The sequence below is a fragment of the Pinus tabuliformis genome, chromosome Q (assembly GCF_031772625.1).
Source record: "Pinus tabuliformis cultivar Carrire ecotype Pingquan chromosome Q, CPIR1, whole genome shotgun sequence".
Classification (NCBI taxonomy): Eukaryota; Viridiplantae; Streptophyta; class Pinopsida; order Pinales; family Pinaceae; genus Pinus; species Pinus tabuliformis.
In genome coordinates, this window is record NC_142296.1 from 184,283,538 (window position 1) to 184,427,716 (window position 144,179).

The 144,179-nt window shown below is 39.5% G+C and overlaps 1 protein-coding gene across 3 annotated transcripts; it reads left to right on the plus strand.

Moving 5' to 3' along the window:
- The first annotated feature begins 39,811 nt into the window (after positions 1–39,811).
- Positions 39,812–86,137, plus strand: LOC149218839 (cytochrome C oxidase assembly protein). Of its 3 annotated transcripts, none has more exons than XM_089384163.1 (5): positions 39,812–40,035; positions 84,288–84,369; positions 84,771–84,994; positions 85,100–85,231; positions 85,544–86,137. In XM_089384163.1, the coding sequence occupies exons 3-5, from the start codon at positions 84,800–84,802 to the stop codon at positions 85,613–85,615; spliced, it is 399 nt and encodes a 132-aa protein (XP_089240289.1). In that variant the 5' UTR covers positions 39,812–40,035; positions 84,288–84,369; positions 84,771–84,799; the 3' UTR covers positions 85,616–86,137. The 3 variants fall into 3 exon arrangements, with proteins under 3 accessions (XP_089240289.1, XP_089240288.1, XP_089240287.1); XM_089384162.1 differs by having other exon boundaries at positions 84,302–84,369; XM_089384161.1 differs by lacking the exon at positions 84,288–84,369.
- The last annotated feature ends 58,042 nt before the right edge of the window (positions 86,138–144,179 follow it).

Here is a 144,179-nt window from a genome sequence, read left to right on the forward strand (position 1 = left end):
AATTCTTGGAGAATCTATGTTTTTGTTTGTAACACTTACACTTTTGACTTTGGGATATATGAGAACCTTTCTTGGAAGAGTTCTTAAAACATCCAAAGTGGTAAGTTTCTGAAAAGGAATTGCAAAGATTAGGACTGAAACCCAACTGCTTCTTAACATTCTTACGAGTTTTATAGGCTGCACATTCATTTATGGGAATTGTAAGAATATGTTGTTGTAAAGTAGCTAAGGACAGAGTTTCAATTGATATTCCTTGAGTGGACAGTGTTTGGTGAACTAAATCTGGAACTTTGCCTGGCATTGATGTTATATAATGTCGTAAGTATGCAACATTTTGGTGATCTAGGATTTTGTAATACAACTTTTGCATGGTACAATAGAATTCATCTAACAGATCTAGGCTGCACAATTTCTGACTCATAAACATCTAAGCATAATGATCAAAATCAGTTGGTAGAATGCCTAAAAATTCATGAGATAATGTCATTAAAATTGCTTGTAGGGGGTCTTCATTATCTGATATCTCAACCTGTTCCGTTATTTTCAAAGTTTCCCACTAAAGCCTGGCATTTCCTGTTAATGCCCGTGTTATCTGGTGTTGTAGTGTTTTCTTCTCAAAGATGTACGAAAAGAACCCACTTAAGATCGTGGATGACAAACAATCTCAACAATATAAACCGCTGCTAAATATTGTAGATCTGTAGCAACTGATAGAAACAAAACCTGCCAAAGCCCTGATCTATGCCACAACCATAGTTAAACAACAAAAAGAAATAGTAATAACTTCAATCATCCAATGGAAACTAGATATATAAAGAATAGTTTTATTATAACACCTGTGAGCGGAACAAATAAATGTTACCACTCCCCCTCTATGGGATGGGTTCTTAGCTATCCTCAAACGTCTTCAGCTTGTGTAGAGTCTCTCTCCTCTATAATGTGTAAACCCAACAAAAATGTGGTGTGCGACAATGAAAATAATCAGAATTACAACAATGAGTGCAAAAATGAAAACAATCAAAAGTGAATAATGAATGAAAAACCCTTCTATTTATAACAAAATATTGACTTATCCTTGAATAATGAGCAATAATAAAATATTATTAACCCCATTCTCAGAATAACCACTCGGAATATTTTATTATATTTGGTTAGGAGGGAAAAAGTATTTAAACTTTTATTCAGAAATAATAAATAAATAAAATGTTTATTTATCATCTCAAGGAATTAGTTAAGGAATAATAAATAAATAAGGATTTATTTAATTATTCCTAAGGGATTTAGTCAATTTGACAAAGAATAATAATCAATTAGTGATTAATTAATTATTCTTAGAGAAAAATAAGATAATTAATGATTTATCTATTTATTTTTCATGGTTGGGTCAAATATGACGAGGAATAATAATTGAACAATGGTTTAATTAATTATTCTTAGAAGAAAATCAAATAAATAGTGATTTATTTAATTATTCTTCATGGGTTTGACTATAAATTACTTAACAAAGGTGATTGTAATTTCTCACAGTGAAAGCAATTTCGCTATGGTAAAACTGGCTTTACACGGTGTATTTCGATCCATATAGTAAATTAGGCTAGATGATCAATTTTTTTGTAATAACAGATTTCCCCCCCAACGTACGAGTGTTAAGAGAAAAACATATGACCGAAGTAAGTTGTAAAGACACAATCACTAAACAACACTGGGGAGTCAGAGAGAGAGAGAGAGACCAATAAAGTTGAAGTGAAAGAGGATAGGGACAGAGGGGGCGAGACTAATGCAAGTCTCCTTTTATGTTATGGTACCGGACCTCAATGAGGCGAGGGAGGCATACCCATACCCGTCGAGATAACTTAGTACAAAAATAATGGTGCACCCAACATAAAACTGAGGAATGACGTACATGCTGAATGGTACATGACAAGCTGGCATAACGGAGCCAGAAAATAATACAATGTGTCCCATATATATAATGCACCTGGAAAAATATGAACCAAAACTGAATATAATAATAGCTAAGTACATGAGATATAATGACCCTTCCCTCAAAAAATGGGTGGGAGGGAGGGTAGAACAACCAGAGAAGCCCTGTTGAATAGGGAAGGGCTCTGCAAAACTGAATGGATCATCTGAAGGAGACGTGCATGCTATGAACACTGCGATCGGTAGGAACCAAACCCATCAAATCTGTGGAACTGCATCTGAGGCTGTAGCATAATAGGAATGCATCCGGGCATGTGGGGGGCTACCTAAAGGGCCACCCCCTCATGAGGTCTGAAACATCTCACACACACCCGGGAATCACTGGTACAATCTGCTACATCACTGGACCATCAAGTGTATGGATCATGAACATGAAACAACCAAGTCAAAGGGAAATGATGAGTCCCTTTGCTTGATCTGAGGCGTTGAACAAGAATGGAAGCTGGAGCCAAGATAGACAACCCTCTAAGTCGTTCTTCTGGAATAAATGAGCTTATGTCCACAGAATAGGGCCCGCGATAGGTGAGGCAATAAGGATCCTCAACTAAGGCACGAGGGAAAATAGTAATGTGATTGATAGACTGACACTAGGGATAATAGGTAAAGTGGTACTGAGGGACAAACAGATGACTTCCCTTGTCAGAGCATAAAGTGCATGATTGACCTGACAGCGACTGACTCAACTCTGGAAGGGATGGAGACAGTATGACTAGAGGCCAACATGGGCAACACAGGATGAACGGTATGCACACATGGATGGAATATTGTGACATGATATAATGGGACGTGAAACAAACTCCATGGATGCAAGGGTGACTCATCGTGGATCCTCTGAACAAGGGTACTCGATGACGCTGACACGCAGAATAGGCCCGGTGGGGACCATGAAAACATGATTAAATGATGGTTACTCATGAAGAAAATCAACACATGGTATGACAAGTATTAAGAGGAGGTGGACCTCAAAATACAAGTGTCGCTTTAAGAAGAAAATCGATTTTGAGAGGTAACGAAGTGACCCTTCTTAGAAAAATGGCTTCCTGGTGAAGTGTCAAATCATCAAAAAATGAGGAAGACCCATTATAGAGCTCGATGAGAGCTTTCCACCGGTGCTGATGGTTCGTCAAAATGAGCTACGTTCTAGTCGCAATGGGTGACAAAAAATTTGGGGATTTTTCTATGAAAGGACATTTTCCCTCCAATTTGGATTCATTTGCTAAATGAGTTGTGGTGAATTTGGAGAGGAGGAAAAGGCCCTAAATCTTTTGGATATTGTAGCGGACAAACAGACCGTCAGAATCAGGATCTACGAATTTCAGGTAGGTGGCTTTACTCATCTCTTCAATTTCAGTGGTTTATTTCCTGATTTTTGGCACTTGGCAGCTCCTTGAGAAACTCCTGCCCTTACTCACAGTCGCATCACACTTTTTGGGCCTAGGGGTACGATCTGGCTCACAGGAAACAACTAGAAACCTATGAGCTTGCACTTTCTGGGCATAAAACTGTGACTTGGGGCTGAAGAGAGGGTTGGTCTACTCGCCTGGTGGGGGTTGTACGCTGATCAGTGTATACCAGTGTTTTCGTCTCTAAACTAACAAGACATGTGGTGTTTTGAAGGCATGGCAGATCTTAAAATCAACTAGCGTGAATGAGACTTGGATACTCTTCGGTCCAATATCCAGAGGGATCAGGGGGTTCTAGGGGCATTGGCTCATTATGGGGTTCTCAAGTTGGTAGAGAACCCATTGATGAGGGTAGGTGAGCCCTTGCTATTGAGAATCATGAACTATTGGGATCCAGACCATGAGGTCTTTGTCGTGCAAGGGCACAAGATTGAGCTCACATTATAGGATATTTATTTCTTGACCGGACTGTCTCCCCTTGGAGTGGTGCGGGCTATTCATCCAGTTTTGCCTTGTGGGAGGAACATTACTGAGTTTGTGGAGCGCCATTGTCCACGGGATGTTTGTGTCAAGGGCATGAGTATCCCGATTGGTGATCTAAAGCAACTAGAGACACGAGATGTTGTCACAGCTGTGCTACGGGTCTTGGGCAGCCAGACATTCCACCACATCAACGGTGGGCAGATGATGCTAGTAAAGAGTGTTTTGGCTGGGACCTCCTATGGGTGGGCCCAGATGATGCTGTCATTAGTGAAATGACAGTTAAGTTTATGTAGAAGGCAGGTGAACCGTGACTGCGCTTTTGGTACAATACTATGTGCATTCTTCTTTGAGAAGATACCCACTATCTGTCCTCATGTACAGATCCGAGATGGGGACCCACAGGAGCCAACGATGCGCCGCTGGGGGCGGTTATAGCGGAGAGGAGGAGGGGGAGTCAGACGAGTGTTTCGACCTGAGTTTTTTGCACATTGGGATCAGATGCCCCTCTACATTAACAATTAACCTTATAGTGGGATGAACTATCAAGGAGATCCTGACTTGCCACTTCTGCTCGGGTGAGCATGGAGACCAGACGGTAAGTATTAAGTTGTTATTTTTATGGTGCATTTCATATTTTTATCACATGTATATGCTACTGAGTGTAAAATATGTTGTATGCAAACATAGCACCGGTAAAACCGACAGGATATGCAAGATAAGCTGCAACACCGAGGGCTGCAGATCGGGGAACATCATCGTCACGTTAGGGTCCATATGAGAGTGTACTACACGTTGATCTACATCGTAGATTTGAGGTACTCTTGACTAGAGTTTTAGAGCGCGGATGACATGAGTTAGACGATCGATACACATATGAATGTACTGGCCTTCCCTCAAAGTGGCAAGGTATCATGCGGCGTGTGGCAATGGATGGTCAGGCAGTACGTGATCTACGTGCAAGTGGAGCAGAGCCTTTAGCACGGGATCCGTCGAACAGTGACTAGATGCAGGAACATGTGGGTCCCTTTGATTTTGATTTTTGTAACATGTTATGGGCATGTCGGAAGTATTTAGAGCTATTGGCTCCAAACACTTATATGATACATAATATGATTATGTATTTTAATATGACGATGATGGTTTGCCATGTGTTATGGTTGTATTCCATGGTATACATGTGATAAATGCTAATCTAGAATATTATTTGCAATGGTATCTACATAGTTATTTTGGGCTCTAGGAATATGACTGAAAGTAATGGTTTCAAATTCACGTACCAACGTCTTAACTCGTAGATATTTTCTAAATAGGACTTGGTCATGCACATGATACACATCATTCAATTGCATGACAAGTAGCAAGGAAACTAAACAAACATGAAGATGAAGGATGCGATGAGCAAGGGCATCGACTAAAAAACCTATCATTGCATCATATTTGGCTTGATTATTGGTGGTAGATCCAATGCACACACCATTTGAAAGGACTAATGTATGCAAGGGGGTAAAAATGGCCCAGGCTACTGAGGCTAGATTCCGAGAGAAGCGACTCGCACAGTCAACATGACTGATATATGGAGTGGATGATGCATCCATATGAAATGTGCAAGAGGCAACAGATGAGATGATGCAATCTACCTAACTTCATGGAAGAAATAAAGACACACAAATCAAAGGGATGTGCTATGAGCAGCATTTCTTGAGGTAGCGTGCAGTGGGAGAATCAGGAAGGAAATGACCTTCAGAGTCCTCAAAAAATATGCCCCCTTGCCTAAGTGCAAGGGTAATCAGGGGTAGATATAGCTTCCATGATGTCCTCATCAGACTGGAAGATGGGAAAACGGAGGAATACTGACTACATGATGCGGCGACGTTACCTGGTGCATCAAACTGAGAAATAAGGTTCACAATGCGGCGACGTTACCTGGTGCATCAAACTGAGAAATAAGGTTCACATACGCATCATCTTGAATGGTAGACAACGATCTGGTAGATGGAGGATCTACAGATGTTGAGACCTGGGATTCTGTCAAAAGAGGTTCGATAGAAGCGCGCACAGAAACCTCAGAAAGGTTTGCCTGCGAGGAACTCAAGGATGACGACAGGTAAAGGATATGGCATGTGGTGTCCGTCATCTTGACATCAGGGGGAGGGATCACGATGGTGGGACCAAAGTCCCCCTATTCTGGTTGACTAGGGGTACCAGAATCCATGGGTAGAGGAGTATGGGTTCCACTACGAGTGGCCTCGTATTTGCGAAGCGCTTCAAGGCAATCGTGAAATTCATCGAGATGAGGGAAACAATGGGAATAGTGACCATGATGATCACACAAGGCACAAGGGTGATTTGTGTGCAACGTTCTGAGTTTCTTGGGTGGACCCGGAAAGTTAACATGGACTTCAGGGATATTTGACTCAAGGAACGTTTCATGAACCAAAGATTTGAGATGAGGAAGCTCAAGACAATTATTGGTGGTGTTCCCAACAACTTTACACAAAGCACACGGAGGTGATGGCTTTGGGGCCTTATGGGTTATAGGAGCTTGAGGAGCCTTGTCCTTAGGTTCTTTCCTCTTAGCTTTGCCCCCTATGCAGATGCTTTCGCAACAGGAGTTGGTTCCTGTTGAGGTTGTGATGGAACTGAAGCAGTGGCAGGGGCTGTGGGGACTAGTTAAATTGGGGTCAAAGCATGATAAGTTCTTAGCTGACCAAGCGGAATGCTTGCAGGGGGATCAATTTACCATACTGGGATCCCAAGAGTCATGTTAGGAAGGACTAGCGAAGCCATGATAGGGATAGAAAACACTCCCGGAGGGGGAAATAAGAAAGGTATCTGGCCTGCAGGGTAATGTCCAGGTGGAATAGCTCCTGGATGGTTGAGACCTAGAGGATCAGTTCCTGGTAGAAACATAGGAGAGGCACCCAAAAATGAAGGAGGTCTTGGGGGAGTGGATCTAGAGGGCTCAACTGGGATGGAAATAGCAGAGTGCTGAGGAGTTGGTTGTTGATTAGATGTACTAGACTGCTTAAGGGCAACCTATGACGCTTGTAACATGTAAACACTCATAAAGTTAGGCTCTAATATGGGAGGGGGAGGACTATGGAAAGCACCCAAAATGATGAATCTTTATAGACTCCAGGTGAAACACCAGTGAGGGGAGGTGAAGACTGCTTATCAAACACCGACGATATAATGGACTCGGGGGAGGTCACGGATGTTGGCTCGTAGTAAGTCAACTGATCGATGGTAACGATATTCCCTTCATAGGGGAAGCACATCTTGAAAAACACCACATACGCAACGAATGCCATGGCATATGTGTAACTACGACCTAAAATAATGTTGTAATCCAAAAGGGCATCAATAACCTCAATGTCGATGTGAACAGTCTTGCCTACAAGGGTCACTGGACAGTTACAGTACATGCCAAGGGGCTAGGAGGAGTGTCCGTCCCAAACACGAAAAGTGATGGTGGAGGGGGATAACTCAGGTGACTTAAGTTGTTTCCAAACAGTAGCGGACATCACACAAGTGGATGCACCTTCGTCAACAATGAATCGGGAGATGATTGCATTACAGACTTAGACTGGTATCTGGAAAGCAACGGATGAAGGCAATGGGGCATGTTCTGATGTATCAACAGGGAAGACAATCAGACAATCATCAAAAGGATCTACTGCACCCAAGGCAGTTAGTAGAGCTTTCTTTTGAGATGGTCATGACTAGAGTACTTCTAGTGTCAACATGGCAGAAGGTGATTGCGCCAAGTCATCTACTATATTGTATGTATGGGCAACTTGGTCAGAAGCGCGTTACAGCGTAATGGTCCCTTGGGGAACTTATGAATGGCCTCAACTTTAGGTTGAGGGATCTATAACAGACCATTTGGTGTCATAAGAGGCTCAACAAATGCTTTGGTTTTGGACTCAGTGGCGGACGAAGTCGATGGCTTATCATATTGACACGACCAAGTTTACAAGTTGATATCAGAGGGGTTAAACTCATTAGAATTCATCATAATGATCTGGTAGTCACCATGACCAGAAGGTTGGGGGGATGGGTTGCTTGACCTAGCTGAGGTTGAGCAACAACAAATCCTTGCTGAGGGAAAGGATTTGTAAGCACTTCCGGTTGAGATGACACAAGATTATGAAGTGATTGTTGGCCTCTAGAAGCTACTTGAGCTTCCCACATTTTGTACATCTGGGGTGTACACCACAACATGCACAAGGCTTTTTCGTACAAATAGCCTTGTTCTGCTTGGGTTCGGTGCCCTGTTGCTGGTTGTTGGTGTTAGGCTGGTTCCCCTGAGGTTCACTAGGTTGATTACCTTGATTACCCTAGTTACCCTTGCTACCTTTCCCCTTATTCTTTTTCTTCGAATTTTGGGGATTGGTTGCACTCTGCTACGCAAACAATTGACCCTGAGGGGGCGGTGGTTGCTGGCGCTGAGGATGCATGAGAGGCTACGGTGCTAATGCTTGAGGGGTTGGAGCACTCGACTGTGCATAAGGAGGATCAATGACTTGGTAGACAGGTTGGGGTCCTGAAAACATGTTGCTAGCAGGAGGGGCATACGTGTTAGAGGAATTGGTGCCCCCTTGCGTATAGCCATAACTTTGTTGAGTATATGGTGAAGGGTGTGAAAGGGTTCCAACGCTACCGTCGATGGTGTGAGATACCCTCGGTGCATTGGCACTTCCAGAATGTGGGAGGTCTAGAATGATGGTATAGACATAACCAAATTGCGCATAAATCAGGTCATATCGTAAAGCGGTTTGGAGAGCTTCTTCCTCGGTTTGAGGAAAATGGGATGTGGCAACTTTTCCAATGGGTGATAAAAGGCTCCTAAGAAACCAATCTAGGTAGACATGATTTTCGAAGGGCGGAGCACGACATGTGCTCCTCCTTCAACACCACTCTTGAACACGGTTAGAAAGTCGAGTGGTGGAGGACCGACGGAAGGAGGTCAATAGCTTTGTACCAGTGTCATACCAGAGAGGTAACTAGAAATATGAAAGGAACGCTTTAGCAAGCGTCGTGTAAACGGAATGAGATGCAATAGGCTGGTATATATACCATTTTGCAGTGTCTCCAGTGAGTGTGCATTGGAATAGTCGAAGACGAATGGAGTCATCGATAATGGAGTTGGATGAACACCACATGTGGAAGGATCAGACATGGTTGGTAGGATCCTCTCCAGCACTACCCTCAAACTTTGGGATGTCAGAGGGAAACTTAGTCAGCATAGAAGGCCAGCCAGCATCGTGGTGTATGGGGTCGTTTATCAACTGGCTAAAATTCGGTAAACTTAACCTAGCCATAAAGGGGAACATGGGGGCTGCCGGAACGGTTCCTGATATTGTTACACTTGATGTGACCACCAGGATAGAATCAAAGGCAACACCAAGTTGGGTTCCTGCACCAGCTATGGGTCCACACATGGTGATGATATATGGTGAAGGAGGCTCGGAATCAAATGAACCAGGAGAAGAGTCTGTATGGGGACTCAAAGGGCTATGAACTCAAACCCGACGGGGAGGGGTAATATGCCCAAGCAGAAACTGGGGGTGAAGGCCTGAAAGTCTCCGCGACAAATGCCTTGGTGGTGCAATGGTGGAATGACACACACGACACGGAAATGGTGAAGGGAGATCAACAATATGCCTTTGTCTCGATGAGGGGAGATAAATTTATTATGTTAAGTCTTGGCTTGGCAGCGTAAACCAAGCGCCCTTCGCTTAAGGTGTGCTTGTGAGTGCAAGTGTATTTATTAATTAAGCCTAAATCGTGTTTGTAAAAAGAAAAAAGCTTGCTGAAAATAAACTGAAATTAACAACAGAAAATGAACAACAAAACAATTAACTAAACCCCACCCAAACTGAGTTTGCAAACATTGTGCTAGTTGGTGGTTAAATCAATAGAAAACACATTAAAAAAGGTCAAGAGATCTAATTGTCAGTGTGACTGGGATCAAGTGACACTAGGCTGCTGGAAAGTGGTGCGCAACAACAAAAAACCAGAGAGGAAGATTGCTACAAAAAGATAGGGAGATGGGTGAAACACCTAGGGCAACCAATGGGACCCTAAGGCCAATGACCAAACAAGTTGTAATATGAAACTATGGATGGTGACAACCTATCTTTATAGATCTGAAACAAAAGGGTACAAATCTGGAAAATATGGTTGAAAGCGCTGCAGAAACTCAGACTACTCACTCAACTAAACTCCTCCTATAAAGGTGGAAGCATACTAGAAGCCCTAGGGGGGATAAATTCCACTTCGACGAGTAAATTAGAGTAGATCAAGGCCTAAGCGAGATGAGACAGAGGTTAGACAACCCAGTAGACAACTCTCTGCAAAACCCAGAAACAGATCTGAGAAAAACCCGGAAACCCAAAAATCACAGGTACTGACCTATTTTTCAAGTGGGATTGCACTTTTTGCGTTGATAAGTGTGCTCTGCCCTTTAGATCACATTTTTGGGGCTAAAAAGTGTGATTTATGCTCCATGGATCCCAGTCTTCAAATCTCGGAAAAAAAAATTGCCACCTTTGTCGCTGTTGGTTCCTGTGACTTGCGAAAAAGAACAGAAAGCTTACGAAAGTTAGAAATTTAACATATCTAGGGTTAAAAAGCTATGAAACATTAAGAGACTTGAAAGAAGAAGAAACACTAAGTTGGAAACCGAAGGTCACCTAGGTTTCTAGATCTTAAGTAAAAACCCAGTGGAGTCGCCAATTCTGTGATTGGCAACAATCAGAAAGTCCCTAGCGGAGTCACTAATTTTGTTGTAGTGTTTTCTTTTCAAAGTTGTACGAAAAGAACCCACTTAAGATTGTGGATGAGAAACAATCTCAATAATATAAATGGCCGCTAAACATTGTAGTTCTGCAACAACTGATAGAAACAAAACCTACCAAAGCCCGGATCTATGCCACAATCATAGTTAAATAGCGAAAAGAAATAGTAATAACTCCAATCATCCAATGGAAACCATATATACAAAGAATAGTTTTATTATAACACATGTGAAGGGAACAAATAAATGTTACTAGACCCCCTCTATGGGATGGCTTCTTGGCTATCCTCAAATGTCTTTAGCTTGTGTATAGTATCTCTCCTCTATAATGTGTAAACCTAACAAAAATGTGGTGTGCGACAATGAAAATAATATGAGTTACAACAGTGAGTGCAACAATGAAAATAATCAAAAGTGAATAATGAATGGAAAACTCTTATATTTATAACAAAATATTGAGTTAGCCTCGAATAGTGAGCAATAGTAAAATATTATTAACCCCATTCTTGGAATAACCACTTGGAATATTTTATTATATTTGGTTAGAAGGGAAAAAATATTTAAACTTTTATTTAGAAATAATAAATAAATAAATGATTTATTTATCATCTCAAGGAAATTAGTTAAGGAATAATAAATAAATAAGGATTTATTTAATTATTCCTAAGGGATTTAGTCAAATTTGCCAAAGAATAATAATTAATTAGTGATTAATTCATTATTCTTAGAGAAAAATAAGATAATTAATGATTTATCTATTTATTTTTCATGATTGGGTAAAATATGACAAGGAATAATAATTGAACAATGGTTTAATTAATTATTCCTAGAAGAAAATCAAATAAATAATGATTTATTTAATTATTCTTCATGAGTTTGACTATAAATTACTTAACAAATGTGGTTTATTAAGTAATTTCTCACAGTGAAAACAATTTTACTTTGGTAAAACCGACTTTACATTGTGTACTTTAATCCATCTAGTAAATTAGGCTAGATGATGAATTTTTTGGTGATAACATCTTGATAATTACATCTTTCCATGTAGTTTTGAGATTTGTGTTTCTTTGACTAGCCCATGTATTAATTTTTTGTAATAGGATCAATGTTTGGTCTCTATCTAAGCAGTCAAAGTTAATAAAGAAGGTTGAACCATGACTGTTGATATCAGGAGGAGACTCATCTTTGGCTTATGCAGATGACATATGATGAGCCCATTTGGAAAATAGACTACTTTGAGATTGTTATCCTATGTCAAAACCTATAGTCCTTGGAGCTTTATGTGAGAAATTAAAAGACTCATTTCTCTTATGTTTAGAAGACTCACCAATGTGTTCTTGTCCTGCCATCTTCATTTCATAGATTTTGAATCTTTCAATTTTACTTTTAAGTAAATCTAGCTTTTCCCTGGCTAGAGTAGCTCCATTGACTAATTGCATCACATTTTCAGGACCAACAATTTCTTCAGAGATAACTTTCAAAGATAAACTTAAGGAAGACTGAGAAGTTTTGAAATAAGTAAACTTTGGGCCAAGGATGTTTTAGAAGTGAAGGAGCATGTGAAATTGATTCACTAAACATATGTGTTGGGTCTAAAATGCGGATGCAAATCAGATTTTCATTTACTATCAATCCGGGTAAGTAAACTTCGAGGATCATCCAATATATATGGACTCAGAGACAAACTAAACTAAGCTAGGTGAAGAAATATTAAAGCTCCCTTACAGGAGACTGTTCATTAATATTTCTAATCAACTATTTAAACTAATGAAATTAAAGCTCTTTAAACATAATTCTGATTGATTGCATGAAATATTAAAGCTCTCTTACAAGAGACCGTTCATTTATATCTCAAGCGTATAAATCAGAAACTTAAACTAATGAAATCAAACATTAAATAACAAATCAGATTCATTGAAGGAAACATTAATACTTTCTTACGAAAGGTCATTCATTAATATTTCAAACATATGAACCTAATAATTTAATCTAATGAAATTCACAAACATAAAATAAAAGCTTACCAAAACAAAAGTGTACTTGCTAGGCAATGGGGATCCTTCCAAGGATTCACAAGCACACCAAAAGAGATGTCAAATGTAGAGGAACAAAGAAGATCCATTTTATTCATCATGATTTTCAAAGTACAATGGCTATAAGCTCATATGATCCTAACCAAAACTATTCTAAATTCTATCTAGATTAACATTACTAGATTACAATGAAGGACTAGGTTCTAAGATTCTAAAAATTAAGATTACAAATTAAGATTAAGATTACAAATGAAGGAGATAACAATCCTATTTATACAAAAGCTATGACAACAAACTCATAAATGTAGACCCATTATTCCCTCCTTTGATCCACATATTTCTCAACCAATAGTGACACATAACCCTATCCTCCATGATCTCCTCCATGAAGTCCATGATCTTCTCCATGAGGTCCATGATCTCCTCAAATTCGAATTTGAACATAGAGTGCCACATAAAGATGCCTTGGAATCTTCCTTTGTACCTACACATGTCAACAAACTCATTCTAATTGTTAGGTATAAGTCTATGGATATTATTTTCTAAAGTTTAACCACAAATTCACTTAAAAATACTAAGAATTAATAATGTTTTGGAAAACACAAAGGTAACCCATTTAATAATGAAAGTGAAGCTGATGTGGTGACATGGTGGTGGAATAGAGATGAGAAAATGTGTGAATGGAGTGAAAGTGGATGTATTTTAAGGATATATCTTAGGCCCAACATACCCCCAAACTGAAGGTATTGCATGTCCTCATGCAATCTATTACATTACTTTTTGATACTTGAGCTTTGGCTTAAACTTTACAGGATATCATTTACTTAACTTTTGCAAAGTATTTTTGATGAATTGCAACTTGGTTGGTTCTTGTGTTTCAACCATATTTTGTTTGTTGCCTTCAATTTTAATGTATGAACTTTGCATAATGATAATTTGATTTTTATTGCAAAGTATTTTTGTTGGAATGCATCATGGTTGGTTCTTGTGTAACAACCATGATTGTGTTGCATCCAATTAGCTTTTAAGTACTTTTTACAAAGCCATTTATATTCTCATGTAATAGTGAATATATTTTGAAGGTATGTGGGTTTTAGAATGTGATATATGAATATGGAAAAATATGAATGTGACAAAGTATGAATGTAAATGTATCCCCCCCAAACTGATGGTTTTGGAAATTTTATGAAATGAGGAAAGGAAGTTTTTCCAAAAATTATCATTCTAGTTTTCAAGGAATTAAATGGTTAAAAGTTAGAAAATATCATACCTCAACTTACCCTTTCAAAAATGGATGAGAGTTGTGCATGTGTGGCTGCAAAATTCTTATCATAGTCTTCTTCACTTGGCTGTGAAAATGGTGGATGAAGTCGAAAAAGTGAATCTTTTATTGTTGTTGCATCTGCTGCTAAATCTGTTGTTGGATCTTCTATTGAATGTTTGGAATCTACTGTTGAATGCGGTTCAAAATATATAAGGCTTGGAAGGTATACAAAATTTAGAATTTACAATTTCCCCCCAGCCTTATTTATTGACTTGTCCTCAAGTCATTTACATCAAAAACTGAAAAGTAATGAAAGTAAATCTGCTTCCTCTGCTACAAAATGATGGATCTTCAAGTCTTCAACCCTCGTTGGCACAATTCTTGTCACATGAATAAATGTTTCGGTGTCAAACATAACAAGAAATTGTTAACTTAATGGCCATTAATGGATGCCACTAGTCAACACGAGAGCTCCCATCTTTGGTGTGGATGAGAGTCAAGATGCCCCTAACACATCTGTCTAAGTATGAATGAATTTGTTGTTGTTGAATACTTAGAAGATCCAAGGGACATTGATGTATTCCCTTTGTTTATCAGCATGATAGCTTGCCCTTGAGGCATGCAAGCTTCAAGGTGTTTTTAGAAAAATATTTAGACTCAAGGACTATGGACTCAATGGAGTATGGAAGCAAGGTTTTATTTGCAAGGGTAGGAAAAAGGAAACTGACAATGAATATTTAACATGGAACAAAAAGCTTGTAAATGAACTTCGTTGCTTTTATTGGTGGGTTAGGATTGAAGAAAATGTAATGAAGTGTATGTGGATAATGAGAAATGGATAATGACTCTTGCTGGGAAAAAGTGAATTATGGCATGCAAAATCTCAAAAATAACAAATCTGCTCCTTAATTATGGACTTTCTGCTAAAATAGCTGAGTTTGACCAATGTTGACCAGCCACTTGTAGATGTCGAATTCAAGTGCGGATAGGTATTTCACCATCCTTGTACATTTAGGAACAACCCTCAAGTATTCAAATTTGCTAATCTTTCATACAACCTATCAAACCATTAAACTATTACACGAAGTTGCAAGAACTTGAAATTTTTTGGAAATTTTGTTTTATGATCATGGACTTGTTGTTTAGAATTTCTCATGAAATTAGACTTTTGAAGACCAATCACCGACATAATTTAGTCTCCTTAATGATCATTTGATCACCCAAAACCTGCAAAAAAAACTTGGCATAAAGAACATAAGTGTGTTCAAGAAGAAATGGCCATTCCCTTCCTGATTCTTACACAAAAATTGTATGCCAAAATGAAACAGATTAAGGAAAATCAAAAGCGTAATTTTTGTCCAATTCATGATGTTGATAACAGTCCATTTTTAATAAATACCCATGAAAAATAAATTACTTCCTGTTTGTGTCAGATGGCTCATGGAATGTGCATGGCAAAAAGTTGGGTATTAGAGATTTGTTTCTCACTCTAGCATTGGCTCTAACTCACAGTGGTGGCATGCAACAATGGTGAGTCAAAAATCGCAAATAGATTCTCTTTTAATATTATCTTTATCGAAACTTCTCACAAAAACAACCCTTCCAAAAATACTTTTGCAAAACCCTTTTTAATTAAAAAAAACTTTTTACAATAATGTCTTTTTCTTTTTACAAACTCCTTTTGCAAAATTTCAATTAAAAAAAATACTCTCTATAAAATTCCCAAATATAAATGGACCTTTAGACTCTTCTTTTTATTTTTAACAAACTTCGTCCCTTTAAAAACATTTCTTAAAAAAAACATTAAAAAAAATAAAAATTAAACCTTTGATCCTTTTTAAAAAACTTTGATATTCCTTTGGAGAATAAACCGTTCACCTTTGTTTCGATACAATATATAACAAAGTCCTTTTTTTTTTTAAATTACATAAGGTCTTTTCAAATAATATCAAAGGCACTCAATAGTTATCTGATCGGTGTTCAAGACATGCGTATTTTTCTAAAATATCATTGGATTCCCTTTTAATAAAAATTGCATGAGGGATTTTGATAAGCATTTCGCAAAAGTATCGGAAATACCTTTCCTTGCCGTTGACTTTGGAAATCGAACATCAACTGGAGGCGGCAGTTTTTCTTTCTACGTTTTTTTTAATCGCAAATGTTTACACTACATCGCTCTTCCCGACACAGATAGGCGGCGATGTATTGTAGTTTTGTTAATATTTTAAGTTCTCCATGATCAGCGCATTTTCTCCTCTGTGCCAAATTCGTTGGACGCTTCAAAAAATTTAAAAATTGACACCAAGGTTGTCACTTCACGAATTTAAAAAGAAAAATTCCTATAACACAATCGCTCACTCACTCAACCTTCTTCCCAATAACGACTTCTTCAAACAACAAAGACTTCTTCAATAGATGCTTGTTCATGAAAATTCCAATAACTACAGGGAGTTGAGTGTTAATAATAGGGGACCCTATGACCTTAAGAACATAATCGTAAAACTTCCCTTGGATGATTGTTGCCAATCTGAATTGATTCAAAACTTTATTTGGTGAGCAGGCCAAACTAGATCTCGTAAAGTAAGGTTGTCCAATGCCCATCCATGTTCTGACACTTACACAACGCTCTACTCAGGCACTGTCCATGGAACTTGAAAATTCTCCTAAAGTGGTTACAAGAAACACTTACATTCAATGATAAGTATACCAAAAACAAAACAAATCCTGTATGTCGATAAGTATACAGGCTTTTAACAAGCATACATCATAATTTTAGTGAAACTTTTGAAAAGGAATTTAGCATTGATAAGGTTTGCAGAATATGAGGCTAAATTGGAAGCCATGCAAAGGTCGCATCTAGATGTATCGAAAGTGCAGGTTGATCTTGATACTATTTGGAAGGCAACACAAGGTGCTTTGTTCTAGTAAGTACTTTTTTCAGTTCCCGAATTCCAGGTTAAAACTAACAGCAGATGCCAAGATCGATATCTTTTCTAATTAATAGCTTCACAAAATCTGCATGCAATCATCAAATCCCTCAAATCGTGCCACAAAATCTGCATGCAAAATCGCTGAAATCGCTCGGATTGCATAACGCATATACACCAGTTTGATTGAGATAATTTGTGAGTATGTCTCCACTTGACTCCTCACATGTACGCAACTCTATAGTTCACCTCCTACGCATTACAGTTGGTAGCCTGTACATAGAGATACGCACAGCAGTTTGGGACAATTCCCTTGTTCATACGCAGTTGTATTTAAGAGGTATCATTACATGGGATTGTGCTGCTGATGTTATGAAGTTTCAAATGTGAAAATGTTATTCATGTTGAATTTAAAGTCGTTCTGGTGCCAGAAACAAGACCTTTAATCTTAAACCAGTCGTGCTCCCTCAAATTCAGTCGAATCTACTCAAATTTATCCTCAAAAGCTTCACGAAAACATAGAAAAGAAAAAGAAGCGTCAAAACAAGCCTTCAACCTTTGAAGAGAAAAGACAGAATCTCGGTTCACATTCTAATGCGGTTCTGTGATTTGAAGGAGTTGTTGATACTTTGACCTTTAGTCATTGTCAAAGGTGCCCAAATTTTTAAGAAGCGGGAAACTTAGATGATGGTTTTTAGCTTGTAAAGAAGACTGGTTGCAATTCCGAGAGAATATCAAGATGTTGGTCTTATTTGAAACTATTGTTGTGTTTGCACTATTCAATGTACTTGATGAGGGAAAACTCGATAAAGTGGAGGACTTGTGGAAGGAATTTCAGACGTCGGATTCTGCCAGGAAGGTAGTCAAGCATTGGTTTAATACAATGGTTCAGAGATTCTCCATTTGTTCCTTAAGATTGGCTAGGGACATGAAGAAAGAGTATGCTACAGGTGAATCGATTTTGACAGGGATAGATGGAGATTGCACAATGGATTCCTTAATTCAAAAATTCACCTGTTATGTGAAAAACAACATGTTGCCCATTTTGTGAAACCAATGCATTGCCCAATATGCAAACAATACATTGTTCCAAAGGCATATAACTTTGAATGTTTCTCTAATAAGATTATACGTTGGTCTAAAGGCTATTTAATAGATAAACATTTGAATGCTCTTTAGGAATGATAAACAATTTTGAATGCTATTGATGAACATTTGAACGTTATTCAATAACCATTTGAACACTCTCTAGGCATGAACGTTCTCAAAATGAAAGTTTAATAGCTCGATATGTAGAGAAGTTTAACACATTGATCAAATCACTAAACTATAAATTTAATTTTAAATTTGAAATCGAAAATAAACGAATTTAAAACAATTTTGATTTTGATTTCTTATAATGTTGTAGTTCTTATGATTTGTGTAAATTCCAAGCAAGAAATTTTCATTGATTAGTGCAAAATACTAACTTGTTGATTTGTTTTTTTAGTATTATTTTTGCAGGCTAGTTTGGATGAAGTGTAAATTTATTCATGAGAAATGATGATGTTGTTTTTTTCCAAAGAAAACAAGACTAAAAACTCTAGTGAGATCTCGTTTTATTTTTCTAATCTATTCTACCTTAACTTGCTTGATTTTTTTTTTTTATTTCCTAGGTAAAAGAATGCTTCCAATGAAGCCACCTACAGACTAAGAACTCGAAAATGCTCACATCAAGATTTAAAATTTTTACCTTATGATTTGCAAACATGTGAGTAACTTGTCTTATTCTTGGAGTTGCTGCAAGGTTCTTTTGAAGCTAGTCTTCAATATTGTCCTTGATCTCCAAGAAGTACCTATTCAACATCTTCAATTTCCTCATCCGTAGATGGATTAGTAAGAAATGCGGGGTTTAAAAACTAAATTTGAAACTAACTAAGTACGAAAAAAAAAAAAATCTCAAACTTGAACTCCTTTATGAAGATCCTGTTGTCACCAAGTTTCACAAGTTAGTCCATAAAAAGAAATTGCAATAAAATTAACTTCCTAAGTCTATCTCCAAATCATCCTCCCCGGAAATGGTGCCAAAATGTTGGGTCTAAAATGCGGATGCAAATTATAGTTTCATTTACTATCAATCTGGGTAAGTAAACTTCGAGGATCATCCAATATATATGGACTTAGAGACAAACTAAACTAAGCTAGGTGAAGAAATATTAAAGCTCCCTTACAGGAGACTGTTCATTAACATTTCTAATCAACTATTTAAACTAGTGAAATTAAAGCTCTTTAAACATAATTTTGATTGATTGCATGAAATATTAAAGCTCTCTTACAAGAGACTATTCGTTTATATCTCAAGCATATAAATCAGAAACTTAAACTAATGAAATCAAACATTAAATAACAAATCAGATTCATTGAAGGAAACATTAATACTTTCTTACGAAAGGTCATTCATTAATATTTCAAACATATGAACCTAATAATTTAATCTAATGAAATTCACAAACATAAAATAAAAGCTTACCAAAACAAAAGTGTACTTGCTAGGCAATGGGGATCCTTCCAATGATTCACAAGCACACCAAAAGAGAAGCCAAATGTAGAGGATCAAAGAAGCTCCATTTTATTCATCATGATTTTTAAAGTACAATGGTTATAAGCTCATATGATCCTAACCAAAACTATTCTAAATTCTATCTAGATTAACATTACTAGATTGCAACGAAGGACTAGGTTCTAAGATTCTAAAAATTAAGATTACAAATGAAGGAGATAACACTCCTATTTATACAAAAGCTATGATAACAAACTCATAAATGTAGACCCACTATTCCCTCCTTTGATCCACATATTTCTCAACCAATAGTGACACATAACCCTATCCTCCATGATCTCCTCCATGAGGTCCATGATATCCTCAAATTCGAATTTGAACATAGAGTGCCACATAAAGATGCCTTGGAAGCTTCCTTTGTACCTACACATGTCAACAAGCTCATTCTAATTGTTAGGTATAAGTATATGGATATTATTTTCTAAAGTTTAACCACAAATTCACTTAAAAATACTAAGAATTAATAATGTTTTGGAAAACACATTGGTAACCCATTTAATGATGAAAGTGAAGCTGATGTGGTGACATGGTGGTGGAATAGAGGTGAGAAAATGTGTGAATGGAGTGAAAGTGGATGTATTTTAAGGATAATTTTTAGGCCCAACAATATGATACCATGCATGCTCAGCATAATACCCAAGAGACCAATTAAAATAGATTATTACACAATTAGGAGTTATCAGTAAAGTTGTGTCTAGTTTTCAAGGTTCTCTACCTATACCCAAATCTCCTCCTAATTACGAAGAAGTTGAGAATGAAGGCCCAAAGTTTACTTATTTCAAAACTTGTCAGTCTTCCTCGAGTTTATCTTTGAAGAAATTTTTGGTCCTGAAAATATGATGCAATTAGTCAATGGAGCTACTCTAGTCAGGGAAAAGCTAGATTTACTTAAAAGTAAAATTGAAAGATTCAAAATCTATGAAATGGAGATGGAAGGACAAGTAGACATTGATAAGACCTCTAAACATAAGAGAAATGAGTCTTTTAATTTCTCACCTAAAGCTCCAAGGGCTACAGGTTCTAACATAGGATCACAATCTCAAAGCAGTCTGTTTTCCAAATGGGCTTGTCATATGTCATCTACAGAAGCCAAAGATGGGTCTCCTCATGATATCAGTAGTCATGGTTCAACCTTCTTTATTAACTTCGACTGCTTAGATAGAAACCAAACATTGATCCTATTATAAAACATTAATGCATGGGCTAGTCAAAGAAAAACATAACTCAAAACTACATGGAAAGATGTAGTTATTTAGATAACATGGACATTAATAGGAAATGCTAGGCATGCCCCTTCCCCACTCCCCTCCCACACACACACACACACATATATAATTCTATTGAGGTAATACAAATATATAGGACTAGATAATCAAAGCATGCCCTGGTATGCCACTAAAGACCAATGGCAATGCATCAAGCTCTTAATATCCAGAATTTGAGGTCCAAAATTTCAATCAAAATAAGCAAAAAGTCTGTTACCAAATGATGTACCACTGATAAAAATAAAATTACTAAACCAAAAAAGTAACATGAAGATTATGTAGATTTAGATAGTTGTAGAAAATCCTTGAAAACTTACAACTGCTAATGAGAGCAAATTGATATGCAAAAGACACAAGATTTTATCTACCAAATATTTGTGGAAAAAAAACAATGAATAGAAACACAATCACACATAAAAATTTATCCAGGGAACCCAATTGGGAGAAACCGCTCTTGCTTTTATTATCAACTAAGCAATCTGATCTATTACAAAGAATCTGCTTCAAGCCTAAAGTCTCTGCAATATTGATCAACTCCTCTGAAAATTGCCTAACACTTAGCCAAATAAACCTACAAGGAAGCTCCCATTTCCTTGCACAATTCAACCCCTAAAAATAGGAATTTCTCATATTTCCTTGTGCAATTCCCAAGAGAAATAGGCCTTCTTAATTCTAAAGCTCGTACACAAAACCTATTGTACAATAATGAATTACAATTGTGCCTTCATCCAATCTCAATAGTCAATTCAAATTGCATGACCTACTAAGGCTAGTTTTAGCAATTGCAACTAGTTAATTGAGAGTAAGTTGAGTTAACAGAAAAGAAACTACCCAACCAAACTCAAAACTATCTCTATTCTAGAACTAGAGACCAGTTAACTGATAGACACTAGAGATAACTCAACTAGTTAGCTAATTTTAGCCATCAACTGGCCCACAACTCACTGAAAGCCATCTAACTTGAATTAACTAACAAATAACTATTGATAGGCCACATCACACATGTTAATTGACAACTAACTCGAATTTTTATGAGACTGAATTCAAATTTTCTTCTTTGACTACAGCACAAGTCAAAAGAAGCCCTTCCTTGCTATAATTGTAACACTCCCTCATAGCGAAGAAGGGATGTTGGAAAAACCCAATCTTACCTCTATGGAACTCAAATTTTCCCCTTGATAGGGCCTTGGTCAAGATGCTTGTTGTGTGTGGAGCATGATTGTTCAGAGGTCTTTGTTTCAGCCGGATGTATACCCCAGGAAGTTTGTACACCCCTCCACGCGGGGGGGACTTGTCCCCCCCGCGGGGGTTCGGGGGGCCGATCCCCCCCCGCTGGGGGGTCCGGGGGCCAGCGGTCTAAAAACAAATGTAAAATTGCCTTGTAAAAGTATAATAATTTCTAGTCAATCTGGGCCGTTCATTAGGCGGATGATCTGACGGTAGAACTTATGTTTAGTTTAGGGTTTTTTGCCCTAGAAGGCAACCCCTGTCTTTGTATGAGGGTATTGTATTTGAGGCTGTGAAACAGATGTGTATTCTGTGAGCGAGAAACAGAGAGGTGAGACTGTGAGAGAAAACAGAGGATATTACAGCGGATTCGCTGTAGGTTGTGTCTCTTCATTTCGCTGGATAATAGAAAGGAAGGACTGACTGTTCGGGGTGGACGTAGCCCAAACTGGGTGAACCACGTATATCTGTGTCTCTCTTGTTTTGTGCGTTTTCTGTGTTTATATTTCTGCAATATTTTATGTGTTCCATTGCTCCGTAATATATAATTTTCTAACAACCGGTATCAGAGCCGAAGGTCTATTTGGCTGATAAACTCACAGGAAAGAAGGGTTCCTGGTTCGAGTGGGAGCAATGGCGGAAGATGGTAAGTTTAGGGTCGAGAAATTTAACAGCCAAAACTTCTCGCTGTGGAAGATGCAGATGGAAGATTATCTGTATCAGAAAGATCTATACCTACCATTGGGCGGAAAAACAAAGATGTCGACGGGTATGAAAGACGAAGAATGGAACCTTCTCGATAGAAAGGCACTCGGAACAATACGGTTGTGCCTTGCTGCGTCAGTCGCCTTCAACATTTCGAAGGAAACCACGACAGAGGGTTTGATGCAGACGTTGTCGAAACTATATGAAAAACCCTCGGCCGTAAACAAGGTATTTCTTATGAAACGGTTATTTAATATGAATATGTCGGAAGGTGGATCTGTTGCAAACCATTTAAATGATTTTAATACAGTTACAAGTCAATTAAGTTCTGTAGGGGTAAAACTTTGATGATGAAGTTAGAGCTCTGTTATTCTTGTGCTCATTACTAGAAAGTTGGAATGGTTTGGTAATGGCCATTAGTAACTCTGTTTCTGGATCTAGTACTTTAAAGTTTGATGATGTTGTCAGTGCTATCCTTAGCGAGGAAATGCGACGGAAAAGCTCCGGTGAGACATCAGGAAATGCTTTGAGTGCAAAGTCTAGAGGAAGAAAAATGGAAAGAGGAAAGAGCTCAGGATATCGCAGTAAATCAAGGAAAGGCAGATCCAAGTCCAGATCGGGGATAGTGTGCTGGAAATGTGGAAAGAAAGGACACCTAAAGAAAGACTATAGATCTCGGAAGGGAAAAGAAGGAGATGCACAGCAAGAAAACAATCATGAACCAAATGTGACAGGTGAGGTGTTACAAGATGCTTTGATTCTTTCTTTCGAAAATATTACTGATTCCTGGGTGGTAGATTCAGGGGCTTCATTCCATGCCACACCTGATAAGAAATACTTTCATGACTATGTTCAAGGAGATTTTGGACAAGTTCGTCTGGGTGATGATAAACCCTGTAAAATCGTTGGAATGGGTAAGGTTCTTGTAAAACAGCAGAATGGAAACCAATGGCTATTAAAGGAGGTAAGGCATGTTCCAGATCTAAAGAAAAATATGATTTCAACAGGGCAGTTAGGCGGTGAAGGTTGTGTGACAACTTTCACAGATTAAGCTTGGAAGGTCACCAAAGGAGCCCTGGTAATAGCAAAAGGTGAAAAGGTTGGTACATTGTATTTATGCAATGGTATTTCTAACTCTGTTAATGCTTTAACTTCCAAAGGAGCAGATGCAACATTATGGCATCATAGGCTCGGACACATGAGTGAAAAGGGGATGAAGGTTCTTCACTCAAGGAATTTGTTGCCGGGTTTGAAGAATGTTGATTTGGACTTTTGTGAGAATTGCATTTATGGAAACATAAGAGAGTCAGATTTCTCAGAGTTGGGAAAGAAAAGAAGAATGAAAAATTAGAGCTTGTGCATACAGATGTATGGGGACCTGCTCAGGTATCATCTCTCGGTGGCTCTCGTTATTATGTTACTTTTATTGATGATGCAACTAGAAAAACTTAGATTTATTGTATTAAGAATAATCTGATGTATTTGATACTTTCAAGAGATGGAAAGCTTTGGTTGAGATTGAGACATGAAATAAATTGAAGTGTCTTAGATCAGACAATGGAGGTGAATATTGCAGCAAAGAGTTTGATAGGTACTGTTCAGAGCATGGAATTCGCAGAGAGAAGACAGTTCCAAGAACACCACAAGAAAATGGTGTGTCAGAAAGGATGAACAGAACAATCATGGAGCGTGCAAGGTGCATGAGATTGCATGCAGGATTGCCTTTACAATTTTGGGCAGATGCTGTAGATACTGCTATTTATCTAATAAACAGAGGGCCTTCAAGTTCCTTGGATGGTGGTGTTCCAGAGGAAGCATGGACAGGTAAAAAGGTAAACTACTCCTTTTTAAATCCTTTTGGTTGTGAGGCCTTTGTCCATATTGATAAAGAAAATAGAACAAAGCTTGAGGCAAAGTCAAAGAAATGTACCTTTATTGGATATGGTGTTAATGATTTTGGTTATCACTTATATGATTACGAAAATCACAAAATAGTTAGGAGCAGAGATGTAATATTCAATGAAAAGGTCTTGTATAAGAATCAGTTGCAGGAAAAGGAAAACAAGGAATACACAGTCCTTGATGAAATCACTGAAAAAGGAAAGGTGCCTGAAAATAATAATAATCAACAACCACAACAACAACAACCACCACAACAACAACAGGCACCCCAAACACCTGAAAGTGGTGTTAGAAGATCTACCAGGATAAGTAGACCCCCTGAACGATACTCTCCTTCGTTATATTATTTATTGTTGACTGATTCCGGTGAACCCGAATGTTATGAAGAAGCAATGCAGGTTGAAAGCAGGAAGAAGTGGGAGGTAGCCATGGAAGAAGAGACGGACTCCTTAATGCATAACCAGACTTGGGATTTAGTCAAGTTGCCTGTAGGAAAAACTACATTGAAGAATAAATGGGTTTACAAGCTGAAGGAAGAAGATGGAGGAAAACAAAGGTATAAAGCTAGACTTGTGGTGAAGGGGTTTGCACAGAAGAAAGGTATTGATTTTGATGAAATATTTTCTCCTGTTGTTAAAATGACTTCAATCAGAACCATTATAAGTCTTGTAGCAGCTGAAGATTTGCATCTTGAGCAGTTAGACGTAAAGACAACATTTCTCCATGGGGATTTGGAGGAAGAGATATATATGCAGCAGCCACAAGGATATGAGGTGAAAGGGAAGGAGAAACTAGTGTGCAGGTTGAAGAAGAGCTTGTATGGCTTAAAACAGGCTCCAAGGCAGTGGTATCTAAAATTTGACAAGTTTATGTCTGAACAAGGTTATACTAGATGTCACTCTGATCATTGTGTTTATTTGAAAAAGCAAAATGACGGCAGCTATATTATATTGTTATTGTATGTAGATGACATGCTTGTTGCAGGATCTAACATGCAGGAAATAAATGTGCTCAAAAGAAAATTGGCAAATTCATTTGCAATGAAGGATTTGGGAGCTGCAAAACAAATCCTTGGTATGAGAATAACCAGAGACAGGAAAAATCGTAAATTAACATTGTCTCAGAATGAGTACATGCAAAAGGTGTTGAAAAGATTTAACATGCACAATGCAAAACCAGTTAGTACACCTTTTGCTAGCCATTTCAAACTTAGCAAGGAAATGTGCCCAAAGACCCAAGAAGACATGGATTATATGTCTAAAGTTCCATATGCATCAGCAGTTGGAAGCTTAATGTATGCAATGGTCTGCACAAGCCTGATATTGCACATGCAGTGGGAGTTGTAAGCAGGTACATGAACAATCCAGGAAAGGAACATTAGATGGCAGTGAAATGGATTCTTAGATATTTGAAAGGTACCACAAATAAAGCATTATGCTTTGGTGGTTCAAACATCTCCCTACAAGGATATGTTGATGCAGATATGGCAGGTGACAGAGATAACAGGAGGAGCACTACAGGATATGTATTTACTATTGGAGGAACAGCTGTCAGTTGGGTTTCAAAAATCCAAAGTATGTTGTTGCTACAGAGGCTAGTAAAGAAATGATTTGGTTACAAAGGTTTATGGGTGAATTGGGTAAGGAGCATGATATGGGCACGTTATACAGTGATAGTCAAAGTGCCATTCATCTTGCAAAGAACTCAGCATTTCATTCTAGGACTAAACACATACAGCTCAAGTACCATTTCATACGATCAGTGTTGGAAGATGGAGAGTTGAAGCTGGAAAAATACACACTAGCCAGAATCCTGCAGATATGCTAACAAAAGTTGTAACCAGGGAGAAACTGAGAATATGCTCAGTTTCAATTGGTCTTCAAGGATGACGATGAAGATGAGAAATAACCAGGTCCAAAGAGGAGTCATTGTCCAGCAAATGAAGCAGCATTGGAGTTTCTACAATCATTCTCCAAGTGGGAGATTGTTGTGTGTGGAGCATGATTGTTCAGAGGTCTTTGTTTCAGCCGGATGTATACCCCAGGAAGTTTGTACACCCCTCCACGCGGGGGGGACTTGTCCCCCCCGGTTGGGGGTCTGAGGGCCAGTGGTCCCCCGGCGGGGGCTCGGGGGCAGCGCCCCCGAAGCTAAAAACAAATGTAAAATTGCCTTGTAAAAGTATAGTAATTTCTAGTCAATCTGGGCCATTCATTAGGCAGATGATCTGACAGTAGAACTTATGTTTAGTTTAGGGTTTTTTTCCCTAGAAGGCAACCCCTCTCTTTGTATGAGGGTATTGTATTTGAGGCTGTGAAACAGATGTGTATTCTGTGAGCGAGAAACAAAGAGGTGAGACTGTGAGAGAAAACAGAGGATATTACAGCGGATTTGCTGTAGGTTGTGTCTCTTCATTTTGCTGGATAATAGAAAGGAAGGACTGACTGTTCGGGGTGGACGTAGCCCAAACTGGGTGAACCACGTATATCTATGTCTCTCTTGTTTTGTGCGTTTTATGTGTTTATATTTCTGCAATATTTTATGTGTTCCATTGCTCCGTAATATATAATTTTCTAACAATGCTTGCATCCTGCTCCTTGGTAGGAATGTACTATAGCATAGCAATCCTCACTTGCACACAATCTTTGAGATGATAGTACCTGATTTCTATATGTTTGGACCTGTCATGAAACACTAGATTCTCAGAGAGTTTTATTCAACTCTAATTATCACAATGGATCAATGTAAGATCCATCCCCTAATTGAAGAGTCCTACCAGGATATTCCCCATTCAAATAGCCTCACATGTTCCCTGACTAGAAGTCATATACTCAGCTTTGCTGAATTGAGTGCAACTGATCTTTGCTTCCTATTGTACCAATAAATTGCGACTAACCCAATACTGAAGACTGCTCCTGAAGTGCTCTTCCTATATGAGGGGCTCCCTGCCTAATCTACATTTATGAAGCCTTTAAGACTCACGTAATTAGTTTGTTTGTACCACAATCCATAGTCTATTGTGCCTCTTAGGTATCCCAAAACATGTTTTACTATTTCCTAGTGGACCTTGGAAGGATCCACCATAAACTGACTCATCTGGTTCACAACAAAACAAATATCAGGCTTTGTGTTCACCAAATACATCAAGGACCCAATAATTTGTCTGTAGATTGTACTATCTACTGCATCTGTTGTGGAGGCATCCTCCTTCCTCCAATTAGTACCTAGAGGAGTAGCCATGGGTTTTCAATCCTACATGTGGAATCTCTGAAGGATCTCAGAGGTGTACTTCCCATGTCCAACAAATATCTCTCCATCACCTTGCCAAACCTCCAAGCCAAGGAAATAGTGCTTTAGCCCCATATCCTTCATCTCAAACTCTCTTGCAAGGTCCTCTTTGCAATCCAGGATAAAACTCTCATCTCTTGTCAAAATCAAATCATCGAAATAGAGAACTAGGATGAGAAGACTGCCATCTACCATAATGTAGTATAGATTGGCATTTTCCTTACTCTTAGTGAAGCCCAGTCCTTTGATATAGTTATCAACGCGAGTGTACCATGCTCGAGGTGCATGCTTGAGCCCATAAAGAGCTCTCTTTAGCCTACACACATGTGTGTCTCTGTTGAAGGTCTCAAATTCCTCTGGCTGATCTAAGTAGATATCCCCCTCAACCACTCCATTAGGAAAGTTGTCTTGACATCCATCTAGTGGATCTTCCACCTAATTTGTGTTGCCAATGCAAGTATGGTCCTGATAGATGAGTACCTTGCCATTGGGGCAAAGGTCTCCTCCTAATAAATCCCTTCAATCCATGAGAGAAGCCCTTAGCCATAAACTTGGCCTTGTACTTCTCAACACTATGATCTGCTACATGCTTCACCTTATACAACCACCTGGAGCCAATAACAGATTTGCCCTTAGGTCTAGGCACAACCTCCCAAGTATCATTATTCATGATGGATTCATACTCCTCCACCATGGCATCCACCCATGCTTGCTGGAAAGCAAACTTTTCAAAGGAACATGGCTACAAATCTATCAACTCTGTCATGAGAGCCATGTATCCTGTGTATCTATCTGGTGATCTGCATTTTCCGTGTGAGGAACTAGGAAGTCCAACATGCTCCTGAGCTTCCTACACCAATCTGTCAACCAACCTGGTCCTCTTCCTCCCTTCTCTGGGAGTCACTATGTGAGTGGGTGCCTCCACTCGGCCTGCTCTTTGATCCTCATCATGTGGCTGCTCCACATCATCCTCCTGGAATGCTCTCTTGCTCTTAGGCAAGGACTGGCTCTATGAATCTAATTAAGGCTCCTCCTTGAGAGCTAGAAGCTTCTCATATGGTGATGTGCTCAACTCTTTCTCTAGAGAACTACTCATGGCTTTCTCCTCATCGAATCTCACATCCCTTCTCAAAATAGTCTTTTTGAGAGAGGGAATGTACACCCCGTAAACATGTGTTGTCTCAATATAGCCTACAACGAATCGCCTCTTTGCAGTAGGCTTCACCTTCTTCCTATCATCTTTGGACACATGAGAATACACCATGGATCCAAAAAATGTGAAAGTGGGAGACATCTGGCTTCCTCCCAATGAAATCCTCCTCAGGTGTAATCATCCCAAGAACTCTGTGAGAACTCTTATTTTGCAAGTACATAGTTGTGTTGCATGCATCTTCCAACAAGAATAAGGGCAACCCTCAATCATGCAACATGGCTCTAACAATCCCAACAATACTCCTATTATTCTTCTCTGCAACCCCATTTTGTTGAGGATTATGGGGTGAAATCAACTCCCTCCTAATGCCCTCCTTGACACATAAATCTCTGAAGGCATTTGAAATATACTCTCCTCCATTATCACTCCTCATGGACTTGATTTTATTCCCTATCTCATTTTCAACTAAGGCATTGAAATCCACAAACTTGGAATAGACCTCATCTTTCTTCTTCATGAAATAAATCCAACACTTGTGATAAAAAATAATTAATGAAGATCACATAATACTTGTGCTTATCGAGTGAAACTATGGAGAATGGGCCACAAACATCTGTATGAACTCTCTCTAGAATAGCTCCAACTCTGTTATCTCATCCCTAAAAGGAATATTTGGCATACTTGCCAAGAGTGCAACCCTTGCACACATCATCCTTCTTAAGCATGCTCTGAGGTAGCCTAGTGGTAATCTTCTTGAGTATCTTCAAAGCTTCGTGATGTAGATGTCCCATGCACCTGTGCCACATCTCTATAACATCTTGGCCTGAACAAACTTTACCTTACTACTTAAGGATGCACATGCATCCATCTCCAACTTGTAGAGGTTTTTGATCCCATCACTAATCTACCTGAATTGACCTAAAGTAGAATGCTTGAGGTAGGCCTTCCCCTTGCTGAATACTACATCATACCCTTTGACTTCAAGGACTGCTACTGAGACAAGGTTTTTCTTCAATCTTGGGACATACATCACATTCTTGAGATGGAGGAGGGAACCAAATTCCCTCTTGAAGCTTATTGTACCAACCTTTTTGGTCATATATCTGGCATCATCTCCAAGTTCGATATGGAATTGCATGTATTTTTCCTCCAAGCTGCTAAATAACTCTTTATTCCCTATCATGTGGAATGAAGCCCCTGATTCGATATACCACACACTATCTCGAACTGAGCTTGCCATGCAAGCTATTAGAGAGAAATCCAATTTGCACTGAGAAGAGATGGCTTCTCCTCCTGCTATTTTTGTAACATGCTTATTGGATTTCTTGTTTGGACATTTTGTAGCATAATGCCCAAATTCATGGCAATGAAAACAATTAATTTTGTGAAGATCATTTTTTCTTGCCTCCATTTTGACTAGATTCAGGCTTGCCTTAGGCCGTCTTTCCCTTAGCTTTATTCCCTTTGTTAGCTAGTGCAAAGTTCTCCTCCTCATCAACCCTAGCTAAGACTCCATGTCTTGTATTCCTCCTTATCTCTTCTTGCACCAGATCTGACCATAATTGATCCCAATCAGGGAGCTTATCTCTGCCATTCACAACATCCTAGAAACTATGTCAAGATTTTGGAAGCCAAGAAGAGCAAGGCTCACCATCTTTGATTATGGAACTGTCTCACCAACACCTCCAAGTTCATCTCTCACTTTAGCTAACCTGGATAGATATGTAACAATGGGCTCATCCTTGCCCATTCAAATGCTCCTCAATTTGTACTTCAAAGCAAGTCTTTTGGCATCACTACTACTTCGAAAAGATCAATAAGGGCCTTCCACATCTGGAATGATGTCTCCTTCCCATGCAAATTTGGAGCAATATGGTCTCTAACTCCTCCTAGGATTGTCCTCCTAGCTTTGGCAATATCCTTCCTCCATTGAGTTAGCTGCTGAGCATCTGATGTAGGAGCTTTAGGAATATTAATCCTAATGTATTCAAAAACTCCATTATCATCTAACACAACCTCCATCATGTCCTTCCATGCATAGAAATTCCAAGTTCCTTCTAGGGCATGCTTTGTCCTCAAACCATAATCTGGCATGAATCTTGCACTTGTATAATTCATGCACCAACAGTGTTGGGTCCCTATAATACTAGTGATTACCCATTACTATTGTAGTTGTACCCATTATTAATATTGTTGTGCCCCTATTGTCCCCATATTGTTATTACTGTGCCCCATAGAATCCCTCTATTGTTATTTTTGTGGCTTTATATTATTATTGTTAGGTCGGCTGGGTTATATTGTGACTCCTTAGACTCCTATATATAGAAAGGAGGTTTTGTCATTTGAATAATCCAAGAATTTTTCATTTATGTAATGTAAAGGAGGTTTCCCCCTCGAAGAGGCTGAATTTTAAGGTGTTGATCTATCTTTTCTATCTTTTCCTTGAGCTAGTTTCATAACATTTGGTATCAGAGCTTTGGATTCTAGGGTTTTGCTGCTCCAAACAGGTCATCGTGGAATTTTCACTATAACTTTTTTTCTGCGATGCTTCAGAAGCTAAAAAAAAACCCATTTGAGAATAAATTGCGCTGAACCTCGGGTCCGAATTTCAGAGCTTTTTGTGTTATATTTGTGGAGATATGATATGAGGAAGTTGGTCTTTTTGCAGACTCCTGAATTACATTCCAATCAGGTTACCTGGGGAAAATCGTCATAACTTTCTCTCTGAGCATCGGATTGAAATTCTGTAAGAAGTTACAGAAAGAGGACGGACTATAGTTTCTTGTATATATTTTTCAGAGCCAAAGGTCAAAACAGTGACTCGTGGAACGTCATACAAGTTCGCTCTACTGAATTAGTCTATAATCAGGTCACTGCGGGAGATTTGGCATAACTCTTCATTGGAGAATCCAATTGGGGTCAGACTGGTGGCATTGGGAAGAGGACACAGAGGGCTACCGTAGGTCGCAATTTCAGAACTAGATGATTCGAAATTACAAAGATACATCAAAGGCAATATCGAGCTCCTACAAAATGAAAAAAGGTGTGTAAATTTTTTAAATTTTTGCTTAAGCTTGGTTTGAAAAATTATTTTGAAGGAATTCAAAGGGCATAGTAGAGCATTAGTATCAGTAACTGATGCCCCGAGGAAAGAAAATTCAAACACCTAGTAAGCAATCTGAAAGCTCTGGCATGACTCATGAAGAAGAGGAAGAAATGCTACATGATATATCAAAATTACAAGACCAAGTGCAACAAATTTCACTCTCACAAAAGCTAACAGAAGCTAAGATAAATGGCGTGGAATCTAAGATAAAGGGCGTGGAAGCCAAGATTGACGATTTGAAGATATATTTGAAGGCAGATTTGACAAATTTTCTACAAGAAATACTTACTAATGGTGAAATGGGAGTAAAGGAAACTCATGATGCAAACAAAGGAAATGTTAATCATGATTTCATAGACTCTAATGTTGGATCGAAGGCGCACCATATTCCAAAAATTGATATGAGGAAGTTTGATGGCAAGGATCCTGCAACATGGATATTACAGATGGAGCAATTTTTCGATCTCAATAATGTGCAAAATACACAAAAGGTACGTATTGCAACTTTATATTTGGAACCAAATCAGTTTGTATGGTATCAATGGCTTTGCTCTTGTAAACAATTTATCACTTGGGCAATTTTTACGAAAGAATTGATAGCACATTATGAGAATACAAAAAGCAACATTTTTTTTAGCCAATTGATAAGTCTCAAACAAAAGGGTTCAATAATGGAGCACATTGAGGAGTTCCAAAAATTGAACATAAGGGTAAAAAATATTCCAAAGGAGCATAGGATTGATGTGTTCATAGGGTCTTTAAAGGATAATATCCAACATGATGTTCGCCTTTGGGAACCTGATTCATTAGAGAAGGCATTCAGGTTAGCAAGAAAAATGGAAAGCAAAATTATGGCAACCAGGAAGCATACCACTCACAACTATAAAGACAGAAGTGTTGTTGCCGCTAGTCTTCCACAACCTATAAGGTTGACACCACAACAATTGGAAGAAAAAAGAGCAAAAGGGCTTTGTTACAGTTGTGATAGCAAATACACTAAAGGTCATAAGTGTGCTGAGAAGAAATTATTCTACATAGATTGTGAAGAGGAAGAAGAAAAGGAGCAAGAAAGGTCAAAAGAAGAGGATATACTCCAGGAACAAAGCCTAGATGAAGAACAAATGAATCCGGCCATATCTTGTAATGCATTGGCAGGAATTACCACTCCTCAAACCATCAAGATAGAAGGACAAATCAAGAAGAAAAAGGTAATAGTGTTGATTGATTCAGGAAGTACCCACAATTTTATTCATTGTAAGGTAGAAAAAGAATTGAATTGCTTCTTATATCCAGCACCAGAGTGTCAAGTGATGGTTGCAAATGGAGGAACAATAAATTGCTCTGGAAAGTGCCATAATATCAAGCTGTCCATGGGAGAATATGTATTGACTAGCCCAATGCTTTCCATTCCAATGGGAGGTGCTGATGTTGTATTAGGAGTCCAATGGCTACAATCCTTGGGTACAATAGCTTTTAATTTTGAAGAACTTTTCATGAAATTTTCTGTGGAAGGAAAGGAAGTTGAATTAAGGGGTATTGCAGGAAAACCAGGAAAGATAATAAGCTCTAACGGTATGACAAAGCTTCTAAAAAAGGAACAAAAAGGTGTAATTGCACAATTATGTTCGCCAGATGTTTCCACATTGGAATCATCTATTTCTCCAGATCTCCAAAAAGTCTTGGACAATCATTCCAAGGTATTTGAGATTCCCAAAGGTCTCCCACCTATTCGTGAACATGATCATGCTATTCATCTGATTCCAGGAAGTGTTCCTCCAAACATCAGGCCGTACAGATATCCCTATGCCCAAAAGAGTGAAATTGAGCGTATGGTTGCAGAAATGCTAGAGTCTGGTATAATTCAACCGAGTCAAAGTTCTTTCTCTGCTCCAGTAGTATTGGTGCACAAGAAGGATGGATCATGGCGCATGTGTCCGGATTATAGGGAGCTCAACAAGCTCACTATTAAAGATAAGTTTCCCATTCCTGTCATTGATCAATTACTGGATGAATTGCATTGATCAATTTACTTCACCAAGTTGGATCCTCGTTCAGGATATCATCAAATCAGAATGAAGACTGAAGACATTCCGAAAACAACATTTAGAACTCATGAGGGTCATTATGAATTTTTGGTCATGCCTTTTGGCCTTACCAATGCACCCTCAACATTTCAAGGTTTGATGAATTCAATTTTCAAACAATTCCTTAGAAAATTTGTGTTAGTATTTTTTGATGATATACTAATCTACAACAAGTCTTGGAAGGATCATGTTGAACATGTTGACAGGGTGCTACAACTATTGGAGGAGAAACAATTATATGCAAAAAGATCCAAATGTTTCTTTGGAGTACAAGAGGAGGAATATCTGGGTCATATTGTATCTCATGAAGGAGTTAAGGTAGACCCTAGCAAAATTAAAGCCATTAAGGAATGGAAAATCTCCACATCCATAAAACATCTGCGAGGATTTCTCGGGTTGACAGGGTATTATCGCAAGTTTTTTAAGAATTAGGGGAGAATAGCAGCACCTCTAACAACACTATTGAAAAAAGATGCATTTTCATGGACTCCAGAAGCAACAAATGCCTTCGAACATCTTAAAGAGGCAATATGCCAAGCACCTGTCTTAGCTACACCAGACTTCACAAAAACCTTTATTGTGGAATGTGATGCTTCAGGAAATGGAATTGGTGTTGTTTTAATGCAAGATGAAAGAGCCATTGCTTTTTAAAGTCATCCAATCAAGGGAAAGTTTTTACACAAAGATATTTATGAGAAGGAAATGTTGGCAATACTCCATGCACTTAAGAAATGGCGACCCTACCTAATGGGAAGACACTTCAAGGTAAAAACGGATCATGATAGCCTTAAATACTTTTTAGAACAAAGATTATCCTCTGAAGAGCAAAAAAAGTGGGTCACAAAGATGTTGGGTTATGACTTTGAAATCATCTACAAAAAAGGGAAGCAAAATGTGGTGGCAGATGCACTCTCAAGAAAGGATGAGGATGTGGAAGCATTGTTGTGCGCCATTTCTATTATCCAACTAGATTGGATAAACGAAGCAAGGGAGGAATGGAAGAATGACGAAGAAGTGTGGGCACTTATTCGAAAGTTACAACAAGATTTCAGTACGTCGGATACATTTAGCTGGAAAATTGATTCGTTATGGTACAAAGATCGCTTATACCTCTGTAAGAATTCCCAGCTAAAACAAAAGATTCTTATGGAATTGCACACTTCTCCCATAGGAGGGCACTCGGGATTTTTAAAAACTTACCACAGGGTTAAGAAGGAATTTTTTGGGATGGCCTTAAATCATATATTCAAAAGTTTGTGGCGGAATGTTTGGTTTGCCAACAAAATAAAGTTGAAACAATTAAGACATCAGGTCTATTACAACCTTTATCCATTCCAAGCCAATGTTGGGAGGAGGTTTCAATGGATTTTATCACAGGTTTACCCAAGTCTGAGGGAAAGAGTGTCATCATGGTGGTAGTTGACAGACTTACCAAGTATGCACACTTTTGTGTATTATCACGTCCATTTAAAGCTAGTACAGTTTCTACTGCATTTATGGAAACAATTCAAAAGCTACATGGAAACCCAAAGATTATTGTAAGTGACAGAGATCCCATTTTCACTGGAAGTTTTTGGACAAAATTATTTTCTTGTCTTGGTACTTAGTTAGCTCATAGCTCATCTTATCATCCTCAATCTGATGGGCAAACTGAGATAGTAAACAAATGTTTTGGAGGATATCTTCGTTGCTTTGTATCTGATAAACAGACACAATGGATCAAATGGTTGCCTCTGGCTGAATGGTGGTATAACACTTCCTTCCATACAGCAAAAAAAATGACCCCATTTATGGCACTTTATGGGTATCAGCCACCATCCATCACATCATATTTAAGAGAAAATTCTAAGGTTCAAGCAACGGAACTTCACATCGAACATCAACAACAAGTCCTCCAACTCTTAAAGGATAACCTCGTGTTGGCACATAATAGAATGAAACAACAGGCAGATCAACATCGCAGTGAAAGAAGTTTTGATGTAGGTGATTGGGTATTCCTACGGCTACAACCATATAAGAAAATGTCCCTCAAGCAAGCTAAGAAGGATAATAAATTATCACCAAAGTATTATGGTCCGTACAAGGTGTTGCAAAAGATTGGTACTATGGCATACAAATTGGAGCTTCCTGCAACTTCTCGATTGCACCCAGTTTTCCATGTTTCATGTTTAAAGAAGGTTATAGGTGATAAGCTCCCAATTTAAACAATATTGCCAGAACTTGACGAGGAAGGAAAAATTATATTGGAACCAGAAGCAGTCACAGAAACAAGAACTCGACAGCTACGAAATCGATCAATTTCAGAGTATCTTATTGAGTGGAAGAACTTATGTGCTGAAGATTCCACATGGGAGGATGAGAATTTTATACAGAAAGCATCCAGAACTACTCAAGCGTTGAGGACAACACTTTTTTGAAGGAGAGGGGCATGTTGGGTCCCTATAATACTAGTGATTACCCCATTACTATTGTAGTTGTACCCATTATTAATATTGTTGTGCCCCTATTGTCCCCATATTGTTATTACTGTGCCCCATAAAATCCCTTTATTGTTATTTTTGTGGCTTTATATCATTATTGTTAGGTCGGCTGGGTTATATTGTGACTCCTTAGACTCCTATATATAGAAAGGAGGTTTTTTCATTTGAATCATCCAAGAATTGTTCATTTATGTAATGTAAAGGAGGTTGCCCCCTCGAAGAGGCTGAATTTTAAGGCGTTGATCTATCTTTTCTATCTTTTTCTTGAGCTGGTTTCATAACAAACTGATATTTTCTTCAACTTGCTTTGAATATGATCAAGGAACTTGGTCTCTGTCTTGTTTTCTACTCTGATACGATGTAAACAATCCTTGAAACCTTGTAACTGTTAATGAGAGCAAACTGATCTGCAAAAGACACAAGATTTCTCTACCAAAATTTTGCGGAAAGAAAACAATGAATAGAAACACAATCACACGTAGAAATTTATCTGGGGAACCCAATTCGGAAAAACTGCTCTTTCTTGTATTATCAACTGAGAAATCTGATCTATTACAAAGAATTTACTTCAAGTATTAACCCTCTACAATACTGATCAACTCCTCTTAAGAATTTCCCAACACTTAGCCAAATAAACCTAGAAGGAAGCACCTATTTCATTGCGTAATTCAACCACTGAAAAAAGGAATTTCTCTTATTTCCTTATGCAATTCCCAAAAGAAATAGACATGCTTAATTCTCAAGCTTGTACATAAAACATGTTGTACAATAATGAATTACAATTGAGCCTTCATCCAATCTCAATAGGCAATTTGAATTGCATGACCTACTAGGGCTAATTTTAAGCACTGCAACTAGTTAATTGAGAGTAAGTTGAGTTAACATCAATTCAACTGCCCATCTAAACTCATAACAATCTCTATTCTAGAACTAGAGATCAGTTAATTGATAGACACTGGAGATAACTCCACTAGTTAGCTAATTTTAGCCATCAACTGGTCCACAACTCACTGAAAGCCATCTAACTCGAATTAACTGACAAATAACTAGCGATAGGCCACATCACACATGTTGACTGACAAATAACTAGTGATAGGCCACATCACACATATTAACTGACAGCTAATTTGAATTATATGACACTGAATTCAAATTTGCTTCTTTGAATAAGGCACACGTCAAAATAAGCCCTTCCTTGCTACAATTTTAACAATGGTTCAACATGAATGGGCTATTTTCCTTTCTAAGTAGATCAACTTGGATGTGGAGGGGGGCACATATGTTCTTTAATTCTTTCACTTGAAACTGTAACTCATCCAACTGGAGCAAGGTCTCATCTTTTCCATCATGGTGGTCCAACAATACCTTTCCCAACAAAGACTTCATTTGCTAGAACATGCCTATCGTGTGCAAATATTGGTTATGTCTGCCTTTAATGTTTCTGGTGTTTGGGATCCATGAAGCCATCGTAGCTGCAATTTCTATATCAGAAAGACAATCCCGTTCTTTGATGATTTCTTCCTTTGGTTCCTATAATTCACTCTACATATGAGATGGAGTGTGTTTATGAAACTGACGTGCCAAATAGTTTGCCCAAAAATAAGGATTGGAGCAATCATGAGCCTCATAATAAGTAGCCCCTCATTGAAAATGAGCATGCTTGTGAGTCATTGCTAGCACAAACTCCACCCTCCTTCCAACTCTTGGTTGATCAATCTTCACTCTAAAACCATACCACCAACGATGATACAAGAAAAATATAATTCCTAGTCTTTTCCACTAGAGAGGTGGGTAACAGGGAAGGAAACAACGCAACAAGTCTACAAAGTAATGAACCACCAACAAAGACTCTCCACCCCCCCGCCCCAATAAATTGTTCTCCATGCAACACCAAGATCTAGATACAAGACACTATTAAAATGACAACCCAACTTAAATTCTGCCACATCATGCTTCCATGCGAAATTAGAATCCCACACTTTGTAATTGCATGACAATAGTTGAACAGGGTGGTGCGACGACTAACAAAGGTGAAATGCCATAATGTGAAGAATTGAAGTTAAACCTGAACGCATTAATTAAGGGGGATGGCACGACATGTCCCTTCCCGTTATTACTCAATGAGATGCCCGCCATGCACTCTCCCACCCATTAATAATCTCGACACCACATACAAAAAATATATAATATAGATATTGCTTATATAAAAATGTAAAACTATATTTTCTTTATAGTAAAATTAATACATATTATTATAATTATAAGATATTAAAATTTATATATCATTTATTTTTTATTTTTTTTTGGTTCGTCAAGTTGTCTGTCATCCTCCAGGCTTGACGTTTGGCTTGAGGAGCCATGGCCCAAGGGTATCTAATCCGTCAAAGTCACTTGGGAATCGCACCCGGCCTGGGCCACACCAGCCTTAAGCCGAATGTATTTTTTAGCATGTCTTCTCCCCCTAGCACATGGCACAACCACCCCCTGTGAGATTTGATCCTCGATCGCCTTGCTTACAAGACCCATCCTCAACCGATTGTACTAATAAAACTTTATACCATTATAATTTAAAAAAAAATAACATAATAATGATTATATAATTTTTTTTCATAATATAAAATTAATACATGTCAATCTGATTATAAAATATTAAAATCATATATCCATATATAAAATAGTATTTTTTAACCCATATAAAATAGTAATTTTTTATAAAAATAATTATCATATTATACCACTAATTCCAAGATATAAAACATTATAGATATATCAAAATTCCAATTGGCAATGGCCATCTAAAAGGCGTTGCTCTCTCTTATTTCAAATCCTCTCTGCTCGACAACGTTGGTCTTTTAGTTCCCATCCTCCCTGAGCGAACAATGTAATCATATTTAATATCGTATCCACTTAAAAAAACAAAAATAAAAAATCAAGCAATAAATATTTTTACAAAAACATTCAAAAAATTACTTTAAAATAAAAAGAATCAATAAATATTTTTAGGAAAACATTCAAAAAGTACTCTAAAATAATACACGAATTTTGCAATTTTTTCGCAAAGGAAAAAAAATGGATGCGTAGTGCTCTTAACTATTAAATCGATAATTATGGACACCATCAAATGCTTTCAGGGGACTTCGATAAATTCAGAGGACTTTGATAAGCCGGCCACATGTATTTTTGGGTTTTCTGAGTCGTATTCACCCCTTCCACATTGCATTCACAGCGTTTGGTAGCCTCTCGCCGCTGTTTTCCTGTTTGTCGACCGGTTCGTGGATTCGGTGGGTTTTGTCGGCAGAGGTGAAGCCACTGTGGGTAGTCATCGATCTACGAGGTACTATTGTTGGTTTTTGCCTTTTTATTTATTTTTGGTAATCTTACGATTACATCTTTGATCATTGGACACTTAGCTACTGCTATTGCAGCATACTGTTAGGCCTTTGAACGTTGTGATTAAACCCAAAAAATATACTCTGGGGCTTTGCCAGAAATACCCACCTCTGTTGGTCTGTGCTTGTTTTGTTTGCGGTTTGTGCTCTGGACTTTTCCTATTGCCAGGGGCCTCCTTGTAGGAGTCCTTGTAATTTCTTGTCAAAATTTATAATATTATGGTCATTCAGCGATCTCGTACTGTTTTCATTTGCTTGTCCATTTTTCTCGGTGACCTCGTTTACCTGCTCGTGGAGTTTCATGAAAAACATAATATAAGCCTCGTTTAGTCCTTTCACTGGTTTTGGTCTTTTTGGTTAGAGTTTGTGCTGATGTTTGGGTTAAAAGTGATTCCTCAATCCTTGTTGAAACACTGGATTCAAGGTAGGCATCCACACTTTTATATAAATTATAAGGGTGGCTGTAGCTCACCGGCAGATCAGCTTATTAACCGAGGGTGAATACGAGGCTCTGGGTTTGATTCTTACCCTGTCCTCTCTTTTTTTTGGTTTTACTGGAACAAGAATTTATGGGGAATAGGTAATTTCGAAAGATCCGTTGCCACTATTAAACGAGATACAACTATTTCATAAATGCTACACATGCGCCAGTTACAACATGTTTTCAGAGACTTTTTCAGAGACTTAAACCTATGCCGCTGACTTTTTCAGAGACTTAAACCTTTGTCGCTGAGGAAACTAATTGTTCGCCGAACCAGCCGAGCGAAGATCCTTTGACTTATCTTCTTTGATCCACTTATAGGTGTACAGGTCAAAAAAACATTTAATAGTCTTTTTGAGTGCAATCACACCTTCAACCACTACCTCATGAGGCAAGGTGTCCCATGGCTCTAGCGAAGCATTTATGGAAATAAACCTTACCCAAGATTCTTATCCCGTTGAAGCTATTGCCTAAGCATGCTTAAATGTTGGAATCTAGAAAGCACTTGTTTTAACCTGGGTCTTGCCAGCCTGAAATTGAAATCAGAGTCGATCTATGCATGATTCCTTGTTAACAATGCTTTACTCTATTTAGTCTCAAAGTAAACGACTGTGGACAGCTGCACTGCACGGATTGTTGATTAAATTTGTAGTGACGTAAAGGTTCAATACTTAAAGATTTTGTTATTTGTTACTGTGTTTCTAAGTTACTTTCTGGCAGTTCATATGGGTTTTATTTTTGTGTTTCAGTTTTTTTTTGGATTTATGGCTTAATAGCTGTAGAATTATTGTAGCAATATATAGTATATCTTTGGAATGCTAAAGCTACAGCCTGCATCTGATGCATTTTTCATGGTGGAGTCTTAAAAGTTTGTGAAGAACCAGATAGAAAGATACTATTGTGGTCTTAATTATTGGTTAATAGATCAGGGGTTATTGATATTTTGTTGTAGGAGCATGTATTTATTAGTGGCATTAGGACTTCTTTCAAGCTAACTTTCACAGATTAATTATTGAAGCTGATGGATTTTGGTAGTTAAAAAGTTAAAATTTTTGTGTTACAGATACAAAAAATAGTTTATATTAGTTAATACAAGTGCATGTACCAAACCCTTGGGTACATGTCCCAGATGGGGACATTAGGGGCGTACCATAAGCACCCGATTATGAGGTACGTTGCCCACTTGCACTTGAGGGATGTGTAGAAGTTCCCACATATGGTACCCTTTCTAAGGATATTGGAAAAAAAGCCCTGAAATCTAATTGCTAGCTTTTTACTCGTTTCTACTTGGTCTCCATTCCCACCAAACTTCCTAAATTGTAAAAACACTAAACATACACGAAAAATCACAATGATCCCTAATGTTGGGCATGGTTTTAAAATTCAAACTTAGATTTTGACTCGGTCACCTATCAACTCGGGTTTCGAGTTGGACTCGGATTGACTCGGATTCAATGACTCGATTTTCAAAAAAATACACAAAATAATTAAATTTTAATGAAAAAATTTACTGCTCAGATTCTAAACCAGTAGACATAAAATATGCAAAATTTGCTAATCTATATACCATGTAAGGGTGAATATATCAAAATGGCACCAAGTGCAATACATATCAGCAACAAAATACATAATCAATGAGGCTCTTAATGGCCTCTCGGCTCCAAAAACCATGCTACAAGCTATTGGTTCACTAGCATACTACAAATCATTGATCAACATGATCACTCATCAAACTCATCAATACTTCAATAGAAATGGGATCATCAACAAGAACTACAAAACATCATTTGGTTTAGAGTCTTTAACTCCGTAAGGACATTTGCAATTTCATTTGTAGTAGTAGGCTCAATAGAAGCATAAGTTGGTCGAGTTGCATAGCTAGTGATTGCATGTGCCATGCTTGGTTCTTCGCTTCCTTTAGCTCCTAGTTCGACTATTGGATCTACATTGGGATCACCCTCTGTCACGCCCCTACCCTGGCGATACTCTTGCAACTGCACAAAGGGGGGTGCGGCACCGCCACTCGTTTTCTTTTTAACAATACTCACAAGTGTGGACGACGCCTACTTTCTATACTTAGTTTATTTTTCAATTTTCTAAGTATTATCTTTGTTTAACACAACAGAAACATTCATAACACATACATCATCATTATCATTTAACACAAGTGCGCAACGGATAATAAACCAGGAGGGGCAACTCCCTACAATATGAGTTTGCCCGAATAATAATGACAATATCAGTTTTTACATAAACTTACAACCGGAGAGGAACCCCATATTCCAACTCACAAATTAGCAACTTTATAGTTCAGCTTACACCATCGTGCAGCCTTGCCTTTTCACCGGGCAGAGGTGCCCATGAGCAACCTCCACCGTTTTACCGTTCAACTTCGTCGTTCGGTCGCACCTGTTGTTCGACTGCTTTCGTGCAGCGCTGTCCGGTCGTGTCGCCCAACCGCGCACACCCGCAACTCGTCCACATTGTGCCACTAACACTCCGTGCTCAACCTCCCAACTCGTCGCACCGTTCACCGGCGCGTCGTGGCAACCTCCGTGTCACCCGACTCGCAGGTTGCCTGACTCGTGGGTTGCCCAGCTCGTCCCTCGGGCGTGCCCACCTGCTTGCCGTTACACCGTGCCAACATCGACTGCTCGACTCATGGTCATTCGACTCGCCGTGTCAACCACCCCGGCACGCTCCACCAAACTTGCTCGTTCAACTGACTCGGGCGCTCTCCACCCGAACTCGCCTGCCCGTCGAGTCACCGTGTTGCCTGTCCACGGTTAACCCATCGAGTTTGCCTTTGCCTGCTCGTCTGTTGCGGCAAGCTCGTCGCACTGTCATGTGCGCTTGCCTTTCACTTGGCGTGTGGCCCGACCTGCGGTTAGCTCGCCTGTGACCTTGTTGCCTGCGGCCTTCACCCGATATGCGATCACCCTCGGCTCTGTGCTTCCGTTTGGCCACCGCCTGTACCTTGCCTTCACCCAATCTTCACCAAGTTCTGTAGCTCACTTTCCACTTAGCTCGCACTTTTCACGCTTGAAGATTATTCGATTGATTGATGCCTTTCCTCCACCATCCGTCCGCTAGTTTATATGGCGACTTCACCTTTGGTTGGGGCTCCGACTCACCAAGCCGACCCACCATTTTGTTCAGCTCGCCCCTCTCCAACGTCGGCCCATGGTGTGGAACCGCCCTTCCATATAAGTTCGTCACACTTCCAACACTTAGCCATTTTTGTGATGACACTTCGTGCGGTCGCTCTTGGCTCGTTCAGTTAGCTCGTCGCATCGTGCGGGCGCGCCTTGACTCGCCGGTTGAACCGCCGAGCTCGTCGCTTGCTCGTCATGCGCCCACGCCAACTCTCGTTGTCTCGTTGGTTAAACGCGCTCAGTTGGAGCGCCCGACTCTCTGCATCGCAACAATGACTCATGGGCCTTACACCTTCCCTACTTGCATGGCATCAATATCAAAATCAAAATTATCATCAAACTTGCTAGCTGAGTCTCCTCTATCCATTATGAAGGTGGATCAATATCATCCAACACAATGGGATCTATATAAGGTCTTTTGTTATGCAACCATTGTTATCTTAGTCGGAGGTTGTATTGCGCAAACACTAGATCATTTAACTTTTTTTGTTCTAAACAATTTTTTTTCTCCATGTGAATCTGCTCAAAATAGACCTATTGCCCTCACACCCAAAAGCACTACAAGTTTGGTTGAGGACTCTAACCACAAACTTTGTGATTGAGGACATTGGCTGTTAAATGACTCCTACCAGTGTTCTACAAAGACAAAGACTAAAGTTAGTTCATTATTCAACAATTTATATTGAGTTTGGATAAAAATTAAGTATTTACAATTTGAATTTTAAACAATTGAACTTCAAAAAATATGTAATCGTCTACATAGTTGGTCCACATCTCTCACAATCTTTGCTAATTTTTTGCCAAAGTTACCTGTGGCCCTAGTGAAAGCAATGATCTATTGATGTATTTTGCGCTGATTGAATTCATCAAGGACCGTAGAAAACCCACGAAATTCCGATCTGCTCAGATGAGCAATCTGAAATAAAATTTCTTCTCACATAAACGTAATATTTCTGTACTAGATGTAGTGGAATAGGAACAAAAATAAAAGCACAGCCACACAATTCAAAAACACAGAATTGTCTTGGGAACTCAACAAGGAAAACTCTTTGCTTCATGAGAATTTTATTGATAGAGAAATTGAGCAATTGATCTCTTACAAAATACAATTGTTTCAATCTGAAAGACACACTTGTCTTTCTTGCTTTTTCTAAGCTTGAAACCCTTGCAAGATTGTTGATCTCTGTTGCCATCTACCAACTTGTGCACAAGCTTCTCTTGCACACTCTTCCTCTCACAAGCTCCACGCACAAACTTGTGCTTCCTATTGCTTGGTCTCACCAAAACAATGATTAAACTTGTGCCTTCATTCTTTCTTTTAAAGGCAATTCAAATTGTTAAATTAGTGAGTTTTCTAATTAAGGAATGATTTTGTGATTGATTGAGTTAGCATGAGTTAACTGCTCATGCAACTCGTCCTATTTCAAGTCAACCACTTAAAATTCAATCATTTGTGTTTTTCCTCAATTGACTCACACTAGAAAATCAAGAACTCAATTTCAACACATCAGTTAACTGCATCCTAACTCGTCCCAATTTGTAGGGACTGATTCCTAAATTTCAAGAACTTGTCCTAATTTACATGGTCTCATCCAAAAGATAGGAATTCGTCCTAACTTATAGGAATTAGCTTCTAACTTATAGGAATTGATTCCTAACTTATAGGAATTCGAGCATGCTAAGGAAGAACTCATTGAGGCCCCTTTGATTAAGGCATAGAGCAAGGAACCCTTTCTTGCTATCTTTTTCAACACTCCCTCTTAGCGAGGAAGGTGTTTATGGAAGAACCTCGTCCCCCTGGATTTGTCTCCAATACTACCACGTTTTTTCCTGCTGCAACTGCGCCCTCTGAAAAAGAAGAATTCCCTGCTTTCTTATGTGGAACCTGATTTGAAGACCTGTTCTTTACCAACATGCTCTGTGAGTCTATCACCTCAGTCATAAGTGCCATGTACCCAATGTACCTCTGTGGCTACTTCTTCTAACTGAAAGTGATACTAGAAGATCCAACTCTATCCTGATCTCTGGTAAACAAATCCTCTGACCACTTTGATCTAACTCTCAGTATACTGGAAGTCTCTAACTAAGTGGCTGCCTCCACTTGCCTTGGGCTATGCTCCTCGTCATCCTGCTGGTTAGCCCAACTGCTAACTAGCTTAGACTGAAACTCAGACACTAGTTGAGGCTCCATCTCAAGAGCTTTATCTTGCTCTTGCTCAACCACCACTTCTCTACTCTGAGCTTTCCCTGCCTTGTTGCTGAAGGCTACACTTGTCTCTACCTTCAACTTGTAGAGATTCTTCAACCTTCCATCTATCTGCTTCTTACATCCAGAATCTAAGTGTTGGAGGTATGCCTTACCTCTGTTGAGGATGATATCATACCCCTTGTCCTCAAGGGTAGCTACCGAAACAAGATTTTGCCTCAATCTTTGAACATAAAGAACATCTCTGTGAGATGAAGAGGATTACCTGATCCCCTTTGAACACTGATAGTACCAACTCCTCTAGTTGCATACTAACCATCATCTCCTAGCGCAATCTGAAATTGCATGTCATTCACTCTTCTTGTTCCTGGTCATGTGGAAGGAAGCCCCTGAATCAATATACCATATACTGCTATCTGCTGAGCTTGCCATGCAGGCAATCAATGAGAAATCTTTCTTGAACTGGGAAAAATAGTCATCTACCTCCGCTGATGCGGCAACATGATCTTTCCTGACTCCCTTCTTCTTACCAAGACACTTAGAAGCATAGTGTCCAAATGTTGGAAACACTAAGAGGGGGGTGAATCAATATTTCTTAGCAATAAGCACTTTTTAATCTTTTTTAGAGGATTAGTTAATCTTTAGTTATTATTATTGTTCTTCTTCAGATGATCATAAACAATAATCAACAGTAGACAACACCATACAACAATGCAAAAAGATAAAACATAGGACACGAAGATTTTTAGGTGGAAAACCCCCTCCGGGTCAAAAGCCACCGAACTCTTCTTTAGTAATTGTCTTCTCCCTGTTAAAAGAAATTTGATTACATCAAGATTTCAGCTATAATTGAGGGAGGCGTGAACCACCTAATTCATAGGCTACAACTTGTAGGATGCTACTAGACCCTAATATCCTGTTGTAACCAGAAGGACGCCCTAACGCCCTGTAGATTAGGCCACAACTTGATGAGTGCCCCTATATTCTGTTTACCAACTGCTGTTGGAAAGGATGATTCACTGCCCTATTAGTTTATCAACCACAACTGAATGGACGCCAAGCACCACCCTGCTGCCCTGAAGTGTTCTCAAGCCACAACCTGAAGGTGACTCCAATCACCTTCCATGCACAACCTTGCCACCGCTATCAAGTCCTGGTAGCCACTGACCAATGTACAACACTGATCACTGCATAATGTTGCTCAAATTGATCACTGCACTGCGCTGCACATCAAACCATTACTATCAACGCTGCCAAATCAACTGACCACTGTGCAAGTTAACCACTGCTCATCACTATATAACCTGCAACCATTGACCACTGCATGTCACTACTCACATAGGTCACTGCACATCACTACTGTAGGTCACTGCACATCACTACTGAACCACTGCATTGCACATGAATAGATGAGCATTCATGAGCTCACAAAACTGGCTACCGGACATCACTGTCCCAAACTGCCTGTACTGCTGTATGTGAAGAGTGATGATAGCTGAAACCAAGGTGCCTTAGGTCATCCCTATGACTTTCTTGGAAAGCTCCCAAACTTGGCCCAAGGAGGGCTACTAGCATATGTCTTTTCACTTCTATTGCTGTTCACAAATTAAATACTGCTATTCATATCCCATGCCTATAAGCTGTACAACAAGGTTATTAACACTTGTCAAGAGTCATGTCTATGTGTCAAGTCAACTCACTGCAGGTATATAAGTCTTATGTCAAAATAGGTTCACTGTAGTCTATAGGTTAGGTCTAATAGGTCAAGCTTGAATGTTATATGTCATAGATTAATCAGTTCAAATCACTGCTAAGTGTCTCATTAAATGAGGTCATAATATTGCTGTCAAGTTATAAGGTACATAGTCATATCATCAAGTCTTTATGTGAAAAGTTAAGTCATGGACAAGTCTATCACAATCAAATCAATGTGTCAAATAAGATCATTAACATTGTCATATCGTCAAAGGTTGTATCACTTAGTCAGATGTTAAGTCATTGTCAAATCTGTCAAGTCAACATATACATGAAGACTATTATCTCAACTTTCAATACATTATAGTGAATGCCATTTTGTTAAGCAAGGCATAGTTCCATTGCTTGACTCCTTATACAACAAGTTTCCAACTACTCCTGTTACTATTCATCTATCTCATATGCAGTCAACTTCATTCAACTATTCTTGTCATATCAAGTCAAGTTATGTCAAGTCATGTCATTGTTTTAAAGTCGTAGTCAATTAAATCAAGGTTTGTCAGGAATGCTTCCATAGTTAAGTTAAAATAAAATAAAATCATGTTGCTGTTTTAAGGTCATGTCACTGTTTCATTATTACACTAAATTAGTCACCATATGTCAAAGAAGGATGTCCTAAGTTCAACAAGGTCAATGATTGGCTTAGTGCATTTGATACGGATACTCAAATGATGAACCCCTTACTACCACTATCTTCTGGTGAGAAACAATGTCATATATTGACAAGGGGACCAGTGTCTTCACACATGTTACCTTCAAGTCTATATATCAATATGTCACATTATAGTTTCACTGTCTATATAGTTCCTAGGACTGTTCATGAAACAAGACTGCAATCTAGTAATGAAACCCTTCCATGCCTCATGACTGCAAACTTAATATAATATGTACGGGACCGAGACCTAGTGCTTTGAGAAGCCCTTAAAGGAAACCACAAACAAAACTTCAATTTGTGTTAAACCTTGGAGGCTGAGGTCTGCTTACGCTGTCCTAGAATTGAAGTTTATAACAGTGCTTCAAGCAACAAGGCCAAAATAAAAATCAGATCAAGCCTAGCCTAATCAGGAGGCCGAAAGTCCTGAGATATAGTGGTTGTAACCAGGACTTAAAAAATTTCAAAAGAATCTCCCCATATGAATCAAAATAAACAAACAAAATATCCCTGAACTAGTCCTAATGAGGAGGCCGAAGTGCTGTTGTGAAAGCTTTCAACAAATCAACCAAAAGACCTAAAATAATATTAAAGCCAAACAAAGTCCACTTGTTGACTTACCTCAAGTGACCGAACAATTCTGTGAAAGAAAAGAAGTCCTGGAGATCCTTCGCTGTTCCTTGCCTCAGACAGCCGAAGATTTCAGAGAGTCTTCCACAGGTAGGTTGAAAGTATTTGAGAATGTTATGTGTTAGAGATTTAGATTAGGTTTCTTTTTATAGAGTTTAGTTAGGCTAGTTAGGGGCTTTTTAGGTTAACGTTGGAGGAGGTCTTTAGGAGGTTTAAACTTTATTAATTGTTTTGACTTGTTTAGTTAATATGTCAACTTAGACCCTAAGCAAAGGTCAAGCTGCCTTATTAATGAGGAAATTAGATTAATCAAAGGGTTGACTCCACAAAGTATGGTGAGGAATCCTTAGTTCTTGCTTGATTTTTGAGGAACCCTTCTTGCTTGATTTTTGATGCCCATAACCAATATAATTATGCCATGTCATGCTTCTTGGGGTTTTAGTCCATAAAGTGGGGTCATCAACTTCAATTGTGAATATCTCTTGAACCAGGAGGCCTCTCGAGGCATACCACATATCAACAGAAACATCTTTTCGAGGAGAATCTAATGATATAGATCCCCAATCCAATCTCAATGATTTGATCGACCAAAAACCCTCGACAAAGTCGGGGTACATCCTTAGTCTAAGGAACCCAAACCCTAGGACTTGGGGGTTTTCAACCATCCAACATTATAACTGCCATCTTGATGTAATTCGAAAATTACTAAGAAGCGTTCATTAACCATTTGACATCAATGATTGGTGTTTTTGGTCAAAGTCAAACCCAATCAACTCCATGGGTTGACATCAATGACAACACCATCCAACAATTTCCCCCTTTGTCATTGATAGAAACACACGTACTCATCATGCGAGTACAACTCTCCCTGCCTTCATGCTTCACCTCCTTCTAGAAATTTCAATCTCCTTCTCAGGTTTTTCTCTTCCCCTTTGACATCAATGGCAAAGGGTTACCCCCCCTGATAATTTGCTTGCTTCATGTGGACTTGTTATCTAGTTTGCTTCCCCTAATGAGAAGCCTCTTGTAATAGTCTATCAATGACGATCCCTGTGGACTTGTGCCTTGAAGAGAAGCTTTCCTTTGTGAACCTGTAATCTTTCAACTGTTCTGCTTCCCCTGGCAAGTTTGAGCACTCCCTGATTATCACAAAACAAAGAAGTAGGCCCTGTCTGGGAAACATGCATATCTGCCAGCATACGTCGAAGCCAAACTGCCTCACAGGATGCCTTAACTGCTCCCCGATACTCGGCTTCTGTTGAGGAGAGAGCCACTGCCTGTTGCTTCTTACTAGTCCAAGTAACAGCACCGGATCCTAGATTAAACACATACCCAGCTGTAGATTTACGGTCATCAACCGAACCGGCCCAGTCAGAATCAGTGTAACCACTGAGAATAGGATTGGAACTTCGAGTGTATAGGAGGCCATAATCAAAAGTGCCACGCACATATCGTAGCACACGCTTTGCTGCTTGCCAATGATCAGCTTTAGGAGCGGACATGAAGCGAGAAATGTAGCTTACTGCAAAACTGATGTCAGGTTTGGTAGCAGTAAGATAGATGAGACTGCCCACTAATTGCCTGAATAAAGTTTCATCCACAAGGGGAGAGGATGACTGAGCTGAAAGTTTGAGCCCTGGTTCCATAGGAGTCGTGGCCGGTTTGCAATCCTGCATTCTGAATCTGTCCACAAGATTTTTGGCAACTTGGACTGAGAGAGAAAGATCTGATTTTCAGTCTGCCAAACTTCAACCCCCAGACAGTAATGAAGAAGTCCCAAGTCTGTCATCTCAAAAGTTCTGCATAAATCTTGTTTGATCCCATGGATCAAATGTGCAGAGCTGCCAGTAATGATAAGATCATCCACATAGACAACCACAAACAAGATATCATCACCAGTATGCTTGATGTACAGGTTTGCATCAGAAGGACTCCGCTGAAAACCCTAATCTGTCAGGTATTGATCAATTTTCATGTACCAAGCCCGAGGAGCTTGTTTCAATCCATAGATTGCTTTAGCTAACCGACACACTTTCTGTTCTTGACCAGCAACCTTGAATCCTGGAGGCTGCGTCATGTAGACTTCTTCTTGGAGATCACCATTTAGGAAAGCACTTTTTACATCCATCTGATGAACTTTCCAATTGAACTGAGCTGCTAGGGCAAGGACAAGCCTTATGGTACTCATCTTGGCTGTAGGAGCAAAAGTCTCCTCATAGTCGATGCCTTCCTTCTGTGAGAACCCTCGAGCCACAAGCCGAGCTTTATACTTGTCTATGGTTCCATCAGCTTTGTATTTCACTTTATACACCCATTTGCAGCCTATGGGCTTTTTTTCTGCAGGAAGATCAGAAAGTGTCCATGTGTGATTCTTCTGAAGACTTTGGAATTCGGCTTCCATAGCCTGTTCCCACTCAGATGTACCCTTAGCCTCTGAATAGGTTTGAGGCTCAAAAATACTGTGCAGGTTAGCCATAAGAGCAAAATTGACTGTAGACTGTTGTCTGTTCTTATGTCTAGAAGTTCTACCTTCAAGGAGCTCATCATCCCGGAGATCACCAATGGTTTTAGCCCACCATTTAGGCCGAAGAGTAGAAGAACCAATATCAGGAGTAGATGGAGAAGACTCAAGAGCAATAGGGGCCGCAAGAGGAGGGTTATTTTCTGGAGGAGGCTCAGATAGAGTAGTATCAAATACTGATGCTACATCATCCCTCCCATCAGGTGGACCGACCGGAAGGCGAACACTGTGAGGCTGATCCTCAGAACACTGCTCAGAAGAAGAAGACTGAAAGAATCCTCTGTCTTCATCAAATACTACATCCCGACTGAAGCTAAGACGACCAGTGGCTATATCTATCAGCCTATAGGCCTTATGATGATCACTGTACCCTGTCATCATGAGTTTCTGGCTTTTGGAATCCAATTTAGAGCGCTTAGTAGCTGGAATCCAAACATATGCAACTGAGCCAAATACTTTGAGATGACTGATCTTAGGCTTACGGCCAGACCAAACCTCTTCAGGAGTCTTCCCTGTAACAGCCTGAGTGGGTGATCGGTTAAGAAGGTAAACAACAGTAAATACTGCTTCAGCCCAGAATCTGTTTGGAACACTCCTGTGTTGTAACATGGAACGAGCCATTTCAACAACCGTGCGGTTGCGACGCTCGACAACACTGTTTTGCTGGGGAGTGTAAGGTGTGGTTAATTGACGTTTGATGCCATGAATATCACAGAAGTTGGCAAAAGCTGAGGAACAAAATTCCCCCCCATTGTCGGTCCTAAGGGTCATGATATTACAACCAGATTCTTTTTCAACTAAGGTTTTAAACTTCTGAAAGGTACTAAGAGCATCAGATTTATTTTTTAGAAAATACACCCACATCTTTCTACTGAAATCATCTACAATAAGTAAAAAATATTTGCAAGCAGTGATAGAAGCTGTATTCATAGGACTACAAATATCAGCATGAATTAACTGAAGTACCTTAGATGCACGCCAAGATTCTCCATCTTTGAATGAAGACCGATGTTGCTTTCCCGCTTGACAGGCACTGCATACCCCCAAATGCTGAGTCTGAATATCAGGTAATCCTGACACAAGTCCCTCCCGAGAGAGCTGAGAGAGATACTGCATATTTAGATGCCCATATCGCTGATGCCATAGAGTGCTGATGGGAGAGACACATGCTGCTAGAGCCACTTCTGGAGAGTCACCTGTATCAAGTAGCCTGTATAGACCATGGTCCTCTAGGCCAACAGCAACTGTTAGACTGGTCTCCCTGTCAATGATGGAGCACTTGTGTGCACTGAACACAACATCAAGCTGAGGAGAATTCCTCATAATCTGGCTGACAGATAGCAGATTAATTTCCATACCAGGAACATAGTATACATTCAGAAATATGAGTGTGCGTCCACCAGACTGAATTTGAACTGTTCCTCTGCCAGCTACTGTGTACTTCTCACCTCCGCCAAATACCACAGAATCACTGAAAGGTGAGAAGTCAATAAACCAGTCACGCCTGTGAGAGAAATGGCGTGATGCACCAGAATCAATGTACCATGCAGAGGAAGGAACATGATCTGAGGACCTTTTAGCCATAAAGGCATAAAAGGCAGACTCTGTCTGCTCGGAATGCTCTGCAACATTTGCTGTCTGATGTGGCCCTCCCTGTTTCTTTTGTTCAGAAGCAATCCTCTGTCGGCAATCTTTCTTCATGTGACCGAACCTATGACAGTGATTACACTGCACACTTTTCTTCCTAGCAGGATCAAAAGGCTGAGAAGAGCCTTTCTGCTGAAAGGACTGAGAGGACTGATATTTTGCAGCAAATGCATTTTCCGAGGACATTGATGAAGCACTACTACCAAACTGTTGTTTCCACCGATCCTGCTGCAGAAGTTTGGTACATAATTCTGGAAACTTCAGATCAACATTTGTGGTGGTAATGTTGAGTGTTTCGATGAAGTGTTCATAAGATTTCGGTAGACTTTTCAAAGTAATGACTACCATATCTTCTTCCTCCATGGTCCGACCAATGACTTCGAGCTGATCTCGAATGTCTTTAATTTTGTTGAGACATATGGTTACATTGAGCTGATCTCGAATGTCTTATATTTAATGTCTGTAAAGACATATGTTCGTCCATCATGATGGAGAACAACTGATTTTTGAGAAAAAAAGCTCTGCTTTTGTCAGATGTCTCGTGCAGTTCTTTCAACTGTTGCCAGATTTCGGCAGCTGTCTTGCCAGAAGGAATCTGTGGTAACTGATCATCAGCGACAGAGAGCTTGAGAAGCATAATAGCCTCTCGATTTCGATCATCAAATTTATCTTGATCGGTCCCAGCTGTACCGGGACGAAGCTCTTTGCCCAAAATGAGCTGATCAAGACGCCTGTATTAAAAAATGGTCAACATTCTTTGTTTCCAAATGTTATAGTTGCTGCCATTAAAGCGTTGATTTCCTTCTAACATCAGATTGGTGAGCGTGGCCATTTTCCCAAAGAAAATACAGAAGTCTGACACAAAAAAATGTAGCTGCCTGTTTATCCTGGTGTAAATCAAAACAGACTTTGTTCTGCTAGAAAAAATATTTACCCAGCAAAAATATATCTCCCCAGTCTAAAAAAATAGCAATACTGCTGTAGCTGTACCCTTCTTTTAGTTAGGCAAATAACACAGGACAGAGCTTTAATAAATGTGACAGGTCCAAATCATAAGGTAAAGTTTGAGGTTCCTTTCTCTGTCCAGATCTGAGTTTTGTCCTAAGGTAAGCACAGGTCTGAGAATACAGTCTCCCACAGGTCTGAGAATGCAAGTCTACCACAAGTGTATACTGCTGCAATGTCTGAGCTATAAACATGTGTCACAGGTATGCTCAGGTCCGTGGAGCTGCACCACAATCCGAGCTACAACAGGTGATTTTCCTTCAAGTCTGAGTTGTAATAGAGGCTGTCATGATCACGATGGAAAAAATCCGTTGATTGGGAAAAACTGCCGGCAAACAAGACAGTTGATGATAAAACAAATACGTAGATTTAACAAAGTGGACCCACGTGAGCCGTCGAATGCCGTCAAGGCTTCACGTCTCAGCTACGATTTTTTTTTTCGGTCTCTTCTATGTAAGTCCACAGTTCCGCGGTATAGTTCCACAGGTCCGAGGTGTATCCACAGGTTCGAAATATAACCCTTCCGGCAACTTCAAACCACAAGTTCGAGCCTCTAACGCTGCTGCTTAATTATCGGTTTTCAATGGCAAAATGACGTATCACGATGAGACCAATAGAAAATACGAGAGCCACGATGAAGTGACAGGGGTTCAAAAAACAAATAGACTGCTGCCCATAACACGCAGAGCGTATTTTCAGACCAGCTCGATCACCAATCCAGAATAATTACACGACTCCGATTTTCAAAACAAATGAGATTTGAATGAGAAGAAACACTTGGGTCACCTTTGCCGAAGAAAATAGCCGGATTCGATTCATGATTCCAAGCCGGAAAGCCAAAATGACTTTCACGATTCCGAGCAAACTGGCCAGCCAAAAAAAAAATCCCGCTCCCACGAAACAATCACCGCCACAAAGTTAATTCCTCAAAAAAATGATCATGCAGGAGAAGAATCCATTTCTGTATCGAGATGGACGACTGTAAGCTTTTATCACAGCGAGCAAAGCCGAGGCTAAGACTCAGTGAAGGCTACCTGGCTTACAGAGGGCTCGACCTTAGAAAGGACTCAAGAGATTAAGATGCAGAGAGAATAACTGTTCAAGAAATCTCTTAACCTCGCTCTGATACCATAAAAGAATATTGAATGAATTAATTCAGAATGAGCAAACAGCTCAATGATAATACAGAGATATTTACAATAATAGAAACATCAGGTTTCTATGTAGAATATGGAAACACTCAGTTTCATCTAAGAAACTGCTTAAAAGAAAAAATAGCAACATCTAAAAGGCTGAGTATTAAATACTAAATAGGAATATTCTAATAGAACCTGTTATGAAACTGCCATCTTGTTCAAACTATCTGTCTGCCAATCGTAGACTTGTGCCATATAATGCTGCATAGACTCTCCCTCTACAAACTTCGAGTCAACAAGCCTGATTGTTCAAAATAGTGAGTCACCTAACGGGCCATCTTGTCTTGAGTCATTATATGAAGCAACTGCTAATTCCTCATGACCTTTTGCTTTTACGAATCCTGAAAGCATAATTGCTGAAACCTTCTTATTTGCTTGGTCTTCCTATACCTGTTTCCTTTTCCAGACCTTCTTGTTCCTGCAATCTCGAGCCATGTGCCCATAGTTATGACACTTGAAGCATTCAATGTTGTCCATAGGCGATTCCATCTGATATCTGCAATCATGAGCGCTATGGCCATAGTTATGGCATTTGAAACATTCAATGTTTGGCTCATCTAGCACGTATTCTCTTATGATGAAATCATCGTGAAACCTGTCTCGTGATCTTGCAAACTTGCTTGTAGGGTTTCGTAGATAATGATTGTACTTGTCAAAAACTTCACAATCCCTAGCCATATGTCCATAGTTAGCACATAAAAAGCAATAACCATCAAATGAATATGCGTACCTGGATAATTCATTCAGAGGCGGTGGTCCTTGATAATTGTACTTGTCAACAACTTTACAATCCCTAGCCATATGTCCAAAGTTAGCACACAAAAAACAATAACCATTAAATAAATGAACATACCTGGAAGATTTTTCATTCTTCTTTGAAAGTGGTGTTGTAGTCTGTTGTCGTCCTTTGTCCTTGATTGCTTTGGCATCATTCTTCAAAGTTACAACGTTTTTCTTTGGTTCAATCGTCTTCTCAATCTCACTGTGCGAAGATGTGGAGCTTGTACCTTGATCAATTGGAGCCTTATTTGTCCTGTCCATAACCTGTAAATGGTCCTTTTCTTTGAGCTTGTTGATCTCATTAAACGTTGCATCAAGTTCTTTTTGCTTTTGAGCAAGATATTCTTGAAACCATCTTTTCTAGATTTCCCTTCTTTTTTCTGCTTCCTCAACTTGTAGCTTGAGAAGAGTGGTCTTCTCTACTTCTCTGTTGAGAGTTTGTATCTGTTCCTTTCGCTCCTCATTTTCAATCCTGAGCTTGCTTAGTTTAGCTGAAGAGGTTTCCAATTCCTTTTGCTTTTGGTTAATTGCGGATATGCCTCTTTGATCAGATTCCTTCCTTTCAATTTTTGCTTCCTGAATCTGTTGTTTGAGCCTGCTAATCTCTGCAAACACCGTGTCGAGTTCTTGTTGCTTCTGTTGGACTTCTCTTTTGAGGTCTTGTGTCTTTGTATTCTTGACTTCTTCCAATTGAATTCTAAGACTACTAATCATCTTCTTAGACTCTTCATTTTCTTTGATGAGTTCTTTTGTTGTCCTCAATTTTGCTTCCAAAAGTCTTGCCTTTTCCTTTTAACGTTTGAGTTCCTTTATCACCTTGATCACTTGATTTTGAAACTTTGTCCAACTCATTTCTCCAATTTCTTCATCATAATCAGAAGGATCCGAATTTTCAATAACATCTTGACTTGATTGCTTTGTGGAATAGAGATTATGAAGCTTTTCCCAAAGAGCTTTAGCTATTGAACATTGACCAACTTTTGTTTTTACAGAATTTGGCAAAACATTCAAAATTACATTCATGGCCTTTGAATTGTATCTTTTAGCTTTGTTGGTAGATGTGTCTCCAGAAACAATTGATTCCCATACTCCATGTGCCTGCAAATGTACTTCCATCTTGGATTTCCATATCCAGTAATTATTTGCATCAAAATCAAGGGTTGGTACACAATACTCACTTTCTTCAGATTTTGTTGTACCTGTACGTTCCTTTGAAATCCTTGCAACCTGCTTCTTTGACTTTCCCATTTCTATGCTTTGAAAACTGCCTTCTAGCGGTTAAGCTGTTACTGAAGGAACCAAGCTCTGATACCAATTGTTGGAAATAATGGGGGGGGTGAATCAATATTTCTTAGCAATGGGCACTTTTTAATCTTTTTTCAAAGCATTAGTTAATCTTTTATTATTGTTTTTCTTCAGATCATAAACAATAATCAACAGTAGACAACACTATACAACAATGCAAAAAGATAAAACAAAGGACACAAAGATTTTTAGGTGGAAAACCCCCTCCTGGTCAAAAACCACCGAACGCTTCTTTAGTAATTGTCTTCTCCCTGTTAAAAGAAAATTGATTACACAAGATTTCAGCTACAACTAAGGGAGGCCTAAACCCCCTAATTCACAGGCTACAACTTGTAAGACGCTACTAGACCCTAATATCCTGTTGCGAACAGAAGGACGCCCAACGCCGAGTAGATCAGGCCACAACCTGATGAGTGCCCCAACACTTTGTTTACCAGCTGCTGTCGGAAAGGATGTTTTGCTGCCTTGTTAGTTTATCAGCCACTACTGAATGGGCGCCACAACGCCCTGTGCAAGCCACAACTTGCCCTAGCACCACCCTGCTACCCTGAACTATTCTCAAGCCACAACCTGAAGGTGACTCCAGTCACCTTCCATGCACCACCCTGCCATCCCTATCAAGTCCTGGTAGCCACTGACCACTGTACAATACTGATCACTGGATAATGCTGCTTAATTTGATCATTGCACTGCACTGCACGTCAAACCCTGACTATCAATGCTGCCAAATCAACTGACAACTGCACAAGCTAACCACTGCTCATCACTGTATAACCTGCAACCACTGACCACTGCACATCACTGCATGTCACTACTCACATAGGCCACTGCACATCACTACTGAACCACTGCACTGCACATGAATAGATGAGCGTTCATGAGCTCACAAAACTGGCTACCAACATCACTGTCCCAAACTGCCTGTACTGCTGCATGTGAAGAGTGATGATAGCTCAAACCAAGATGCCGCAGGTCATCCCTATGACCTTGCAAAGCTCTCAAACTTGGCCCAAGGAGGGCTATCAACATATGTCTTTTCACTTCTATTGCTGATCACAAATTAAATACTGTTATTCATATCCCATGCCAATAAGCTGTACAACAAGGTTATTAACACTTGTCAAGAGTCATGTCTATTTGTCAAGTCAACTCACTGCAGGTATCTAAGTCTTATGTCAAAATAGGTTCACTGTAGTCTATAGGTCAAGCTTGAATGTTATATGTCATAGATTAATCAGTTCAAATCACTGCTAAGTGTCTCATTAAATGAGGTCATAATATTGCTGTCAAGTTATAAGGTACATAGTCATATCATCAAGTCTTTATGTGAAAAGTTAAGTCATGGACAAGTCTATCACAGTCAAATCAATGTGTCAAATAAGCTCATTAACATTGTCATATCGTAGAAGGTTGTATCACTTAGTCAGATTTTAAGTCATTGTCAAATCTATCAAGTCAACATATTCATGAAGACTATTATCTCAATTTTCAAATTTTCAATACATTACAATGAATGTCATTTTGTTAAGCAAGGCATAATTCCATTGCTCAACTCCTTATACAACAAGTTTCCAACTACTGCTGTTACTATTCATCTATGTCATATGCAGTCAACTTCATTCAAATATTCTTGTCATATCAAGTCAAGTTATGTCAAGTCATGTCACTGTTTTAAAGTCATAGTCAAATAAATCAAGGTCTGTCAAGAATGCTGCCATAGTTAACTTATTAAGTTAAAATCAAATCAAATCATGTTGCTGTTTTAAGGTCATGTCACTGTTTCATTATTACACTAAATCAGTCACCATATGTCAAAGAAGGATGTCCTAAGTTCAACAAGGTCAATGATTGGCTTAGTGCATTTGATACGGATACTCAAATGATGAACCCCTTACTACCATTTTCTTTTGGTGAGAAACAATGTCATATATTGACAAGGGGACCAGTGTCTTCACACATGTTACCTTCAGGTCTATATATCAATATGTCACATTATAGTTTCACTGTCTATATAGTTCCTAGGACTGTTCATAAAACAAGACTGCAATCCAATAATCAAACCCTTCCATACCTCATGACTGCAAACTTAATATAATATGTACAGGACTGAGACCTAGTGCTGTTGAGAAGCCCTTAAAGGAAACCACAAACAAAACTTCAATCTGTGTTAAACCTTAGAGGCTGAGGTGTGCTTATGCTGTCCTAGAATTGAAGTTTATAACAGTGCTTCAAGCAACAAGGCCAAAAATAAATTAGATCAAGCCTAGCCTAATTAGAAGGCTGAAAGTCCTGAGATAAAGTGGCTATAACCAGGACTTAAAAAATTTCAGAAGAATCTCCCCATATGAATCAAAATAAACAAACAAAATATCCCTGAACTAGTCCTAATGAGGAGGTCGAAGTGCTGTTGTGAAAGCTTTGAACAAATCAACCAAAAGGCCTAAAATAATATTAAAGCCAAACAAAGTCCGCTTGTTGACTTACCTCAAGTGACCGACCAATTCTGTGAAAGAAAAGAAGTCATGGAGATCCTTCGCTGTTCCTTGCCTCAGAGAGCTGAAGATTTCAGAGAGTATTCCACAGGTAGGTCGAAAGTATTTGAGAATGTTACGTGTTAGAGATTTAGTTAAGTTTCTTTTTATAGAGTTTAGTTAGGCTAGTTAGGGGCTTTTTAAGTGAACGTTGGAGGAGGTCTTTAGGAGGTTTAAAATTTATTAATTGTTTTGACTTGTTTAATTAAAATGTCAACTTAGACCCTAACAAAAGTCAACCTGCCTTATTAATGAGGAAATTAGGTTAATCAAGGGGTTGACTCCACAAAGTATGATGAGGAATCCTTAGTTCTTGCTTCATTTTTGAGGAACCCTTCTTGCTTGATTTTTGATACCCATAACCAATAAAATTATGCTATGTCACCACCCCTTGGGGTTTTCACCCAGAAAGTGGGGTCGTCATCTTCAATTGTGAATATCTCTCAAACCAGGAGGCCTCTCGGAGTGTACCACATATCAACAGAAACATCTTTTCGAGGAGAATCTAATGACATATATCTCCAACCCAAACTCAATAATTTGTCCTACCAAAAGCCCTCGACAAAGTCAGGGTACATCCTCAGTCCAGGGAATCCAAACCCTAGGACTTGGGTTTTCAACCATCCAACAATATAATTGCCATCTTGATATAATCCGACAATTACTAAGAAGCGTTCATTGACCATTTGACATCAATGGCTGGTGTTTTTGGTCAAAGTCAAACCCAGACAACTCCATGGGTTGACATCAATGACAACACCATCCAACACCAAAATAATCTCAATGGAAGCACTTGATCTTGCTTAAATCCTTCTTCTTGCCCTTCTGACTGGACTCGGCCTCTCCTTGGCCCTTCTAGCCCTTGGCCTTGCTACTCTTGCCTGCCAAGGCACAGTTCTCCTTGTCCTCTGTCATAATTGATCTCCCTTTTATGGTTTCTCTTTGGATCTCTTCCTGTATGAGTCAATCTAAAACCTTTCTCAATTTGGGAAGTTCTCTCTCCCCTAACAACATCTTGGAACCCTTTCCACGACTTGTGAATTCTAAGTAAATCAAAACTCACAAGAACATGATCAGATACAACCACGCCGACCCCACCTAGTTCATCTCGTAACTGAGTGAACCTTGTCAAGTATGGGACGATGGTCTCATCCTTGCTCATTCAGATACTCCTAAACTTCTCCTTAAGAGCAAGCTTCCTGGTATCACTGGCGCTTTGGTACTATGTAGAAAATCCACAAAATTCTGATCTGCTAATATGAGCAATTTGAAATAAAATTTCTTCGGACATAAACACAAAATTTCTCTACTAGAAGTAGCGGAATAGGAACAAAAATAAAGGCACAGTCACACAATTCAAAAGCACAAAATTGTTTAGGGAACTCGATTGGGAAAACTCTCTCCTTGATGAAATTTTTATTGATAGAGACTCTGAGCAATTATTCTCTTACAAAATACAATTGTTTTAATCTGAAAGACACTTGTCTTTCTTGCTTTTTCTAAGCTTGAAACCCTTGCAAGACTGCTAATCTCTGTTGACCTATACCAATCCGTGCTCAACCTTCTCTTGCACAATCTTCCTCTCACAAGCTCCACACACAAACTCTTCCCTCCTATTGTTTGGTCTCACCAACTCGTGCTCACCAAAACAATGATTAAACTTGTGCCTTCGTTCCTCCTTTTAAAGGCAATTCAAATGGTTAAAATTAGTGAGTTTCTTAATTAAGGAATGATTTGGTGATATTGAGTTAGCATGAGTTCACTGCTCATGCAACTCGTCCTATTTCAAGTCAACCACTTGAAACTCAATCACTTGTGTTTTTCCTCAATTAACTCACACTAGAAAATCAAGAACTCTTCAATTTCAACACATCAGTTAATTGCATTCTAAGTCCTAATTTTTAGGGGCTGATTCCTAAATTTTAGGAACTTGTCCTAATTTATAGGGACTCATCCAAAATGTTAGGAATTTGTCCTAACTTATAGGAATTAGCTCCTAACTTATAGGAATTTGAGAATGCTAAGGAAGAACTCATTGAGGTCCCTTTGATTAAGGCACAAATCAAGGAACCCTTTCTCGCTATCATTTTCAACTAGGGCCATGTGCTCCAAGCACTTGTACAACCCATTTGTGACCTTCTTAGTCTGATCTTCTCATAGTTGAGCTTTGTAATGATACCTTGGGTTCAAGAAATGTCTAGTGACACGTATAAGGTGATGGAGTTGATTGTTCCATTTGTTATCAATGATCTTCCAATTAGGTCCATGCTTACCTACTATATCCTTGTAGGATGCTTGTATGTGCTCCTTTGCTCGATCCATAACCTCATAGATGTAGACCATGGCTGATTTTCCCCATCCATCAACTATAACACATTGACAAGGGCTTGCCAATCTTCATAATCTCTAATGCTATTTTCCAAAATTTGGTGTTAAAAACCCTTTTTGGTGTCTTTTCCATCTTGTTTGTGAGCCCATTGAGATACATACCAACCATCATTGGAAAACATTTCTAGCAAGCTCTATGCTTGGAAAGTGAGAGATTGCAATGTGAGGAAGGGAGTTGCGAATTTCGTGATGGCAGGCCTAATAATATCATTGCCCTCGATGTTTTTCCTCATTAAGCTCAATACCCTTGGGTGGTTATGGATGTATTTTGTGATACACTTGGCATGCTCTACAATGTTCTTGATTAATTTTTCCTTGAGCCTAACGTCCATCAATTCATTGACCTGACATATTACAAATCTAATGAATAAATGTACAACTAGATTCTACTAGATTCTTAACATAATTAGCAAAAGCAAAATTACACATTCAATCTCAATCACAATGACACAAACAGATTATACCCAATCAACAATTCATTAACTTTGAACTTACTCAGGCTCCCATCCTGGGATAATGGCCCAACAAAGAAAATTACAGATATAATATGCCTCGGAACTGATCCAGTAGATCATGCCCTCTATCAGTTCTCAATCTCCTTGGCTGATTTGGATCTCCAATGCTGTTCTTTTGCACTTCCTTAGACCCAACACACTAGAATGGAAGTCTTTCTCGACTCCTCACTGAGATGCCTCTCAATGTTTTGTGTTGTTGTATGGTGTGCGTTCTCCTTTCCTTAGCCTTGCTTTATAACTTTACATTGAGCTAAATCCCTAACCCTAATCTCCAAAGTGATTGACAATTGAGATCAGATCTAGTCTCACTTGAGATTAAAACATAATCACTAAAGTAAATGACTTTACTTTTCCTAATTTCCTTTAGCTCAATTAGCAAACATAATTATTATGTGATTTTCCTAAGTTTAAAACTTAGGCTAAGTTACATTAGCAACTTGCTCACACTTGAGCAAGTGTCCTAAAAAGATCTTGGGCGACTTGTGCATGCCTAAATGCTTAGGCTTGTGTAGAAGTACCTACCCGAGCTATAAACATCAACTCTCCCTCTTAGCCAGGGAGGTACTTCTACCTCCTGGAATTAGCTTTAATCTTGGACATGCATCCACTACCATGGCACTGCATCCCCTTTCCTGCACCAGTCCAAGGGGAGCAAGACTTTTAGGAAATGCTTAAAGCCTAGAGGGTGCAGGAAAGGCATCCAACTGGAAGCTTAGGAACTGCATCCACTACCATCCCTCTAAAATGGAAGGCTTCTAGGCTGCTACGTTGACTTTTGTCCCTGATCCTGTCACATCTAATCTTGCAGAGCTGGAGTAGTCATGTGTAGGCTTATAACTTGTGCTGTTGACTAGGGCTTGGCCCCCCTCAGCGACTTCTTGTTCTTGTTCTGAGGTTCCTCGTGTTCTGTCAGCCCTAAACGACTAGTCGCCTACGCGTGCCTTGTCATCGCCATGTGGCCATTGACTCCCATGTGTGCTGGTTGGTGGCTGGGATTCGCCTTTTGGCCACTACCATTGGCAGCCTAGTTGTCCAACCCCTTTTCTTTTTATTTTTTATTATTTGAAATCCTTACGTCATACTGTATGGCTATTTTTTTCCCTTCCAGCAGTTGTCTTATGTTGTATAATCTTATCACTAGCAATAAAAAAATTATTTCTGCCTATTACGATCACGACCAAACCCGACCTCAGTGATCCTTGTACAAACTTGGATTCTTGTGTGATTTAGAGATTGGTTTTCAGAGTCTAGCTTTGATACCATGTTAATTTTTCCTTGAACCTAACACTTGACAATTCATTGACCTAGTAAATTACAAATCTACTGAAAAAATGCATATCTAGTTTCTTAACACAATTAGTAGAAGCAAAATGTAAACTTGTGCTCTTGTCTTGGGATAATGGTTCAATTGAGAAAATTACAGATATAATATGTCTTGGAATTGATTCGACAAATGAAGCCCTCGATTGGTCCGCAATCTCCTTGGCTGATTTGGATCTCCAATGTTTCCCTTCTTCACTTCCTCGGACCTGACACACAAGAATGGAAGTCCTTATCCACTCCTCACTGAAATGCCTCTCTCAATGTCTTCTGTTGCTATATGGTGTGCCTTTTCCTCTTCTTAGCCTTGCTTTAATAACTTTACATTGAGTTAAATCCCTAACCCTAATCTCCAAAGTGATTGACACTTGAGATTAAATCTCTCCTCACTTGAGATCAACGATTAAGATTAAATGCTTTTCCTAACTTTAAAACTTAGGCTAAGTTACATTAGCAACTTGCTCACACTTGAGCAAGTGTCCTAAAGAGATTTTGGGCGACTTTTGCATGCCTAGACACTTAGGCTTGTACAAAAGTATTTGCTCGAGCTACAAACATCAATGTTGTTTACCCAATCCACTTTGCCTATGTCCTCAGGCATGAGGTTTATGCAACGTGCAACATATGGGGTCCAAAATATGGTCCTATATTTGGACTCTAGCATCTTACTAGCAAGAACATAGTTTGAGGCATTATTTGTGATGGCCTGAACAACATTTTGCTCTCCCATTGTCCTAAACATTTCATCCAAAAACTCAAATATTAGATTTGCATCTTTCAACCTATTAGATGCATCAAATGATTTCAAAAACATGGTTCCTCTGGGGAAAGAGACACGGAAATTTATGATACTATGGTTCTTTCTATCGGTCCATCCATTTGACATGATGGAACAACTTGTGTTGGGCCATGACTCGTAATTTCTTCAAATATTCATCTATTGACATAGTCTCTTTTTGCAAAAGAGATCCCCTCAAGTCATGCATATAAGGGCCTTTGAAGTCCTTTTCTCGCCACAATAATAGATTCCTACATAGCTTGGTAATAAGATGAGCAGGGGACATTGAAGGGGATATTTGCATCATACCACTATCTGGCAATGTATTCAAAAGCAACTTCGTTGCATTGCTTCTTCTAGTGGGTGTTTAAGGTGGGTTGAGTTAGACTTGGTTGATAGGCACTAATAGAGGCAAAACTGGGGGAAGGGGTGAAATAACTCTTAATGTTCTTTTTTTTAGGTTGATCGTGAGACTCAAGAGGGGGAGAACATAACAAAAGTGGTCATGGACGTTGGTAGAGAAGGAATAGAGGAAGAGTCTTCAAGTTCAAAATCACCACTAACACTTGCTTTCATAAGTGCAAGTTACCTCTTCCTTGCAACTTCTTCTTTTTTTGCCTTTTCCCTAGCCTTCTCCATTTCAAATTTCTCAAATTATCGAAGTATTTCTGCTCTAATTTGCCCTATCACTTCCTTTGGTGCACTACATGGGCTTACTTGGCTCTTACACCAAGTGTTGTTTCAACTTATGAATACACCCCCCACTGTTGGAAAATTGATTAGGGCAACATTGTTAACTTATCATTTTCCTCCTTTAACATTTACTTGTGATTTAGTTTCTTCTTAACTTGATTACGTTTATGTTCTTCATCATCAAATAAATGTCAAAACAATAGAGATCACATGAACACAAGATATAGGCTCCATGCCAGGGAAAAACCCCTCTAACAGGGGAAAACCCACAAGAACTTCTCTTCTTATCAACTTCAAAGGAGACTTCCAAGACCCAACCAACCATACATGTCTTTTTTACTTCTGCAACTTCAGATCTGTGGTAACCCATCTACAACTTCAAACTTGTGCAACCTTAGACTTCTGCAACTTCGGATCTCCAAAGACTTCAAAAACATCTCTTTTGCAAGGCTCTTCTAGCCTCCTATGACCTTCACATTCCTCTTTAAATTGCAGACATATCTTAACAGAAGTGCACAAATGTGTATCCAAAATGGAGGTCGAAATCTCTCTATAAATAGCCTTCCAAGTGGCTCTTCAAGCCCACTCTAGGCTGACTTCCACTGGCTGGCCGACTTGTTCTTGGAAGCTCACCTAAACACTTCTATATTCAAAAACAATTTTTTTTTCTTGATATAAGTGCCCAAATGCCTCTCTCAATGTCTTCTGTTGCTATATGGTGTGTCTTTTCCTCTTCTTAGCCTTGCTTTAATAACTTTACATTGAGTTAAATCCCTAACCCTAATCTCCAAAGTGATTGACGGTTGAGATTAAATCTCTCCTCACTTGAGATCAACGATTAAGATTAAATGCTTTTCCTAACTTTAAAACTTAGGCTAAGTTACATTAGCAACTTGCTCACACTTGAGCAAGTGTCCTAAAGAGATTTTGGGCGACTTTTGCATGCCTAGACACTTAGGCTTGTGCAAAAGTATTTGCTCGAGCTACAAACATCAATGTTGTTTACCCAATCCACTTTGCCTATGTCCTCAGGCATGAGGTTTATGCAACGTGCAACATATGGGGTCCAAAATATGGTCCTATATTTGGACTCTAGCATCTTACTAGCAAGAACATAGTTTGAGGCATTATTTGTGATGGCCTGAACAACATTTTGCTCTCCCATTGTCCTAAACATTTCATCCAAAAACTCAAATATTAGATTTGCATCTTTCAACCTATTAGATGCATCAAATGATTTCAAAAACATGGTTCCTCTGGGGAAAGAGACACGGAAATTTATGATACTATGGTTCTTTCTATCGGTCCATCCATTTGACATGATGGAACAACTTGTGTTGGGCCATGACTCGTAATTTCTTCAAATATTCATCTATTGACATAGTCTCTTTTTGCAAAAGAGATCCCCTCAAGTCATGCATATAAGGGCCTTTGAAGTCCTTTTCTCGCCACAATAATAGATTCCTACATAGCTTGGTAATAAGGTGAGCAGGGGACATTGAAGGGGATATTTGCATCATACCACTATCTGGCAATGTATTCAAAAGCAACTTCGTTGCATTGCTTCTTCTAGTGGGTGTTTAAGGTGGGTTGAGTTAGACTTGGTTGATAGGCACTAATAGAGGCAAAACTGGGGGAAGGGGTGAAATAACTCTTAATGTTCTTTTTTTTAGGTTGATCGTGAGACTCAAGAGGGGGAGAACATAACAAAAGTGGTCATGGACGTTGGTAGAGAAGGAATAGAGGAAGAGTCTTCAAGTTCAAAATCACCACTAACACTTGCTTTCATAAGTGCAAGTTACCTCTTCCTTGCAACTTCTTCTTTTATTGCCTTTTCCCTAGCCTTCTCCATTTCAAATTTCTCAAATTATCGAAGTATTTCTGCTCTAATTTGCCCTATCACTTCCTTTGGTGCACTACATGGGCTTACTTGGCTCTTACACCAACCAAGTGTTGTTTCAACTTATGAATACACCCCCCACTGTTGGAAAATTGATTAGGGCAACATTGTTAACTTATCATTTTCCTTCTTTAACATTTACTTGTGATTTAGTTTCTTCTTAACTTGATTACGTTTATGTTCTTCATCATCAAATAAATGTCAAAACAATAGAGATCACATGAACACAAGGTATAAGCTCCATGCCGGGGTAAAACCCCTCTAATAGGGGAAAACCCACAAGAACTTCTCTTCTTATCAACTTCAAAGGAGACTTCCAAGACCCACCCAACCATACATGTCTTCTTTACTTCTGCAACTTCAGATCTGTGGTAACCCATCTACAACTTCAAACTTGTGCAACCTTAGACTTCTGCAACTTCGGATCTCCAAAGACTTCAAAAACATCTCTTTTGCAAGGCTCTTCTAGCCTCCTATGACCTTCACATTCCTCTTTAAATTGCAGACATATCTTAACAGAAGTGCACAAATGTGTATCCAAAATGGAGGTCGAAATCTCTCTATAAATAGCCTTCCAAGTGGCTCTTCAAGCCCACTCTAGGCTGACTTCCACTGGCTGGCCGACTTGTTCTTGGGAGCTCACCTAAACACTTCTATATTCAAAAAAAATTTTTTTTTCTTGATATAAGTGCCCAAATGGGTCTTTTACATAATTATAATGACCATGACTCAAGATAAAGACCTAGAAGCATACAATGGATGCTTGACCTATTGACCAAATGACATAAGCATGAAACCCATGCTTTATAAACAATTTTTCTTTTACATTTTCTTCTTTTGATCAATACATAAGAATTGCATCATGACATGAGACAAATGACAATTATGAAGACCGAAACTAGTTGCATTTTCCAATACTCTCTCTTAACTAGGGAGGTATTCATAATTGTCCAACTTGTACAAGGACAATTCTCCATTTGAAAGTTCTTATATGAAGAGAACCAGATTGATAAGCATCATTTATCATAGCCAACATTGTCACATTTCCCAAGGCCTTGAAAGGTACACTATCTCTCACAAGATCAGAGCACAATGCTGGGAGGCATTCCATAGGACACCATATCAACTCATCATGGTACATACTCCACCTAGGATACCAGATATCCTACCATTAGACCATTCTTATCTGAGTCCATGTGACTTAGGATCTCCATCCTAATCCATCGCACTATATGACTCGAGTGTTTGAACCAGTTTTTGGTCATTGTCACATATTGGAAGCAGACATTGAGAAGAGGAATCAAGTCCATGTCCCTAGTTACTGCAACTAAGCAGAGGCTAGAAAATGAGCAGTGAAGAAGTCCTACAGTTTGACAAGAATATGACATTTCCAAAAGGGTTGCAAATGTCTCAAGAAATAGATCATTGATGGCAGTGTTTGGCTTTGGCACCTTTGGAGTTTTGAATCTTGAAAATGGTAGAAAGATCGTGAAGAAGGCTTTGTAGTAGACTTTCATGGAGGACTGAGGTATGTAGTCCTTGTCTACAAGGCATGTATAAATGTTTTTTTATCCATATAATGTCTAACTTAAATTTCATTAGGGTTTTTGGGACATGTTTGGTTCTAGGGTTTGCAGTCTTCATAGTATTGAAGGTTGGTTTTTTTTGTAAACCCTAGTTGGTATTTGGAAACATTAGTCAAAAGAAAAACCCTAACCCTAATCTGTTTGTTCCCTCATATGAACCCTAGCTTGAATTTCATTAGGGTTTTTGGGACATGTTTGGTTCTAGGGTTTGTAGTCTTCATCTTATAGAAGGTTATTGGCATCTAGTTTTTTTTGTAAACACCAGTTGGTATTTAGAAACCCTAGTAACAAAACCCTAACCCTAATTTGTTTGTTCCCTCATAGAAACCATAGCTTTTGATCTCTAGGGTTTGTAGTTAGTATAGGATGAATAGAAAACCCTAGAGAGAGTAGAATGGGGTTTGAGATTCAAACCCTAGGGTTGATGTTTCAAAAGGAAATATCAAGAGACTTAGGGTTTGGATCTGAAAACCCTAAAAATTCACCTTCTCTAAAGATTCCATGAAATCCCTAGATTGTCAGAATCATATTCATGTTCTTGTACTTGTCTATTTTGCTTGGTGGTACTTGTTGATGAATGTCGCAAGTACATAATGAAGCAAAATGAGAAAAATATGTCGATCCTATCAAGAGCATGGTGAATGGAGGGAATGGTAACTTGGTAATCAAGTTGGATCTGTGGGCACTCTGATAAAAGTAGACTCATATGGAGATGGACCATGAGGATGTTGATGCTTTGTTGAAGAAGATCGTCATTGTGAGGTAAGTTTGATGTCGATATCTATTATTGGTTGTCTTGTTAACATTTTTTTGCTACCTGCAAAGATGTTGCAGGTATACATGATGACAATTGAGGTATGTTCAATTGTGTGGATGTTAAGGAAAGGATCAAATATCTGGTAACTAACATCTATGAAGATCAAGATGTGCTCATTTGGATTGGATAAAATTGCTTTACTGTACCAAATCAGCCAAAAACGATTTAAGTCACTGGTTTGAACCCACTTTTTGCCTCAAAATGGTTGGATTGACCGGTTTAGACTAGTTCAGACCGGTCTTGATAACACTGGTTCATAATGTAACCATAAGATGCTTTCCATGTGGGTCCATATCTATAACTCGGATCATCCTGCAACCCACTTTAAACTTTCTCCAGGACTACTGTAATTCATACCTCTGAGTTTCTTTCCTGCAATTTTCGGGTGCTTGCAGTATCCTCCTGCAATTTTAGGGTGTCTAAAGTGCCTCTGCAACTTTGGCCTGTGGTTAGATGACTCTGGTATGTAACTTAAGGAGTAGACTTTTTATGCTTCAGATCCTCCTTTTTCTATAGGCTTCTTACTATGCTTATAATACTTGTTCTTCAAGAAACGACCTGCTGCTTTTCACTATACTTGAGACACCTTATTGATATAGGACTGTGGCCTCCAATTTGCTCTTAGACGATATTCTTGTAGCTTCATTGCTGTATAAACGTTGAGACATCCTTGCTTCTTGGACCCCTGAAAAAGATGAAGAGTCTGCCAAAAGGTTGCTTTGTGGTCTTCTACAAACCTTCAACCTTCTTGTATAGGTTTGCAGCCTAATCCCTGAGGTCTGATCTTCAAAATAATATTCTTTCTAGCTCGGATCTGTCATCAACTATTTTGGCCTTCAAAACAAGTATGCACAGGACTTTTATCGCTGCTTCTAAGTGATCTTCTAGCTGCCTAATTTACAGACTTTAGCTCTGATACCATGTTGGAAAACTTATTAGGGTAGCATTATTAACATATCATTTTCCTCCTTTAACATTTACTTCTGATTTAGATTCTTCTTAACTTGATTATATATATGTTTATCATCATCAAATAAATGTCAAGACAATAGAGATCGAATGAACACAAGGTAGCGGCTCCACGCCGAGGCAAAACTCCTCTAACATGGAAAAACCCACAAGAACTTCTCTTCTTACAACTTCAAAGGAGACTTCCAAGACCCAACAAGGCCTTTAGCTTTCACCAAGATACAAGTCAACCAACTAGCCATACATCTCTTCTTTACTTCCGCAACTTCATATCAGTGGTAACCCTTATGTAACTTCGGACTTGTGCAACTTCAGACTTCTGCAACTTTGGATCTCCAAAGACTTCAAAAACATCTCTTTTGCAAGGCTCTTCTAGCCTCCTAATGACCTTCTAATTCCTCTTCAAACCGCAAACATATCTTAAGAGAAGTGCACATATGTGTATCCAAAATGGAGGTCGAAGTCTCTCTATAAATAGCCTTCCAAGTGGCCCTTCAAGCCTACTCTAGGCCGACTTCCACTGGCTGGTTGACTTGTTCTTGGGAGCTCACCTAGACATTTCTATATTCAAAAATAATTTTTCTTCTCTTGATATAAGTGCCCAAATGGGTTTTTTATATAATTAGAATGACCATGACTCAAGACAAAGACCTAGAAGCATACAATGGATGCTTGACCTATTGACCAAATCACATAAGCATGAAACCCATGCTTTATAAACAAATTTTCTTTTACATTTTTTCTATTCTTTTGATCAATGCATAAAAATTACATCATGACATGGGACAAGATGACAAATATGAAGACCGAAACTAGTTACATTTTCCAACACCCCCCTTCGGATTTTTTTGCTAGCAATATTTCACATCATTCGGTTATCAATAACATCACAATGGCTCCATGCAACAACTTTGACTCTTGGGGCCATGGATAGAATTTAAATGGAAGTAAATCTGCAAATTGAAGGAAAACTATGCAACCAATTATAATGCAAACCTTATCTTAAATTTGAGAACAAAGAGGGGCTGCTTTCAAGTTGAAGGGGAGAAAAAAAAAAGTACAACATTCAGATCTGCAATCTTAGAAGAGGAAAACATACGTAGTAACGAAATGATGGGTTGTAGCCTCATCTCAAAGATGGAAACTCCATTGGGACAACTCCAAACCAGCTCAAAATTATCTCCAAGATGCCAAGCCAACTCTAACTTGCTACTGCTAGACTACTGTCGAAGACTTAACATTGTTGTAGAACTTAGGATGTGTTAAATTTTGGAGATAACATGTTCTTTGCTTGGGTCAGATATTGCATTAGATTATAAACCCATTAGCAATTCTTATTCCATTAGTAATCACAGTAACTGAAGAAAGAACATTGAACATAAGTGCAGAAGACAAGCCAAGACAAGAGAACACAAGAATTGGCTCAAGCCAGGGAAAAGCCCCAAGATGGGGAAAACCCTTTATCGATTCTTCTTATTATTAATATAAAAAATTCAGCAGAGAGAGAGAGAGTACAATAACATTGACTTGCCATTTGACGATCTAATAATAATGTCCTTAGACAGGAAGATGGCCCAATCAATCCTCAGTTCTGACAAAACATGCTTCAGGAGCTGTTGCAATACTGATCACTGGTTAGGGTTTACTGTTAACCTGCTATACCTTCTTTCCTCCTCTTTCAGACTTCCACAATCACTGCGGTGGGCCTCTAATCCTCTCTGCTCTTCTTCGCTGTCAATATAGGCTGGTGATTAGCCCTTTGGCTAGACATCCGCCTTCCTGAGCAAGAGATATAGGCCTGCAGCCTATTCTGTAGCACTGAAATACCTCTCGACCTTGAGGTTCCAAGACATATAGGCCTACAGCCTACCTGTGACACCATAGAAAGAAAGTGTCATGCTGAAGGAGAGATCCATACCCAAAAGTCATTTTAAAACATCATTTAGAATAGCCCTAAAGCTTGCGACTAACGACCTTCTATTAACTTGATCCCAAGGGAGACAGATTAACCAAGGAACTAACCCAAACAACTCGTCCTCTTGTCTCTCCAAGCTGCGACTCCCTCAGAAGTATCACACAAGAGATTTTGGATGTGTATAATGAGGTTGGAGGATGCTCATATATATACAATTAGACATGACGTTTTGTCCTTTTGGAGGTGAAGCCAACCTTGATACTTGTGGAGGCAAATTCAAATTTCAAATTTTAAATTTTCCCACCTTGATAAGGTCATGCCTTATAGAATGCTTTTTGAATAAATAAGTATTTTTCCTTGTCCAAATTTGGTGATCTTTAGGTCGATTTTGGTCCTCTCGAAAAGAGGAGTTAAATGCAAAATCATCTCCATCAAATGAGCTGTCCCAAGGTGGAATTTGGCCCTAGATGCCAATTTTAACACTCCCTTTCAACTAGGGAGAATTCCACCTGCCAGTCCATCCATCATCATGCCATTATGTCGTCATGCATTATCTTTGAATATCATCTCATCTCTGCTGAACATTAATATGCATAATGAAGAAGAATCGATCAAGAGTGAGTCACTGTTCACAAGACCTTATCACTCTCCTCTGACAAAAGTCAGTCCTTATAACTAGGGGTCAAACCCCAATCAGACTTGATCCCAAGTGATCAAGTTAATGAACATCATGCATCCTAGACATAGGGAGTACGACAGTACACGATGCGTCCATCGATAGTGGTCCCTATCCACTTTTCCCAACTCATTGGCCAGATGAGAGGTACTTCCCATGTGTCCCAGACTACATGGGTAGGATGATAGTGGAACACCAACAGGGAAAGAATGTATCACATCCTGCTGTCAACCCCACGTAGGGAAAAGAGAAACCACATCCTACAAACACATGTCACAATCACACGTAGGGAAAGGAGAAATCACATCCTACAAACACAAGTCACAATCATACGTAGGGAAAGGAGAAACCACATCCTACAAACACATGTCACAATCATACACAGGGAAAGGAGAAACCACATCCTACAAACCATATGCATGCAAACCACCAAGAGTAGGGAAAGGATGAACCACGTCCTACATGCATGTCAAGTTGTCAACCATTGATCATAGGGAATGAGCATCCTATATGTGGGGAAACTTGGAAAGGATGAACCACCTCTCACCGATATGTCAACTGTTGATCGTAGGGAATGAGCATCCTATATGTGGGGAAAAGATGAACCACGTCCCACCGATATGTCAACCGTTGATTGTAGGGAATGAGCATCCTATATGTGGGGAAAGGATGAACCACGTCCCACTGACATGTCCACATGCGATAACAAGTAGATGTCTATATGCATCTCTCATTGGGGTATCTGCAAGAGAAGGTGAACCATTCATCTTGCTCATATGCTATAGGAGAAGGTGAACCACTCATCCTATGGATATGTCATCAATTGTAGGGGAAGGTGAACCACTCACCTTGTACACAACGCACCTATAGGGGAAGGTGAATAACTCACCCTATGGTCACTCATAGTTCAATAAGTACCCCAAGCCTCCAGGAGCTCCCAAAGCTCAATGTTCAATCATAATTAAAGATCCCTTCATATAAGGGATAATGCCAGACTGCTTTATGAAAATCAAGACTAGATCTTGGTGCTGATATTGCTGACCGGATTGTCAATGGGAGCCTCATAGCTCCACCCAACAGCATATATATGAATACACAACTTTCTATAAACATATTGATTTATAATTAACCATTTTAGCAACAAAGATCTTAGCAACACTTAGTAATCCTCTACTTCTCGCATATCTAGATGAAGAAAATATTTAATTGTTCTTACTCCCTCTTGCTCAGGGAGACCACAAGCCTAAGCTTGTCTTTCCAGAGTGCAAAGTGTCCATCTGGCAGCCTACTCATCATGAGATCCATCCACTTTGTAGATATAAAGGTGGACCTTAAGAGATACAACACTTAGATGTGCTTTTACCATCTACCATACTGTCAGTCCAACAACTTTCTGCGATGAACTATGGATCATATTATTTTAATGAGCAGTTGTCCATAAATTGTCTTCGTATCAAGGCATATAATTTACAAATGAGAGACAACATCAATAGCTGTATCCAAACTTCATAGCTCCTTTGAATATTGAGAATGTAACCATCTGCTATTAATCCAGGGACTTTATAACTCCCTCTTAAGGTGATCATCTGGCCTTCAATCATGATCTTCCCATATGAGAGATGAGACTTATCACGAGGCTACAACTTCAGGGGAGCTGCGCCTCTTATCAAAGGTGCTGCAATTTAGATCGCTGTAGCTTCTTCTTAATAGGCAACCTTTCAAACGATAAGCTATCCTATTTTACCTTTGTCTTGTTCACAACTTTGATTATGAACGAGACTGTTAGTTTACTGGAGTTACAACATATCACCATAGCTACAAGAATTTAATGATATTGTTCATAATGCTGGACTGAAAAGAGAGCATAAATGATGTTGATGCCATACATAGGATAGAGCTACACATAGTAGAGGTAATCAAGAATCTTTACAACACACAATTCTATCTTGGACTAATAGCTCTAGGTCTTCATACTTCCTGGAAGACTATTCCTCCTTGAGAGATTCAGGTCAATTTTGACCTTGAATTATTATGCTCTTTCTCTGTTGCTACAAGTTCATTGCAGTCTTTACCAAGTCATGACAACTATGCTTCATGTTACAAGATTGATGTCAGGAAGATCATTATAAGACCACAACCATATAACCCAAGTTCAATCACAAGTCACAATTTACTAGGTCACTCCCTTTATCATCAATAATGTCACTGTTTCACTTGTTCGCAAGATTCATTGTCAGTAAGGTCTTTGTTTTACTGACACTAGACCACATAAGGTATGCAGGTGTACTGTCTTCCATGGCTGAAACTAAAAGGAGATTCTTCTCCAAACCCAGTATATATAGCACTTTGTTCACCTCGATGATGCCACCTGAGTCCATCTGGAACCTGATACTCCTAATGGCCTCGGCTGCATACTTGGCCTTGTCACCAAGCACCACATTTACATCTATGGGCCCCTTGGTCATGCTAGTGAAAAAGTCTCGCGATCCCGTCATATGTCGAGATGCTCCACTGTCCACGAACTAGACACCTCTCGTGACAATTCTAGAAAGGAAAGATACAAGGATGAAATTTTTGTCAAACTTCTTGGCCATCTCCTCCATTTGCGTAGTAGTTGCTGTAATGGTCTTGCCCTTGCCCTTATTTTTATTAGGACACTGACTGGTAAAATCCCAAACTTGCGACAAGCAAAGCATTTGACTTTGCTCATGTCCTTTTCCTTCTTTCTTTGTGAAGATGCTTCTCCACTCTGGTTTTTCTTGGTCTTTGCTTTGCACTTTTTCACTTTTGCAGCAAGAGCAACTTCATTCTTCTCATTGCCCTTTTGCTATCCTCCGGCCAATGAATTTTCCTAGATTTGTGTTTGGGTGAAATCATCCCATAACGAGCTTCAATTAGGAAGCTGTTGATAAGCAAGAATCTTGTCCACAAAAGTGGATCATTACTTCACACACCCTTCAGAGCAAATTTGACTAGCTCTGAATCATGCAAAGTTTCGCCCACAACTACAAGCTCATCGCGAGCCTGCCAGACCCTCTTGAGATAGGAAGTCACAGTCTCAAATCTGCCCATGTTGATGCTGTATTACTTTTCCTGCAACACCACTGTTCTCGTTTGTACTCTATTAAAGACCAGTCAGAGCTACCCACATCTGTCGAATGGTGTTCTTCACTGATACGTGAGGAATTATATGATCCCTCATACCATCCAGAATTATGCAGCTTGCTTTCATATCCTTGGTTCTATCTTCTACTGCTTGTACTGGATTTGAAGGAACCTGCATATCTCTGCTCACTAAATTCCAAAGATCATTCATCTTCAGAATCTAGGTAATTCGCTCCTTCTAGGGGTTGAAATTTGATACCCCATCGAACTTGTCTTCATATCTCTAACTGTTTAATGATACCATCCTCACAGATCAACCACGACCACAAAACCTAGCTACAAAATGTTTAGAATTAATTCTATTGTTGCAAGAAGGAAAACTTGTTGTTGCAAGCTCTCATGATCTTAGATCTCTCTTTCATAGTCTTCTAGATAGCTCTGATACCATGTTAAATTTCTAATACTAGCCAGATTTATTTTCTCATGGCAATTTAATTTATCCCCAATTTTTATTTATTTACCCAAATAATAACTGAATCACTGAAAAATAAAATCACTAGTATCTTTAACTGCTAGAATTAAAAAATATGCAGCGGAAATAAACCAGAGAGATCAATCACACATTGCAAAATTAATTGACCCACACAATTCTCCGTCTTTTCATTATCTGGAAACTTTTGGTTTTTCGACTTACAAAGATATAAGGAAAAAATACAATTTGGAACTTGTAACTAGGCTCCCTCAAAATGAATTCGGCTCAAGTAAATAAACCTCAAGGAAATCTGCCTCCAGATGAAATCGCTTTGAAGAAATTGGCCTCTAGTAATCATATTTGCGCCCTCCAACAACTTGATCTATGTGATGCCACTAATGCGCACTGGAAAACCCCCAACACTCTAGCGTTTTGGCCTCCTTCAGACAAACTTGATATCCTTCTAGCAACTCATCCCTGCAGTCTCCTCCAATTCGGCCCTCCTAGATTCACTCAAACCCATTCACACTTCTTCCTTCTTTGTGCACTGGTCATTGAGCCAATTGTACTGCAGAGAAAATTGCTCTCTCTCGTGATGACTCGCTCACACACTTGTGATCTTCATTGTGTTTTCACCTCCATCACTAGCCTCTATTTATAATCTTCATAGAGTCCAAATCCCTAACCTCAATCTCCACTCTAGAAACATCTTGAATCTTCCTTCTAGAAACATATTGAAGATCGAAGGTAGTGATTATTTATAAGTCACTTAAATAACTAATTTATGCTTAGAAAATAACCCAATAGTCCACAACATTTAATTGACTAATTATTGTACTCTTCCTAAGCTAAACTTAGTAAAGAAGACATAAATCACTAGAAGAGGCAAATAACTCCCACATGCTAAGACACCAAGCAATTGTAGAAGACCTTCCGATGATACTCACATCAACAGGTTAGGCGGTGATAACGTTTTGGCATCACTGTCGAGGATAAATCTTTTTAGACCTGAAATATGACTATTTTTTTCCTTTTGTTTGTTTTTGTTTTTGTTTTTGCTTTGTTTTATGTATGATTATGGTTATTAGAGCTTGATTTGGATCATCTGGCGACTCCATTGTTAAATAATCCTACTAGTTACTCTACAAGAAGGAACTCACAAGGTTTGATCGATTTCATTCTTGAACTTGAAAAGTTTTGTCGAAGGAGATTGAACAAACTTGCTTTTTGTAGATTCCTTGGTAAATTCGGAGACAAATCAATCTCTGATATCCATTTGCTTTCTTGTTTAAATAATTGTCAAGTAGAAATGAATGACTTTATGACCCTATTGATTTTTCTACTGTTAATGGTTATCATGCTCTACCCAAATAATAACTGAATCACTGAAAAATAAAATCACTGGTATATTTAACTGCTAGAAATAAAAAATATACAGCGGAAATAAACCAGAGAGATCAATCACACATTGCAAAATTAATTGACCCACAAACAATTCTCCGTCTTTTCATTATCTGGAAAATTTTGGTTTTTCGACTTACAAAGATATAAGGAAAAAATACAATTTGGAACTTGTAACTAGGCTCCCTCAAAATGAATTCAGCTCAAGTAAATTAACCTCAAGGAAATCTTCCTCCAGATGAAATCGCTTTGAAGAAATTGGCCTCCAGTAATCATATTTGCACCCTCCAACAACCTGATCTATGTGATGCCACTAATGCGCACTGGAAAACCCCCAACACTCTAGCGTTTTGGCCTCCTCCAGACAAACTCGATATCCTTCTAGCAACTCATCCCTGCAGTCTCCTCCAACTCGGCCCTCCTGGATTCACTCAATCCCATTCACACTTCTTCCTTCTTTGTGCACTGGTCATTGAGCCAATTGTACTGCAGAGAAAATCGCTCTCTCTCGTGATGACTCGCTCACACACTTGTGCTCTTCATTGTGTTTTCACCTCCATCACTAGCCTCTATTTATAATCTTCATAGAGTCCAAATCCCTAACCTCAATCTCCACTCTAGAAACATCTTGAATCTTCCTTCTAGAAACATATTGAAGATCGAAGGTAGAGATTATTTATAAGTCACTTAAATAACTAATTTATGCTTAGAAAATAACCCAATAGTCCACAACATTTAATTGACTAATTATTATACTCTTCCTAAGCTAAACTTAGTAAAGAAGACATAAATCACTAGAAGAGGCAAATAATGTCTTAAGACACCAAGCAATTGTAGAAGACCTTCTGATGATACTCACATCGACAGGTTAGGCAGTGATAACATTTTGGCATCACTGTCAGGGATAAATCTTTTTAGACCTGAAATATGACTATTTTTTTCCTTTTGTTTGTTTTGTTTTTGTTTTTGTTTTTGCTTTTGCTTTGTTTTATGTATGATTATGGTTATTAGAGCTTGATTTGGATCATCTGGCGACTCCACTGTTAAATAATCCTACTAGGTACTCCACAAGAAGGAACTCACAAGGTTTGATCGATTTCATTCTTGAACCTGAAAAGTTTTGTCGAAGGAGATTGAACAAACTTGCTTTTCGTAGATTCCTTGGTAAATTCGGAGACAAATCAATCTCTGATATCCATTTGCTTTCTTGTTTAAATAATTGTCAAGTAGAAATGAATGACCTTTATGACCCTATTGATTTTTCTACTGTTAATGGTTATCATGCTCTACCTGACAAAGCCTTGCAAAAATTACCATCCTTTTAGGGGAATAATGCAATAAGTGCCAAAACTCATCTAAGAAATTTTAACCTTTGTGTTAGTAAGTGGTGTAATGCGCATAACCACGAGGATGTGAAGATGAAGTTGTTTTTCCTGTCTCTAGAGGAAGATGCTTTAGATTGGTTCACAGAACAAGATGACAATAAGTTCACAACTGTCAAACAAATCACAGATGCCTTTAGTGAGAGATGGGGGGATAAGAAAGAACAACACTTGTTGGCTTCACTTAGCACAATAAAGAAGAATGAAAATGAGACAATGGAGGAATTTAATAAAAGATTCAATGATCTAATAAAAAATCTTCACACAGACATTAAACCTCTTGACGCCTCTATTCTCATTTATTATATTGAGGCCTTCAGTGGTGACATGAGATATCAGCTAAGAGATAGGGAACCGACAAGCCTGAAAGTTGCCCAAACAATGGCTGTGAAAATTGATAAAAACATGAAGCCTTGGGTAAATCAAACCTGCTGGGTTTCACAAGGGGAACTCCTTCAAAGCCTTAGGAGCCTAAGAACAAAGTAGTCAGTTCAGAAAATAAAGAATCATCTAGTGATCCTTTAAAAGAATTGACTCAACTAATGAAGGCCATGGAAGTCAACCATGCTAGTTAGATGAGTGCCATGCAAAATAGATTAATTGCCATGGAAAGGTCGCAAGCAATTAAATTCCATCCCAAACAAAGTGATAGGTGGCAAAAGAGATGCCCTACCCAGGATCAGAGGCCACCTAACCAGTGGGAAACCATAAATTTGGTTGAGCACCAAGCTCCTTTTTGCAGACCTTGCAACAAACGTCATGAAGAATCCACTTGTCTTGTTTTCTGCCAAATTGTTGACAAAGAGCTTGCATGAACAAGTGGCACTAATGAGTATCTAGAGTAGATAAATATGGTGAGTAGAAAGCATACAATTTCTATAGATCATTGGATAGAAAATATGGGGAGGAGTCAAAGTACAAATAATCTGACTGCTTCTTATGACAATGTTACTAGAATTTATGGAGAGAAGCCCACACCTGAACAAATTCTTGAGATGGCAGGACATAAGGGAGTAACTTATCAGAGAAAAGGGAATAAGGATCAAAATAAATCTCATCTGAATATTCTCTAAACTTTCACTTCTGCAAACTCAGATTTAGGCATTGATTTGGGTGGTTGGATAAATAACGCTAAAGTATTAGTCCCAGTGGTAGAACCCAAGGAAAGAATAATGAAAAACTTATAAGGAGAAAAATGAAGATGCACCTGCATATTGCAGAGCATGGATCTGGATAAGGGGAATGAAAAGCCTCAAACTTTCTTCGTCTCTTTGCTAGTAAATGATTATCTTCTACATAACTGCATGCTAGACTCAAGGCGCCTCTTCGAATGTTATGACAAAGAAGGTCATGGAGGAAATATTAACATTTGTTCCATGGACACAAAGAAAATCGAAATATATGGATTAATAAAGGATCTCTAAGTGCACCTTGCAGTATACTCAGATATTTCAATTTTAATGGACATGATAGTCATCGATGTGCCAGATGCATGGGGTATGCTGTTGTCTAGAAAATGGGCTTCCAGTTTGGGTGGTAATATCCAAATGGATCTATCATATGCCACCATCCCAACCATTGATAACACTTTTGTTAGACTCAATAGAGAGCTAGAAAAGAAATATCATGTTGAAAATCCCAAGAAACCAAAGAATGAATTGATCTATGAAACAAAGGATCTTGGGAACTATGCTATTTTATCGAATTTTTTAGAACCTATAAAAGATAAAGTTATGGAAGAAAAGAATGCTGAAGTCTGGCATAGGGACTTTGATGGGTCCCACTCAAAGTCAGGTAAGGGCTTTGGGATTGTCATCACTTCCCCTTTGGGGCAAGCCTTCGACTTTGCTTACAGGTTAGAGTTTCAAGCAACTAATGATGTAGCAGAATATGAAGCACTCTTATTGGGATTAGGGGTTGCTAAAGACATGGGGATCAAATTATTGAATATTAAAGGCGACTCTGATTTAGCAATCCTTTAGGTAAAAAAAAAATTGAATGCAAAGGTGAAAGGTTAAGGAGGTACAAAAATGTAGTCTGGGATGCCATGGAATATTTTGGTGCATTAGATCTGATGGCAGTTCCTAGGGAAATGAACAACAGAGCAGATGAGTTGGTAGTGATAGCTTCAACATTTCAGCCTGCAGAGGAATTAATAAAAGATCAATTAAAAATGGATGCTATCTTTAGACCGTCTGTTCCTAACAATTTAGATCATTGGTAAGTTTTCAAAGATGATAAACATATATTAGGATTTATCAACAATATGCATGAATTATCATATTTTCAAGTTAGCTATAAAGAAGAAGGGTGTGAATATCAAGATGATGATGAGGCCATGATAAAGCCCACTCCCAGAGGACTCATAGCTCTTGAGCAGATCTTTGACAGGTATGACAGTGATAAAAAATCTGAAATCTTCTCACCATGTGGCATTACTCAATATTTTGTTTCCCTTACCAAACTACAACGTCATACACCTAAATCTATTTAGAGCATAATCTCGGCCATCGATGATTTTGATGGTTTTATGGAGAAATGTTGGGTTCGCTGATGATAATAGCATCAAATAAGTACTTTTGGACAGGCATAGGTGTCTAGACATGTGGAAGTTGTCCAAGGCCTTTAACCTTGTCAAAATTATTCTAATTAAAATAATAATCAAAGTAAAGTGCTTCATATAAGAAAAAATGAAGTTTAATACAATGAAATGCAAAGGTTATTTACATTAGTGAATTAGATGTATCTCGATTCTCAATTATTGAACTCAAGTGAGGTGAGATCTAGTTGCAAACTGTCAATCACTTTGGAGATTAGGGTTGTGGATTTGGTCAAGAACTCAAGATTATAAAATCAAGGCTAGGTGAAGGAGGAAGACACAACAGCAGTGAGCACAAGACAGAATGAGATAGTGAGGATCTTAGTGACTAGGTGAAGAGGACTTTCATCAAGTGTGCAGCGTAAGGGAAGAAGGGAAATAGTGCAGCAACAAGAAGAAGTTCTGATTCAGGAAATGAAGTTTAGGCTATTCAGCAAGGAGACTGTACAGATTTTCTGAGCACCTAATTTGTAGCAAGAGGATATGCAGGTCACATTTGTCAGGCTGTACAAGCATGGTAGAGGCTGCACGTGTTGTAAAACAGAGATATTGGGATGCATGTATGCAGGCTGTATGAGTGCAGCTAACGCTTGCCCACATGGGTATGAGTTCAGGTGGCAAGTGTGACACATGTCACAGATATGACAGCAGACAGTCTGCAGGTGTTGTGCAGTTCGGGCTGTACAGAAGGCATACCGGCAGCAGTTGAGATTCTTCAGGGGCAGATTTGCCAGGTTTTTTATTTGCTGTAATTTTCCAGTAAAATTCTTTATGGGCCATTTTCCTAGGAAGAGAGTCCTCGTATGCTGAGAATTTAATTAATGAATAACAAATTTGAAGGGCAGAAATATGTACGAGATTATTTAAATTTTTTTTTTTTGGCTGATTTATTTTTATTTACTGTTAAAATCCCAGCAGTGCTGCTTATTTAGTAAGCTGAAATTTTTAATTAATTTACAGCAAGGAAATTTACTAGGAAACAAATCTTCCAGTTGATGGGGTTGAGGAGAATTAACAGAGTTTGGGGCGGTGATTTGACTTTCTGGTTAATAGTATGGGTGAATCTAAATTTGTGAATTTGCATTATAATTACTTCTCTCCATGCCCCTTGTTCAACTCAAGGTGGGGTGTTGGAATTACTGGCATTGTATGTACACATGGCCACAACTCATTCATATGTACTGTAACATTCATATTTATCATTATTTACTTATAATTATGTGCAAGGCCATATTTTATTTCATTTACTGTATATTAGGTTTAATGGTGAAAGTCGACTTTGTCAAACTTGATATGTAGGCCCAATAACACTCTTGGGGTATGGACGCCCTCTAGAAAGGATATATTTCATTGGAGTCCTGTATAAATACACAATTCAAGCTCTCATTTGTATCATCTCATTTTATAATCTTCATCTGAAACACCAAATGTTATAAGCCTAATGGCATTCTACTTGTGGTTGGGTTTTTTTCTCCTGGGCACTCTTCTATATTTTATTTTATTTTATCACTTGTCCTTGGCTTTTGCACTTTATCTATCTAGTGCACTATACCTATCTCTCTCTCGTTCACTTGCAAGGAGGCTATTTCAGAATTTGGGTGAGATTTGGTTCCAATGATTCTTCAGTTGACTCATATAAATCTTGACACAAGGAAATCTCTGTGCTTTTGAAGAGTACTTTAAACACTATGGAATTTCCAATAAGCTCTACTGTTTTCAAATCAAGACATCCAGACTGAGTTTATGTTTTTGTAGTTCCCTCCTGTTATTCGTCAAGTTAAATTTAAGATGGCAGATATACAAATAAGGATGTGTAGTTTTTTCTTCACAGATAGTCTACAGTCTATGCTGGTAGAGGATATGTTTGGAGATGCAAGGAAGCAGCCTTTAATCAACCATGTGAGGGCCTGGCTTTTCAACTTTCAGTTTTCATTGTGGGCTAATAAGCCTAATATATGTTTGTTGTATATATAATTTCCCAGTTATTTTCAATAATCTAAATGTGCCAAGAAGCTTGTTAGGACTGGATTTGTCTTGTATTATAATGATTAAAAAATGGTAATCAATGTGACCTAGACTGTGAAAGCTATTTTGTTTGGAAATTTGAATCTATTTGCATCTTATGGCTTGACATCTATTCTTATGTATATAATCATCAATTTAATCTGTAAAATTAGATATTGTTTCAGCTATCCTTCTAAATGTGCAAGACGGCTTTCAAGTTTCATCTGGTTGTCTGAGCATAATATCAGAATTTTTTGTTTCTTAGAGGATAATTGAAGTGGAACTTTCTCCTGTAGGTCTAACGCATTAAGCCTGGAGTGAAACGATGGAATCAGAAGTAAGTGTAGTGAAAGGTGGTAGGGAGAGGGCTCCTACATCTACGGCAAATGGACACACATCAAAGATAGCAAATTACAAGAGATGGGGACGCACAAATCCATTCTTACGATTTGGTTTACCGTTAATTTCCCTTACCATATTTGGTGCAGTTGGTCTTGGTCATCTTCAACAAGGCAGGCAAGTTAATGTGTTGCTCAAATGGCAAACAACAATTTGGAGTGTCTCGTAGATGTAAGAGACTAATTGGAAACCTTTTTTAATTTTCCAATGCGTCATAAGCAGAAAGGACATGGAGGAGGTAAGGGAAGATCGTGAATGGGAAGCTATTGAAAGGACAAAAGCTCTTTCCAGAGAAGGGCCTCTTGGCAAATTTGTGAGGCCTAAGAGCAGCAAAACAAATTTAGAGGATGAACTGAAGGTACGGATTCATCTTCATATTTCATAAAATCTGACTGCCCTTCTTAAGGTGGCAGGTTGCCTAGCCCAAAAACTGATTTAATTCTTACGATAGTCGAATCAGAGTTCCTATTTTTTTTTGTCTCAAAATGGCTGAAAGCATTTTGTATGGTTTATAAACATTAATTGTGGTGGAGGCACGATGCCAAACTTGTAGGTACTAGGAAGAATCAAAATTTAAGAGCATTCAAAGTTTTCCATTTTCATGGTCTCTTTTGATTTTTATTGAGAATGTTTCTAGCATTGACTGATAATTTTTGTGTTATTTGTATAGGCTCTGCAGCAAAAGATTGATATCAACAACTTCGAATATAAAAAGATTCCTAGACCATCAGAGGGGGAGTGATGGTAGCTTTTGAATTTCATCGAGACAATTTCTAGCGTAGATTGATAATTTTTGTGGTATTTGTAGAGGCTCTGCAGCAAAAAATTGATATCAACAATTTTGAATATAAAAAGATTCCTAGACCATCAGAGTGGGAGTGATCAAAGGTGATGGTGATAGTGGGGCTGTTTGGAAGTTGTGTTGTTGGCAGCCTTTTTGTACATCTCATGTCAATGTTTATCTATGCAATATGGTTTTGCCATAGTTGATCTACATAGCCAAAAAGAATGTTCATGTTTATGTTGTGTGTTGCCTCTTGTAGCGGTATACGATCTAATATTTGAGGCTGACAAACATTTGAAACCTTTTATTGTGTTTGAACAGATTAGAAGCTTCTCTGGAGAAGTTTTATTTTAGAAGCTACCCAAAATAAACACACAACAAATGTTGAGATTCCCGTGGAATAGGGGAATTAGATCAAAAGGTCTGCATAAATATTTTTGAACAATTCATGACATCATACTAATCATGATGTATTTTGTATCCTCGTTTCACAAGTTCCTTGTGTTTTTGCAAATTCTTCTTTTCGAGTGATGAAAAATGTCAATGCGGAAGTTTTCCGTTTACTTCAATCCTTTTTTCTTAAATTAATAATGTTCAAGATTTTATATGGGATTATTAACACTAAAAGTAATGTTACATTTCATATCGAATAAAAATCTAATACCAACTGTTTACGATAAAAATAGCATTTTCGGTGAAAGACAATATGGTGAGAGATTAGACCATGTTTCTTTATAGCAATAACCGTTACTTCCTGCGACTTTAGTTATACTATATTTAAATTGATTACTCATTGATTAAGAGAATATGACCTGGATATATATATAATATATATATATATATATTCCTCAGAAAAAAATTGTAAATTCATTCATATAGATAAACAAAATTATATCTGCAAATGCTTTAAAAGCATTAAAAAATGGCATATTGACCGCCTATAATGAGCAGTCCAAAAGGATTCATTAACCATCTCTGGAAACCACCCGTGTATACTATTTACAGCGTTGTTGAATATCAATCTCCCCCCCTATATATTACTGATACAATCATGCATTAACATCTGAAAAGTCAAGTCAATAGGTCCGACATAAGTTCCTGCTCATAGAAGAGCTCATCTATTACAAAAAGGAGGCAGTAAAAACCGATATCAGACATGAAATTTTAAAAACAAGTCATTGAGACCGAAGGGTCAAGAAGTACCTGCTGCTGGCCTTGACAACTGATACAATCATGCATTAACATCTGAAAAGTCAAGTAAATAGGTCCGACACAAGTTCCTGCCCATAGTCTTAGCTCATCTATTACAAAAAGGAGGCAGTAAAAACGATAGCAGGCATGAAATTTTAAACAAGTCATTTAGACCGAAGGGTCAAGAAGTACCTGCTGCTGGCCTTGACATTGCATGCGCCTTGGCCCATCTCCAATCCAGCTTTGGAGAGACCATGTGTTTCTGCATTCTTGTGCCTGTAGACATGATCAAATGAGATCTTAGAAGGAAAAAAGTAATCAATTTACAAATTTTTGATTGAGATGAAGGAGAATGTAGTTTTTGATTTGAGCTGTTCCATTCATCCAATTTATAACTAATGGTGAATCTCCGTAGATATGAATTTGAGAAATCTTCTGCTCAAGTGCCAACTGAAGAAATTTTTATACAGCAAAAAGTAAAGCTAGATTATTAGAAGCCAGCCCAATGGTTTTGATATATATATGCCAGTCTATATATGCCATGTTCTTCCAGACGCCCCACGCTGCGAACTTTTAAACAAGAGACACCAGGTGCATTTAATGTTGTTGATGGATTGATTGGGACCATAACCCAAAATCAACCTCCTTCTAGTGCCCGGGATACAATTATAGTGGCCAACCATTCGGTGCCATAACAGCACCACACCACAGGATTTTATATATATATATATATATATATTTTAATGGTTTATATATATATATAATTTAAATTTTATAATACATATTTTTTAATAATTTAAATTTTATAATTTTATTATTATTTTTAATTGTTTTGAATTTTTATTTTTGAATTTATTTTTTTTAATAATTTTTTTTAAATGATGTTTTTTATTTTTTATTTGTAAGTTAAAAAATGGTTTTTTGTTTTTTTTTGTTTTTGTTTTTGTTTGTTTGTTTGTTTTTTTTTATTTTTTTTTTATGATTTAAGCAAAGTCTTTCGGTAGAAATCACATAAGAGAAATTTTTCGCTAATGCGTTTCGAACCAACAAGTGTGGTTCATCATCAGGGCCAGGGTCGAAACGCGTTGGCCAAAAATTTCTTTTATGTGATTTCTACCAAAAGACTTTGCTTAATTCATTATGGATTACAGACGCTGGAATATAAAAATATTTTATGATATTTAATTTATTTTTTGTCATGAATCTTTCGTTTGCCACCACTAGCTGGTTGGGGCTCGTGGTCGCTGGGGATTTTTGTTTTGTTTTGTTTATAAGTTTTTAATTTTTTTTAATGTTGTATTTCATTTTTGTAATTTTTTATTTGGTTTGTTTTGTTTTTTTTTTTTTTTTTAACATGGTGTGGCTAATTTTGTTTACATTTTATTTATGTCATAACTATATATTTTTTCCCAATATTTGAATTTTTTGCATTTTTATATATTTTTTATATTTGATTTTTTTGTCATGTTTTTTATGATTTATTATTTGTTATTATTTTTTTTTCAATAATTGATTTTTTTTTTTTGTGTTTTTTTTTTGTTCAATATTTGAATTTTTGTTTTCTTATATATATATATATATATATATATATATATAGGGTCCGTGTCGATGCTTGTCTAGCAACCCGATCTCATTATGTGCAATTTGATAGTTGATTTTAAATTTTTCATTATAACGAATCGAGTTTGCCCCACAATGTGTTAATTTCATGGTTGGTCTTTAAGTTTTCATTACAATGGGTTGAACTCAACTACATTGCGTGTCAATTTGATAGTTTTTTATTTTTATTTTTTCAATGTATCGGGTTGTTTTAGGCTAAGATTTTAAAATCGCTATACATTTAACATTTAAAAAAATTACTTGTGGTATAATAACTCTTTCATTCGGGTGTTCATTTTTTAAGTTTTTTTAGTCATAATTATTATTATTATTTTTATCCATAATATCATGCTTGAAATATTTTGAAAACTTAAGATTGTTTTGTAGTCATAATCTTTGGTTTTAATTCCATGGTTGAAAAATTGTCACGATTTTAATGTTTCTCTAAGTCGTAATATTTTGTTTTAATGTTATGGTTGAAAACAATTATAAATATTTTTTCATAGCACCATGCTGGAAAATTGTTGGAATTTTAAGGTTTTTCAAAGAAGTGATATTTTAAATTTAATGTCACACCTAAAAATCGTTGGAATTTTAAGGCTTTTCAAAGGCGTGATATTTTATCGTTAATGTTATGTTTGAAAATCGTTGGAAATTTAAAGTTTTTCAGAGTTATGATATTTTATTTTTAACGTCATTATTCAAAAATGTTGAAAATGTACCTTGAAAAAACACTTTATTCTGACATCGACACTTTACGATTTAAAGGTGTTTTGTGCACCAAACAAAATGATTTTTGTTGTTTGTCACTGTTATTTTTAAAAAATATTGAAAATTTACTCTGAAAAAAATGGTGATGCAGAATCAACACTTTTTATTTTTGGGTTGTTTTTTCATGTTTTTTTTGGGATTTTTGGGCTCGAGTACTAGTTTTGAGTTAATAGTTCCCATTTAATCGGTAACTATGTTCAATGTCTATTGTTACCGTTTTCCCACTCAAAATGATGGGGTAGTCGATAAGGTAATCTTTTGGGATGAATGTATGGCCATTGAATGCTTTAAGGGAATTTGATGACGGAGAGGGGGTTGGAGAACCCAAGGCGAGCCAACATGAATTAGACATGACATAGGTCGAAGCGTCTTCGTCAATGACAATTCTATGTACACCTCGACCTTGCGAAAAAATTTGCACTTGAAATGCAATTTGGTGGGAATGGCCGGGTTTACATTTCTCCATGTCGAATATTGCTAACATGGAATCTTGAGGGTCAACCGCACCAATAGCCGAAAGCAAAGCTTTCCGTTGTGCTGGACAAGTTTGCAATACTTCGAGTGTAGACATAGTTGACGGTGCTTGCGCCAAGTCTTCTACAACACTGTAGTTATGGGAAACACATGTAGATGTATTATATGTTGTGCAACGAACTGATCCTTTTGGGGGGCGAATTACAAAATCAACAACAGGCCTTTCGATATGAAGATCGTTGGGCGGTGGTGGGTTTGAGCTCGAGGCAACGTCCTGAGTGTTAGCGATTGGAGCTCCATAAGTTTTGGCTTGTGTTTGAAGATCAACCGTTTCAAAGGTGTAAACGGTCGATAATCCTTCATCAAAGGAAGGATGATTTGAACTGCTGTTGCCCCCTTGCGGGGGTTGGGGCGGGTTCGCAATAAGATGTTACTGTGCTGAGCAGGGAAAGGGTTGTGTAGGACCGTGGGGGTCCAGCCACTATCCTTTTGAGCAAGAAGATCCGTGCATTCTTGGAGATGCAGGGATCGATGTGTCATATGGTCTTCCGCATCGATTTTGCAAAGGAACTTGACAACTTTGTCCTTTCCACTATCAGGTGGTGCAACAACTTTCTGCTTGGGGTTGGATTGCTTACCTGGCTGCTCTTCAGAAGGAGAGGTATTTTTCTTATTCTTCTTGTTCTTGCCGCTGGGTTTTTGCATAGATTACACAGAGTTTACTGCAGCTGTAGGAAGAAAAGCCGATTGGGTAAAAGTAGCGGGATCAATAGACAACTGGGCAATGTACCCGCTAAGTTGTTTTACAGTCGACCCAGAGGTAGCACCGATGATACCGTCAGAGCGCGTGCCGTGTTGCTGAGTAGCAGGAGCATTGGAAGTTATGGGGGCATTGGGGATTACGTCGTATAATGTGTTAGATTGCAAATAAATCAAATCTAAGTGCTGGGCACGATGAATGGATTGGTCTAAAGTGACCACACCACCTAAGGCAACGTCCTTAGCGATTTGGGGAAGAAGAGATTTACAGAACTAATCTGTTAATAGATAATTCAGAATGGGGGCTTTGACTAGCCTTCGCCTATGTCTCCATTCATGAATGTGATAGGAGATGTGGGTGGAGGTGCTTTGTCGTAAGGTAGTAAGAAGTTCCGTCTTAGTTTCGTAGCGGATGGGCAACTGAAAGTTTTTTGAAAATTCCATCGCCAAGGTGTCAAAGGTATTAACTGACGCGCATGGTAATTCAATGTACCACTTGGTGACATTGCCAATAAGGGTGCGGGGGAAGAGCCAGAGCCAGATACTGTCATCCATAATGGAGTTTGATACGCACCATAAATGATAGGTGGTGACGTGTATATGGATCATCCCCTTGTTTTCCTTCAAACTTCGGGATGTCGGCAGATATTTTGTGCGGGATTGGGGGCCAATGTAAGTTATGGTAGATGGGGTCATTGGTCAGTTTGTACAGATCGGGGATGTCGAGTGTTTCCAAAAAAGACAAAGTATTTGGTGCCCTCGAGTTTGACCAAGGTGATGATGAATGACTTGAGGGACCCTGGGGTCCACCCATCATATTGTTCCCAATATGATACATAGGTTTGTTAGATAATAGTTTCCTTGTGGTGGTGGAACAATCATATAGGGTGGCTATCCATATGGGATGTTAGGTTGGGGGATATAAGCTTGATTGCCTCTAGGATAAAAATTGCCCCTTTGACTCAATTGAGGTTGAGAGGGGGTGCTCAAATGGATTGAGCGGGACCGGGTTGAGGGACCCCACCAGCAACGTAGTTGGTCATAGGCACATCACTGACACGGGGGTAGTGTACATTTGGAGGATTGATGTCAATTAATGACGGTCCATTTTGTCCTAGAGGCGGAGGGGGAATAGTAATGCCCCCTACCATTATGTGCATGTTGGGAACATTTCCCCTTGGCATTTGAGCTTGAGGGTTTGAACTAAACAAAGGATTCCAACCAAAGGGATTATTGAAGGTACCCATGCTAACAACGCTATTTGGAGTGACGGCCGAAGGTCTAGGAGCAGACACAAAAGGGGAAAAAACCAGTATGTACAAGGTTTTGTTCATAGTAGGTGTAAGTAAGTTACTCGAACTTGGCATAGTTTGGATAACCGAGTATCCAATTAGTTGTGTATTACTGACTATCGGCTAGGGAAGTGAGGGTGGACCAAAGTTGTCCACAAAAGTCCACGACCCATTAGTCTCCGAGGGAATGGTGGATGTAAGTACAGTCGAAGACATGGTAGGTAAATGTGCTACCTGAATCAATATTGCTCCCAAGGGATTAGTGAGAGGAGGATTATAAGGAGGTACAAATGCTTCAGTGAAAAAGTCCTCCGACAGTATAGTGTATTGGGATGTATTATTTGATTCGGTGTTAGATACTGGAGATCGATTACCCGAAAAGGGGAAATCCGGATCACCAAGGCTCGACGGATCCTCCGTAGTCAGTGAAGGAAGACCTTGCTGTCACTCAGATTGACGAAGAGAGCCATATGTAGCCATGATGACCGATATATTTCATCAATTTTTTTTATAGTGATATTGATTATAGTCTCAATGATAACAAACTAGCACCTAAAAAATAAAAAATAATCTAAAATTCAAGCAACAAGTAGTAAGGAGATATGAATCTGTCTGATAACCACTGTTTGCTGGAGATGAAACCCAGTATCACAATGGCTAAAAGAGAGAGATGGCCAAATATACAGTTACGATTACTCTTGAGCTTCGCTCGAACCTCAGATTGAGTGGCCAAGTACTCTCGTGAAGGCGAGCACCCTTCCAAAAACCAAAGACAAAGTATGTTCGTCTGTTTAGATACCAACGCAACCCGCCCCAGTCACCTTATGTTCATTCCTAAAAAAGTATGGTCACTATAGTTACCTCAAATCACAGACACTACCGGGGGGACATGGTTACATACAATACGCTATTTGGGCAGGATCCCTGAGTCCCCGATTCAACTCCAATATCCTCGAAGGGATTCCCGATACACAAAATACCCAATGGAGATACAATCGAAGGCGGACTACCTTCTCTCACATTCCAATGTTGTCTCGCATTTAACTCCACTTTGACTAGAGCAGTCCCGGATAGTATGAGTGCAGCATGATTTTTTCCTCTTCAATGACACTAGTCCCAGTTTTATGATCTTGGGCAATTAACTCACAACTTGCTTAGCCCAAGATCCTAGCCTAGACTAATATGTGTGTATACTCAAAAGAGTTGCTGATTGTTTTTATTACGAGATAGATTTTAGATGTATTTTATTAATGTATTCGGAAGGGGTGTTGACGTATGGAGTTTTGTGACACTTATACAAATCATGCAGAAAATGCTTTTCAATTTCAATTCGATGAATGAATTATTTCTACAAGGAGAGAATCATTTATACATCAATCAACACCATGCATCCAATGCAGTAAACACTAGCACAACTTGCAGACATGCAACACTCTCTAACAACTAACTCAATATACAGATGCAAAATCTAACAAACTGAAAACAGAAAGAACTTTAAACAATTTTTTATTTTCTTTTCATGAAAAACATAAGCGCTTAAGCTATTTTCCTAAAATAGAAAAAATGCTCAGGAAACAGGGAACCAAACATAAGTGCACAATTGTAAATCCTTAAACAAACTATAAACAACTTCCCCAACCCAGGAATTCACAGAACATGTTGCTGATCAAGATATTGGCTAGCTAACACACTTTAGGAGAGGCTACAAAGCGTTAATGGTAGGACTAACGCTCTATCTGCAAGCCAATATAGTGTTTTAACTCATTGGTTTTCACTATTGGGGTGTGTTAGGGGGGCAGAAGCTGTAAAAAGAGTCTTTTAGGTTTAGATCAAAGGCTGGGCATCAATCTTGGAAATTGTTAGTGGAGGAATCCTAGGGAACATCTTTCAAGGGAATCATCCAGAACTCTCCGAAGGTCTTGAAGACATCAAGAAGGTTGGAGATATTATTCAATGAAGTGTCACACTATCTCATAATAGATGAATCTATTGAGAAATATAGGGCATTAACTATTAGTGACTGCTTGTGAATGCTTTTTATTAGACAAGGATCTTCTTCATGTTAGATTCTTAATGTTCTTCTTTATCAAACAGTGACCAATGCATAAATAAAATATACAAGAGACAGCATGTAGGCTATGAGCCAGGGCCAAAGCCTCTCCATCTTGAGAGAAAAACTCCCACAAATTCTTCTTATAGAAATTCCAATTGACGAATACCAAGACCAAGACTCTTGACCTATTAGCCACTCCAAGACCAAGCCACAATTCATCTTGACTGTGTTCTCTTCTCTTGACTCATCTTCCTCTTGACATCACTGAGATCTCTTCTTGTGAGACCTTATTAGTGTCATCATCAACGAACAATGGTTATACCAAACTATTATGTCTTCAAGACTGTATCTCTGTTAGAAAGACCTTTGAACTTGTCTCTGTATCTCTGATCCAAACTTCCTTACTGTGGTTAGCCCAGAAGATGTCCTTGCTGTCTCTTCCTTCAGATGGCACCAAGACCTTAAATTTAGGTACCATATAATTTCTGAACTGTATCTCTTCATGATATCTAACTGATCTTCTCATCTATGCAATATTCTGTCACTGTGCTTAGTCTACAAAAGGATCGAAATTCCTTTTTCACTATAATGATACCCAAATTCACTTGACTGTAACCATACACCAAAACAAAGATCCGAGTTGCTGGGTGATTGTGCTAGAGGTCCGAATTCATCACTATTCTCTTCATTAAAAATATCTGAACTGTCCTCTTTGGCTACCATCCGAAAAACTCAAAGAAGATATCTGAATTCCGTGTCTTTGTGAACTGGGTCGAGGTTGCTATTTATAGTGGTATGTTTGACCTATTGAGCCGACATGTACTTACGAATAGAAGTGTCTCCAAATAAGCTGAGCCGACATGAGATTCTTATGCATATTGAGGCTGACATCAAGAGGTGGATTAGTGCTTGTCATTGGAGGGTTATCTAGACACTTTATAGACTCATATACATTGTTATATCCCCAAGAAGGGTTCTTCATACGTGACATAGAATATTTGACTTTTAATGACAAATCCTAAGGCTCTCAATGAGATCCATCTAAAATAAAATCACTTGCTCATGAAAACAATGAAGCAAGGCTTATAAAAATAAAAAGTCACAATTTCATGTCATTATGAAGACTGAACCTAGTTACACTTTTCAATAAAATCTTCAAGACATGTAGGATCTTTTTGCAAGGAGATCAAAAATCTCATTGGGGATTTAAACTATCTAGCATGTAAGAAAATGATTGACTTGATACTGACAAAACAAGATGTAATGGGATATGTTACTGGAGAAGTTAATAAACTTGAGAAAGATAAGACACAATAACTAACAGGGTACAAGAAAGGGGAAGTAAGAGCTCAAAGGATCATAGTTGAATCAATCAAGGATTCTCTTGTTCCATTTGTTGCAAATCTAAAAACTTCCAAGGCCATGCACGATAAGTTAGTAAATTTGTACTCTGTAAGTATAATAGGTCAAAAGATGTCATTATAGAACAACTATATAGAATGAAATCGAAGGATGAGAATATGGCATCCTTCCTCACGAGAGTCTCTAAGCTAAGAGACCATTTTCAAGGGCTTGGGGAACCCATCACTGATTCTGAGGTGACCATGTGTTCTAAATGCATTGCCACAAGAATGGAGCAACTTTACAACACCTGTTTACTCCAATAAGGATTCAACTCCCTTTGAATAATTGTGGGCACAATGCATACTAGAAGAATCGAGGATCAAGGTCAAGGATGACATTAGATCAAATGAGTAGTCTCAAGCCTTTCTAACTCGAGTCAAGAAGATGAAGGAAAAGTTTGGCATGTCCAAGAAGAAATATATGTCCAAGGTGCAATGTTTCAAGTGCAATGAGTTTGGACACTACGAGAGGGACTATCCAAATCAACATAACAATAAGAGAAAGGATAGAAGTGAAGCTCATGTAGCTGAAGCAGTGGGAGAACCTAAGAAGAAGGAAAAGAACGAATAAGTGAAGGATCTTTACTACTGAAAGAAAGTTCATTGACTTCTAGGTTCTTTATGAATGCTGGTCTTTCTTTTAAATGATATGTTTTGCATAAGTACCATAGGATAGAAACATATGATAGTAGCATGTCTGGAATTTACATGTTTAAGTTGCTCAATAGAGATCATCTAGGATATAATGTTAGACCATTTTTCATACTGTTCATACAAGATATTGTCTAGCATTATGTTAAAGGTTGTCATCTTTCTAAAATCGATCATCATGATCTGGGAAGGACCATCATTTTGGAAAGTCCTTGGATAAAGCATCATGGCAAGAATAATATGTATTCTATGTAATGTGGAAACATACTAGAAAAAAGGACAAGGGATTGCAATGGCTCACGATACAAACTTTTATGAGACATGGATATCTAGATGATTGAACGAGAGCATAGGGATGTATGTTGAAAAGTAAAATTAATATAAGATTCACATGTGAAAGAATCTTATGAGATGAAGTTGGTTATAAAGATATGCTTAAGTATTAATGATGCTAGAAAATAATAAAACGTGACTTAAGAATTTATAGGACTTTATTTAGAATATGTAAGGTGATAATTAAACATCCAAGTATAATCTACAGAAAAATGTTGTAACTTGGTAATCAAGTTCGATCCTTGGGCACTCTGACACATGAAGGAAATATCACGTGGAGATGGTCAATGTGGATGTTGATGGTATGAGAAGATCACCATGGTGAGGTAAGTCTATTTAATTTATGGTTTGGTTATCTGGCTAACATATTATTTTCTGGCTACTGGGAAACATATATTGCAGGAATACTAATGGCAGTTGGGGCAAGTTCAACTGTATGGACGAAGAATGTTGAGAATGTTTAACACTTGGAAAATGTAAAGTCAAGATGAAGTCCATATTGGGATTGAAAGGGTAGTTGTATGAGAAGATAACCTGAAGGTCAAGGAAGATCACTCTCATGACCATATTGAAGATCGGGAAGGCCTAATGCAATGCCTTCACGATTGAAGAAGAAAGTGATGAGTAGGAGAGATGACCTAGATCCTATCACAAGAATGAAAAGTGGAGATGGCTCCATGATACCTTGAAAATAAGAAGGCTCGATGCAAGATATGCAAAGAAAAAGAGGGAACCATATAGCTATGGCGAACTAATAGCTGCTACTATGATGAAGACAAGCTAGAAGGCTTGTGAAGTTGGCTTCCATTATCGAAAGGAAGGAATCTCCTTTGGTTTGAGAGGGAGAAAAAAGAGTCTCCATGAATAAGGAGCAAGGGTATATTCTCAAGATTAAGGGAGAATACAGATTTACTCTTTGATTGAAAGGGAAGGATGATGAAAATCACATGTGCATTCTCCTCTTTGGGTGATGAAGAGAGAATGAGAGAGGATTGGATAAGAATCTGTGGTTTCCTTGAGGATATAACATCCAAGAAAGGAAAGAGATTGACATTCTTTGAGTATGGGACATGAATCCAAGAGAAGAGTGGTAGAAGAGGACCGATATTCTTTGAGGACTCGGGTATGGAGATACAAGGTAAGAATAGTCCTAAAAGGACCTACCTTGTGGACGTCCAGATGGGGTATGTACCTTAGAGAGGTAGTGCGGTATCACACATAAAGCCTCCTAGTGTGTTTCTATTGATTAAAGTAGAGCTTCTCTAGTTAGGCCTCAAGGAGAGTGTTGGTCATAATGATGATGCTTAAAATATGGATTATTAATCCAACTCTTCTTGAAGACTCTCTAGTTTGAGATATGATGTTGTACTGGTTGTACAATTATGAATACCTCCTTAGTTAAGAGAGTGTTGAGAAATGTAACTACTTTTCGTCATGATTGTTGTACTCATTTCAATATGTAGCCTATGTAACAAACAAGAAAATAAAAGAAAATTTATTATTATTAAAGCATGGGTTTCATGCTCATTATTGATGGTCTTTTAGGTAAAAGCATGTTCTTTGTGCTTCTAGGGTTTGTTAGGTATTAGGATATATTTTCATGTTTATAAGACCCTTTCAGACAATTTGTAATTGTAAAGGGAGTTATCTTTGAGTCTAGAAAGTCTGGGAATATCCAAGACTACAAGTTGGCCCTGAGATCCTCAAGTCGGGCTAAAGGAGGGAATTTGATCCCTTGAGAAGGCTATATAAAGAGCGGTTCGACTTCATTTGGAGACACATGCTCACAAGTTCGATCTATAAGAAGGAGTTCGATATATAGTTGGGTCGCTGCAAGAAGGAGAGTGAAGGTCAAGAAGAAGGGAGAAAGATGAAATTTATTGGTTTTTGGGTTTTATCTCTCTCACACATGCAAAATTATAGGGTTTCTAGGTTGCAAGAAGAGGCCAAAGTTGTAGGTTTGAGTTGTAGTATGACGAAGTGCAAGAACTTGTAGCTGGGAGGAAGGAAACTCTATCTAGACCTCGATGACCTTAGGAAGCACTGTCTTGCTCTTGGAATGTCCTAGAAGGAGGAATTATTAGGGTTTTTTCAGGAGTTGCAAGGTCGAAGTTGCAGGTCGAAGTTGCAGTTTGGTGTAGATTCAAGGAATTGAGGAAGGGTTGACTTGGTACTGGGAGGACTTGGTTTATGTATTGGGTATTTGTATCTCATTTGGATCAGAATCTAAGAAGATAAGAGTTTTCGGGTTTTCCCCTTGGAGGGTTTTGAACTGACTGAGAGCCTACCTCCGTGTCCTCTTTTTTTTTCTTATTTTTTGATATTGTTTGATGAAAATATATAACTAAAAGAACATAAATAAGATAAAGATTCACAAGCAAGTATCGAGGTTAAATAAAATAAGAGTAATAAGCTGCCATTTTAATTTTTTTAGCAGGACTGAAGGACTTAGAGGGAAAGGGCTTGATGTCTAAAACAACGGAATTGTGTTGAAAGCCCCCTCTTACAATGGCCCATTGTATTAATCTCAATTTTGTGTCCAAGAGACCTTATGATAAAAGAAAATAATCTAAATGCTTCACAATCCAAGTTGTGCTTGATCTATTATTTGACTAGGTTGGCAGAAGCTTTGTAGGGAGGATATCAAAGAGGCCAATGCCATAAAAAAGGTTTATAAAGAACTCTGAGAGAGGATAATTTTGAATAAATGAATCCGAAACTTTAGAATCCCCAAAAGAGAAATTCAAATTTCCCCTAATGATATTGCTGTTGAAAATAACAATAAGAAATGATAAAAATAGAATCCATAAATTCTAGTTTAATTTGTCATGGAATTAAACTGAGAATTAAAATTGAATCCTATTCTCATAGCAACTTGTAATAGTTTAACTACAGTGAGTTGACTTAGTTAACTTAGGAATTTCGAGTTGGAAGTCTTTCTGAAGTCATGTATATGTTCTCCCTTTGTTATAGGGGTCCAGGATGAGTTAAGTATGAGTTGTAATTAGTTAACTCAGTTTATTGAGTCAAGTCCAGTTAAATTAGTTCCAAACTGTTTGAGTAACTAATAGTGAGTTAACAATCAGTTGATGCATTAGTGCACTCAACTACTGCTACTCCAGTTAACTGAAGATTCCCTCATCAGAAACTCATGCATGTCGATTCTGAGAAAGACCCAATTGAGACTAGAGTGCAGGGACAATGTACTATTTGTTGTATAATTTTATGAGTTATACAAATGGTGCATGTAATCATGAACTGAACCTAGAAGGGATTACACAGTTTTGGATGAGGAATTTCCCTTTAAATACATGTTAATTCTCTCAGGAATTGTGAAAAGAATTATAAGCTTGGAGGCTTGGAAATTTAGCTAAGTATTGGCCAAAGGAGGTCATCAGGCGGAGGATAGGAAATACTTGTGCAGGTTGAGCTCAAGGTTGAGCAGAGTATATTGTATTCATCCAAATTCTTTGAGCAAGGGCACATTGGAATAGAGACTTGGAGAGCTTGTGAAGAGTCTAAGATTTGGCTTTGAGCTTTCTTATGAGTTGGAGATTGAATTTTCCGAGTGCTAGGATTGTTCTAAAGAGAACAAGCATTGTAATTTCATCTTGATTTTCTGGATTAATACAAAACAGATAGTGGGTTTTGCGCTGTGGCTTTCCTCAGATATTTATTGTGTTATGTGCCATTGATTTGTCTTCCTCTTGTCGATTATTGTTTTCATAGATATTTATGTGCTTCCGTTGTAAAGTGTAAAAGTAAATTCTTGTCTCTTGTTTTAGTAGATTACATAAGCTTGTGAATCTATAAGAAATTCTACAAGTGTGACTCGAATCAAAAGAGACCCATAACACCCATAAAGTTTGTGCAAAAATAGAGAGACATGTCGAAGTCCTTAGCATAGATATCAACAAAGATTGTCGATCAAATAGACCAAACATTATTTAGGATGATGAAACGAGCATTCCATCCGGTGAGAACTCTTGAACAACCAATAACATCATTAGATAAAAATGCCAAATGAGGTAGAGAGTTATGAATTAATTGAATCACTTTCCCTCACCTCCACCATTGATTATTGTATAAAGTAGAATATGAAACAATGCAAACTTTGAAACAAGAACTGATACGATTACTCGTATCGTTGAGATATCAAAAAAGTCAACCAATTTTAAAAAGTGGTGATTCAGAATACACTTTTTTTACTTTTTTTTTTGTTCGGGGCATATTTTTGATACTTTAAATTTTCTTATGTATCAAATATAAATATTTGTTTTTAAATGTTAGTGATTTTCATGCTGATTTTGAAACGTATTGATGCAGCATCAACCCTTTTTTTAGAGGGCTTATTTTTGACAATTTAAATTTTCTAATGTATTAAGTGTGGATATTTTTCTTTTAAATGTTACATTTTTTTACACATAATTATTATTAAATTTTTTTTTTTTTTTTTTTTTTTGTTTATTTTTGTTTTTGTTTTGTTTTTGTTTTTTTTTTAAATTTTTATGTCCAATTGTTTTTTAAATCATGATTACTTAACAAATTTTCTAGTTGTTTTATTTCTCTTTTTTTAAATGTTGATTACTTAAAAAAACGAATATAAAAATATATATAAAAAAAGACAAAAAAACATAAAAAATGTAAATTTTTTCTATGTGGTAAACGATAAAAAAATTGGAAAATAAAAATAAAAATTAAAAAACGATAAAATTAAGTAAATAAAAGTACATAAATTTTAAAAACCATTAACAAAAAAATAAAAATTTAAAAATTTAAAAAATAAATAAAAACAAACTAGGTTTAAAAAAAAACTATAAAATTAACAAAACAAATTAAATGTCTTAAATAATTTATAAACAAAATTGAAAAAAAAACAAACAAAAATTAAAAAAACTACTAAAATTAAATTAATTTTTTTTCAAAAAACACAAAAAAATTATAATAAACTTAATGTTGAAAATGCAACAAGATGATGGAGCTTAGTGGAAAGAAGTCGCCTTCACTAAGTGGGCCCGCATGCTATTTTTGGCGTAAAGTCTATTTTTAGACATATGGATCATGGTCTATGAGTTGCAGTATGCTGTTTATGGATGATTGGTCATGTTGGGAAAAATAGATGGAATTCTATTTTTGGTTCACAACGGAGTGATCAGAGTCTATTTTTAGACTGCCAGGGAAAAAATAGAAACAGTGAAATATTATTAGCCCTTAGTAATATTTGGACTCTAAACATTATCTTATTCTCTTGGAGCACTTCAGTTCGAGCTACGGATGTGGCACAAGTAGCTGGCAGAAGGAATCACGTGGTTTCTTATGTGTTAGTTGAGCTATTTCATGGAGGACTTCAGTTAGAACTCATGCATGTGAGTTCTGTGGAGTTGATGGAGTTGTGTTCAGTTTGGCTTAGTTGAACTAGTTGTATTTATTATAACTAAAGAATACACTAGTGATGAGTTGTGTGAATTGATTGTTAATTAATTCACTAATTATTAACTCATAAAGCAACTAAAGAATACATCAGTTAACTCAGTGCATGGACAATTCAACAGAGACAGGTGTTAGAGGTAAGTGAAAGGGTGAGTTGTGATTATCAGTTGTGCATGAGATTTGCACATGCATGGGATTGAGTTATGCCAATGAGGACTGTGCAGTGTGGGCCAATATCAAGGCAGTTGTAGCCTGTGCTCACGTGATTTTCACTTTGCATTGTGTAGTGGAGGCAGACAAAACAGTGGAGAAGATTTAAGCCTGTGACTTGTTCGGATCTGAGCTAGTTTTGTGTGTAACAGGTGGAGATAGTACTGAGTACTTGTGAGGAGTATTGTACTATGTATTGTTACATGTTCTCAATCATTATAATATACAGATAGTGTGGGGTTTTTAGCTGTATGCTTTCCCCGGGTTACATATTGTGTTAATGTGTGCATGCAATTGATGTTTCATTGTTTTTGATGATGCTAAATTGATGATCAACGTAGAGGAGGTTATGTATTATGCATGTATTCTGTAATAGTGTATAATCGGGATAATCTCTGTGAATAAGTGTTTATTATTCAATATTTCTACATGTTATCAGAGTAGGTTGATTTGTAGAAAAAGTTCTACAGGATATCAGAGCGAAGTTGATCATCAGATCTATTATTCAGAAAGTGTTTACATTTTATTTCTTCAGGCAGAGTCTGTAATCGGGTTAGGTAGCCTCTGGATTCATCCTTCTTTTCGAAGGTGAGATATCCGGTGAATGCCCATACAGTCAATCTCTGTACGAGAAATAATTTGTTCTCACGAATTTTAGATCAGAAGCGGTTGAGTTTTGAGCTGGTGGAATTCGAATTCGCAGCAGTGTTTTTCTTGGTGTCAAAGTTGAAATGTCTTTCAATGGATTGTGATTGGACTATGCTCTTGAGGGCAACTCGAATTATGTTGCATGGAAAGACAGGATGGAGGTGGTGTTACATGACAATGGGTTGAAGGAGTTCATAGAAGCTGAGGTCCCAAAACCTACTGATGCTGCTGAAGCTGTGGTTTGGCAAAAGAAGACAACAAAGTGTCGAATGATTATGTTTGAGGGCGTGAAGGATCACATTGTATCCAGCCTGCATGGAAAGGCTTCTCCATACTTGATGTGGAAAGCGTTGACAGATCTATTCCAAAGGAAGAGCGGCGAGAGGAAGTTGGCGCTCAAGGATAAACTCAGAAACATTAAGTGTGAGAATGGAGACAGTATGCCCAGGTATCTCACGAAGTTCACCCAGTGCCGGGATGAGCTGGGAAGTGTGGGGGTGACTGTTGATGATGAGGACTTGCTGAGCTTGGCTCTACTTGGTCTTCCGAAGAGTTGGCATTCCTATCAGGACTCTGTCAATGGTCAGGAGAAATTGCCAAGATGGGAGAGACTTTGGTCAGATCTTGTGCAAGAGGAGATCAGACGGAGCACCAGAGGCAGTTCTTCATCCATGCATGATGAGGAGAACTGTGCCTTAGCGAGTAAGGTGAAGAAGGAGAAGAGGAAGGGTTCTCTTTCTAAATCCAGTTCTTCCAATAATGGGAAGAAGGTTGACAAGTCAAAGGTGAGATTCTTTCGTTGTCATGAGTTGGGCCATTATGCTACCAATTTCCCAAAAACGAAATCCAAGAAGGGATCTGGGGAAGGATCTGAAGGTGAGGCACTTGCTTCACAGTTCGAGTTGGATTTCACACTCTTCGCATGCATGGTTTCATCCATGGTGGGAAGTGGTTGGTTTCTTGATAGTGGAGCTTCTTTCCACATGACCGGTGACAAGAGTTTGTTGAGTACTTTGGAGGAGAAAGATCTCCAGATACTCATAGTGATGGGTAATGATGAGAAGTATAGTGTCTCAGGTGTAGGCATGGTTATTTTTCAGAGGGAGCATGGAGCTCGCCTTACCTTGATCGACGTCAAGTATGTAGCAGGACTGAAGCGAAACTTGGTGTCAATCGTGATGCTGGAAGACAGAGGCTATGATGTAGTCTTCAGTAAGGGAAAGGTTTTCCTTAGACACATCATCACTAGACAGGTGAAGCAGATTGGTTCATGGGTCAAGACCCTGTATGCTCTTGAGGTTCAAGATGCATGCAAAGCCTTGAGCAGCGAGGCAACTGATGGAGACTTGGTGGTTGAGAGGCAGCGTATTTTACCTCTCAACATGCAGAGCCAGAAGAAGTCTCAGACGATTGTGGAGGAGCCACGATTGGTGCAACAACTTCAGGAGGTTGTGGAGCAGCCACAACAAGGGAAGCTGAGAGGAGATCGAGTAGAGACATCTACTCATGCAGAGACCTCCAATAGGGGGAAACTTCGAGCCAGGTGGGTTGAGGGATCACATGCAGCCATACCTCCAGGTAGGAGTTGGGGCGATATAGAGTGATCGTCCCAAGGAGGAGGGGCAGGGTCCTTGAGGTACCCAACCTCTTGGATGAGACCTTGCTATGGGAGCCTCGATGTGGATTAGCAGGAAATGATTGATTGGGTAGAGACAGGTGCGGATGGAGCGGCAGAGAGAGCGACAATGCAGGGAATCCCAGGACAGCGCATAGCTAGCAGGCTGCAGCAATGCGAGAGGCACAAGTGTTTTGCACAGTGCTAGGTGGCACAAAGAGGTGTGCAATGGTGCGAGATGCATGTAGATGTTGCAATAGCACAGGTGTCAGAGAGGGAGCACTTGTCAGCAGCAGGTAGAGCTTCAACATCAGAGTATGTTCCTAGCCCAACAGAGTGGTCAGTTGGGAGTGTTTTTTGTTTCAAGTGTTGTTGGAGCAAGTGGACCGGGAAAATGTGTTGCATGCAGAACATTCCAGTGTTGCAGGATAGAGGTTGCAGATAATCCATATCTTGTTGAGAGGGAGTGTTGAAAATGCAACAAGATGATGGAGCTTAGTGGAAAGAAGTCGCCTTCACTAAGTGGGCCCGCAGGCTATTTTTGGCGCAAAGTCTATTTTTAGACATATGGATCATGGTCTATGAGTTGCAGTATGTTGTTTATGGATGATTGGTCATGTTGGGAAAAATAGATGGACTTCTATTTTTGTTTCACAGCGGAGTGATCAAATTCTATTTTTAGACTGTCAGGGAAAAAATAGAAACAGTCAAATGTTATTAGCCCTTAGTAATATTTGGACTCTAAACATTATCTTATTCTCTTGGAGCACTTCAGTTTGAGCTACGGATTTGGAACATGCAGCTGAAAAAAGGAATCATGTGGTTTCTTATGTGTTAGTTGAGCTATTGCATGGAGGACTTCAGTTAGAACTCATGCATGTGAGTTCTGTGGAGTTGATGGAGTTGTGTTCAGTTTGACTTAGTTGAACTAGTTGTATTTAGTCTAACTAAAGAATACACTAGTGATGAGTTGTGTGAATTGATTGTTAATTAATTCACTAATTATTAACTCATAAAGCAACTAAAGAATACATCAGTTAACTCAGTGCATGGATAGTTCAACGGAGACAGGTGTTAGAGGTAAGTGAAAGGGTGAGTTGTGACTATCAGTTGTGCATGAGATTTGCACATGCATGGGATTGAGTTATGCCAATGAGGATTGTGCAGTGTGGGCCAATATCAAGGCAATTGTAGCCTGTGCTCATGCGATTTTCACTTTGCATTGTGCAGTGGAGGCAGGCAAAACAGTGGAGAAGATTTGAACCTGTGACTTGTTCGGATCTGAGCTAGTTTTGTGTGTAACAGGTGGAGATAGTACTGAGTACTTGTGAGGAGTATTGTACTATGTATTGTTACATGTTATCAATCATTATAATATACAGATAATGTGGGGTTTTTAGCTGTATGCTTTCCCCGGGTTACATAATGTGTTAATGTGTGCATGCAATTGGTGTTTCATTGTTTTTGATGCTGCTAAATTGATGATCAACGTAGAGGAGGTTATGTATTATGCATGTATTCTGTAATAGCGTATAATCGAGATAATCTCTGTGAATAAGTGTTTATTATTCAATATTTCTACATGTTATCAGAGCAGGTTGATTTGTAGAAAAAGTTCTATAGGATATCAGAGCGAAGTTGATCATCAGATCTATTATTCAGAAAGTGTTTACATTTTATTTCTTCAGGCAGAGTCTGTAATCGGGCTAGGTAGCCTCTGGATTCATCCTTCTATTTGAAGGTGAGATATCCGGTGAATGCCCATACAGTCAATCTCTGTACGAGAAATACTTTGTTCTCACGAATTTTAGATTAGAAGCGGTTGAGTTTTGAGCTGGTGGAATTCGAATTCGCAGCAGTGTTTTTCTTGGTGTCAAAGTTGAAATGTCTTTCAATGGATTGTGATTGGACTATGCTCTTGAGGGCAGCTCGAATTATGTTGCATGGAAAGACAGGATGGAGGCGGTGTTAGATGACAATGGGTTGAAGGAGTTCATAGAAGCTGAGGTCCCAAAACCTACTGATGCTGCTGAAGCTGTGGTTTGGCAAAAGAAGACAACAAAGTGTCGAATGATTCTGTTGGAGGGCGTGAAGGATCACATTGTATCCAGCCTGCATGGAAAGGCTTCTCCATACTTGATGTGGAAAGCGTTGACAAATCTATTCCAAAGCAAGAGCGATGAGAGGAAGTTGGCGCTCAAGGATAAACTCAGAAACATTAAGTGTGAGAATGGAGACAGTATGCCCAGGTATCTCACGAAGTTCACCCAGTGCCGGGATGAGCTGGGAAGTGTGGGGGTGACTGTTGATGATGAGGACTTGGTGAGCTTGGCTCTACTTGGTCTTCCGAAGAGTTGGCATTCCTATCAGGACTCTGTCAATGGCAAGGATAAATTGCTAAGATGGGAGAGACTTTGGTCAGATCTTGTGCAAGAGGAGATCAGACGGAGCACCAGAGGCAGTTCTTCATCCATGCATGATGAGGAGAACTGTGCCTTAGCGAGTAAGGTGAAGAAGGGGAAGAGGAAGGGTTCTCTTTCTAAATCCAGTTCTTCCAATAATGGGAAGAAGGTTGACAAGTCGAAGGTGATATGCTTTCGTTGTCATGAGTTGGGCCATTATGCTACCAATTTCCCAAAGAAGAAATCCAGGAAGGGATATGGGGAAGGATCTGAAGGTGAGGCACTTGCTTCACAGTTCGAGTTGGATTTCACACTCTTCGCATGCATGGTTTCATCCATGGTGGGAAGTGGTTGGTTTCTTGACAGTGGAGCTTCTTTCCACATGACCGGTGATAAGAGTTTGTTCAGTACTTTGGAGGAGAAAGATCTCCAGATACTCATAGTGATGGGTAATGATGAGAAGTATAGTGTCTCAGGTGTAGGCATGGTTATTTTTCAGAGGGAGCATGGAGCTCGCCTTACCTTGACCGATGTTAAGTATGTAGCAGGACTGAAGAGAAACTTGGTGTCGATCGCGATGCTGGAAGACAGAGGCTATGATGTAGTCTTCAGTAAGGGCAAGGTTTTCCTTAGACACATCATCACTAGACAGGTGAAGCAGATTGGTTCACAGGTTAAGAACCTGTATGCTCTTGAGGTTCAAGATGCATGCAAAGCCTTGAGTAGCGAGGCAACTAATGGAGACTTGGTGGTTGAGAGGGAGCGTATTTTACCTCTCAACATGCAGAGCCAGAAGAAGTCTTAGACGATTGTGGAGGAGCCACGATTGGTGCAGCAACTTCAGGAGGTTGTGGATTAGCCACAACAAGGGAAGCTGAGAGGAGATCGAGTAGAGACATCTACTCATGCAGAGACCTCCAGTAGGGGGAAACTTCGAGCCAGGTGGGTTGAGGGATCACATGCAGCCATACCTCCAGGTAGGAGGTGGGGCGATATAGAGTGATCATCCCAAGGAGGGGCAGGGTCCTTGAGGTACCCAACCTCTTGGATGAGACCTTGCTACGGGAGCCTCAATGTGGATTAGCAGGAAATGATTGATTGGGTAGAGACAGATGCGGATGGAGCGGCAGAGAGAGCGACAGTGCAGGGAATCCCAGGACAACACATAGCTAGCAGGCTGCAGCAATGCGAGAGGCACAAGTGTTTTGCACAGTGCTAGGTGGCACAAAGAGGTGTGCAATGGTGCGAGATGCATGGAGATGTTGCAGTAGCATAGATGTCAGAGAGGGAGCACTTGTCAGCAGCAGGTAGAGCTTCAACATCAGAGTATGTTCCTAGCCCAACAGTGTGGTCAGTTGGGAGTGTTTTTTGTTCCAAGTGTTGTTGGAGCAAGTGGACCGGGAAAATGTGTTGCATGTAGAACATTCTAGTGTTGCAGGATAGGGGTTGCAGATAATCCATATCTTGTTGAGAGGGAGTGTTGAAAATGCAACAAGATGATGGAGCTTAGTGGAAAGAAGTCGCCTTCACTAAGTGGGCCCGCAGGCTATTTTTGGCGCAAAGTCTATTTTTAGACATATGGATCATGGTCTATGAGTTGCAGTATGCTGTTTATGGATGATTGGTCATGTTGGGAAAAATAGATGGACTTCTATTTTTGGTTCAGAGCGGAGTGATTAGAGTCTATTTTTAGACTGCCAGGGAAAAAATAGAAACAGTCAAATATTATTAGCCCTTAGTAATATTTGGACTCTAAACATTATCTTATTTTCTTGGAGCACTTCAGTTCGAGCTACGGATGTGGCACATGTAGCTGACAAAAGGAATCACGTGGTTTCTTATGTGTTAGTTGAGCTATTGCATGGAGGACTTCAGTTAGAACTCATGCATGTGAGTTCTGTGGAGTTGATGGAGTTGTGTTCAGTTTGACTTAGTTGAACTGGTTGTATTTAGTTTAACTAAAGAATACACTAGTGATGAGTTGTGTGAATTGATTGTTAATTAATTCACTAATTATTAACTCATAAAGCAACTAAAGAATACATCAGTTAACTCAGTGCATGGACAGTTCAACGGAGACAGGTGTTAGAGGTAAGTGAAAGGGTGAGTTGTGACTATCAGTTGTGCATGAGATTTGCACATGCATGGGATTGAGTTATGCCAATGAGGACTGCGCAGTGTGGGCCAATATCAAGGCAATTGTAGTCTGTGGTCATGTGATTTTCACTTTGCATTGTGCAGTGGAGGCAGGCAAAGCAGTGGAGGAGATTTGAACCTGTGACTTGTTCGGATCTGAGCTAGTTTTGTGTGTAACAGGTGGAGATAGTACTGAGTACTTGTGAGGAGTACTGTACTATGTATCGTTACATGTTCTCAATCATTATAATATACAAATAGTGTGGGGTTTTCAGCTGTATGCTTTCCCCGAGTTACATACTGTGTTAATGTGCGCATGCGATTGATGTTTCAATGTTTTTGATGCTGCTAAATTGATGATCAACATAGAGGAGGTTATGTATTATGCATGTATTCCGCAATAGTGTATAATCGGGATAATATTTGTGAATAAGTGTTTATTATTCAAAATTTCTACACTTAAAAAAAACTCGAAAAAAAAACAAAACAAAAAAACCATTAAAATTAAAAAAAAAATTCAAACTTCAAAAAAAATAAAAAAATTTGCGCTCCCACGGGCGGCCAGGTGGCTGAGGGCCGATTCTGAGAATTAGCCCTCAGCCGCCCAGGGCCCGTGGGGGCGCGGCCCTGGGCGGCGAATCTATTGTATCCAACTCTGTTGCCCAGGGTTGCGCCCCCACGCGCCACGGGCGACTGAGGGCGATTCTCAGAATTGGCCCTCAGTCGCCCTATGGCCCATGGGGGCGCAATTTTTTTTTTTATATGGTTTAATTTTTGTTGTTTATTATATATATATATTTTTTTTTAATTTTTTTGTTTTTGTTTTTAGGATTAATAATTTTTTGTGTTTTTTTAAATGTTTTTAATTTAATTTTAGTAGTTTTTTAATTTTAGTTTTTTTAATTTAGTTTATAAATTATTTAAGACGTTTTAATTATTTTTGTTATTTTTTTAGTCTTTTGTTAATGGTATTTTTAATTTTTGTATTTTTTTTTTACTTAATTTTAGAGTTTTTAATTTTTTTTTTCCCTTTTTTTTTATCGAGAATTTTTTTTTGAAAATATGTTTTTGTTATTATTTAATTCTTTATATTTTTTTAGTTTTTTAATTCTTATCTTTTTATAGGTTAATGTTGTTTTTCTTTATGTTTGATTTTTTGTTTGTCCTTTTAATATATTTGATTTTTTTGTCTTTTTTTAATTTTATGTTTTGTTTTTAAATATATTTTTATTTACCTTTTGTTTTGTTTTGTTTTTTTTTTTTTTTTACTTTTTTGTTTTTTGTTTTTTCATTGTTTTTATTTTAAAATTTATGTTTTCATTATTCTTTTGAAATTTTAATGTTTTTGGGAGTCATGATTTAATCTTTTATGCCATTATTTCAAAATTTTGAAAATTTATCGTAAAAAAAAAACATACCTTATTTCATCAACACATGTTGAAAATCTACCCTAGGAAAAAAGAAGTGTTATTTCAGCGTGAACACTTTTCGTTTTCAGGGTGTTTTTTGCACAAAAAATTGGGTTTCACTGCCATTTTTAAAACATGTTGAAATTTTACCCTAGAAAAAAAAAGTGTTACTCCAGCATCAACACTTCGTTTTTAGCACTGTTTTTCATGTTTTTTGGGGTTTTTTGGCTAGAGTTCTCGTTTTGAGTTTATAGTTTTCGTTTCAAAGTTTACATTGTTATGAAAGGAGTGGATCTTAATCAATATGTTTATATCCAATATTTTTATAGGGTTGTCTAAGCCTCTGAAATTCAGGGATAAGATTTTTATTTTTAACTAGATTTAGGACTTGTAGCTTTAAGGGTTTGAAGGATAAATTTATGTATCTCGAAGCGAATTCCAGAATTTTCCTATATCTGTGCCATTTAAAAAATCATTTTCTCCTTCTCCTTGGGGGCTTCAAATGATCATCACGAAGAGGCCCCAACCCTCTTCCATAGCCTGGAAAAGGGATGCTCAAGGATCAAAGGAGGGGGAAATATAAGGGCGAGCAAATGATCAAACATTATAGCAAGGGGGACAGGCTAAAGAGGAGGGAACAATAGAAGAGGGTAAGAGGGAAACATAGGCAATAGGGAGAGAATGGGAAATAAAGGGGAGGGGCGTGTTGAAGGAGAACATTAGGGAGGAAAGAGGGAGGGAGAGTATTGAAAGTGAAACTTAGGTTGTCCACAAGACCTAAGGGGGAGGAAGCGATCATGGAAGAAGAAGAAATCCCAGAAACACAAAAAAAATAGCCAAGGAACAAAAAATGGGACGATTCATACAAGGGGTGGCAGGGCCCTCCCATGAGGATGGAGGAGCTTGTTTGATAGTCTCTAATAGACTTGATTGAAGCTATTGAAGATCAATACCAATGTTTTGTGCACAACCTGAGGGGGAAATAGAGGCTTGAGATTGTGATATCTAAGGAGATGTTGGAACATGTGGAGCATCAGAGGACTACAAGACCAAAGGAGACACATGAGGCGAAACAAACAAGAGTGCATCCTTTCGAGTTAATTTCCGTTATTTCTTTCCCAAAGAACAATCCTTTCTTAGATGGCCATATGTGTGACAACGACCACATTGATATGGCACTACTTCATAGTTAATACTTTTTTGATGAACCAAATATCCAAAGCTAATTGAGATGAAGGATAGTAGCCCCAAATCTAGGTTCAGACCCACCAAGATAGGAGCCATACCCATGTATCTTGTGTGTTGATAGGATAAATCCACTTCATAAAAGAATTGCAAAACTATTGTCAATTTCCTTGAAGACATCTTTCGACTAGAATATCATTGGTAGACTTAAATGGCAGACCCAGATAGGGATACAATGAGTTTTTCCGAATGAGCATCAAAATCAATGGACCACTGCTTAACAAAGAGGGCTTGAGAGCCCCATGACCACTTTCCCTTCAAATTTTTTTAGGCATCATCTTCTGAAGAAGTGACCCAATCCATCCAGCCTTTACCAAAATCATACATCTAGGTTCATATCCCAGATGCTCGGGTAAAGGTTTGCTCTGTCCACTTTTTGAGTACTGCCTTGGACATTCTCTTACTATCAAATCTTCCAACAATGACGGACATATCCATGTTATGAATGTTGTTTAGCTTTACATCTTTGCCTAGGACAAGCCACAAATCTTGAAATTTCCTTTTGATGCATTTCCTATTTTGTCTTAGGGGTTCATCAACAATTGGAAGCAAGGAAGAGATTAGATGTGGAGAGAAACTATCATTGCTCAAATTTTTTGAGGTAAGAATATTAGTTAGGAAACCCAGAGGGGGGTAGGTGGGAGAACGACATATAAAAATAATTGAGGAGTAAAAAATTGGACTAGTCGAGCTGACCATTAGAGAAATTTTGAGGTCTAAAATGGGCCTCCTAAGGATATTTTTTTTTTACAATGTCGGCTACTCATATATTAGAAAAACATTCTGAAATAAGATCTAGTACATAGCGGGGAAGAGTATGAGAACTGAGGCACAAAACCGGGTACGCAGACCCATTATCCTCATAGTTTCTCTTAATTGAACACAAAACAGTAAACAAGCGGCTATACTGCCTTACATAAGAACCTCCTAACCAAGCAAATTTGCAATGCATAAAATCAAGGGTAATGAGGAGTGACCGAGTCTTCCTTCCGGGCGCTGGCTCTAGTCGAATTTTCTGCATGTTGGCTCTCAGTGAGGGTGCGCAGATGATCTATAACCGCCTCCATGTGGATACAGCGATCTTTTAGATCTTCAATTTCCCTTTTCCTTTTTTCCAACTTCTTTCTTTTGGAATTTCTATCCGCATGGTAATCTTCTGTTAGTTCCTTCACCTGAGCTATAAGGCTGTTGATCATTACGGTGTGTGCCTTACACATATTGCATTCTTTGTTATTGAAAATGTTCCTCATAGGGTCTTTGATCTGGGCCTGGTTGGAGGTCTGGCCTGGCTGTCCCGCCATTGGAGTGACCTGAGGGAGGAGCGTGCGTGCTGAGACAGCCTTGGAGAGCGCGGGACCTCGGAGGAGCTGAGGATTTAGGAGAAGGCGAGAGGGCTTTTCACACTTCTGGAAGTCACTGCTGAAGGGACAAGAGCGACTATTAGATAAAAACAAATTCACATAGAATTGAAACTTTCTTACCCCAGGATCAGGGCCGATGACAAGAATCCTTGAAGAGGAGAGTGCTTCCAAACTGCACCAAGAACTGGCTGTAGAAGCTCGATCACTGACTGAGGAGAGGTTATGGGGCTGTCCACTATTTGTAGGTGAAGGGAGGTTCTGCGCGCTGATGGATCGGGACTGAGTATGCTCGAGGATAGATTGAAAACGATCAAGGGCCATGATTACCCTTTTGACAGTCTGCGTGCGAGAGGTATGGGCTTTGCTGAAGACGCCAAGAGAGCCTGCCTTGGAAGGACAAGGAGTCACGCGAGCTGTTCGGTCGATGAGAGATTTGGAGGCCCGAGGTTGAGAGGCTCTGTCATTGAGCCGGTTTGTGCAGCTTTGGGATTTAGAGAGAGATACGATAAGATGGCTCTGATGCCTGAAATGACTTCTCCCCTGATAAGGGACGGCGGCGGGCTTGTAGTTACGGTATATCCTTGACATAGTATGAGTTATTCTCTCTGACCTGGCCGATACTCCTTCTGACCGCTTGGTTTGCTTGCTGATCGGCCTCCTTGTTGAAATTCCTGAGGATGTGAGTGAAAGTAACTTCTCCTAACACTCTAACATTCTCCATGATTCGATTCTTGATATTGTTGAGGGCCAGTTGATTGAAATCTCTCCCTGTACTCATGGCAGATATTATAATAGCTGAATCTCCTAAGATGAGTAGGTTCTGAAGGCCGAGATTCTTTGCAATGAGAGAGCCCAAAAGGAGACCATAGGCCTCGGCTTTGTTATTGGACATTTGGCCTAATCCCCATTCAAAGGATACCATAGTGTTCCCCTGCAAATCCTTAATGATCCCACCGGCCCCAGCTTGACCCGGGTTCTTTTTTGAGGCTCCATCAAAATACAGAGTAGGCCTTTTTTGATTTCTTATCCAATTACTAATTTCCTCTTCAGTGCCACGAAGCTTCCAATTCTGGCTGCCCTTCCTCTCTCTGATACCAACACAAGGTCTTGGAGTAAGATTGAATTTTCCCAGCCAGTCCTTGAGCCTTTCATCCTCGACCTCCAGGTCTTTCTTAGAAACCCCTATTGCTTCGAAAGACTCAGCAATGAGGGCAGTAGATTTAGCCACGATGCCTGAAATGGAAGTCTTTTGGTTATTGAAAATGCACTTATTGCGTGCAATCCAGATTTGCCAACTCAGATTTGCAGGGATGCTATTCCATATCCTGTGCACTATGTGGTTACCTTTTTTGGGTTGATATAGTCTTTTGTCCCAGTTTTTATGGAGGGTCGTGATCTGAGGAGGGAGGGCTTCTGAAGAGATAGCACCAGAGAGGAGATGCCAACAAGCTTTAGAAATCGGGCACTCGACAAAGAGATGAGTGATGGTTTCTTCTGCTGACCTGCAAAGACAACACATAGAAGGCCCCTGGATACCTCGCTTCCTGAGGTTCTCGGCAGTTAGGATTTTACCGTGGAGAAGAGTCCAATTGAAAAATTTGACCTTTGGGAGGCATTCAGGGCGCCATGCAGCTTTGTACAGGGGCCAATTGTTTACCACTGAGATGTCCTGGAGGGCTTTGTATCCTTCTTTGACTGAGTAATTGCCCCCATTTGGGTCCCAAACGAACTTATCTTCTTCCCCTCTGCTGATGGGGGCTGAACCACTGAGGGAGCTTTTGAGCTCGTCCCAGAGCTTGGCTAAGTTCAGAGGGAGATTGGGAAGGGACCAACCAGCCCAGCAATTATGATCCCATAAAGAGATATCGGAGAGAGAGTTGAAATTCGAGTCAGCCATCCACCGTTGGAGGGGAACCAGATGACGAAGAGTTTCTCTGGCCTGTGACCCCATTATTCTATCTCTCCAGATGCTTATATCGCTGCCATTCCCAGGAGCTCTAGATATGAACGGCTTGCAAAGGGGAAGTGATTTCTTGATAAGGTTCCAAGTTGGAGTGCCTTGTCTTTCTATGATGTTTTCTGTTAGGATATTGCTATTTGGACCGTTCAGGTATTTCTTCTTCATTATGGAGGTCCACCAAGCATCTTTTTCGTTTAGAATCCTCCAGATCAGTTTGAAGCCCAAGGCTAGATTTGCTAACCTAGGAACCCTTATTCCTAGCCCGCCCTTTTCCACCGGAAGGATCACCTTATCCCACTTTACCAAACTGAACTTCTTGGTATTCTGCTTGCCTCCTTGCCACAGAAAGCTCCGAATAATCGACTCCATATGTTTGTGAATGCTTGCCGGAGCTAGAGCAATAGCGAACTGATAAATGGGAAGAGAAGCGAGGACGGACTTGATTAGAATCGATCTACCTGCTAAGTTTAACCAGTGCACTCCCCAACTTTGCAATTTGCCTCTGAGTTTTTCTATGATTTTGACCCAAATCCCTGAATTGATTGTCTCTTTAGCCAGGGGGAGCCCCAGATACATGAAATGGGACCAATTTAACTGAGCTGGAATTTCCATGATGAGGGATATGCGCTGTAAGATATGATTAGGAATGTTCCAGGCATATAACATGCATTTGTTATTGTTGAGTTTGCCACCTGAGGCAAGAAGAAAGAGTTCCAAGACTTTTTTAAATCTTCTCGCCATTATGCAAGATGCACCTCCTATAAGAAGGGTATCATCCGCAAACAGAGAATGGTTAATTCCTTTCGACCCTCTGACAATTTCAATCCCTGTTATTTCTCTTTTCCTCCTCAAATTTTCCAGCTTCGAGCTTAGAGCTTCCGCCATGAGAATGTAGAGGAAGGGAGAGAGCGGGCACCCTTGCCTCAGGCCCCTAGAGCTTTTGAAAGCTTTGCTGGGCCTTCCATTAATGAGGGGGGCAGTCCAATTGCCCGATATGCACTCCCGAACCCTGCTTATAAAGAGCTCGGATATGCCCATCTTTTTAAGGACAGCCTGGAGGAAAGAGTGGTTTACTCGATCGAATGCATTGGCCATGTCCAACTTCATTATCATACCCTTTTCTTTCCTGGTGATACTGCTTTGAATAGCCTCTTGGATGAGAATTACATTGTCAGCAATTTGTCTCTTCGGGACAAAACCCCCTTGGTTCTCAGAGATGAGGGTAGGAAGAATGGATTTAAGCCTGTTAGCAAGGATCTTAGTTACGATTTTGTAGGAGACGTTGCAGAGGGAGATAGGGCGAAAACGGTTAAAGGTGAGAGGGTTGGGATCTTTGGGGATTAAAGCTAGGAAGGAGGATTTCATTCCACTGCCCATCTTGCATCTTTGGAAGAAATTTCTTACAACTCTGATGTAATCCTTTTTGATGATGTCCCAATGTGTCTTGTAGAAGTCCACAGTGAAACCATCGGGTCCCGGGGCCTTGTCTGAGGCCATGTTGCGGATTGTTTGCTCAATCTCTTCTTCAGTAATTTCTTTGTCCAGCTCAGAGTTTTGGTCCCCAGAGATTTTGCATTCCATCGTGTCAAGGATTTCCATGCCATCACTGCTTTGCTGGTCCGCAGTGAGGAGATCTTGGAAATGAGCAGACGCAGCCTCCATGATTTCCTTTTGCTCTTTTATTTCTACTCCATCAACTGTTATTTTATCTATATTGTTACCTGCTCTCCTCATTTTCAAATTGTTGTGAAAAAAAGAGGTGTTTCTATCTCCCGACTTGAGCCATAGACACCTTGACTTTTGTCTTTGTTCCTCTTCTTCTTTTCTGTTCAGCTTATATAATTCCTTTTGAAGTTCCATCTCTTGGATCTGCTCCTCTTCCGTGTCTTGTCTGCTATCTTTCCCTTGGTCCCACTGCATGAGTTTGGCTTGGAGTGCAGATTTGTTTCGATTTTCTTCTGTTGCCTTGCTTTTGGCCCACTGTTTTATGGCCCAACGCAGAATCTTTATTTTGGATTCCCAAACATAGTGCGGGGATCCTCTGATCTCTGTTGACCAATGTTCTTTAATCAGAGCTCGGAAATCTTCCTGTTTATCCCACGCTTTGTTGTATCTGAATGGGAGCGGACCCAGATTTTCTCCTTTATCCAATTTAAGTGCTACAGGCTTATGATCTGAGAAATATCCTTGGATAATGAGGCTTTTGATGCATGCGAATTTAGCCACTATTCTGTCTTGAACAAGGATTCGATCCAGTCTTTCCTTGATATTATTTCGACCTGCTCTCTTGTTGGACCAGGTAAAACGCCCATTCTGAGGAGGGAAGTCTACTAAATTGTGGTTTAGAATGATTTCTTCGATGGCTTCCCTTGAGGGATCAGCCAAGAAGTTTCCCCCCATCTTTTCTTCAGCATTCCTTATTAGATTTAGGTCTCCCCCTAGAAAAAGGTTCCGTCCTTGTGTTCCTTGGAGGTCTGCCGCAATTGACTTCCAACAAGCATCCTTGTCCCGGTAGTGGGGGGGGGCGTAGACATTATAGATAGTGTAATCTTCTGTCCCTGCTATGTTTTGTATATCTGAACGGATCCACCAGCTGCTTTGACTTTGATTTAACAGGTTCCATTTTTGTTTGTTCCAGATGGTCCCTATGCCACCTGAGGCGCCAGCTGCGCTTACTGCAATTCCTTCATAGGTTCTGCTATTCTTTAGGTAGTTCTTGAATTCCTGCTCATTAATTTTGGTCTCCTGGAGGAGGAGGATGTCAGGATGTTCTGCTTTAAGAAGGTCGCGGACTGCATTGACTTTGAGGGAGGAGCCCATCCCCCTACAGTTCCAAGAGACCAGATTCATTACTTGATTAATTTGGTGTGGGAACCTCCTTTCTCTTTCCCTTTCTCGCCATTTCCTTTCATCTTGTCCAGATAGGTGTCCATTGGCTGTTGAATCCCTGTTGTCATTTCTTTTGCTGCCGCCTCATCCCTTACCTCCTTATTTGTTTTCCTTCCGACTTTTCTTGGTGGTTCTACAGAAGTGGTGCTTTCCTTGGACTTGTTTCGGGTTAATATCCTCTCTATAGTGTGGGGAGGGGAGGAAGGCGGGGGGGAGGAAGGCGGGGGGAAGGCGGGGTGACAGGGGGGGCTCTCGGGGAGGGGGGAGGGGAAGGAGGATCAGCTTCTGATAGGGTTTCGAAATGGTTGAAGGATGAGGGAATAGTCGGTCCTGACGGGGAAGGGGGGAGGGGGGGGACTGTAGAGTTGTTGATTTTTCCTTTAGGGGGTTGGGCCTTTTCTTTTTGACAGTTTCCCAGGCTTCCTCTGTTGTTTCAGGGTTAGAATCAGAAACATTTGCATTTGCTTTACTACATCTATTGGCAAAATGTCCGTACTCGTGACATACCTTGCACTTGAAGGGGAGCTGTTCATAATCGACTTGCTGGAGATGCGTCCATTGATCAACTCTGAGCTTGATGGCTTCTGGTAGTCCCTTTCCGAGATCCACTTCTACACAGATTCTTGCACATGCATGCATGTTCTCCTTTGGTTCCGATCTGTCAATATACTTCCCTATTCCATTTCCAATTGCCTTCACTGATTCATCTCCCCAGCAGTGTAGAGGCAGATGCGGGAGCCGGACCCAGACGGGAACCGCGTTGGGGACGTCCATCTCCGGGTCGAAATCCGGGGTCCATCTGTTCAGGTAAAGACCTCTTGTATCCATGAAGTATGGGCCGTTCCGGAAGATTAGGTTTCGATCTTCCACTGTTTCGAATAGGAAGGTGAAGAACCCTCTTCCGCAGAAACGAATCGCAATCTTGCCTTGAACGATTGAGTTCCAGTTTCTTTCCACCCATCGCTGAACGGTGCGAGGGGAGGGCCATAAACCCGTGAACTGACCAACTAAACCTCTATCAGCTAGAGCTACCGCCGTCCTCCTGGGAAGGGCAGGGGGGAGCGGGATTTCTGGGATCTCATCCATTTTTTTGACGAAGCGAGAAGTGACAGGTCTGATCCTTTCCGAGGAGTTCTCCTGGGTGAGGGAAGCGAAAGATTTCATTAGATCGACCGGATCCGGTCCTGAAGGGCCCAAGGCCGCCATGGTCGGGGAACAGCCAGAGGCGGGCGACCTAGCAGCAAACGCTGCTAGGCGCGGGAGCGAGGAGGGGCTAGGGCGAGATCAGAAAAGACGGGGGGGGAGAGAGGAGGCACGGGGATAAGGAAGGAAGGGGGAGGGCGGGCTCGGGGGGCAGGAGGCCCGATCGAAGGGAGCGCAGGCCTCGCAGCAAGGCTGCAAGGCGCGGGGCAGCGAGAGGGACTCAGGGCGCGGCCATGGCAGGGGAGCGCGCGGGACCGCTCAGAGCTCGCATCCAAAAAAAAAAACCCAATTTATTTCGGGCCTCCTAAGGATATTACAAAATAGTACTGGAAATAATAAAATAAGATTATATTACATCATCAAATTTTAGAGGGAAAAAAGAAAAAAATATTTTTTCAACTTGTATTTTCAACTTATCTCCCTACGCATTTACTCAAATTTTGAAGCGGAACACCATTTGGATGTGGAATTTAATTTCTCATCCAAAGAGTACCCATGTTTCATACTTTTGATGGACCCTGCTACACCAAAAATGAGAAAAACATGAAAAGACTTGATTACAATAACATTTTTCATGTATTTCTCATTTTTCGTGTAGCAAGGTCCATTGAAAGTATGCAATATGGGAACTTCTTATACGAGGAATTAAATTTCGCCTCCAATGAGTACTTCCACTCAAAATTTGAGTAAAACCGTAGGGAGATAAGTTGAAAATATGAGTTGAAAAATTAGTTTTTTTATTTTTTAATCATTTTACTCTAAAATTGGTGAATCACCCCCCATGGTTGACATCATCATCTTGAATCCTGTTGGTTCTTATAGAGTTGATTTTGGTTGTACATTTTGTTTTGAGGCCCATTTTAGACCTCAAAATTTCTCTAATGCGAAGAAATGGTCTAACAAAGATGGAGGGTAAAGCAATTCACTAACTGAAAAGGACAAAGAGAAGGGATAATGGGAATTTATTGGGATGGAAGACATTGAAGTTTGCATAGATATTTGGGCTGATCATCATACCAGAGTTAGGCTTTGCAGCCGAGACTTGTAAAAACTATCCCTTTTGACAGTGAGAACCCATATGGAGTATCCAACTGCAACATGGATGCCAGATGCCCTGGATAATTCGCTGAAGAGGGGGGAGTCTGTAGTTTAGAGAAAACACATAGAGAGTTCCAAATTTGGACCTATTCCCAAGGGTTCGCTGAATAATCCACCACATCATCTATCATAACATCATTCAGTAATGGGTACGGCGAAGTGCATGTGGGAAAGAATAAGCTACTAGTGAAGAGCCAGGTAATGAAACACTGAATGGCCTTCTGGCTTCAAACTCTAGGCCATGGCCAAAACCCTAACATGAGCTGAGAAACACTCATAAAATCTTGTGTGTGTGTGTGTGAATAAGCCTAGATTTTACTCGATTAACTAAAGCCTAGACTTAATTGGATTAAATATATATTTTATATTTTTGATAAAGCCTCGAATTTGTTGGATTCTTGTTTGTAAAATTTGTTAATTTCTAAGTACCAGGGTCATATTTTTGTTTCTTTGTAGCTATTTTATCCTTGTAAAATATTTTACCCAACAAATTAACTTTACGCTGTAAATAAATTTTGAAAGCTATAAAATAGAAATACTCTGGCACTTTTAACTCAATAATTTTGTGGTGAAAATAATAAAAAATAGGACACAAAACAACCACTAAAAAATAGTAAATTTTCCCAAAATAAATTCTCCATTAAATTTTCTTAGAAAATTTAGGGTTCCCCTCATAAGGAAAACAATGCTTTGAAATATATACATAAAATATAAAGCTAATGGAACATGGAAAAATAGGCCCCCAGAAATTCATCTTGCATTTTATTGGTTGTCTCTCACAAGTTTGGCCCTCTTCAAGTATCTCAGCCCCTCCACTAGTGCGGCCTCAACCCTCAGCCTCGCCACATTAACGACACTACTCGAAACTCGGCTTCGACCCTCTTGGCCTCTGTAAGCTCACATCACACCTTGAAATCAACCTCAAGCAAATAAGAGCCCTCCTCTTGCACACTCCACTTGTAAAAAATGTGCTCACTCAAACTCCCAGTTGTTGGAAACCATGACAATATGAAGCAGGGGGCTGAATAACTATTGCAAGAATTTTACCAATTTAAAAAACTTTCTTTCACTCATACAAGAACACTAGGACACCGTTATGTACTTCAACAATTAATTTAAATAATCATGATAAGAAACAATATCAACAATCACAATGGAACACACAAGGAACAAATAAATTCTTCAAAAATGCTCTTCAATTCATTGATAAGGAAATCTACAACTTACTATTACAATTCTCTGGTTACAACTAGCAGGAAGCTACAACTCCCTGATTTATTAGCTACAACTGAATGGAGCTACAACCTCAAATATTTAGAAGCACCCACTGGAAGGAGCTTCAACCCCTGATATGCAAACTACAACTTGCTTGACACTCACTCGTTCATCTTTCATCCATTTTCACACTACAAAACAAAACAAAACAAAACAATTACTTCTCAATCACCAATACCTTCAACAATCTCGGACCACTGAGAACACCAACAACTTCACCTCACACAAAAATCTTCAGACAAAAGATTTTTTCCTCAACCTACTTGATCAAACTTGCTTATAAAGAATTTTGGTTTGATATTTTTGGTCTCTTTTCTTTTCTTTGATTGTTGGATGAATCCTTTATTTTTTTCCTTTGTCCTATTTATTCAATCTTCTGGACCTGTACACCAAGTTCTCAGACTTAAACCATCCTTTTCTGCAAGTTAAATTGAGTTTATTTTCTTATTTTTAACAATTATGGCCTTTTAACAAGTTTTAAAAGCTTTGCTTCTCGGGCTTATTTTCTCTTTGTTAACTCTCTACGCCCTTGGTCCCTTGTCCTGTGTAGCCTTGTGTTGGTTCTAAGGCTAGAGTTATCTCTATCCACACGCTTTCCCTTTGCGCTTGATTATTAAACTTATGGGATATTTCTTTGGTGGGCTTAGTTGTAAGCGAGGTTCACCCACTCGCTTCTCAATGATCGCTGACTGTCCGGATGTCAATGCTAACGTGTCCTGACTCCCACTGCCCGACGCTTCCACTGTGTGCATCTCAAAACATTGTCGGGCTCCAACTAGTGAGATGACATCACGCTGATGTCACCTATGCTACATGTCAACCTGTGATTGGTGACACGTGTCACCTAGAAATGGGCCTCTTGGGTACCTAAAAATGCCAAAATTGCCTACCATGTTTCCACCTCTTATTGGGTAGTTGATGACATCATCATCCTCCGTCGTCCAGACCAATCAAGTTTTGTCACCTGTCCTATGTTAGAGAGGAGAGAGAAAGGGTCCTGGAGGTTTGTTTTGTGATGATTTTCTTTGTTAAATTTTTAATGGGCTCTTGAATTTTTCTTCACAACTTTAAATGTTCCTCAGGGCCGGTGCTCTCTTATGAGCTTGCTTTGATATTCCTCTGGAATTTCCTCTCTGGGCTAGCTCTCAACATGCTGAGTTGTTGGAGTGGGGACCTCCTTCTCAACTCTTATTGGTCCGTGCTTTGCCTTCATGTCCCTACGAATGTCTCCTGGTGCATTCATTGTGTGCGCCTTAAGGTTGTCGAGGTTATACCTCCTAACTAGGCTTTCAGGTGGGCTCCACCTTTATCAATTCTCCACTGCACCATGTGATCCATGTCCGCCCGCTATATTGCATCCCGACGCTAAATTTTGTGTGCCCTTTTCAAACCTCCCAAGTAACTCCACCGGCATGGTGTCATCTACTGGCATCATCTTTCTCAATTGTTTGAGCATTATATTAAATCAATTCTGTCGAGATTATATAGCTGGGATTAGTTGTGGTGTTGGCTCTGCTTGTTAGTGAATGTGAAGCCTCTTCGCTACTGCACTGTCGTTCCAAGTCAGCCCAATGCTCATTTTTTGTTGCTTTGCTAACTTTGTTGCTAGGTTTGGCTGCTTTTCCAAAATTAACTGTTCACCAAAAGGGGTCTCTAAGCCATTTTATCTCTATTGTTTTTGACTTGAGGGTCCACAACTTTGACTGGCTCTATCTTGCACACCATGAGGCCACTTTCATACTTTCGCATACCACTAGAAATTTTTTCCATAGCTATAACCAAATGGGTGGGTTCCATATGCATCTGAGGTGATATGATACACAAGAATTGACTCCAAAGTATTCTACACCACTCTTTATCCATGTTTCTCTTGATTCTTATTCTTATGCTTGAAATTGGATCTCCTGAATCCTTCTTTGACACCTTTTCCACCTGTTCACATCCTGTTTCCATCAATGTAAACATATTTCCAACATTCTCCTCCTTTGGCATTGATGACAACACCAAGATCAAACAAAACATCCTCATTAAATATGAATGTATCTTTTGAATACTACTCCCCTTGAGATCCACTTCCCTTATACTTTGTTGTTTCTCCTGCTATGATGCTACTGCTGTTCTTTCATGTTGCTACTGTTGTTGTCGCTGGTTCACTAACACCTCTCCTTTTATTTTTTATTTTTTATTGCCATGCATCTCTCTCCCTTTGACATTAATGGAAAAGACACCAACATGCTCCCCTTGTCACCATGCTCCTCCTGTCAACAATATTTCTCTGTCATGTTGATCTTGTGGACTTGGCAACTTGATCTTGATATGCTGAAAATACAACAACTTCCTTTCTTGCTCTTGAAGGAAGATCTAGTGTAGGGAGGCAAAAGGAACAACTCTCAATATTTGCCTCAAATACTCAATCTGTTCTCTAGGAAGTGGCTTGGTGAAAATATCAACAACTTTCTCTTTTTTAGTGACATACTCCAACTTCACAATCTAATTTTCAACTTTCTCTCTCAAGAAGTGATACTTGATTGGAATATGCTTTGTCTTGGAGTGAAAAACTAGATTCTTTGACATGCTTATTCCACTTTTGTTGTCACAAATAATGGGAATAGGCTGATCATAGAACACTTGTACATCCTTCAAGGTATGCTTGATAAGGAAATGGAAGCTTGCTTCTTGCTCAACCATAAAACTAGACATTCTCCAAGAAAGAAAGCACCACCACTTGTGCTCTTTCGATCATCTACATCACCTGCCCAATCAACATCAATATAAATAATTAATGAGAAATATTTACCTCTGGGGTACCAAATTCCATAATCCATTGTTTCTCTGAGATATCTAAGAATCCTCTTGGCTGCTAGTAGATGGCTTTGTCTGGGAGCTACTTGGAATATTCCAACTATAATAACGACTTGCATTATGTCTGGTCTTGATTCTAGCAAATATAAGAGGCTTCCAATTATGGATCTATATAAAGTCTGGTCCACTGCTAGAGATTCATCCATCTTGCTAAGTTTGCAACCTGTCACCATTGGAGTGTTCACTAAGAGCATTCTTCCATGCCAAATTTCCTCAACACTTCTTTGATAGATAAAATTCCTTTGGATTCTGCCCAATCTACAATCCAAGGAAGTAGGAAAAATCTCCAAGCATTGACATCTCGAACTTGGCCTTCATATAAGCTACAAATTCATTGATCAACAAATATGAATCGCTGACAAAGAAAATTTCATCAACATGTACAACTACCACTATAAGTTTTCCATCCCTTCCGTTGACATATAAGTTTTTGTTAGTTGCACCTCTTTTGTATGAAAACTTGAGAAGGTAACTATCTAGTTTGGAATACCAAGATATAGGGGCTTGCTTGAGACCATACAAGTCCTTCTTGAGTCTTCAAACATAATATGATTTCTCTGTCAGCTTAAAACATTATGGCTGCTCGATGTATACTTCCTCCTATAGCTCTCCATTGAGAAAGGTATATTTGACATCCATTTGATAGATTTTGAATTTCTTAAATCAAGCAAATGCCAAAAAAATTCTTAGTGCTTCTAATCTAGAAAATGAAGCAAAAGTTTCATCAAAATCCAGTCCTTATATTTGAGCATAGCCTTTTCATACAAATATGGCTTTGTTCCTTACCACTTCTCCATGATCATTCAATTTATTCCTGGAAACCCACTTTGTGCCAATGAAATTCTTATTTGAAAGTCATGGAACAAGTTCCCAAGTCTGATTTTTCTCTATTTTGTCAAGTTATTCATGCATAGCTATTAACTAGTGTTGATCTTGACTGGCTTATACAAGATCCTTTGGTTCCTCCATGGACAACAGGGCAACATGTGCTTGCATAGAGGAATTAAGCAACTTCCTTCTTGTATGCACACCAGAATTTAATTCTCTAACAATCTGATCAACTGGGTGGAGTTTTTGTACCTACCTTGAGGGATCCTTGGCTTGAGGACTAGAGGAATCTTCATCGTCTTCTTTGGAAGGTGGCTCAACATACTCCTCACTAATGCTGATTAGTTTATCAATGTTGTACTTTGCTGGCTGTTTCTCTTCATGCTCAACGTATTCATCCACCTTGACATCAATATAGTCAACGATCCTCTTGGTGTTATTGTTATAACATCTATACCCTTTGCTGTCATGTGAATATCTTAAAAAAATGCCTTCATCTGCTCTTGCATCAAACTTGCCAAGTTTCTCATCATTTTGATTGATATAACATTTTCTACCAAAAATTCTGAAGTGCTTAACTGTTGCAGGTTTTCCATGCCACAACTCATAGGGAGGTTTGTCACTATTTGGCCTGAAATGAGATTTGTTGAGGATAACCACTACTGTATGAATAACTGATGCCCAAAATCTTCGTTGTGCATTCGTTTTGTTCATCATGGCTCCGACTAATCACTGGACCAATCTGTTTTCTCTTTCTGCTACACCATTTTGCTAGGGAGTTTCTACTGTTGTAAACTACCTTTTGATGCCATTTCTTACATAATTCATCAAATTTGTTTGAAGTGAAATCACCTTCATTGTCAAACCTCATGTTTTTGATTTTGCAATCAATTTCATTCTCAAACATAGCTTTGAACTCTTTAAAATTCTCAAGAGATTCATATTTATCTCTAAGGAAGGAAACCCACATAGTCCTGCTGAAATCATCAATTATTAGCATAAAATATAATTTACCTGTGGGTGACTGCATTCTGGATGGTCCAAATAGATTGATGTGTACCGACTGCAATGGATTTGATGATGATTTATCCTTTTACTTGAATGGAATACGGGTTTTCTTTCCCACTTGGCAGGATTTGCAAATAGTATTCTCTTGTTTTGAAAGGCTATGTAAATCCTTAACAACGTTCTTCTTGCTCACCTTGATTATTTGATCAAAGTTCAGATGTCCAAGTCTTTTATGTCACAACCAACTTTCATCAATCTTTGATAGGAAACACCTCTCTTTCTTCTCATTGAGCACATAGAAATTACTATCTGTTCTCATATCTTCAACAATAATCTCACTTGTGCCTATAGACATGATTTGACAATTTTTAAATTTAAAAATCATATCGTAGCCTTGATCACACATTTGAGATACGCTAAGCAGGTTATGCTTCAACCCATCAACATACATTAGAGAAATTTTGAGGTCTAAAATGGGCCTAAAGAAAAATGTAAAACCAAAATAAATTTTATAAGAACTAATAGGATTCAAGATGATGATTTCAACCATGGGGGATGATTCACCATTTTTGGACTAAAAAAATAAAAAGAGAAAAAAATTAAAAAATAAAACACTACTTTTTCAAGTCGTATTTTCAATGTATCTCCCTATGGTTTTAATCAAATTTCAAGTGGGAGAACTATTTCGATGAAGAATTTAATTCCCCATCCAAGGAGTACCCATGTTGCATACTTTCGATAGACCTTGCTACAAAAAAATGAAAAATACATGGAAAACGTGATTGCAATCACATTTTCCCATGTATTTCTCATTTTTTTTGTAGCAGTCCATAAAAAGTATACGACATGGGTACACATTGGATGAAGAATTAAATTATGCATCCAACGAGTGCTCATGCTCGAAATTTGAGTAAAACCGTAGGGAGATAAGTTGAAAATACGAGTTGAAAAAGTAGTTTTCCTTTTTTCCCTCTAAAATTTGATGAGTTAAGCTAATATTATTTTATTACTTCCACTATTATTTTATAATATTCCTTAGGAGGCCCATTTTAGACCTCAAAAATTTCTCTACTGTAAAACATTCTTGGCTTTACATTTACCATTCAGTAGACTGACTACTCCTTTTGCAGTAATTTTCTGTGGAGCATTATTGCCAAAAGTCACATTACCTATGTCAACTGGTTATCATGTCAAAAAATTGCTTCTATCTCCTAACATGTACATGGAACAAGCACTGTCCACCGCCTCCAATCTGCAATTGCGATATCGCAAATCGCAACTCGATAGTGCTGGGGCCAATTTTCTTAAACTACGACCTCTTTCTTCTGCGATCTGTGATATGCGGGACCAATGGCAGCCTGCCACTTGGCGCTTCCCCATTCGCTGAGAGTTTTTCCACGTCACTTCCTCCTGCCACCTGTCCAAGTCAAACTTGATCTTTGACTTGCTCTAACTTCTTCATATGAAATCGGATTTGAGTGCCATTCGCACTATTGGAATCAAGATGATGAGCACTATGATCCGATGCTATGTTTATAGAGTTTCTGCCACTCTAAATTTTGAGCCTTCTTACCATGCCACTGATGCTTTTAGAGATCCACCTGAATCAATCCTCCCCACTAAGAGCTTTTGGACTAGCAAAATCCCTTTTAGTCATTTGGCAAGTGGGGAAATTGCTCCCTCACTTTTTATTCTCCATCTACTGAGATTTACTTGGATGCATTCCTTTGAATCCCACATGAATGTACTCCACATCTCCCCGTTGTGAGGTTTCTTATCGAGTATGATATCGTCAGGCAACTTGTCTAGATACTCTGGTGCAAAATCGTCCATTGTAGGAATCTGTGCAACCTCTTCGGTATCTGTTACACAGTAATTTGTCACTATCTTCACCCCAGTCCTTTTACTGTGTCATGTGTCCAAGTAAAACATGCTCATACTAAACAAATTCTCTCTTATGTTGCCAATTGACCCACTTTTCCTAAGTTTTCTGCCTCGTCGCGATAATGAACTTAATATATGCGACGAAATCGGTCATAAATAGTCCAGTCGCGCCTCCATTGCAAGAGTACATCTGATTCCCGCGACGGTCGGATTTCATGCTTCGGTGCGAGGCTATTTTCTATCTTTGGCGACGGTTTGACTGAATACATTTCCTACTAGCAATGTCAGCGCTAAAGCTTAGTTATAAACTCGTGACGATCCAGATTGGGCGAATTCGTTCCAATAGTCGGCCTTCTGGATGTCTCTGGACCTGGTTGTTGGGTCAGATTGGGTCGCCCTCCTCCCTCTGGCATGGTAGTTCCGTCTTTTGTGCTGCTTGCTTTAAGGATAAGCTCCCTCTCCCTCATTTCATGGAGACTCCTTCTCCTATAAAATCACTCACCATTGCCATCATCTGCTAGTTCCTTTGGTTGTATAGTGCTACTACTACTTTTGAGTTTGATAGATAGTTGGTGTGAGTGTGACAAGTGTGGGATTGCTTGTGGAGTGCCCTTAATCTTGTGTAAAGCTTGTGAATGAGAGAGAGAGAGATATATTACTATTTGGGAGACCCATCTTTGAGAGTGAATGCTTGAAGAAACACATTGGTTGGACCCTCTGAGAAGGTTTGCGACGTCAAGACTTGGTTGTAAGCTTTACTCTTGATTCATTATTAATACAATCAATGATGATTTCCTATGTCTTGTATGTAATTTACTTGATAGCTCATGACTTCTTGACTTTGTGAGTAAATAGATCATTATTGTTTTTTGGTTATGTGCTCTGTTGTTTCTTTGTGGTGTTTCAGGTTGATTGCTCATTAAGGAGAAGGAAACGGAAGCTCGAGTAGCGCAATAGAACTTCATCAACCGTCGATTTGAGGTAGGCCTCCAATGATGACTATTTAAGGGAATTAATTGTTGTTTTGTCCTTGCTATGACTAGACCCACACTATAGGGCTAGCGGGGTTGCCTCTATCTGCAGAGGGAACACTTTCCTGCATCACAAGTTGGCGACTCCGCTGGGGAGTCCTTTGTATGTTGCTTCTCTTGTTTGCTCTTGTTTTGGTTTTGATTTGGTGTCTTTTGAATTTTGGGGATTAACTATCAGTCTTTTGGGTTACCTGGGTTGATCTGGGAAATCCCTCTATTGATTGAAGGATTGACTGGTTTTTGTTTGGGAGTTTCTTGTTCGTTTGTCATTGTTTTTAAGGTCGTTGCGGAAAATAGTTTAACAGTCGCGCCAATGTCGCCTTTTCTCTTTTGTAAAGTCCTGTGCATCGCTGAATCTCGTCGCACAGTTGCGACGACTCCTACAATTGGTACGTCGCAGAAGAGACGTGTACTCTCGAGACGACGTCGCTCTGTTGCTATAGCTATTGGCTAATCACTACTAGTTACTTGTGCAGTACCCGCGACGATTCCTGTAGAATTGTTTTTCAATTCTACCTCCTCAATTTACCAGTCCTGTTGATCCCTTGCCTTTTTTCTCTTGCTTAATAGCTTATCTTTGACTGTTTATGGTTTAAGGCACTCTTTCTTTGGCTTTATTGAATGAATCTTGCATTTTGCCCGTGTGACCTAGTTCATTATTTCAAGTTCTTGAATCAATTGGCTTGGTTGCTGGTTTGTCCAAGGATCGTTTGCAACTTTCTTGTTGGTTTGTTTGAGCCTTCTCCATTGCTTGTTTCTGGTTGATTTTTAGTGGCGATTATTGAACCAATCTTTGGTATTGATTCGATTTCTTTTCACTACCGAACATAGATCACAATTGTTTGGATCGACCAGTTTTTTCACGCTTACTTGTTTGTTTCTTTTAAACTTAAAACATCAAAATCAAAAGACTACATTCATTAGTATACGAAAGTGAAAGTAAATTTGCATTTCAAGTTTGCATATTGGAAAGCAAATGATAAAATCTATCATTAGTAGTATTCGTGCACTGTAGGGTTGATGTGTTTTTGCATTGTGTCCCTTGGTTTATCTTGGTTTTCTTGGTTTTCTTGGTTTGGGAATGATCTCTCTACCCTCCTGTAGGTAGGTGTTCATTGAAGTAAAAGGATATTTCACTCATTCTAGCTGCATCCTAGATTTTGTTGTATACATACGGTAAGGCCTGAAAACTGAAACATAATTCAAAATCAACTTTAAAATGAACTGAATAAACTTAATAACGCATTGGAACATAACCCACACTATTTAGAGGTCTAGGCTAGAGACGTGCTTCGACATCGTTAAACCTAGTCACTATTGTTTTCACTCAAGGTTGGGTGATTCCTCCTTCCATGACTCAATAGTGGTCTAGTACGGAATTGTGCTCCCAGTACCGTCGAGTATATGTTGGGAGACCCCACTAGGTTATAATACTATATCCCTAGGAAGCTGTGTCTGCTGCCTTGCAAACCGTAATGCACCGAACATAACATTCGGGAAGATTGACTGTCATACGGAAAGTCCTTGGTTTTCATATGATCGCCAAGGTGTATATGCAGTTTTACGGGATGTTTGGTAAACCTTTTGCCTAGTTTCTCCAGAGCAGTCACTTTCATTCCTTTTCGGACTCCTTAAAAGAAAAGGTCCATATGAGCACTTGTCACTTCAGGCTCATTAAATATTTGAAGGCGACTAGAGTCATATTTTCATCCTTTTCTTGACTCTTTAAAGATGAAAAGGTCAAGTTCTATTCCTGTGTCTTAAAATTTATTCGACCACGTTCACGCTTACCCTATTAGATCTTGTTGCATTTTAGTTTGCGTAGCGTTTTCTCCTTAATCGATTAGTTCTCCCTAGGGCTTTTGAGTTGAATCATCTTGGCGGAATCACCGATCCCGTCTCCTATTCCAAGCGACCAAGGATCCCCATCTTATGTCGCTCCTGAGGTACCGGTTGCTAGTGATACTCTTCCGATTATTCCGAGTATCCACTCGCTTAACTCTCGCGCTACGAAAGATGAGTCTTACAATATTCGTTGGAACCCCATTTGGGAGCCTTCCGAAGAAGATTTTCCCCTTACTCCTCCTGGTGTTTCGGTCCCAATGTCTTCTTCTGACATGGATGAGACAACCCCGTCACGAGTGAAGATTCCTTTATGGGAAGTGGTGAAATTCCTATACCCACAGAAACTTCACCCTTCCATGTCACCTCCCTTGGTATCACGCTGCCTTTACGTTATAATTCTCTAGGTGATATCATGGGTTATAGGTCTCCCCTTTCCAGTTCCATGTGGTCTCGTACTGTTACTCCGACTTCGGGATCTTTCACTCCCCAGATTCACAATGTGACATCTGTCTCGACTATTCAAACCATTTGTGTGGCTTCCTCAGCCCCTGTTGTTAGTGCCCTCACTGCATCTTTAGTTGTGACCACTGTTGCCGGACCTTCAGCAGGTCCTTCACACAGTGGCCCTTTGGCCCCCGTATCTGAGGTTGTTGACGCTAGCCTTAGTGCCCCACCTTCTTCTAGTTCCATTCTAGCAGGGGGGGCATATGATCAATATCCTCAAATTCCTCAGAATCTGGATCCTCAAAATCTGTTTAATTATTATGATTCTCAAGGAGCCCATATTTATCACCCTGGACCCATAACATCTCAACCCTTTGTTGAGGTCTCGGTTCTGTTGTCTGTTGCTTGGGGTACCACAACTTACCATGGTGGCCAAGCACAGTCTTCCAATATTCAAGGACCACCCTATCAAGGTCAACCATCTTACGGATAGCAGTCTTATGGGCAACGGTACTATGGGCAACCTTATTCAGGGAAAACTGTTGGCCCACAAGGACAACCCATTTAGGGACAACCTTCGGCCTTCGGTGGGTCTTCTTTCACGTACTTCGGGCAACCTTCTAGTAACCCAGGACAACCTTACATTCAACAAGGCCAACCTGGTACACAACAAGGCCTCCCTTCTGGACAAGTTGGTCAACCTCAAATTCAACAAGGCCAGCCAATTGCCCAGCCTACTCAACCATCTGGTCAGTCTGGACAGCCTTCGGTTCCGCAAGGTCAACCCAATTCCCAGCAAGTTCAAACTTCTGGGAAAATGGGCCAACCTCAACCTCAACCAGGCCAACCTTCTGGCCAAATGGCTCAACCTATGTCTTCTCAAGGACATCCATCTGGGCTTGCTCAACCAGGCACTCAAATGATTGTTGCTTCTCAAGCTCCACCCGGTTTTCAGCCCTAGTCTGGGCTCCAGACCCAATCTGGTCTTCAAATTCCGGTTGGATCCCAATCTGCTTATCAAACGCAGTCTGGCCCCCAGACCCAGTTTGGAGCCCAACAGTATTATGGTTTTCAACAATCCCAAGGGCAAACTCAATTTTCCCCATACCAAAATGATCAACAACTGCAAGTAAATCCTTACCAGAATTTCCAGCAACCATATGTTGCTCCTGCAGGCCAAGTTGGTAATCAGTGGAATGCTGGGGGGAAAATCCAAGGTCAACCATCCAGTTACAGCTATAACCCTTATGGACAAAATCCCTACGGACAAAACCCTTGTGGGCCAAATCCGTCCAGACAAAATCAATGGGGGCAACAAGCAGCTGTGTGGAACTCTAGTGCTACCTCCTACCCACAGCCTCAGATGTCCTTTAACCCTCAGTTACCTTTTTTAGCAACGTTGGAATTACCGGATGTGTCCAAACTGAAAAATGATCCCATTCTTCATAATCCGTATTGGCCGCCGGTTCCAACTAAAATTCCCGATGATTGTCCCAAGTTTGACGGTAAAGCTCGAGAAGATCCCCAAGCCCATGTTATGACTTATCATCTATGGTGTTCGTCAAACTCATGGCTTGATGATTCAATCCGGCTCCACCTTTTTCAACAGACTCTCACTGGCTCTGCTACTAAATGGTATATTGAGCTAGCTCAGGGATATTTTCAGGACTTTAACTCGTTAGCTATGGCATTTTTAACTCATTTTCAGTTGCTGATTCGATATGAAATGGGCACACATCTCCTGAAATCCTTAAAATAGACCATGGCCATGCATATCTCCGATCATATTCATGAATGGAGACGATTTCGCCGTTTGATTAAGTTTTGGATTCCCAATCAACTTTTGATTGACTGGTTCACAACCTCATTTGTCAGTCTGATAGCCCAGGACATTGCCATAGGGGCATGTGGAACTGAAGAGCAAGCTATTGCGCGTGCTCAGTACCTTGACTTGGTTTACTCCCAGTCCGGTACGCTATATGATTATTTGCCTGATGCTCCGAGGCCCGGAACTTCCAAAGCCCCACCAACACCATCTGTTGACGGCGTCATTGGTTCTGTCAATATGTCCTCTAAGAAATCTTCCGCGAACCCTGGGAAGCAAAAGTCAAACGCTTCAAATGAAAACACTTCTCAGGCTGTATCTAATTCTTGTAACACTTCCGAGGTTAACGTCGTTCAGTCCACCACGGTGGACAAAGCCTCAAAAGGGAAGAAGAAGGGAAAAGGAAAGAATAAGGCTGATCAACTGAAGCAGGATTCCCCTAAACCTCCACCTGAGGAAGGTTCCAAACGCAAGCCTAAGTATCCTTGCCTTATCTGTGACGAGGATCACTATACTAAAGACTACCCCAGGCGGTCTGAAGTTAGTCATTTGTTAAAAGGTGCCCCTGGGACTCCTGCCGTGCTCAAAGAGCCTTTTCCCTCGCAGCAAACGCAAATGGTGGCCGATCCATCTCAATCCTCTTCTCCCTTTGGTTCTTAGGTATTTATGGCTGGGATGATTCCTATCCACATTAGTACTCGGGCAAAAGAGTATCTGTCGCCTGCCAGGAAGGAGACTGAGGTCCCCTCTAGTGCTCCTCCGTCCAGTTCTGGTCCCCTTCATATTGAGCGACCTAGCATTGAAGCGGTCATTCGACCTCCTCCTAAAGGCGTGCTCCGAAAATCTTCTTAACCCTAATGCTCGTGCTGCTCAGCACTATAACATCGTTGAGGACTTAGCCCAGGCTCCGTCAGCTATGTCCGCAATAGAAGTCCTCCAGAGCTGTCCTTCTCAGAGGAAGTCCTTGCTATCGGCTATCGGTGGCATTGACTCGGCCAACTCGAACCTGATCACTTTTGACCTAGATAATCATATACCGAGACTGCCTCACCAAATAGCCTTCCTTATCCAGGTCATCATCAATTCTAAAACAATTCATTGTACCGTCATTGATGAAGGCACTTCTACTTGCATAATGTCTGTTGCTTGTTGGAAGGCTATAGGTTCTCCGACTTTGAGCCAATCTCCTACGACCTTGGAAGCCTTTGATGGGAGAGAGTCTCGTCCTTATGGTATATTCCAAGGTTTGCCTATTACTTTGGAAGGGAAGATGGTTGAAGTTTTTGATGCCAATTTAACTTACAACCTCCTTTTAGGAGGAAGCTGGACATATGCCATGCGAGCCGTGGCTTCATCTCTATTTCATGTCATTCATTTTCCTCATCAGGGGAAGATCATCATAGTAGACCAGTTTTCCTTCTTCGCCTCCTCCTCCTCCGATGGAAACGTGCCTTTCGTGGAGCATACCTCTGTTCCATGTGAGAGTGTGGGTGCTGGACTCTTTAAAGATCCTGCCCTTATGGGTGTTTTTTCACTCCCACCTCCCAACATCGCTCCCATTAATATGATTTCTGTTCGCTCTGATCCTTGGGTTCTTCCTCCTACTGATCAGATAGAATCCTGGGGCGATGAGATGCCGTTGAGTCCTGCCGAGCTCAACTACGTCGAAATTGTTTCTGCATCGGCTCCATCCTCTGAATCTGCTCCTTCGAGCAGAGCTCTCGACTTGTACGTTCAATCCCCTTGGCTTGGAGATGGCGCTTCTTTAGACCCTTTAAAGGAAATTTTTCCTACTGATGAAGTGATTATTGAGACCATGTCTTTTGAGGAACCTCCTTGGTCGGATCATCACCATTGTTTCTTGTTTCTCCCTACCCATCGGGAAATGCTTACTTGTCTCGAGTGGTTTGCTCCTTGTCTCCCATCGCAACCCCTTCAGACACCTATCCAAATTCATCAAGTGTCTTTTGAAGGGAATATGGGGAACATTACGCAAACTCAACCAATCGACATATTTGTTAAACCAGGGATTGTCGAGCACATCCATGTTGGAGTAACCTGTACTTCGGAGGAGATTCAGCTTTATACTGATCATTTTCGTGAATTTCATGATGTGTTCGCTTGGTCTTATGAAGAGATGCCCAACATTGATCCCAGCATCGTGGTGCATGAGATACCTACATATCCGGGTGCCAAACCTGTTCAACAACGTCTACGCCCCGTGCACCCCCGAAAGGCTGCAGCTATTAAAGCGGAAGTTGAAAATATTCTTAAGGTTGGCTTCATTTACCCCATCCCACTCACAGATTGGGTTTCTAACATTGTCCCTGTGATTAAAAAATAGGGCACTATTACGGTATGTGTTGATTATCGTGATATTAATCATGCATGTCCCAAAGATAACTACCCTACACCCTTCATTGACCAGCTCATGGATGAGTGTGCCGGGAGTGAGATATATTCATTTATGGACGGCTTTTCTAGTTATAACTAGATTAATATCTCGCCTGTGGATCAACACAAGGCTGCCTTTATCTGTCCGTGGGGAACTTTCGCTTATAAAAAGCTCCCCTTCGGTTTAAAAAATTCCGGTGCCACCTTCCAAGGCGCAATGTTTTATGCGTTTCGTGATATTCGACACATTGTGCAACCTTACCTGGATGACCTTCCAGCTCATTCAGCGAAGCACCAGGACCATCCAACCCACCTTCGCGAAATTTTTCTCCGCTGTCGACACTATCGCATTCGGGTTAATCTGCATAAGTGTGTCTTCTGCGTTGAGTCAGGCAGACTTCTCGGGTTCATCGTCTCCCAGGAGGGTATCCATCTCGATCCCCTTAAAGTCGAAGCCATCCTGAATCTCCCTCCCCCTGCTTCTTTGCAGCAATTGCAGAGTTTGCAGGGTAAAGAAAAATTTTTACGACGATTTATTCCGAATTATGCTGAAGTGGCCAAAGGCTATACGCGGTTATTAAAGCGGGACACCCCTTTTCTTTGGATGTCGTTGCACAAGAGTCATTCGAGCACCTCAAGGCCCTCCTTGTTTCTGCTCCGTTGTTATGTCCCCCTGATTATCACCGTGACTACACTCTTTATTTAGCCGTTGCCGATACCACCATTGGCATGGTTCTAGTTCAAGATGATGATGATGGTACTGAGCATGTCGTTTACTACCTCAGCCGTAATTTACTAGATATAGAAACTCGATACGCCTATGTCGAGAAGTTTGCTTTGGCCTCCGTTTGCGCCATCCAGTGTTTCCGCCACTATATATTATTGCGTACCACGACGGTGATTTCTGATTGCAACCCAACGACGTACATCTTGTCACGTCAGTTACTGGGGGAAAATACTCAAAGTGGATTGTAATCCTTCAAGAGTTCGACTTGGAGTTCACCACCGCCAAGTCCAAGAAGTCCCTCGTATTTGCTGAGTTTCTTTGTTCTCTGCCATCTGTTACCGCGCCCTCTCGGTTAGAGGACCATATTCCATATGAAACTCTGTTCTTGATTAGTACCCTCGATTCTTGGTATGGGGATATTATTGTCTATCTTCAAAGGTCCTCTTTTCGTCCAGATTTGTCCAAGGATGCTCGACGACGGATTCGCCATCATTTTCAACCTTATCGCATTATTGGGGACACCCTGTACCGTCTCGGCGCCGACTCTGTTCTCTGTCAATGCTTAACATTCGAGGAAGCTGAACAAGTTCTAAATGACTACCATTCTGGCACCTGTGGTGGTCATATGTCCAGGTATGCTACTGCTCAGAAGATCCTCCGTGCTAGTTATTTTTGGCCCTCTATCTTCAAGGATTGCATTCTTGCCGTCCGCTCTTGTCATGAGTGCCAAATCTACCAATGGAAGATGCACGCACCTCCCGCTCCATTGCACCCTGTCGTTACCGTTGGCCCTTTTTCCAAATGGGGCATTGATTATATGACCTGTAACCCTCGCTTGGCCAAGGGGCATGGGTATATCATCGTTGCCGTTGATTATTTCACAAAATGGGCTGAGGCGATGCCTACACTATTCGAGGACGGTCACACAGCGGCGCAATTTTTATTCAATCATGTCATTTCGCGATTCGGAGTCCCTCAGGCTATCGTCACTGATCACAGAAAACACTTCCATAATCATATGACGACTGATTTAATGACCCAGCTAGGCTTGCGGCATGATAGCTCGACGTTGTACTATCCTCAAGCCAATGGCCAAGTGGAAGCCATCAATGAAGTTTTAGTTACAATGCTTAAATGCACCATCGGCATGCATAAGTCCAACTCGCACTTGATGTTGTTCTCCGCCTTATGGGCCTACTGAACTTCAGTGAAGGATGCCACCGGGTTCACCCCATTCCAATTAGTTTACGGTTTGGAGGCTACCCTTCCGATTGAGTGTGAGATCCCTTCTCTGAAATTAACCGTTGAATTACTCCCCAACACTACTCCGGTAGAAGAACGTCTTCTCTATCTAGAGCGACTAGACGAGAACCGTTGACTAGCCTATCTAGCCATTGAAGCATAGAAGAAGAGAGTGAAAACTCACTTCCATCATACTGCCCACCCTCATTCTTTTGTTGAAGGAGATTTAGTCCTGCTTTATGATCAAGCAAATGATAAGCTGGGGGCAGGCAAATTCAAGCCTATGTGGCATGGTCCTTATATTGTAAAACAAGTTTTGCAAAAAGGGGCTTATGAGCTGATTGATTATGAAGGGAACGCTCTAGATAAGCCACGAAATGGGCTTTATCTAAAAAAATAGTATGCATGAACCCCATGCATTTTGATTTGTACATACGTGGGTTTTCAACAGGTGTGTTGTGTGTATGTTTTCATGTATGGCTTGGTGTGTAGGCGTAATTTCCGCTTATTGTGTCTTTTGCTTCGTGTGCAGATGTCTGATACACCCTACGTTGGTTTCGCTGATGGTGCCTACTGCAGTACCCAAAATCTTTCTTCTGTGGCATGGGTGATCTACGATCCTCACGGTGAGTTAGTAGACCTTCAAGGTGTTTGTCTGGGTTGCACCATAAACAATGTCGCTGAACATAGTGCTGTTATTGAATTACTGACCGAGGCTATCAACCTTGGTATTTGTACATTGGTTGTGAATCTGGATTATCAACTTGTTGTCCACCAGCTTAACGGGCGTTATTCTGTCAGAGATCATCAGATTTTAAGGTTGTATTTACGTGTTAAATTGTTGGAAAGGAATTTTGATTTTATTACATATAAACACATTCCAAGAAGATTAAACACATTAATTGATGCATTAGCAAACCATGTATTAGACAGACATTTGCGCAACATGTAATCAAAGCAACATATAGAAGCATTCAAAACACAATAATGAACCATAGGAATATGTATATATATATATATATATATATCGTGTGGCACACCGAGGTGTCAAAAAATAAGTGTATATGTCCAAATAGAGTCTGTGCTCTCCGTACATCCGAGACACATGTCTCTCAAAAAATCAGCAGGAAATAAAACCTAGGCATCTACTGCAGTGGGTTATGCTCCCTATAGCACACCACTGCTGGTGCGACTCGCCTCAAAAGTCGGTGCACCTTGGGTATCACCCATACTGTATGTATCTAGTACTCTATGGGGACCTCCTCGATCCCCCTGTAATCAGGGATCCCCTCCGTCAGGCCCTCAAGATTGTGGGCCACTGTCTCCAATGAAATGCCAGCTGGGGGAACCAAGGCCAACTCTATGATACCCTATGGATCCCTCGCACCTTTGCAGCTAGTCCCATAGGCCTCTCTAGTCCCACATCTGCAAGTACCATAGAATATATCATTAGGACATATGCATGAAAAAATCTAAAAAAACATCATAAAAGAAAAAATACAAAAATAGTGTGATCAAGTGTTTTACCGCCGTTGTCCCACTGCTCACTAGTGGGTAGCTGCATGTCGGGGTCTCCACGAAAGTCCATAACAGCATATGGCCAGTCCTCGACGAAGATCGTTTGGAAATCCAGCCACTCACGGAATAGTGTCCCCCATGACACTAGTCGTTCGCCACCCCCTCGTGGCATAACATGCGCCCACCGTGTGATCCTGGTCTCTCGCGGTCTGGGCCTGTCCAAGTCCATATCTTGCAACTGAAGCACCGACACCTACTCCAGCATGAGCGGGATCAAGATAGACCCATAGCCAAATTTCTTTGCCTCCTCACGACGACAGTTGGTGAGCTGTCTCTTCATGTTGGTCGTCACTACTTCCGCCCAATTGTACATGGTCGGGTTGAGGCAGTCAAGAGCCAACCAGAGTTGGGTCTTTGTTGCCTCGTGTTGGGCTTGGGAGCCCACTGCCCTCGTCACCATAAATAGAACTACATGAAGAACCAAGTCTTCCATCGTCGGAATTGCCACCTTCCCGCATTTTGATTTGTGTGCCCGTGGGCACACTCGTGCTATCAACATGTCTAGTGATTCGTCTCTAGTTCGTTGGCCCTCTAGAATCGGCCTCTCGCCGCGACGGGACAATCTCTTCAGGAAATATATGTCCGTAGCATCGAACTCAATGTCTCTGCCTCAGATAATGAATTTTCCATTTGTTGGGTTCCAAGAACGAATTAGCAACTCTAACAAATCGGGTTGAGCTCGAAGATGCGGAGTGAGAAAAAATTTCAGTAGCCCGCAAGCCCGTAAAGAATTTCGGCACCCAGCATCATTGAATGCTTCCTCATCGTTGACATCGTGAGTTCGTTCCTGCCAAACAAATGCCATGTTGCCCTGCATGACAAGAAAAATGAATTAGAGCTCCTTTTATAAATTTAAATTCATAATTTACACAAAAATTCAATTTCACGCCGCTGTCGTGGCTGTTTTCAAAACAACGACGACAACACGAAGTCAATAGCACATTTTTCCCGTGATCGTCACGAGAGCACATCAGTTTCTCGCGACGATCACGAAGGTGGTACGTGTAAATCACGCTTGGTCATCGCGGACCCGAGCGGCTTTCCTGCGACGACCAAGAGGCAAACTCGGATTTGAAAATCCACCTAAACCCACCTACCTAACGCTAAATTGGATGAAAAAACTACTAAAATGCAGCATAAGGAGGAATGTACTTACTTGGCAAATCAAGCTGGGGGCAGGCAAATTCAAGCCTATGTGGCTTGGTCCTTATATTGTAAAACGAGTTTTGCAAAAAGGGGCCTATGAGCTGATTGATTATGAAGGGAACCCTCTAGATAAGCCACGAAATGGGCTTTATCTAAAAAAATAGTATGCATGAACCCCATGCATTTTGATTTGTACATACGTGGGTTTTCAGCAGGTGTGTTGTGTGTATGTTTTCATGTCTGGCTTGGTGTGTAGGCGTAATTGCCGCTTATTGTGTCTTTTGATTCGTGTGCAGATGTCTGATACACCCTACATTGGTTTCGCTGATGGTGCCTGCCGCAATACCCGAAATATTTCTTCTATGGCATGGGTGATCTACGATCCTCATGGTGAGTTAGTAGACCTTCAAGGTGTTTGTCTGGGTTGCACCATAAACAATTTCGCTGAATATAGTGCTGTTATTGAATTACTGACCAAGGCTATCAACCTCGATATTCGTACATTGGTTTTGAATCTGGATTCTCAGCTTGTTGTCCACCAACTTAACGGGCATTATTCCGTCAGAGATCATCAGATTTTAAGGTTGTATTTACGTGTTAAATTGTTGGAAAGGAATTTTGATTTTATTACATATCAACACATTCCAAGAAGATTAAACACATTAACTGATGCATTAGCAAACTATGTATTAGACAGACATTTGCACAACATGTAATCAAAGCAGCATATAGAAGCATTCAAAACACAATAATGAACCATAGGAATATGTATATATATATATATATATATATATATATATATATATATATATATATATATATATATATATATATATATATATATGTGGCACACCGAGGTGCTCAAAAAATAAGTGTATATGTCCAAATAGAGTCTGTGCTCTCCGTACATCTGAGACACATGTCTCTCAAAAAATCAGCAGGAAATAAAACCTAGGCATCTACTGCAGTGGGTTATGCTCCCTATAGCACACCACCGCTCGTGTGACTCGCCTCAAAAGTCGGTGCACCCTGGGTATCACCCCTACTGTATGTATCTGGTACTCTATGGGGACCTCCTCGATCCCCCTGTAATCAGGGATCCCCTCCGTCAGGCCCTCAAGATTGTGGGCCACTGTCTCCACTGAACTGCCAGCTGGGGGAACCAAGGCCAACTCTATGATACCCTATAGATCCCTCCGCACCTTTGGAGCTAGTCCCATAGGTCTCTCTGGTCCCACATCTACAAGTACCATAGAATACATCATTAGGACATATGCATGAAAAAATCTAAAAAAACATCATAAAAGACAAAATACAAAAATAGTGTGATCAAGTGTTTTACCGTCGTTGTCACATTGCTCGCCAGCGGGTAGCTGCATGTCGGGGTCTCCACGAAAGTCCATACCAGCATATGGCCAGTCCTTGACGAAGATCGTCTGGAAATCCAGCCACTCACGGAATAGTGTCCCCCATGACACTGGTCGTCCGCCACCCCCTCGTGGCATAACATGCGCCCATCGTGTGATCTTGGTCTCCCGCGGTCTGGGCCTGTCCAAGTCCATATCTTGCAATTGAAGCAGTGGCACCTGCTCCAGCATGAGCAGGATCAAGATAGACTCGTAGCCAAATTGCTTTGCCTCCTTGCAACGACAGTTGGTGAGCTTTCTCTTCATGTTGGTCGTCACTACTTCTGCCCAGTTGTACATGGTCGGGTTGAGGCAGTCAAGAGCCAACCGAAGTTGGGTCTTTGTTGCCTCGTTTTGGGCTTGGGAGCCCACTGCCCTCGTCACCATAAATAGAACTGCATGAAGAACCAAGTCTTCCATCGTCAGAATTGCCACCTTCCCACTTTTTGATTTGTGTGCCAGTGGGCACACTCGTGCTATCAACATGTCTAGTGATTCGTCTCCAGTTCGTTGGCCCTCTAGAATCGGCCTCTCGCCACGATGGGACAATCTCTTCAGGAAATATATGTCTGTAGCATCGAACTCAATGTCTCTGCCTCAGATAATGAATTTTCCATCTGTTGGGTTCCAAGCATGAATTAGCAAATCTAACAAATCAGGTTGAGCTCGAAGATGCAGAGTGAGAAAAAATTTCAGTAGCCCCCAAGCTCGTAAAGCATTTCGGCACCCAGCATCATTGAATGCTTCCTCATCGTTGACATCGTGAGTTCGTTCCTGCCAAACAAATGCCATGTTGCCCTGCATGACAAGAAAAATGAATTAGAGATCCTTTTATAAATTTAAATTCATAATTTACGCAAAAATTCAGTTTCACGCCGCTGCCGTGGCTGTTTTCAAAACAACGGCGATGGCAGAGAGTCAATAGCTCATTTTTCCCGTGATCGTCGCAAGAGCACATAAGTTTCTTGCGATGATCACGGAGGTGGTACGTGTAAATCACGCTCGGTCATCGCGGACTCGAGCGGCTTTCCTGCGACGACCGAGATGCGAACTCGGATTTGAAAATCCGCCTAAACCCACCTACCTAACGCTAAATTGGATGAAACAACTACTAAAATGCAGCACAAGGAGGAATGTACTTACTTGGCGAAGGTTTCAGGACGAACCGTGAATGGATGATGCTGGAATCATCTTGAGGAATTTGCTTAGGTTGGTGCTCCAAACGCTCAAAGGTAAAATGTGCAATGTAAATGGTAAAGAAAATGAATTACCCCACCCTTTTTATAGTAATTTTTGAAAAAATTAAAAATTAAACTTTAGGATGTGGGTTTTCTCATTTTTATTGCATGGTTAATTAGGGTTTTTTGGGTTTTTCACTGTATTTCCGCATAGATTAATCATTTATGTCGAATGGGTTTTATGTTTGACGTGTTTTGTGCGGAGCTATAGGTGGTGAGATTATGTCGTACTTTCTATGTACTTGATCCATAAAGTCTTCTTTAATGCTCTTTTCTGACTTAAAAGACAAAAAGATAACTGAGTTATTCCTTTTGTCTCGTTAAACGAAATAAGAGGCGGTCTACTTTAAGCCCTTTTCCGACCGTATGAATGTGAAAAGATTGCCGGGATTTTGTCGTTTCGGGTTCATTATTGGTTACAAAATGACGTGGTTTCGATCACTTTTCTACTTTTTCGGATCGAGGTCACTAATCACGAAAAGTACTCCTTGATTGTAATGGTCAAGCGATTCTCTCGAGTATTGTTTTATAATTTTTTCGGGCTCCAGAGACACAAATCTACGAAAAAGGACCCCCCTGGAGTTTTCTTTTCTGCGTCTTTTTCAAACTCTCTAAACATGAAAAAGACTCCAAGTTTTACATATGTCGGACTCGTTAAACCCTGACGACATTGGACTCGTCACCATGACGAGACTCGAGCTTCTCCTCCCTAGGGCTCGTTAAACTATTACTAGGTTGGATTCGACCGAAGGTCGAACTTATATTGCAAGCATATGTTATCCCCTTCAAGTTTGTTTTTAAAAATAATTGGGGTACTCGCCAGCAATGGTGGGGGAAAATTTGGAAGTTGTCATTGGTTACCTGCGGTAGCTAGTCACTCTTGAACATTGACACTTTTGCTTCTTGTCGGGTTGGGATATCCATACATCGTCATTTGGCCTTCCAGAGTTTTTGGGTTGCCATTTAGCCTTATTCCATCTAATCCACGCTGTATCCATCAAGCCTTTGATCCCTTGGTACCTAAATGCTGCCACCCTTCGGAGTGATGTCGCCGACATGTTCAAGAGTATAATCTTTCTGCAGTTCACATCCTTACCTCCTCCTCTGATACTCTGCTTCACCATCTACCACTTGTTTCTTATCTCGTGTCGTTGATGGGGGAAACATTATGGCCCTCCTGCGACAGATCGTCTCTTGTCGACATCATCTCATTATCTAGGAGACTGATCTAGAGATCCCCTTTGGTACCTTGGAACTTGCATGCCTCAATGGCAAGTTCTTCACACCTGACGGTCGACTTTAATTATTGGTCGTTGATTGGATAATTCCACGAGTGTTTGACTTCAGCTCATTTTTCACACTTCGTGGATTGTACTTGACAGTACCTTGAGAGCCATTGGCATTATTGGTGGTTTCTCTCGCGCTAGTTAACAGTTTTCACCATTGACAGGTAATCAAGCGACTTTCTATCATGCTCGACGTTAGCACATCTATTCGCATGCTAGAATTTGTACTATGATCGGTTGGGTTTCAAGACCCCGAACTAAGATTACAAATGTTCGGGATGCGTGGATTGGTTCGTGATTACATGACTCATTGATGGATGGCTGCGACCATACCTGAGTCTTCATGGATGGCTACGACCATACCTTTATCA

Excerpts from the sequence above, each read along its gene's own strand:
- LOC149218839 (XM_089384163.1), top strand. The coding sequence starts at position 84,800 with ATGGAATCAGAAGTAAGTGTAGTGAAAGGTGGTAGGGAGAGGGCTCCT. Across the intron at positions 84,995-85,099 it reads ATCTTCAACAAGGCAGGCAA|GACATGGAGGAGGTAAGGGA; the intron begins GTTAATGTGTTG and ends ATAAGCAGAAAG. Across the intron at positions 85,232-85,543 it reads ATTTAGAGGATGAACTGAAG|GCTCTGCAGCAAAAGATTGA; the intron begins GTACGGATTCAT and ends TTATTTGTATAG.